The sequence below is a fragment of the Phascolarctos cinereus genome, unplaced genomic scaffold (assembly GCF_003287225.1).
Source record: "Phascolarctos cinereus isolate Bilbo 61053 unplaced genomic scaffold, phaCin_HiC Scaffold_1;HRSCAF=81, whole genome shotgun sequence".
NCBI lineage: Eukaryota > Metazoa > Chordata > Mammalia > Diprotodontia > Phascolarctidae > Phascolarctos > Phascolarctos cinereus.
The window spans coordinates 85,513,149-85,657,327 of NW_027555514.1; the positions used below are offsets into that span (position 1 = coordinate 85,513,149).

Here is a 144,179-nt window from a genome sequence, read left to right on the forward strand (position 1 = left end):
TTCCCTACATACACTTCCCACTTACTGTGGCCCCCTTTCAATGACTGTCCCCTCCTTGACCTAGATCTCACCTGTCAAGGAGGAGAGCAATCTGGTAAATTCATTCACAGTAATGTGTTGGTGATTCCCTGTGATTCTGATCCTCCCAGGGGAATTTGCATTTCAAAAAGAAGTTCAGAAGAAGGCAATGAATAAATACCAAATGTGGAATTTCCATAGCTGCTGAGGCCTCTGGAAAGAAACTTTACTTAGGTAATGAGTGCCTTGCTGCCTCTCCAGAAAACACAAGGATGGCCAACTACAGAAGCCAGTCATGCTGCCTCATCCACCAGGGAATATCATCTACATGAATGGCTGTCTTCCATCAGAAACAGCAATTTTGACAAATTACCATGGCTTGCATGGACTCCTGTATGTTCCTTCGTTGGTAATGTTTCTAGTAGTCAAAACTGACCCAACTCCTTGTCCCTGAATCCCATGTCCCTGGTGTTAGTAGCCTCTGAAGTGGCAGGGAGCTTCTCAGAAAGCAAGACTGCCTGGACTTGAGCTGCGGGGAAGAAATTCAGCTTTGATCAGTCATCTCACTGGTTAGAGTCCTCTTTCCCTAAGGCCCTATTACCTAGACAATATATAGTAGTGAGTGCCGGGGGATACCTGGCAGAAGTTGAGTTTCCTGGACTTCTGATGTACAAGTAAGATCTCTTGTCCCTTCTCAGGATAAGGAAGACTACCGAGAAACCACAGACCAAATAACAGTATACAATGAATGGCAGGTCTTGCAAGAGCACCCTAAACCAGGTACCAAAGTGTCACTAATCATTAACCAGGAGCTTTTGCAGATAGGCCAGGTCCCACACAGAAGTATAACAAGTGGGAGACTAGTGGTGGGGTCTGAGGGACCCTACAAACTCCCACAAATGTACCCTCTACCACCTTGCCATGGTGGGAGCTTCTTTTCCTCCCCAGGCTCAAATTTTCAGAATTAAACTGTTTTGAGCTAGACCACTTCTGGGTATTTCTCCAAGAAGTTCACTATTAAAATGCATATGAGATGGGGGGCGGGGAGGAGGGAGAAGGAAGAATGGCCCTGGGAAGCTAACACTCTGCCAACAAGTGTGTGTGTGTGTGTGTGTGTGTGTGTGTGTGAGAGAGAGAGAGAGAGAGACAGAGAGAGAGAGAGACAGAGAGACAGAGAGACACAGAGAGACACAGAGAGAGACAGACAGACAGAGAGACAGACAGACAGAGAGAGAGACAGACAGACAGAGAGAGAGACAGAGAGAGAGAGAGAGAGAGAGAGAGAGAGAGAGAGAGAGAGAGAGAGAGAGAGAGAGAGAGAGAGAGAGAACACAGATTAGGCTCTCAAATTAGGGGTCATTACCTTAAAAAGTAGAGAGGGGAACTCTAAATTCTAGGACAGGCAAATTTGGAGGGTTGGTAGAAGAGAGAGTAAGAATTAGAAAAGAGGCCTGCCTTAGAAGAGTAGAACAAGATGGGATTCCAAAATAGTAGCAACACAAAAAGAAAGTGTGACCACATGTGAATCTGAAAGGCACAGAGGTAGAAGAAAAATGTCGGGACCGTAAGACACTGCTCAAGACAGACAGTCCCAGTGAGGTCTGTCATAGAATGCCCTGAGCAGCACAATTCCTTATGACAAACATTTACTGAGTGCCGGTGATGTATAGATCACTGCGCTAAATGCTAGGCAAGATGTACAGTTTTAATTGAGTACAATTTCTGCCAAATGGAACTTTAAGTAATAGAGTGAAGATACATACTTAGATAACTATGATATCTAATAGTAGACCATAAATGCATTAGAGAAATACAAAATAAAGTAATATGTGATGTCTAGAGGGGAGCAAAGCAGGCTCCATTCATGGTGGAAGCAGCTTTTGAATTAGGCTTTTTGAATGTGTGGCTGAGAGGAGAATGGTCCTATTCAGCGGACAAAGTGCTGGGCCTAAAATCAGGAAGACTCTTTCTGAGTTCAAATCTTGCCTCAGACACTCATTAGCTATGTGACCGCGAGGACTTAAACCCCATTTGCTTCAGTTTCTTCATCTGTAAAATGAGCTGAAGAAGGAAATGGCAAACCACTTCAGCATCTTTGCCAAGAAAACCCCAAATGTGGTCACAAAGAATTGGAGACAATTGAAATAACTTAACAACAACCTTTGTATAAAGTCTAATACACAGGCACACCCTTCATGATGAGTGGAGTCCCATCACTTGTTCAGATGTTTCTAACTCTATCATCATCAAAGGATGAAATGTTTCTCATAAGGTCCTGGGAACCTGTTAATACTGTGAGGAATATAGAAAGGTGAGAGAAAAGTTCAGGAAGGATGGAAAAGGGGAATGAGGTAGGCACACTTCACCTGGATCACAATTGACTTGCCTATCTTTTTCCTGACTACAAAAATGAGACTGATGATTAGTCACTGGACATCAGTGAGACAACTTCAGGCATCAGTGTCATGGAAGAGGCCAGGAGAGCAATTCTTCTTTGAGTATAGTCCTGGCTCTGCTACTGCTCATTTTGTGACCTTCATCAATTCACTCAAATTCTCTGGGAAGAAGCACAAAACATACTCACACTGGAAATGAAAGGGCTACCATAAGGAACCCCAACTTAGAACAGTATATGCATAAGATCCAACAGGGGAAGATCAGGAACAGATTCAGTTTCATCTTTAAAATGGGATTGGATAAGATGATCTCAAAAGTCTCATCTACTTCTGACCTTATATGAGATGATGACTGTACAAGGCCAAGTAAAAGACTACCTGCATAGGCTTCATTGCTGAGTGACGGCCAATCACCTGTCCCCAAAGTATCCACAACACTACTTGTCACATCACCATCAGATTTCCATTCTTTTGGATATTAAAGATTTCTTAGTCTTTTTTAAGTTTGTTTTTAATAAGACATGGTATCCTATTAGAAAGGAAAGTACTTTTGGATGGATTCACAGATTAATGGCTGGTGTTAACTTAATAAAAGACAAAGCCTTCCATTTCACAATTAGAGCCAAAAGATTTAACTGGCTAACACACTAGAAGAGGACACCTTGAAACTGAAGCTCGTTTTTACTAAAGTGTAAATGACTGATAGCAAATTCTTTCCTGAGAACAGATTTTGCTGAGTCAGGGATGAGAGACATCAGTACCTTGGATACATGAAGGGGGAGTATAGGGGTCCTACAAAAATGAGGAAAAGATACAGAAAAGGATAGGATAAGTGTAACAAACTTTGTTTACTTCACAATTTTACCAAATGCACTGACTGATCTTTATAGCCTTTGGGCAGGAGGGCGAATCATGGTTCTTGCTTGAATGAGTAAGAGACACTTAAGGCAGTTTCAAAATGTCAAGCTTCCCAAAGGTAATGGAACATTTATGCGGCTTGAGAAATCAGACCATCTAAGTGCTGGAACCACAAACTTACAGGTAAATTCTAACTGCTTGGTGCTTGGAACTGCTTCACACAAAATTACATTCTTGCCTCCCACTCCCCAAGCATGCTCACATATTGGCATTTTCACACAGACTAATTAACAAATAGCAGGGCAATTAAATCACACGGCCCAGCCATGGTGCCACAAAAACAAGACAACTTGAAAAATGTCAGCAGAGAGCCTGGCCACCATTTTGCAATTATGTTTTCTGGAGAATAGGCCAATGAGTTGGAAGAGTCTGGCAGCCAGTCAGGAGTTACAGCACCAGCTTTTTCTCATTTGCAAAGGTGACATTAGACTAAGAAGCCAGCCTAATGCCACTGCTTTTATTCCTCTCTTTCTTCCCCTATAGCTGATTGATTTTCAATTCCTGGCATTAGCTTGAACTATGTTCCTTAACCACTGGGAATACCTTAAGCATGAAGAGTCACTAGGATTACCCACCCACTATTTTCCCATCTGAGCACTTGCCATCCAAATATCAACTGCCCAGCTCTTCCTCTGCCCACTTAACTCCAGGCATGACTCCATAGTCCAGATACAATCCTTTCTGTACTGAGGTGTACAGGTGGCAAGGAAGACTAGCACCCTCCGGTATGAGGGCTGCTGAGCCCTTTCCAGGGCTGCTTTCCACTTCTGGTATCCACCAGCCACCCAACTCTCACTCTGGCTCCAAGAAGCTGTAACATGCACAGCAGCCACACCCTAGTAAACCATTTCAGCAGATGGGCTAAATGAGGTTGAGGGTAAATGACAGGCCTCAAACCCATTAGTGAGTTAGTGAGTTAGGTGGGGTGTCTACCCCAGCTTCCCCTGTAGAACGGTGGGTGTGGTGTGGCATTTTCCTCCAAGTGGTAATCATATCATCATGAGCCATGTCGGTCACTCCTTTTAGGAGCTAGCTTGCTGACTAAATTAGATCTGATTGCAAAACTTCCACTAGCTTCATGGCATTCTCCATTACTATGGCCACTTAAAAAAAAAACACACACACCACCAATACTGTCTTCCATTTACCCAAATGCAATAGAACTTCTGGATGCACCCTGGCAACAAACATTGGCATTTAATAGACTATGTCATTAGAAGGAAAAGAGACAGACAAGATGTAAGAGCAACAAAGGTGATGTATGGCATAGAGTACTGGACTGAGCAAAGACATACTCTCCAAGCTAAACATTTGCCTGCAACAAAAGCAGCAGCACCACGGCAAGACAACTACCAGAAGGCTTCATGTCAACACATTAGAGCACTTCTCTGAGCATGAACAGTTTAGTGCTAACTTGGAGGGAAAGCTAAGCCAACACAGTGGAGCAGAAAAGGAATGGGCAGCTTTCAGAGGTTTGGTGTACAGCATTGCATTTACTTATCTGGGCCTGAACACTTAAATACATCAAGATTGGTTAGAAAAAAATGATGAGGAAATTCAGAAGCTGCTAAACAAAAAACAAGAACTCCACAGGATTGACCAGGCAGTGTTTAACTACATCAAAAGTAAAGTGTAAGCAAAGCTTAGAGAGATGCAGGATTCTTGGTTCGATAAGAAGGCAGATGAAATTCAGCTTTACACTGATATTAACAATCCAAAGCATTTGTATGATACCCTGAAAGCTATCTACAAGCCAAAGACCTATGGTGCATGTCAACTAGTCAGTGCTGATGGAGCCACATTGATTAGTGATAAGGACATGATCCTGGAGAGATGGGCTGAACACTTCCATTGTGTTCTCAACAGACCATCATCAATCAATGCTGAAGCCACTGATCATACACCTCAGTTTGAAATCAATCCCTCTCTAAACAAACTCCCAACTGAAGAAGAATGCCATTAGGTTCCTCTCATGTGGCAAAGAACCTGGTGTTTATTCTATGCTAGCTGAGATACAAGGCAGGGTGTCCACTGCTCATACAAAAGTGGATTGAAATCTTCTGGATTACATGGCAAAAGGAGGTTATCCCACAGGAGTTCAAGGATGCCTCCATTGTCCATCCCTATGAAAAAAAGGTAACAGGTTGTCCAATGACCATCACAGGGTGGTCTCTCCCTTAGTCATTGCTCTTCCCAGAGTCCTCCTTAATAGGGAGGATGCTTCACTTGGAAGATCTACCCGAGAGACAGTATGGCTTCAGAAAGGGCCAAAAAATGGTCAATTTGGTGTTTGATGACTGACAACTCCATGACAAATGCCAGGAGCAGAAAGAGGTCTGCATACAATGTTCATTGATCTGACCAAGGCCTTTGTACCTGTCAGTCATGAGGGCTTATAGAAAATCAAGGCAAAATATGGTTGCCCAGAGAAGCTCATCAGTATTATACACCAGTTTCACGATGACATGCTTGCACAGGATTTGGATAACAGACAATGCTCTCACACTTTCCCAGTCACCGATGGAGTGGAAGCAGGGCTATGTGCTTGCTCCCATGCTTTTTAGCACGATGTTTTCAGTAATGTTGTCAGACCAAAAACAGCATCAAGGTCAGCTACTGCCCTGATAGTAAATTACATAACTTGAAAAGGCTATAAGCCAAGACTAAAGTAGAAAGAGAGCTGGTGTACAACTTTTTGTTCCCAGATGACTGTGCACTCAACACAGCCTCTGAGGATGAGATGCAACAAAGTATGGATCAATTCTTCACCGCCTGTGCTAATTTTGGCCAGACAATTAACACCAAGAAAACACAGGTTCTCCACCTGCCAGCACCTCACCAACCATATGTGGAACCATCAGTTAAAGCAAATGGAGAAATTTTTAATAATGTGTATCAGTTCACTTACCTTGGCAGGATACTTTTCAGGGATATACACACAGATGATGAATTAGATGCACACATTACCAGAGCTAGCTCAATGTTTGGGAGGCTCCAAAGGAAAGTGTGGGAGATAAGAGGTATTAGGCTGCCTACCAAATTGAAGGTCTGCAATGCCTTGTGCTGACTTCATTGTTATATGCCTGTGAAACCTGGACAGTGTACCAGTGCTATGCCAAGAAACTGAATCACATAAGCAGCAGGGCAGAGCCAAGATGGAAGAGTAAAAGCAGTGACTTGCTTGAGCTCTCCCCCAAACCCCTCCAAATATCTGTAAAAAATGACTCTAAACAAATTCTAGAGCAGCAGAACCCACAAAAAGACAGAGTGAAACAAATTTCCAGCCCAAGACAACCTGGATGGTTGATTGGAAAGGTCTATTGCGCAGGGCTGAGCGAGGAGCACAGTTTAGCGTGGACCACGCCGGTAAAAACTGGGCCTCAGTGATCATGAAGCAGGCCTCAGAAGACTGAATCATGGGCAGCTGTGGTGGTTTCCAGACTTCTCAATTCCAAAGACAACTTATAAGGTCAGTAGGGAAAATCTGTTACCCCAGGGAGAGAGAAGCTTGGTCCCAGCCCCAGGGCGGCAACTGCTTCCAGAACTCTCAGCCCACAGAGTGAGGGGGGATCAAGAGGCTGATTAGAGGGGGATTGCAGGGATCTCTTTGCTAGTGCTGAGGCAGGATTCTCTTGCTTTGCCCGTGCTTGGATCTGGGTCTCAGTTCTGGGCAGCAGTCCTGGGGCAAGGATGAGTTCTGGCATGGTGGAGCTTGTAATGGTGGTACAGAGAAAATCCTCCTCACAGTTCTGAGGCAGAAAAGAGTGCTTGTGGTCAATCATAGACCAGAGAACAGGCCAAGAAAGGAGTAACCACCTCGTCCTTGATCGTACCACCTTGGGAGAATGGATAATTTACAGATCCCTAGAAGTATCTCTGAAAACAGCTACACAAAACCCCCAAAGCTTGGGACAGTACATTCTCCACACTAGAAGCAGACACCTACCTTAACAAAGAGTTTAAAACTCAAGTAATTGTCTGGGAACATGACTAAACTGAGCAAATGAATCAGTCCCAGGCCATGGAAGAGCTCAAAAAGGATTTTGAGAAGCAAGTAAGAGAAGTAGAGGAAAAACTAGGAAGAGAAATGAGATGATGCAAGAAAATCATGAAAAACAAGTCAACAGCTTGCTAAAGGAGACCCAAAAAAATACTGAAGAAAATAACACCTTAAAAAATAGCCTAACCCAAATGGCAAAAGAGGTTCAAAAAACAATGAGGAGAAGAATGCTTTAAAAAGCAGAATTGGCCAAATTTGAAAATGAAATCCAAAAGCTCACTGAAGAAAATACTTCCTTAAAAATTAGAATGGAGTAAATGGAAGCTAGTGACTTTATGAGAAATCGAGACATTTTAAAATAAAACCAAAAGAATGAAAAAAATAGAAAACAATGTGAAATATCTCATTGGAAAAACAACTGACCTAGAAAATAGATCCAAGAGAGATCATTTAAAAATTATTGGACTATCTGAAAGCCATGATCAAAAAAAGAGCCTAGACATCATCTTTCAAGAAATTATCAAGGAAAACTGCCCTGATAGTCTAGAACCAGAGGGTAAAGTAGAAATTGAAAGAATCCACCAATCACCTCCTGAAAGAGATCCCCAAAGGAAAACTCCTAGGAATATTGTAGCCAAATTCCAGAGTTCCCGAGTCAAGAAGAAAATATTGCAAGCAGCTAGAAAGAAACAATTTAAGTATTGTGGAAACACAATCAGGATAACACAAGATTTACCAGCTTCTACATTTAGGGACTGGAGGGCTTGGAATATGAGATTCCAGAGGTCAAAGGAACTAGGATTACAACAAAGAATCACCTACCCAGAAAAACTGAGTATAATCCTTCGGGGGGAGGGGGGGGTGGAAATGGACATTCAGTGAAATAGAGGACTTTCAAGCATTCTTGATGAAAAGACCAGAGCTGAATAGAAGATTCAATTTTCAAATACAAGACTCAAGAGAAGCATGAAAAGGTAAACAGGAAAGAGAAGTCATAAAGGACTTATTAAAGTTGAACTGTTTACATTCCTACATGGAAAGATGATATTTGTAACTCATGACTAGATAGCAGGATTCCTTCTAGTGATCTCAACCAAGAGACGAATTAGTCTTATATATCCATCTTTTTTTAATCTTCTGAAATTCCAAAGCACAGATTAACAGTCAGCTGTGGCCCTAGCCCAAATGGCAGTAGGTATGGAGTACTGCCTATTATGTTGTTCTTGGTGGCAGTAAAAGCATTGATCAGAAAGGTTACTTGATGACACCAGTGAAATTTAATAAACTAATGGTCATTATAACTGGAATGCTTTGTTGTGGAGTGAACAGTTCCTACCAGTGAAAGTACCTTTATTTCACATGTAATAGGCGCAGGTGTCTGGATAGATCCTTACACTATAGCCCCTTGACTAGGGTGACCTGCTCTTTCTCTAGGCTAGCTCTCTCACCCTAACTTGTCCTAACACTATAAATTCTGGGTTCCTAGAGAAGTACCAAGTGGCTGCAATTTAAAATCTCTGGTGGTACTAAGAGTAAATCTGTTGTGCAGGGAATGAGGGATAAATACCCTCTGCTTGTTACTATAGTTCATTAGCCTTCACCACTGTGATTCCCATCTACACAAAATAAATCTATCACAATGATGACACCATTAACCCTTTAACATAAAACATTTATTTAATGAGAAAGCAAAAAATAATAATAATTAATACTTGCAGTTACTCAGTATAAGGTAATGAATGAATAATCAATACATCAAAATTAACTCATAAGCTTGGTAATATTCTTCCACCACTACTCATAGTGTTCATGGGAAAGAGTAGGAAAATAGAAGGGGAAGGGGATAAGAGAAGGTGGGGATAGAAGGGAGGGCAGATTAGGGGAAAGGGTATTCAGAACGCATGCCATCTTAGGGTAGGGGCAGGGGTGAGATGGGGAGAAAATTTGGAACTCAAAATCTTGTGGAAGTGAATGTTGAAAACTAAAAATAAATAAATTAATAAAAATAGAAGAATTAGGACATGTATACTGCATGTCTGATTAATTAGATACTTTGAAACATCATGTGCTCATCATTCCTTATGCTTTCCTGGATACATGCATTTATCTACATTGCTCCCTCTTACTTGCATGCTCTGCCCCCCCCCCACTATCTTCACCTCCCTAAATGCTATTTCAAAACCAATCTCAAAAGCCACCTGATATCTGCCCCTACTGTCATCTCTCATTCCCACCAGATCCGTCTCTCTAAAATGCTTCATGAAAGGTCTCTTCCGTCTCTCAGACTGTGATTCTGAAGTGAAGATGCCCAGCCTCATTCAGAACCGGAGCAAGGCCCCAAAGCTATTCTATCCGTAGGGTCACAGAATGGAAGAAGGAGTGCTCCCGCAGGGAATCCCAAGCACCGAGAAGCCGCCCAAGCCTATCTTTTCACTGACGCTATGACTTGTGGTGACTATTCAGGCCCTAAGAGAAGCTGGGATCCACCAAAGGGAAGGTTTGCTTGATACTCCTCCCCATGAAACAGACGAAGGGAAAGAAGGGAAGAACCATCAAATAGCTCAGACTGACAACTAGCTTCAATTTGTTGTTGCCTTGAATGAAACCCATTCCATATCCGCTCTATGGTTGGCCTGAGCACTTTCAAGTGAGCTTGGGGATCTTTGGGGAAAGGGAACGAGACACATTTTGATGTTCCTAGGGAAAGCCCACCCAGGTGAATCCAGTGTGCTATGACAGGGACCCAGGAGCTGCATGAATCAGAACTATTTAATTTTGAGTGATCTTTTTGGGGGTTATATTTAGTGAGCATATTCAGTCTGCTAGCCCTTGGGAGAAGAATGATTATAGTGACATACAGTGACATTACAGCGCCATGCTGAGGATGCCGCACAGGGTTCAAAATGGAGTGCCAGTTGGGAGGAGATGGGGCACAATGGAGGAGAGAATACACAAAAAGGCTGGAAAAAGCTAATGAATGGTCACCTGTTATAAGAGTGAGACAAGAACAGGATTGCAGTCTATATAGCTGTGAATTCCCCACCCCTTTTCTCCAAGAAAAAGCAAATGCCTTTGTATCTGCTCTGGCTAGGGACTGGACTAATGAAGGAAGTTGGCTTATTCCAATGCCAAGGTTAGTTGGTTATCAGCACACACTCACCAGTATGATAACAGTGGTTAGAGTGATAAGTTAGAGATTCAACAATCTCACTCCTGATCCCCAATTTTGTCCCTAACATGATCTGAGCTATCTACATATGATGATATGGGACCACACCCTTAGGCTCTGTGCTCTGTAGTTCTGTGAGCCACTTGTATCTGGGCAGTTACTCAGAAAGGCGACAGGTAGAAAAAAGAAAGTGATTACACCAGCTAAAAAAGGTGGGGGGAGGATGAGACCAGATTTTTAAAGAATATCTGATTCTCTTAAGCCATAAAGTCAGACTATTAAAGGATCTCTCATGAGTAAGGAAAAGGAATGAGACATTTCCTTATATCTGCACACATACCTCAGGATTAATTTTGTTGTCTTCCCCTCCAAGGCTATTTCAGATAATGACTTCAACATGACTTCGCCTCCATAAATGTTTCAGGAAGCAAGCATGGAGAAGAACAAACAATGTACTTCACCCTACACCAAACTTCTTAGGGGTGGGTGGCCTTGGACTCCATGTTCTCTATTTTTCAACCAAATTGATACCACTATTAAAGCTTAAATTTTAGTTCTTACATGGTCTTCCCAATGTATCCATTGACTTTTACTCTTCTCTAGACCCTACAGCATCTAGTCCATTTCATGTGTGTCACTGTCTCCCAACAAAACTATTCGTTCTTCAACATGGCAAGGACCATGAAAAGTCTATCTTTGGTGCTGCCTCATCCTAGAGTGCCTAGAACAGGGCCAGGACAAAAGATAGCATGCTTCTGATATGCACATGCTGACTTCACTTGGTGGTCCTTGACCTTGAGGAGATTACAATCCAAGGCCTGTAGTGTGTTAGTTCTTATACTGTATGAATGGTTAGGTTTGTAACCAACACCAGCTACGGAAATACCCAAGTGCCTTCTCTTCTACCTGTCACCATCTCTCTCTCACTTTTCTTCTCACCTTCCCACTTAACCTCGACCTATGCTCATGCATTCTTTTTTTTTTATCACTTCTTGTTTTTCCCCATCATGCTAATCAATCCTCAATATAATGGCCTTGAAACTCCACTGGAAATCATCATAATGGCAATATTTAACGAACAACCCCCAGAAATTCTTGAGCCACATTTTTTCACTCTCCTTATATCATTATATTTTGGTCACCACTCCTAAAGTGAAAGAAAAAGGAGAAAGTTCTAGGTCTTCATACCTTTTTTTCATCTATCCTAATATAATTTTCTCCTAGGAAGAAAGATCTAAGAGGAAAGGTCCAGAGAGGCCTAGGAAGAAGTGGAGGAGCCTCATCTGGGCAAAGAATGGAGCTATATTTCTTTAAATTTTCTGTCATCTTTCATGACATTTTGCAGTGAGTTCATATTGAAACCTATAGGTAGGAAGGAGAGTGAACAAATTTTAATATTGAACCTTGAACACCATGTGAACAAATTTTCCCTTGTGTAAATATATTAAGCCTCTTGGGCTAGATACCATTGAATACACTGTGTGAGTAACTTCTGAACTAAACATACAGATATTCTAAAGGCACTAGGGGCACCTCCAGTAAGTACATTTTTATACTCTTGGTAGTACATCTATATCCCAAAAGGCCTGGCCCCAAAGGAAAACACTAATGTATCTGCCCAAGGGATCTCAGGAGACAGCAGGCAAAGTTGTAGTTACCGTATACTGCTTATTCCACTTACAGAAGTAAAGGATGATTGCAAAAACAGAGGAATGGGGAAATGGGTAATTTGAAGTGTTGCTGTTACACCAAAAACAAGAAGGCTGTTAGTTGTATTTTAGGTTCAGTCCCAATTATTTCAATTGGAAAATCAGTGTTTATGTGTTGAAATGCAGCCATGATTAAAGGGTTATTCAACTGGCTGCTCTGGCCTTGGCAAGGGAAATTGGTGTGCTTACATTTTGGGGAAATTCCTCAGGTTTTTTCCTGTCAGTGTCAAAATGGTTGAAAATAGAATGGAGGATTCTCTGAATTCCCCTGGTAACTAGGATTTAAACTATACTTAATAGTGATCCATTCCCTCCTGGGTAACCCCCACCCCCAAAAATAAATATGCATTTTTATATACATATATATTTGATGAGGACATATGCATGAACATAGGATGAAGTTTAAGGAACTGAGAAAAAAACAAGCAAGAATAAGGAAAACAGCTGAGAGTGGTCTTAAAGATCCCTGCTACCCATTTTACCTCTAGCCTTTGTTTACTGGAAAGCCTATTAGGTATAGTCCAGAATGTGGTTAAAAGTGGAATTCATAGAATCCTCCATTTAACTAATATTTTCAAGAATTGTGATGAACAACAGAGATGTATGATGGCCCATTTTATAGATGGAAAATATGAGGCACAAAGTGAAATTGAGATTTGTCCAAGGTCCATACATAGGCGCAGCTAAAACTAGTACTCAGGCCTAGCGAGTGCTAGTTCAGCATTGTATCTCTTTCTTCTTTACAACAAAGATTATGGCTAAGAGAAGAGCTCTTGTCATGTGTATACCATACACGTATACAGTTTTAGAAATGAAGAAACTGAGGCCCAAAGAGGGAAAGAGATTTCCCCAATGTCATAGAGTTAATAAGTGGCAGAACCAGGACTTGAACCCAGGAACTCTGATACCAGATCCAATACTCTTTCCATACTCTTAGTAGAATCTTTTCTTGAGAGCTGGAGGGGGCATCAGAGATCCTCCAATCAACTCCTCTCATTTTATAGATAATAAATCAGGCCAATAAATGTGAAGTGACTTGCCCAAGGTCACATAGGTAGTAATTAGCAGAACTAGGATTTGAAACGAGGTCTTCTGAATCCAATGCTCTTTCTACTACACCTTGCCATGGTTCATGATGGGGAAGCAACATATAGAGCTGACTGTTAGATTTGGAGTCAAAAGACCTGAGCTCAGATCTCAACTCAGACACTGACTAGTTGTGTGAGACTGGGTAAGTCACTTCCCCTCTCTTTGCCTTAGTTTTCTCATCCATAAAATGAGGTGAAGGGAAGGGAAGGGGGAGAGGAAGGGAAAAGAAGGGAGCAGGTAATAAATATTTATATAGCATCCACTACATGCCAGGCACTGTGCTAAGCAGTTTACAAATATTATCTCATTTGACCAATCTGGACTAGATTACCTCCTAAATTCTTTCCACGTCTGAATCTATGATCCTGACCGTTACACCCAGATTGAAGGAGCCAAGAAAAAGAATGACTGCTATTGTGCTCCAAAAAGCATTCAATCAACCAATGAAGGAAAATTGTCAGGCTCTAGCTACAGATGCCATGTATGTTGTGAATCTCCTCAAAATCATCCCCAAAGGAGTTCAGGTTTCCAGATAGGTGTGTGGGGCTGAGATCCTCCCAACTGGGTGCTGTCTTGTAGAATTCTAGCTGCAGCCCTCAACAACCGCAATCAGTCCACCCATCAACAAGTATGTCATGAGATGACCGAGCCTTGGTTTTAGTCCAGGACTTCGCATTTCTCCTCCAGCATTCTGCCTTGTGGGGCTAGTAACACAGTCACAGAAGGTTGGAGCAAGAAAGGAGATCAGATCAACTCCTACCTACTCATTCTACAGATGAGAAAGGTCCCAAATCACCCAATATTACATAGCCAGTTAGTAACAGAGCCTAGATTAGAGCTCAGGGCTCCAGAGCAAAACTACGGTGCTATTTCCACTACACTATGCTATTGGCCTTCTGCCCATCCAGACAACAAACTCTTTGGTTTTTCTCATTTTCTCATTTGTGAATGATTGCATTGCAAGTCAACTATCCTTGAAAATGACAGCTACACAAAGAATAGGAATTAAGGTACCAAGATGAACTTAAGAATGGCTGAAACAATGGTGGCATAGGAATGGATACAGCTCTTGCGGACTACTTCCCTAACTTGCATGCACAGTGATAGTCTGGATCTCTAGAAGGTGGCTGTTACCTCAGGCTCTATGGACATATTCTACAGGTGTCCACTCTTAACACTAGAGATCATAAGCCATTGCCTGAGTTTCCCATTAATAGTGAGCCCGTAGACATGATTAACTCTTAGCAGAGGCATTTCTTAATATTATATAACAAGGATAATAGCTATAAAACATATCCCCCAAACCAAGAGCACATTCTCCCACAAATACATAGAGCTTTATCTGTGAGAAGAAAAGACAGCTATAAGATAATATGTGATAAGTTCAATTAGAGACGTACAAGCAATAAATGTTCATGACATGGATGAATGGTGGGTGAGGGCCCACTACACCAACTGGACACACACTCCTGACTCTGTCAACCTTCCTCCCATGGGCAGAACTTGGCAATCCCGAGCTCAATTCCTTTCTGAGAAGCACTTCCCTAACCCTAATCCTAACCCCACCCCGTGTTCTAAGAACAGTAATCATATCAACACTACCACTGCTTCTGGAAAGGACATGTCAAACAACTGGCCTTTAGCTTTACCCACCTTCCCTATGACTTTCTCGACCAAAACACCCTTTCCTAGCTAGCATTGCCCTATGTGTGTTATCTCCCTCAACATTCCCTTGTAATATAAGGCCCCTGAGGTCAGGGACAGTCTCTTTTTTTGGTATTTGTGCTTCACACAGTGCCTAATATATAGTAAGCACCCAAGAAATGCATTTTCATTCATTCATGAGCAAACAACCTGTGTCACACTAAGCATAGCCTTCCACCTGCAACCACTTGAACTAAGGGAAATGGTACCATTGCACATAGCCAGGATGTTGAGAGAAACAGATGCGTGCAAGGTGACTGAGCTCTACAAAACCACATTTGAAGCAAATATTTATTTCAGTAACACTTTTCACTCACCTACAAAACAGATAAGATTAGTGTGTCACTTCACAGATAAACAGAAATCAAATTTCACCTCTCGCAGTCGGCTATTTCTATATATAGCTTACTGCAAGCCAGCCTCAAGGTTCCCTGATTCTTCAGGTAGAAGCTCAACTCTCCTTTTCCCCCAGCCATTTGCAAGTCCTTTTCTGAACCCACCATGCCAGTCCCTTGCAAATAAATACACTGGCCCTCTCTTTCAAGCAATTACTCTTGTATTATGCACCCAGAACATGAAGAAAGGATCAAATGTGACATCACAGGCAACCCACGAAGCCATAAAAAAAGCCCATTAGGAAAAAAAAAAAAACCACTGTCCACACAGTAGAGAGGGATAAGAAGGGAAGATTTTGTTCAAGTACCTAAGGTCTTCCTCTTACCTTTCCTTAAATATGATTGGTTATTCTTGAGAGTATATCTATAAGTCTAACCTAAATAAGTAACCAAATGAGGAGTTTCTGGCTCAGGAGAGAAAGGCAAATCTAGGTGGCCTGAAAGAATATAACCCCAGAGTTATATTATCAAGTGACCTTCCACACCTGGAATTATAGAATTTCCCACAGTTATGCTGCCATGGCCTTTGCATGACTAACCTCACTACCAGAGATGGCCCCAGGAGACCTGGTACAACTACAGATAATTACTGAATTTTATCACTTTTTTTTTCGTTATCTAGTATTATAGAATTCAGTAAATACTTAATAAATGCCTGTTATTCATTCACTGATTTGCTTGTTGTTGCTGGTGCAAGGATCTTTAGAAATCAGCTAAAAATTCAATCCTCTTCTTTTACAGCCGAGAAAATGGCAGCCTAAAGACATTAAGTGACCCAAAGTTACGCAGAGAGTAAATAACAGAACTAGGGTGTGAACTGGGGTCCTCTGACTGCCTCCCTAAAAGTTATTAATGATAGATAACACTCACCTAGGAATGGTTAGCAAGTCTAATTTTTTTTTTATTTGGTCTATGTAATCTTATTTCTGGAGAAGCAACATGAAATAATGGGAAGTCTATGTAATGATTTGAGTGCTGGACTTAAAGTCAGCAAAGCCTGGGGTTTAAGTCTCCTCATATAATGTCCGGATTGCCTTAGGCAAGTCACTTAACCTCTCAGTGGCCCAGGCAACCCTCCCAAATTAGAAGGTGCTGCTGATCTGTAATCATAGAAGTACCTTCCTGAGAGTTCCCAAAACTAAAAGAAATCACAGGTCTTGTGTACCTCTGTATCTATATCTACACTCACATATATACTTATATGTGCCTATGCATACATAAACTAATACATACACATGTATGTATATATACATATGACCATAATAATGTAAAGCAACAAAAAAAGCACTGAAAAACATCAAAACTCTACTCTACATAGTAATGAAACATGATATCAGCAAACTCTTGGTGAATGAGGTATGCCTCACCCTCTCAACCAAGAGGTGGTGAACCATTGGTGCAGAAGAAGTCAGGCATGACCGATGTGTCGATTTGGTTTGCTCAACTGTATTTTGTTGTTGTAAGGGAGGCTCCTATTGGGGGAGTTAGGGAAAGGAGTCATTAAAACATAAGTAAAAAATAAATGCTAACAAAACACTTATTTTTAAAAAGTAATTCTGTTTTATCCCATGGCACACTCTAAATTTTATGCCTGAGAGCCCTGAAGAACAAAGTGTTCTTTGTAGGGTAGGGCATTTTCTGTGAAGAAAATTAGAATAATTGCCCTTAGTTCTATCCTTTTCAGATGCCCCACAGCAATTCAAGGAGGAGTAAAGTTGTTTGTAAACTTTAAAGATATAGATATAAATACGTAGATATACATATATATACACACACACATACACACATATATGCATGAATATATATGTGTGTGTATGTGTATATATACACACATATGTATGTAAGTATATATGTGTGTATGTGTGTATACTTATATATAGCTATGAACTTGGATTCTCAGCACTTACAGTAATAAGGATGCCACATTAACTTGTTTTTATTGTTCTGTGAATGTGCTATTCAGCTGTGTCACAATGTACATGTTCTGTCTCCAAAACTACATAACTACATACCTGAGGGCAGAAGCCATCACTCCTAATTCCTTTGTACCTCCCTGCTCTACAGGGCAAGAAGGCAGGGTCTGTGCCCCAAGGCACCAAAACTGATAACTTGTACTTCTTCAGCAGGCAGAAAAAACTGAGTTTAGCACCTTATTTAGGATGATTTGTTAAAATGGTAAACTACCAGACTGTGATTCTGCCATTAGCCTTACCCCAGGTAAGCTTCTTTCTGGTCTGGCCCTATGTTGCCTCTTCAACAACAACTTCAGTATCTGGATTCCTCTGTATCACACCTCACACCCATAGGGCCTTGCATTCAAGGCCTCTCCCTGAGATATGTTCACCCCCAGTTGACTTTATCTTAAAACACTGATTGGAGGCTACTTGTTTGCCTCCTACTTACCCCAGGCACATTCTGTGGCTCATGTCTTCAAGGGCCAACATGGCTAGTTACAGTTTCTCTAGGCTCCCCACTTCTGTGGACTGGCTTTGGGTGGGTACCACTTCTTCCTAATAGTGAGGATGTAGAACACACTCACATGCACATGGTGATAAACCTTCCAAATCAGACCTATCTCCATCACTACCTCACCTTCTCAATGGGATAGCCAAGATAGGCCCTTAGTAAAACTGAAGTAAGTCAAGTTTCTTTTGAGGGTCCTCCCATTTCTCCTTTCTACATCTCATTCCTCTCAGGAAGTATTCCTCCAGACCCTGCCACTGAAGCTTAGAGGCCAGATTCTGCTCAGGCTTCTCCCTTTTACACCTCATCCCCTCCCCAACCCTGACAGAAACTCATCCAGTCCTGCTCCCATTAAGGATGAAAACCAAAGTAAAGCAGCCCCTTCTTAATACTACTCTCCTACCTTAGCAGATTGCGGAGAAAATAAATTTTAATCCAACACCCAGTTTGTTTTCTCATTTGCACCTTTTTTTTTTTTAGTAATAGTGATATTTGGATTGGACATAGTAAAACGTCCCATTGTTACTCATCATCATCATCATCAAAAAATGTGTTAAGCATCTGTTTCCTGCCTAAGAAGCACTCAGGCCCTCAGGGTGATGATAGCCTAAGGTGAACAATACTGGGAGGGATGGTGCCTGGGAGAGCTGTATGCACAAAAAGAGAAAAGCATTCAAACCCATTAGGTTATGAGCCCATGGTTACCTGGTTGGTGCATGTTACCAGTAACTCTGGAAAATTCCTCCCCACGAGTATCTTTGATCAAGGGTAACCTCTGAGCACAAAGCAGCCTCAATGGCAAAAGGAACACATCAATTGACAAACCTTTTAAATTCACTGTGTCCTCCAGGGGATATGATACTGTTAAGGTCAAATGAAGTCACCTTCCCCAACAGGAGCCTCAGAAACTTTAATCATCACCTTCCTAGATCGGCCACAGTTGTGGAAAGAGAAGTCATTAGACCAGTTAAGCAATTACTGGCAGACAAGGGCACAAACACAGGACATCATCCAGCAAAACAAAGGAGGGAGGGGAAGTGAGGGATGAGTGGAGTAAATGGGAGAAAATCTTTTCCTTAAGGAAGGAGACTTTTCCAGATAAAAGGCTCAAAAAGGAAAGGAAGTTTTTCCCAACATTCTTATTACCAGCCTCAGTCCCAAACATTCAACCACACTGTTATAATCAGCTGAGTTTCTTAATCTAGGTTTCTGAAGGTTCCTAGTATACTAGAAGATTGATATTCAGCACTGATTAGGACTAGCCTTATGTCCAGGTAAAGAAAGCAGTCACCTGCTTAATTGTAGCTTGGAGGGCACCAATGGAAAACTCCCTAGACAAAAATCTCTTCCCCAGACTGCCTCAATGTCTGAAACTATATTATCTGAGATTTAATCCTCTGAGTTAAAACTTTATCCCGTAGTGAAGTATAAATGCCCCTTGGAAGGGTAACACATCAGGCTGCAGAATGAATTAATGTATCATGAGATTAGCAAACCATCACCTAGCAAAAACATGAGGCAAAGGAAAGGTTAAGGTTTGATGTAGGAGAGAGGGAAGGATAGCCCCCTCGTGGGGGGCTCTGGACAGGCATCAAGTGGTATAATAGCACCGAGTATGTGGCAGGATGGGGACGGGGGTGCTGAGAAGAAGGCAGCTGCCAAAAGGAGAGAGAAGAGTACAGAAAGAGATGGAAGATGCCCAAAACAAACTTTACTAGCTTCACAATTTTGCTGAGGCCTGCCCTGTCAATCTCTTTAGTGCTTAATATAGCACTGATCAGTGAATGTTAAAGGAAGGAAGGAAGGAAGGAAGGAAGGAAGGAAGGAAGGAAGGAAGGAAGGAAGGAACGAAGGAAGGAACGAAGGAACGAACAAACAAAATTTTATGCTTGTTACAATTTCCAAAATTCATATGTCCTATCTGGGGCCACATACAATGTAAACAACTACAGACTTAAAGTTAGGAGACCAGGATTCTAGTATCAGTTTTGCTGCTAATGAGCTAGATAATCCTGAACAAATCAGCCAACCTCTCTGGGCCTCAGTTTCATTATCTGTAAAATGAGAGTATTGGACCAGGGGATCTCTGAAGTCCCTTCTAGCTCTGAAATTTTATGGTTTGATGAGTCACTTGAGGATTTCCATACTTTGTCCCTGGGGAATAGAAAGAAACAAAGGAACAAACATTCAAATGGGAAGGGCACTGAGTTCAAAGTGTACCCTGAGATGCACAGGCAAGGCCTCGGGTAAAGAGTTGAAAAGACACTAAGCAATGTGTGACTTTAGGCTGTATTTTTCCAGCCTTTCTAATGGAAACTTCTAACACATGGCACCTATATTACAATGTTTGCATATCACAATTTTGCAGGGTTAAGATCTGTACCCAAAAACAAAAACAAATAGAACTCCTGGCTTGGTACCATCAGAGCAATACCCAAGATTCCAGATCAAGTTGAGTCCTGCATGGAGAATAATATCACTTGTTAACTTGGCTTTGAGTCAGCAACAGAACTTTCCAAGAGTTCATGATTCATATTAATATTATTTAGAGAAAGAGTCACCAAGCCATCATCCAGTCAAAAGGTGTTCAGTCTCTTTCTTCCAGACCAATTGAGAAATCTTTCCTTCCCTTCTCCCCTCCCTACAAGACCCCACTCTACACTGAGAGTTATTTGCTCTATCATGTTAATATAATTAACCAGAATATTCCATTCCTTAAGCAAATCTGATTAAGTGAAATTTAATTTTTTGTTTGTTTGTTTTATTGACCAACAAATGAATAGCTGGTCTGCACTGAGTGAGAGAGTTTACAGATTGGAGTTCCCTACACTGACAAAATCATGGGTTCAAATTTCCTCCCCATCAAAATTTAGAAAGTAAAATAGATATGTAATTGGTCATATAATGTGATGCTTCTACATTCAGGATTGTTTCTTTCTCAGCCATAAGCAGAACAGTGAAAAATCATTCTGATCTTTCTAAGTGAAGACTAAAATATAAAATTCCAAAAGATAAATACTAAAATGGATGTATTTGGGGCTACAGTTGTATATCCAATACTTGACTCTTTAAGGCATGGATTTTTCTGAAAAACAAAAAGATATAAGAAATAAAAAGGTTCCTAGGGAGGCAGAAAAAAAGAGTCCTTGATATTTACATGACAGAGCATCTTGGTCCAAGGACAACATGAGTAGTTCCATATTTCTTTGATATTTGTAAGAATGTAGCATAATTTCCTTCCATGATTCTCCTATAAGGATTTATATGGCAGGCAGTATTGCTGTCCTGTCCAGTAATTCATGAAACTAATAGTCCAACTATAAATTCAAAGTTTTAATGAAGACATATTTCAATGGAAGGCCCAGATAAAAGAATCCATAAGGTTGGTTCTTCTCTACCAATGTGACCAAACCAATATAATGATTCAATTCAATTCAACAAAAATGTGTTAAATGTCTATCATGTATACGGTGCTGTATTCATTTCTGGGGATGCCAGGGCAAACGTGAAACAGTATACAACATGAATACAAGTAAGTAAATTCAAAGTATATCAATATTAATAGAAAAGGAAGAAAGAGCTAATAATATGAAGAATCCGAAGGGAGGTGGCACCAGAGCTGTGCTTTGAGGGAAGCTAAGGATTCTATGAGGCAACACTGAGGAAGGGTATCTGACATGGGGCTAACATGGGGCATCATTTATGTGAAAGCGCAGAGGAAGTAAATAGCACCTTGTATATGGGGAAGAGCTGAAGAGGAATAATAAAAAATAATAATAATAAGATTGAATAGGTAGATGGGAGCCAGAGAGTAGAGAGTTTCAAATTCCAGACTGAGGTGTTGATATGATGAAGGTCTTTGCAAATGTAATTATATAGCGATGAACATTTTGCAAACATCAATCTGAACGGAACTACTTTACCTTCAATCAGCCTTTTCCTTTAAGACTTGGCAAAAGGATTGGCATCAATTTCAAGCCACTGCATCAAAAAGCATTCCCCTCCTTTCAACTCTTTGGCTGGCATAACTATTTTACATGAGATTGAAAATAGAGAAAAGTCTTTTTGACCTACAACTATGACATGCAAATCAGATTTTTCCAAAGCATTGGCTATTCACATCTTAATAGAATTAAATTTAAGAATTGTTTGGGAGTTCTTGATACTCTCAAACAACAGTATGAAGTAGTATCCAGATAGTTCAGAGGAGTTAATTCCACTCCCTAAAGGCCTAACTCATTCCCAAGAATTGACTTACTTCCTAGGAGAATCAGGCTTTCAGTTGATAAAGAAAATAGCCTTGAAGCCCCACTGCACTGCCTTCCCTCTATAATAATAAAGCCTGGTGAATGGATAAAACCAAGTATACATCATAACAAGAAAAGATAATATAGATTAGTAGTCTGACTAGAAGGTCAATTGTGAAGCCTAATCTAAGAGAACAAGGGGCAACAGCTGTCCTACCACTCACTGCTTATGGCTTACTTGAATGCCAAGCTTATTGCATTTTAAATACAAGATTCTCCTTCCCAGACTCTACAATCTAGCCAGATCGACCCTATTGCTCTTTCTCACACATAACACTTCATCTCCTGTCTCCATGCCTTTGTAATAGCTGATACCTATAAACGGAATGCACTCCCTCTTCAACTCTGTATTACTGAATCTCTTACTTCCTTCAAGACTCAATCCAAGTAGCACCTTCTATGCCTTTCCCCTCAATGTTATCGCCCTCCCTCTCAAAACTACCTCGTTCATTTTGTAATTATTCTGTATATTGTTATATATGTTCATGTTGTCTTCCTCAAAAGAATGTAAGCTCTTTGAGAATAGGAAGTGTTTTATTTCCATCTTTTTCATTTCCAGTGCTCAGATTGATGCCCAACAGCGTAGGTACTTCTAAATTTCTGGTTGAATGATTGATTGATTACTGAACTAGCAAGGTACTCCTGAGAAGTGTGCTACAGTGGCAAGAGCACTGACTTCTAGAGGCAGAGGTGGGCTGGGCTCTATTGCTTGTTGTGTGACCCTGGGCAAGCTCTTCCATCTCTCTTGACTTCACTTTTCCTCTATGAATTAGTTATTCCTTTGAATTGTTTTGTTTTGGATTCCTCTCCTCCCCTCCTCCAAACAGGATGTGGGGAGTAGCTATCAATGATACCTGGTGGTTCAATGGGAAATGAGAAGGTTGAATGAAAAATCCACAAGTCCCATCTAGTTCTAAATCTATGATCTTGTGAATTGAATGATTATTGAATCGAGTTGGTTTTCAAAGAGAAAGGACTAGAGTCTATACGAAGCAAACTCCTTTTCTTCATTTTCTTCTTTCTGCCATTCTAAGACCCTCAACTCTCTTTTGTTTAATACCATCAATGCCAGCATAATTCCCCCAGCAAAAGTTCTTTTTTTCATTTCAAGGAAACAAAAACAAATTGATCTTCTATCAGGAAAGATTGAGATTCATGAGTAGTAATAATGAAAAATTGGCACCAATTAGACTCTTCCACTGGAGCCCTAGAATACCTGAACCTCTGATGTTATAGGAAGCCTCACAGTGATATCAAAATTACAAATCTGTCTTCAGAATTCCACCAGGCCAAGTGTGAAATATCCAATGGATCCATTTATTGAGAGGAAGTATAGTGTAGTGGATCAAGCACTGTACTTAGAGCCAGGATGATTTTTAATTTATTACTGAGTCATTTCAGTCATGTCTGACTCTTTGTGACCCCATTTGGGGTTTTCTTAGCAAAGTTACTGAAGTGGTTTGCTATTTCCTTCTCAAGTTCATTTTATGGATGAAGAAACTGAGGCAAACAGGGTTAAATGACTTGCCTAGTCACACAGCCAGTAAGTATCTGAGACCTGATTTGAACTCAGGAAGATGAGTCTTCCTGATTCCAAGCCCAGCACTCTCTCTACTCTATCCACTGCCCCACCTAGCTGCCCTAAGAATCTAGATGACCTGGATTCAAATCCTAATTCAGATCCTTACTAGTTCTGTGTCTGTGAACAAGTCACTTAACCCTTTCTCATTCTCAAGATCCTCCTCCGTAAAATGGGGATAATGATAGCACCCACCTCACAGGATCGTTGTGAGCATCAGATAAGATAATATATAGAGAGTGCTTTGCAAATCTTAAAGCACTAAATGAATTTCATTATTGTTGTTATCATTCTTATCATCATCTACGGCAATGTAATCAGGAGAGAAAGAAAAAGCAGAGCACTCCCTTTCCTAGCTATCCTTGCTATGGACCTTGAGCTCCTAATCAGCTCCCAAAGATTGAACCATGAAGCACGTGAGTTTATGTCTGAGCGAACAGCAGAATCCTCTGGATTGCTCTACAGACAGGTAGAGGTCCTTTCCCTTTCTCACATTCAGTCAGTCTGTGAAGGAGCCGGTAACTCTTGTTAGCTGCCCCTTCTCTGGCCAGAATTCTTGTTCCATTTTAAGGCTAGGTCAGACAGGACTCCTCAACATGCTACAACCCTGTGGTTTGTGGATAACAGGCAGTGAAAGAAAGATTCCGAATTAACAGGAAGTACCTGAGCTAATGTCTTAAACTAGAGTCTGTAATTGGTCTGATTTTTTTTTCTTATCCTCATAAAAAGGGGCAGCATTGTTGTTGTTTAATATAAAGTGGTCACACAGGTCCACCATTCAGGCCCAATTTTTTCACCAGCCTCTCCTAGTCCCTTATCCTATGCTATACAAACAATGCCCCCCTTCCCTACAATCCCCCCCCCAACCCACACACACCCTTTGTTCAAATACTGTAAAGAGTTTAATGGCAAAAGCCAGGAAATTCCCAAGTTCAGACTGATACTGTGTAACTCACAGCCTTAAAAAAAAAAAAAACACAGAGCCAACACAATGCCAGGAGTCAAGACGACTTCAGAAGTCTTAGTTATGAATTTCCTGACTGTCTTCAGCTCCACAGTGTTTTCATGAACATCATTTATAAGCAGTGTTAAGTGCTTAATTTTTGAATGATTAAAAACATAGAAGATTATTAAAGATTATTAAAGGTTGGAAGATCTACATTTCCCAATCTTTAATGATTCCAGACCCCTTTCTTTGAATCCTAAAGAAAATTGGCACGTACTCTATAAACACTTATCAAACTAAATAGTTAAATGTCAAAATGTTGATAAGGAGAATTTGGTCAGCTCTTTGAGGACTGTGTGAGGAGGATTCTGGTTGTATCTCATAGAGCATCCCCGAGCAACGATGAAGTCAGAGCTACAGATTAATTGGTGGAGAACTTTGATTGTATCTTCTTGATAGGTTGAACATTCTGTGGAATGATAAAATTGCCCCATAGGGGAGGCTCTAATTGGCTCAAAATCATGTAGATGTGAACCATCCTTTTATGAAAAGGAAAGGAGCTATATTCTGAAGTTCCAATAGGAAATTCTGGGTATTGGCAAAATAAGTCAAAGAAAGATGATTTTTGAGAAGTCTGCAAGGTTGAACCTAGTTCACATGAGCCCAGAACTTAGGATACTGAGTCACAGGTTACATGACTTTAATGTGAGCATATGCATACATAAGAAAATTATATAGCAAGCTTTCCCACAAAAGCCATATGTTAAATACCTATATGAAAAATACTTACATACTAATAATGATTTTAAAACAATATCATTGGCAATAATAAAAATAATAGTGGATCTCTAATACCTCATCATTATTACTTGTGACTTTCTGTGCTACTCATTTCAATTCTGATTAAGCAGAAAAAACAAAATTAAATAGGGAAGGAGGGTAGAAACAATCTGCCTGATTTCTGATCTGAGTTGGTTTACTATCTTTCCTGTGGGTGATATAGTCTGTTTATAGTTCACACAAGATAGTCTTAGAAGAAAAATTAGTGTAAAGGTGACAATATTATTTTTCAATGAATTATACGTAAGTGGGGAATAAAAGGAGGAAGAAAGGGGGAGAGAAAGGAAGGGAGGAAGGGAGAAAGGAAGGAAGGGAGGAAGGAAGGAAAGAAAGGAGAGAGAGAGAGGTTGAGAAAGAGGGAAAATTTTATGCTATTTAGCTACCAAAATATTACGGCAGCTTGCATTTTCAAAATTAATGGTTTTGAACCTTCAAGTTATATCCTGGTGACACTGTGACCCAAGAGAAGGGTGACCCTTTCTCTTGGTTTCTCTACTGTCTACAGACCAGCCTAGCAAATACAAAGAAATTTACCAAGAACAAGTTGGCCACTTGGTGATGAGCTCATTTGACCATGGCAACCCATAAACAAATAAAAATACAAACAACTTCAATCTTCTGTCTTTTAAACCCAAGATCAACAGATTCCAACATATATTAATGTGACAGGAACATTTTTCCTTCTCTACTATAGCATTAAAGCATATATAATATTGGTCTTCACTACTCATGTATTTTAATTCTAAATGTTAATCCATAAAAGATATTTCAGCATCTCCTTTGAGAGATCATCATTTAATAAATCAACAGGTCTGTTTCAGTTTAATTGGTGTAATGGTATTTATGAGCACTACCAAAATCATGCCCACTTAACTGATGCAATTAAGACATGCCTTGCTCTTATTATAATAACATATTGACTTCTGATAATTTCTTTCTTTACAGAGTAACTGACAAAAATAGGTGATATCCATAGACCATTCAATGTTCTTGCATTTAAAAAAATCCAGTCTTCTACTTTTTCATATTTATATTTGTCCCCAAAAAGGATGGTGAAAGGTCCTAATTACAAAGTTTTGAATGTATTGGGCAAGTATAATTCAGATCCAGAAGAGGTCGATTAAATCAGAGTATCACTAAATGTTAGAATTGGCACTGGCCTTAAGGATCATTTAGTAAAGTAGTACATTTATAGCAAAAATGTCAACAATGATATGAAATGGAATGGAATCAAAAAGGAGAGAAATAGAGAATGGCCCTAGAGCTAAGTCCCAATTCAAGAGTAAAGATTGGAAAAATGAGTAAATAGAAGAAAACCACCATCATTACACATTTACATTCAGAAATGCCCAAAAAAGTCCAAATTAGGTGACAGTAATAGCCAAACAACTACAAGCAGAGACTCAGAGGAAAAAAAATTTATTTTCCAAAATAACTACATGAACATCTAAAAGAAATGAAGCAAAAGATTAAACTGGAAATAGAATAAACAGCTTAGAACAGAAGTAGTTAAGAACTTAATATGTGTCAAGCATTGCTAAGTACTGGGAATACAAAAAGAAATGCCAGACACATTTTGTGATCAAGAGATCATATTCTAATTGGAGAAGACACGGACTGATGGAAAATTTGGATGGTCCTAAGAGTATACCAGCAGGCTGAATGTCAAACCTCAGGAGTCCTTATGGTATAGTACAGGGCAGACTGCAATGGCCAGGGATTTGGAGGGCCCAATGTCTCAGGGCAGATGATAAGGCCCAATTATCCCTAGGGTCCGGCAGCAACAAGGCATGAAAGGTGTGTGTTTCTCCATCTTACCAGAAACATTGTAGTTGATGATCCTCTGCTCATCAAAGCAGTGTGACAGGCCATTTTACACCACGGGAATCTCAAAGGGCCAAAGCCTACCACCACTGGGATAGGATATCCTGGTAGAATCTTACCCAGGGTGGTCCAGGATTATGAACTGGCCTAGTCAGCTTCACCCAGCTCCTACTAATCGGCACTGGATGAGCATGAATTGGGTTGGGGTTTCTCCAGTAGCATATCAACCCACTGGTAACTGTATAAGGATCCCCCATTTAGAGTAACAACAGTTAAATTAATGTAGTTAACTTAATGCAAAGATAATATAAGACAACAGATGATCAAGTGCCAAATTATGCAGTTCAAAAGTAAGTACGAAAGGAATCCACAGAAAGAGAAAGTCAATATGGTTTTAAGCATAAATTGGATCAGTTATTTCCAGGGCCTTCATCCCACCCTGCCTGTACCGTCCTCCTTTCCCCAACTCGACCTCTAGGAGAACCCGTTCAACTTCATTCCTTCCACTTTTCTTGAGTTCTTTGTGTCTTTATCCTATGGATGACCTGGTGTTGCCGAGCCTCAGCCTTGGCATATTCCACCATCTGTTGCTTTTGTTCCTGCTCACATGCTCCTTAACAAAGTTGGAGAAAATCACAAAACTTTGCTGACTGAGTCCCCCACAAATTTATACTGTATAATCTCAACTAAGTCCTCACTGCAGCAAGGCAATCCTTTTATACTTCCCTAGTATACCGCCCACTTAACACAGTGACTTTTTCTAAACTGTTTCAACCCTCAAGTTCCCATGACTCAACCTCCCCCAACTCTCTCAGATGAGAACATTGCTACACATTTCATTGAAAAAAAAAATTGAGACCATCTTCTAAGAGTTCCCTTTTTTCTCCTCTTCCTCATCTCACATCACTCAGTTGCTTTGCAACACTTTCTCTTCCTTCACTCCTGTTTCACAAGGAGAAGTGGTCCTTCTCCTTACCACAGCAAACCTCTCTACATGACCAAGTAATCCCATTTTTTTCCATCTTTTCCAGCAGACTGCCCCTCTACTATCCACATCTCTCAACTGATCTTCAATCTCTCCCTGTCTACTGGCTGCTTCCTACTGTCTACAAATATGCTCATCTCCCCATTTGTCAAAAAAACCTTTCTTGATCTATTCATCCCCAGTACCTATTATCCTATATCTCTTCTTCCTTTTTCTGGCTAAAGTCTATGAAAAATCCATCCACAGTTAATGCCTCTATTTCTTTTCCTCTTATTTTCTTCTTAACTCTCTGTAGTCTGGCTTACAACCTCATCATTCAACTGAAACTGCTGTCTCCAAAGTTACCAAAGATCTCTGAATTGCCAAAATTAATGGATTTTTCTCCATCTTCGTCCTTCTTGACCTTCAACTAATTCAATTAATAACACTCTGTCACTTGACAGTCTTAAGCACTGTCAATCACCGTCTTCTCCTTGATAGTCTCTTCTCTCTAGGTGTTGGGGACACTTATGTCTCCTGCTTTGCATTCTGCCTTTTCTGACTCTACTTTCTCAGGCTCCTTTGCTGGATATCCATCCAAGTCATGCCCAAAAAACCAGGAGAATAATCTATATAATTATGCAATAATTATTTATAATAATCTGTAAGCAACATGGTAAAGACAAACAACCAATCACAGTTCCAAAAGGCCCATCCTGAAAAATGCTACCCACCAGACAGCACACACAGAGAGGTGAGAGGCTCAGGGTACAGATGGAGACTTACTTTTTTTTTGCTGTAGCCAATGTGGGAAATTGTTTTGCTTAACTATGTATACTTATTACAAAGTTTTCTCTCTTTTTTCAACAAGGGTAGATGAGAGGAAAAGAAAATAGATTTTTGCTCATTGAAAGAAATTAAGTTTAATTTTACATAATTTTAATATCAGAATGGACTCAACTTCCCACAGCGACAACCCAACTCACCCACTCCCCCAAACTAATGTCTTTCCAGATGCCTCTGCTTTTTACCTACTGTGGCCTTGCTAAGTTAGTCTGGATATAGCCAAGCAGAAGAAAATACTGACTGGAATAAGCTTAAATGTACAAAGGCCACAGAGTCAAAAGCTGGCATTTGATTTGAAAGATCATGCCGCCAAACTTCAATACCTTTTTCAATTCTATTCAAATTTTAGGAACAGATAGCACGGTGCAGCAAAAAAGATGCTAGGTTTTGAGTAAGAGGTCTTTAGTTCAAATGCCAGCCCTGGTTCAAATCTCAATCATACTACTATGGTCCTTAAGCAAATCATTTAGCCTTTGTGGGCCTCTGTCTTCTCATCTGTAAAACAAGGGTTGGAGTATCTTAGATGGAATCTGAGATGTCTTCCAGCTCTGAATCTATGCTTCGTCTCCTTCATAGAAACTTATTTGACTCTCCTAGGCAGAAACTGTGTAGGATCACAGAATTTTTTAGCTAAAATGATCTCAGAAATATCATCTAGTCTAACTCCCTCTTAGACATGAGGAAGCTGAGACCGAGTTTAAATGACTTTCCCAGAGTTGCATGACTCAATCAAGTCTCAAGAATGATTTCAAAATTTTTTAAAGAAAACTCTAGGGTCAGCTAGGTGGTGCCATGGATAGAGCACTGGCCCTAGAGTTAGGAGGACCTGAGTTCAAATCCAACCTCACACACCTAACACTCACTAGTTGTGTGACCCTGGGCAAGTCACTTAACCCCAATTGCCTCACCATAAAACAAACAAACAAACAAAAAAAAACAACTCCGGCCTAACTTGCTCAGGGTCAGGAATTTAGGAGATTGTTCCTGCCTCACTCTACTTAATCATTTATCTGATTCTATTTTGGATTATAGCCATTTTGTGGGTACATAAGTTCCATATGGGAAGGATAATATCTTCTCTTTCTATATATGCAGGAAAGTAGGCCCACATATTACGCAATTAATAAATGTTTGTTGAATTCAGGACAGGCTTAGAATCCAGTTCTTCTGAATCTGTGTGACCATGGGCAAGTAATCTTTCCCTATGTCCATGTTTCCACTTTGGAAAAATAAGTATAAGTGTTCTCTGAAAGCAGGTATACTGCTAAATTGCACAGAATCTTTTTTTTTAAGGCAATTGGGGTTAAGTGACTTGCCCAGGGTTGTGACCCTGGTAGTAAGTGTCAAGTGTTTAGTCTGAGGCCGGATTTGAACTCAGGTCCTCCTGACTCCAGGGCCGGTGCTCTATCCACTGCACCACCTAGCTGCCCCCACAGAATCTTTTGTAAAAGGGTGTGTGCTGTGGTTCTTCTGAAAGTTCATAAGATCATAGATTCAGGGCTTATAGAAAAGCCACAGAGTCCAAAGCTGGCATTTGATTTGAAAGACCATGCTGCCAAACTTCAATATCTCTACCTTTTTCAATTCTATTCAAATTTTAGGAACAGATAGCATGGTGCAGCAAAAAAGATGCTAGGTTTTGAGTAAGAGGTCTTTAGTTCAAATGCCAAGGTATCTAGTCCGACCCCTCATTTTACAGATAAGGCAACTGTGGCTCAGAAACATTCAGTGACAACCAATGTTACACAGGTAGCAACAAACAAAGACGGTGTTAAAACCCAGGTCCTCTTACTGAAAATCCTGTCCTTTGAACCCTGAACTTAGCTGCTTCCTAACAAGCATTTCTCATATTTCCCTCTATGTAGTTTTATGGAAATAAATCCGTCTTTCCCTCCTATTTCTTTTATAGTCACACTAGCTTTCCTAAAGTTCAGTTCAGGCAGACAGGGGCCATTCTCCCTTTTACAAATAAGAGACAAATGAAAAAGTAGGTGGATGCTATCATGTTATTTGCATCACAGGCTGAATTGGAAGGGAGCTGAGAGAGATCTTCTCATGTCTATCTCTGCCTGAACAAGGATCTCTTCTACAAAGTGCTTGTGTTGTTTCCTCCTAATAGAATGCAAGTTCTTTGAAGACAAAGACTGTCTTGTTTTCGTCTATACTCCTGGAACCTAACACAGTGCCAAGCACATTATAGGAACTGACTAAATGTTTGTTGAATTGATTGCATATCCTTTTAATTTACATACTAGAAGGCTGCTGGGATCACGTGGAATAAATGAACATGATAAGTCATGTTCCCTGTGAACAACTGAGTAAATTGCTCTGGCTGCCTCATCTTCTCTTGGTTGTTACAATCCCTGCCCCCACCCCAACCCCAACCCCAGAATACATGTAAGAACTGTCTCACAGATGCAAGGAGGTATTTTCCCCAGGAGCCAAAAATGAAGTTCCTTGTTGCAAAATGCTAAACTGAGATTCAGTGATACTATTTCCCAGGCAAGATCACAGGATGAGCCAACCCCAAGAGTTCACTTAAAAAGCTTTCTCCTAATTTTCCCAGGAATGGTTTTATCACTTTGTAGTTGACAGTGTATATTTTTCTTCCAAACAGGAAGTGTTGATGAATAGAAGACAGCAGAGGTTTGTGAAATTTCAAACCTGAAGATGATTGCTGAGGTAAAAATAATTTAGCCTTGCTTCAGTCAAGGAAGACTGAGTTGAGGGGGAAAAAAAAAGTCTTGTCTCCTCTGGCTGGATCTTCATGACACCAAAAAACAAAACCAACCAAACAAAAACAGTTCAGAGTAAACAATTCATATGGCAAACTGGTTGGTCAATGTCATTGAGATGGTGACATTCCAATCATGAACACGACTTTTTTTTAACTTCAATAATTTCAAATCAAGTCAAAGTACTAACTACTATACAAAGACTTAAGCTTCAATCTTAAGGGGGAGAAATACACTACTGTGGAATAGCTCCCTCCCCAAAGATAGAGAATAAATGAAACTGGACTGTTTTGTGTCTCCTACATAGCAAAGGTAAATGCATTTTGGAAGGGGAGACAGTAAGTACATTACATAAATGCACATAAAGTAGGGCCAGGGAAATCTGTCTGCTCTCCTCCAATTAATAGCAGTAACTTGAATATTTATTGAATTAAAGAATCATAGAATGTTAGGCCTGGAAGGAATCTCAGAGTTCAATTAGTATAACCCCTTCATTTTGCAGCTCAGGAAACTGAGGCACATAAAGGTAAAATGACACCTCAACATCACACAGATACCAGGTGACAGAGTCTGGATGGAGCCCAAGTCCTCCACCACTAACTCCAGTGCAGGTTAGGAGGCACACTATATGGATGGAATTTCTAGGGCTATTTGAAAGAAAGTTTGGCAGAGAGAAGGAGAGAACATTATTCACATGTGTTATAGTTGAGGGGAAGACTCAGGTGCAGGTGTAGGATAACCAGATAAAGCAGGTGGTGAGTAGGTGTGCTCAATTTCAAGAGGACAGGGTGGGATATGTGAGAAGGCTGAGGTAATCTTGGATCCCTGGGTAGAAGAGCTTTCTAATAGCATCTTGGAATAGAGACACAATGACATGCAAAAAGCCACTCTGAAGCTTTAGGGAGAAGGGGAGGGAAAGAAGGGGACTGGAACCACTAGGACAGTGGATAGTCAGGGAAGATATGGAAAAGCCAGACTTAACAGAAGGCAAAGAGCAGTGTTAAAGATTTTTCAGCAGTTTAGATAAGGGATGAAAGAGCCTTTAGCTGAGGTACTAACACTAGAGAGGAGAGGTATAATAGAAGACATTTTTAAGGAGTTACTTCCTTTTTCTACTGGTATTTAATGATCAGGAGGACAGAGAGGAAGATTGAGGGTTTGGAAGTCACTGGCATGAACTTCCAATTCTAGCCCTTCGTTGCCAGTAGTGGGAAACACACGACTCCCTTTCTCCCAAATGGTTGGGGACACCTGATAGAAATAACAGTGTAGCCTTGACAAGCTAAGGGGCAGCCAGAACAGTGAGCATTCTCAAAATATTCCATCCAAGGACCAAGTGAAAGAACAAGGCAAGTTCAGCCTGGAAAACTTTCTTAGTGGGGCCATGATAACTGTCTCTGAGTTGAAGGGCTGTCATGAAGAAGACAGATTAGATTTGTTTTACTTGGCCCTAGGCAATAAACTAAGAGCAATGGGTGGGTGGGAGTTTCAGGGAAGCAGATGTCAGATCAATACAAGGAAAACTACCCAATGAGTCCAGCTATCCCGAAGTGGGATGGGCTGACTCAGGAGGTGGTACAGATCACAACTCATCCACCCATTCTCATCCTGTGTGATGCTTGCCCATTTCCTCCCATAAATCTTCCATAAAGACTACAACGTGCTGGAGGCCCTTCTCTAGGTCTTTCAGCACTACACGGATACCAGTGCTTTCTCTAGCCTAGCCCATGACTGCCTTACCTTCTTATTCCATCAAACATTACATAGATATCATTTCACCACAAGTGATCACTGATAATAAGCTTGGCACTGTTTATACTTACTGGGCAGAATGGTGGATGGAAAAAGAGCTCTAGGTTTATTAATTGTCAGGGGACCTGGGTCCAAGCCTCAACCCTACCACTAACTACCTGTGTGACCTGGGAGAAGCCATTGCATTTCTCTAGACCTCAGTTTCATTATCTGTGAAGTGAGAGAGATGTACTAGATAACCTTGAAGGTTCCTTCCAGTCCAAATCTCTGACCCAATGACCCTATAGGTTTCCATTTCCCTTTGATTCTTCAAAGATGGTGGTGTGCCATGATTTGTATCCATATGGCATCATTGTAAGAATATCGGTGTTAAAATGTGGCTATTCTACTTGTTTGTCTGAAGGATATTTGGGATCTCTGAAAGTGCTATATCATTTCCTAAATATTATCTCATCTACTGTCTTCAATTTTGAGTACGGCCAGCTCACCAGCCATATGCAGTGAAGATCCAAGACACACACTGATGAATTAACTCAACAGGCTTCCTAGCAAATGTATATCAAAGTGAGGAAAATAGGCATTTTCCACTTACTTGGCTTCTTCAGTGTGAAAGTTAGGCCAAATTCTTCTGAGTGACTGCAGATCTCATTAAGGAGGCCCTGAAGTGTTCTGGAGTTTGATGCAATGAGCATCCCAAAAAAAAGCATCTAAAAGTGTACTATATTAAAAATATTGGGGGCAGCTAGGTGGCACAGTGGATAGAGCACTGGCCCTGAAGTCAGGAGGACCTGAGTTCAAATTTGGTCCCAGAACAGACACTTGACACTTACTACCTGGGCAAGTCACTTAACCCCAATTGCCTTGCCAAAACAAAACATGATATTTAAGGGGCAGCTAGGTGGTGGAGTGGATAGATTTCTGGCCTTGGAGTCAGGAGGACCTGAGTTCAAATCCAACCTCAAACACTTGACACCTACTAGCTGTGTGACCCTGGGCAAGTCACTTAGCCCTGACTGCCTTAGCAAAAAGAAAAAAAAATATTGTATGAACAGAGTCAAAAAATGGTAAGACACATTAATGAATAAGAATAAGTGACATTTACATTGTCCTTGAAAGTATGCAAGTTTCCTTGTGTTCATTATCTCATTTATGTCTTCACAACCACTCTGTGAGGTAGACACTACCATTATTATTATCCCCACTTCACAGATGAGAAAATTGGGGCTCAGAGAGTTTAAATGCCTTGTCAATAGCCAAACTAATTAATACCAATGACAGGATTTGAACCAAAGTCTTCTTGACTTCAAGTGCTGTACTCTTTCCATTTTACCATGAGAATTTACTTCCCCTAGGAAATGGATATGGACTAGAGCTGTGATTTCTTTCATTCATTACAACTCTGGAGACTGGAATGAATGGGTACCATAATCTTCATCCATGTATTCATTTGTGCCCCTTTGAGAGACAAACTCCTAGACCAAATGTCTGGTGGTACTGATATGCTAGAGCAATTTTTAGGCATGGCTCATTTTATGTGGTCAATCAGAGGCAAAACAGGAAAGTCATTTGGCCCGGGCCTCCATCTCAAAAAGGCCCAAACATTAAGGGCACAAATGGCTTTGACTGTTTATCTATGGAATAAGAACATGGTCTTGCATTATTTAATATCAGTGCTGACACCACCATATTTTCCTTCAATAATCACAGTACTTGCATAGAAAAGTCTAGAACATTATATTAATTTTTAAAATCAGATTATGTCTCATTTTAATGCCTTATTTTCATGTATCGTTTCTTTTTTTTATTTTGGCAAAGTACCTCAAAAATTAGAAATGTTAGAGAATTTCCCTGGACCTCTGAGAGCTCACTGCTCTCATTGAGTCTAAGGTCAAAAGGGGGGAAATTCACACCTTTGGATGAAATTTTTAGCCTTACTCTTTAAACAAGTCATAAAACCTACCTCTGACCTTTGAAATTCAGATTATTTAGCAAACCAGAAACAAATTCCTTTCAAGAGCCTTCTCTGGCCCCCTTAATAACCTAAATAGCAGGGCAGGGTCTCTTCAAATGAAGTTACTTAAAGAGTTTGCTTAAATTGAAAAGGAAGTGACCTGACTTCTAGTCTGTTTTCTGACACTAGCCATATGACCTTTATGCAAGTCATTTAATTCATTCTGTGCCTCCATTTCCTCATCTGCAAAATGAGGGTCTTGAACTATCTGTTTCTAAGGCATCTTTCATTACTTATGACTTTATTTTTCCTCTTTTTATATCCCCAGCACCTAGTACAGTGTCTGACATATAGTAGGAGCTTAATAAATGTTTACTGAATTGAATTGATTCAATGGGATTTAAAGAAACAGGCTTGCCACGTAGTACATTACCTTTTCTGTCAGTAAGACCATTCTGCAATTAGCCCGATCTCACAAGTGGCTAGCGTTTTATTCTTCCTTTGTTCTCTCGGGAGTAATAAATTCCTCGTGTTTGATTGGTTTGGGGATACATTTCCTTTATCTTTGCAGATTATGTAATCTGCATGTTGAACTTGCAGTGAGAAAGAGATGAGTTTGAATCCCAATACACTGTGTAACCCTGGTTATTACACAAGTTTGCTGGGCCTCAGTTTCCTCACCTTTGAGAAGACAAACTCAATGATGTAAGAAAAACTAATACTAAAAAGTTCCTCTCAGGTTCCTTACGACTCCAAATCTATGATTCTATGATCTATGACTTCATTTGATTCTCATAAAACCCTGCGAAGTAGCTAGGGCGTGGAAGATGTTGTTAGCACCATTTTCCATATGAAAACACTAAGCCCCAAACAGGCTAAATGACTTTTTCAGTATCACATGGAGAGTTAGTGACAACTTCAGGACAGAAATGTGAATCTCATCCTCTGTATTTAAGCTTTCCCTCAGCTCTTGGTATAAAACACTAGCCACTTGTGAGATCGGGCTAATTGCAGAATGGTCTTACTGACAGAAAAGGTAATGTACTACGTGGCAAGCCTGTTTCTTTAAATCCCATTGAATCAATTCAATTCAGTAAGAATTTCCTCAAGCAAGGAAGAGAGTCTAGGAAGAATAGAAAGAGGAAAAAAATCAATGGACTCTGTCCCTTTGAGAAGCAGGGTTTAAAACTGGGGCCAGGCAAATGGGACTTTTCCCCAGGTCCTGAAATTTAGAAGGAACTGATAACAGTACTTGCCATCTTTCAACAATGCAGAAAAAATTAGTTTAGTATCTAGTTAGCTGACTTAAAATAGGAAGCTAACATATGGCTCTTCTTTCCACACAGCTGCACCCAGTGTACACTCTTCCCTGACCCCCAGCTCCTCTAGAGAAGATGGTTTAAGAGTATGACTGGTACCACTTGTCCTAGGTACAAAAATGACTATTTATAGTTCTGTTGAGAGCCATCTCAATTGGCACATCCCTGAGTCAAGAAGGATACAAGGTAGTCCCAACATCTCTGGTCTCTGAATCAAGAGAAAGCTCAACCTGCAGATGAATCACACTATCTTCTAATCACATTCCACCCCTAAGTGAGCAGAGTCACTCACACCCATGGACCATAGAGAACAGAGTTCTTATCAGGTCCTCCACTAATGTTTTTCTTGTTCATGCTTTAACCCACCTGCACTTAAACTCATCTCACTTCCCTAGACCTGCTCCTCCACCCTAGACCTGCATGCAGTATTGACTAGATCTCTCCTCCAGAGCTGTATGCATTTTAAAAAGAATGAAAATTTTGTATGAAAGAAAGTACTGCTCCTGAGAAATTTTCCACATCCGCTGGTACCATCCGCAATGGGATTGCCCTCAACAATTCTCTTTACACTGCCCATCTGATTATGATACAAATTTGCTGCTGGCAAAAACAGGACTTTTATAAGCTTTGCCACCTTTTCCCTAGAAAAGTACAAATAACTCACCAGATTCCCTTTTTTCATCCCATTCATCCTTCATCTCCTCCCCCAGCTTCTTCACATTCAGATTGAGCCATGTTGCAGCTACTGACTTGTCACTGACAAGCTACAACTTATCCGCTGACAACTCAAGTCTCAGCGATAAGTTGTTCAAAGTCAGACCCGGGGCTGTCTCTGTTCCTAGAATATCTGCCCTTTATATCTTCTCTAGGTTTGCTTTAATTAAAATAATAAAAAGCATTTAAAAAACCACAACAATGCAATCTGACCCCAGATGTGAAAGAATACATTTTCATACCAAGTTATGATTTATTAACAAAACTTTCCTGGTTATTCAGAATCTTAGCACCAGTTGAATGTGAATGAATTCAAAGTAATAAGTTTACTGCAAAAAGAGTATGAGCAGGAAAAAAGTGTGTATGTGTGTGTGTGTGTGTGTGACACACACATATACATATATAAATTTACACATATATACAGAGAGAGAGAGAGAGAGAGTAAGAGATCCATATGATCTGCCTGAGCCTGCTCAATCAATCAACTAACAATTGTGAAGTATTAATTAAGAGCCTTCTAAGTTCCTAGTAATGGTGCTAGGTGCTACAAGGCTTGAAGAAAAAAGATAAAGGGCAGCAAGGTGGTGCAATGGATAGAGCACCGGCCCTGAAGTCAGGAGGACCTGAGTTCAAATCCAGCCTCAAACCAAACACTTGACACTTACTAGCTGTGTGACCCTGGGCAAGTCACTTAACCCCAACTGCCTTAAAAAAAAAGGGGGGCAAAAAAAAAAAGAAAAAAGATAACACTTGTCCCAGGGAGATTTAATCCAGTTGAGATGACAAGACTAACATACACAAAACAATTAATGGACCAAAAAAGTCCATATAATTATATGAGTACTGAACTTGGAGTTGGGAAGGCCTGTATTCAAATCCTGCCTCTGACACTTACTAGCTATGTGAACAAACACAGTCCACTAAACCTAGGACTCAAGTTACCTTGTCTGGAAAATGGGAAAATAAAACTTGATCTGCCTATCTCACAGGGCTGTAAAAAGGCTCAAATGAGAGGACATATTTAAAGTGCTTTGAAAACTCTAAGATAGTATAGAAGTGTCAGGTATTGTTATTATCATGCTTATTATTATGATAAGCTAAATTGTACGACCTTAGGTGACCTTAGGAATTTAGGAAAGAGAAAGATGACTGGGGACTGGAGCACTTGAAGGAGGAGCAAGAACTTGAGTTGGCCCTGCAAGACTGGGGAGACCTCTTATCCGTAAAGAGTAAGAGGGATGATATTCCAGGCAAAGGACGCCACAGACAGCAAGGGTGGGCTGCTGCTGGGACAAGGCAACTGCCCTGACTGAACAAAATGTGTTCATTAATTAGCAATGAAAACTAAGCTAGACTAGGCAGCGGAAGACCAAAATACAAAGAAATCTTAAAGCCGAGCAGAAGAACTCAGACTTAACCTACCAGTGTCAGAAACACAAAACAACTCTCAGATCTGAAAACCTTGTTGCTGAGTCATTTCAGTCATGTCTGAGTCTTGGTGACCCCATTTGGGGTTTTCTTGGCACAGATATTGCAGTGGTTTGCCATTTCCTTCTCCAGCTCATTCTACAGATGAGGAAACTGAGACAAACAGGGGCTAAATGACTCTCACACAGCTGGTAAGTGCCTGAGGCCACATTTGAACTCAGGTCTTGCCGACTCCAGACCAGTGCTCTATCCACTGTACCACCTAGCTGCCCTCTGAAAATCTAGACTTAATCATTTCTTTTCTGAATTGCAGTCCAGTGTCACCAGCTATTTATTGCACTTTTCCAAATGCATGTTCCTCAGGTACCTGAAACTCAACACAGTCAAAATAGAACACATTAACTTTCACCCAGAACCAGCCACTCTTCCTAACTTTGCCATTTATTTTATTTTACTTTTAATTAAGAAGGTACTACCATTTTTTCAATCAGGCAGGTTCAAAACTTCAGAGTTACTATCAACTCTTCCCTCTCTCTGATTCCCTATATCCATCAGATGGTAAGACTTAACCAAGTCAATCTCTACAACATTTCTCCCACTGCCATGACCAGGGCCTCCCCACCTCTTGCTTGGATTACGGTGAGTCTCCAAATTAGTTTCCCCGTTTCAAATCTTTCTCCTTTCCAATCCATTTTCCACATAGTTGCCTATCTGCTATCCCTAAAGCTGATGTCTATAAAGGTCCCATCCCTGCTCAAGAAGCTCTAGTACCTCCTAATTGCCTCTAGGATAAAACAAAAACTCTGTTTGGAAGGCCTGTCACAAACTAACTGGCTTGCGCCTCCCTTTCTAGGCTTGCTGTACTTTTTTCTCCTTTGCAAAGTCTTCGTTTATGGAAAGCCACTTCTGCCTCTGTGCCTTTGCTCAGACCATTTCTCCATGTTTGAAATGTATGCTGTCCTCCCATACCCTCACTCCTTTCAAGATGTAGCTTGATTGCCACTCCTATATGAGGTCAATTATGATGCCCTCAGTTGCTAAAGATCCCTGCACAGTTATTAATACCCTCTGTGTGTTTGTATTATTTCCTCTCTGCCACAATATAATGCAAGCTTCCTGAGGGCAGGGACTGTTTCAATTCTGTCTTTGTATCCTCAAAGCTTAATACATAATATGTGCTTGTTGAGTGAATGAACAAAAGACCTAGATCTGAGTCCTGCCTCTAATACTTACTAGCTATGGTAATGAACAAAATACATAATTTGTCTAAGCCTCAATTTCCTGATCTGTATCATGGGAATAAAAACAAATTATGTCTTGCAAGGATATTTTGAAGGCAACATCTACAAACCTTAAAGGAGTACCTTAACCAGAAAACATTTTATTTACTTCCCAGAGATAGCTGCTAAAGGCAACACTATATTAGAATGTAAACTCATCTGTAACATCTTTTAAAAGAAGGATGATGGACAATGAAAAGCACCCTGCCTTCATAAAGCAGACAAAAGTAGTGGAGGATAATAACAAGTCTAACTAAAGCTTAGCAAGATAGCCAACTAAGCAAAATTAAAACGGAAGAAAAATAGAAAAGATCTGCAAAAGTTATTATTATTATTATTATTTTCTCCCTCAAGGACAACAGAACCACCACACTTGGACCCTAACATCACAGGCCCTAAGGTGCAGAAATGGCAATAAAGAAAACATAAATATGAAAAACAGCCAAATTGGATCAAGGGCATATGTGCCTCTGTGTGTTACATATATGTACATATACATATGTGTATTTATATATAGTGTGTCTATACATGCACTATATGTGTGTAAACATACTATAAACACACATATATACAAGTCTATATATACATTTATATACACATATGTATACACATAGATACATATATATGCATAGATACATATGATTGGCCTCATCTGTACTGGAGGTAATAGAATTGGGAGGGCATTAAGACACTGACTTACAAGGTATATAAAGGAGGGGAAGATACCAAAGCTGTGGGGAAAGTCTCAGACCTTAGCAGTTCCTAAAATGGATGACTCAGAAAGCATCAACAACTACCAACATATGCCTATTCTTCCATCTACACAAAATCTTTATGAAAGACATCCATGCATGTACTGAAGACATCCTCAATGAGAGTATTAGCAGGGAACAAAGAGGCTTCTACACACAATATTCAATAATCTTTACCACCTCACAATTGAGTATAAGATGTAATAAAAATAAGATACCCCGATGCTTATTGTTTTTTATTATAAAAAAAGTATTTATCTATATAGTCTAAAATGCTGTCTTAGAGACTCTTTGATAACAAGTTATCTCCCATCTACACGGCAAAATCACTTAAGATTCCTTGGAAGATATAACAACAGAATAACAATAGAGGGTTCAATGACCCTCTGAAAGTAAATATGAGGAAATACATAAAATAGGGAAATAGTGCTCACCTAAAACACTCTCCACAGGACTGAGATCCATGCAAGTACAGATCAAGGAGAAATTCCCAGGGATAGTGAGGTTCTCCATCTGCTACTGTTGATAGATGACATTGTATTTTTTCATAAATTATCAATTATTTCTTTTTTCTCCCTCCTATCTCCTGTCCACTTAAAGAAAGAAAAACAAAACCACAAATATTCATAGCTGTAACATAGTTTGTAATATATATGCATGGTTAAATAAAACTAATTCCTACCTTGGTCATGTCCAAAAATGTGACTTGCTCTGCATAGTTATTCTATTACCTTGTTGCCAGGAGATAGGTAGCATTCTTCATCATTAATCCTCTGGAATCATGCATTGATTAGAGTTTTTAAGTCTTTCAAAATTGTTTATTTTTACAATGTTATAAATTATTATTCTGCTTACTTCATTCTGCAGCAATTCATGAAAGCATTCCCAGGTTTCTCTAAAACTGTCCCTTTTATCATTTCTTACGGTACAATAGTATTCTATTATATTCATGTGCTATAATTTGCTCAGCCATTCACTAATTGATGGTCAGATGACACGTATGGATTGCATAAAGCCATGAGACATTGACAAGATTTCTGGAGGAGATTTATAATTACTCAGAGGAGTTGGATTTATCCATTCACACAGGCAAGACCAAATGGATAACAAATGTCTATGGCCTAGATTTTAAGTGCACCTGAATGGACTCCCAGGAGAGCGTATCCAATAGTATGAATAGACAATACATATGTACAGTGAGCTTGGCCCAGAGCTGAAAAGGAAGAAGAGACAGAGCTGGATAGCAAAGCACTTCAACTTAACTCAAGCTTCCTGTAAAAATGAAAGCCCATCTTTTCAACAGAAACATTTTACCCATGTCGTTGTGTGGCAGTAGGATCTGAAACACTACTGCCTCTGACTGAGCATTATAGAGAGGGCAATGGAAGGGACCTGGTAGTGTGAGCATGCTGCAACATAGAAACAACTAGGAACTCTGAAGAATGGGAATAAGAGATGCCATCAAAGAGTTGTGTGGCAAAAATCAAATATGTGACAATCTGTGACCAGGATGCTCTACTGATATCCTCATGTGTCAGGAGAAAGCAAGAAAAACCTCCAGGACCCTGGGTGGACACCCAGTGGAGAAATTTGGGGCACATATAGATGAGAGTCTTGCAGGATGGGCAGGGGTAGATGGATCAATCTGTATCATTGAACAGAACTCCCAGATATATGATATCACAGATTCACTTGAATTAAATATGAGCCACTGTCATTTTAGGATCTTCTCACTAGTCCAAGCCAACTGAAAAAAAGATGAAGATATACATGAAACTGGAAATTTTTTGTACAAGCGAAATCAATGCAGTTAAAATCAGAAGGGAAATAGTTAACTGAGAAATATATTTATAGCAATTTTTCTGACATAGGTATAGTATGTAAATTAAATGAGGAACTGGTACAAATATATAAGAAAAAAGACATAGATAAGTGATCAAAAGTTATAACTGGGCAATTTTCAAATAAAGTAATACTAGTAATCTAATCAAATTTTTTAAATGCTTCAAGTCATTAATATTTAAAGAAATGCACATTAAAAACAATTCTGAGATCCTACACCTCACACTTATGAGATTGGCAAAAAAAATGACAAAAGGTGAAAATGGCGAAGGGGGCAAATGGAAGGCACCATTTAAGCACCACTGGTGGCACTGTGAATTGGTCTAACCATCCTGGAAATCAACTTGGAACTAAACCCCCCAAAACACTAAGCTGTATATCCCCTTTGACCCATTAATACCACTATTGGGCAAAGACAAAGGGAAAGGACTCATATGTACAACAATAATTATAGCAATACTTCTTGTAGCATTAGGAACAAAGCAGGTGCCCTCAATTAGGAAATGGCTGAGGAAACTATGTTTTCTGTGGCATGTAACTGTATTGCAATACTATTGTACCCTAAGAAATGACAAAGATAAAGAATTCAGAGAAACCTGGAAAGATCTGTATGACCTGATGCAAAATAAAATAGGCAGAGGTCAATCAATTTATATCACAATAGTGCAAAGGATAACAACTTTGAAAAACTACAGACTCTTATTCTTTCAATGGTCAATCATGACTGGTGATTTAACTTGCTGTCCTACTATGGGCAGAAATGTAATGTACAGAATGAGACGCACATTTTCAGACATGGTAAATACATTATGCTATATTTGACTATATTTATTTGTTACATAAGAGAATTTCTATAGCAGTGGAGTACTTAATGAATAATGTTAAAGACACAAAAAAGAAAGTATATAAATGAAACATTTTTAAAGTACACAGAAGACAATAAAAATGTTTAAATGAGGATACAGAATTTTGTCACTACCATGTTAAACTTATTTTACTTTAAAAAAAACTATATAACAAAAAAAGCATGCTTTCATATACATCCTTTTTTGGTTCTCATATACTGAAATGTTTATTTTTGCTGATGACCATAAAGTTTGTAACAAAAAAAGAGAAAATTTAAATTTTAAAAAATGAAGGCATTTATCCTAAACAAATGGGCTAAAGTTTAAGAATATGAGTACAGCAATTTACTCCCTCCTATAAGTAGCTCCTAGGCTGAGCAAGTTCTGTTGCTGAAGCCAATAATACCTCTGGTTCTAAATGTTGACCTCAGGGCTCCTCTGTAACTAGCTCATTCTGTAGAAAAGGAAAGGATTCCTCACTGGGGATGAAGGGAACAAATGGGGGAACTGGTCAGAAAGAGCTGGCCTTCTGGCGATGTATTTGTTCATGTAAAACCATGAAACTGTGCTGACGTATTATTTACTTAGTAATTGTTCTCATCTCATTTCAGGGGGAAGCAGTGTGGCAGTGGAAAGAGGCAGAAGGCTCTGAAGACAGAAGAGCTGGGTTCAAAGCCTGAACTGTCCTGGTATACCCTTTGAGAAAACAGAGCCACCACTGGGAAATGATGGAACACAGGAAGAAGGCACTGATCAAATCTAACACTTCTTTCCCAGCATCTGTCTGTGTCTGCTCTCCGAGGGCCAGTCCAGCTATACCCAGAAAGGTACCCAACAGGGTGGTCAGTAGAGGAATTTTTTTGATTATATCAACCAATAATGACGAACTGTTAACACCTAGCATAATACAGAATACATATTATATAAGGTCATATAAGGCTGAGCACACACATTGTTGACTAAACAAAATCTACTTTTCTATGATTAACATAGAGCAATATGATTGTCAAATACCACTTTCCTCCACTGGAGGTAGTGTGGTATAGAAAGGCAAAGGACAATGATTCTAGTCCTGGACCCAAAACATACTAATTATGTTGCAAAAAGCAACTTCCTGAGACTCAGTTTCCTCTTCTGTAAATGGAAGCAATAGTACTTGCACTACCTATATCAAAAGGGATGTTGTGAGAAAATAAAGCATTTTGTAAACCTTCAAGTGAGGATAGCTAGGTGGCACAGTGGAGAGAGTGCCAGGCCTGGAGTCACTAAAACTCATCTTCCTCAGTTCAAATCTGGCCTCAGTCACTTAGTAGCTATGAGACCCTGGGTAAGTCACTTAACTATGTTTGCCTCAGTTTCTTCATCTGTAAAATGAGTTGGAGAAGGCAATGACAAAACATTTCAGTATCTTTGCCAAGAAAACTCCAAATGGAGTCACAAAGAGTTGAACAAGACTGAAAAATGACTAAACAAACTTTCAAATGATCACAATAATAACACCTAATATTTACATATCATTTTCACATTTTTGAAGTGTTACTTTCTTGTTTGAACATTACAACAATCCCACATGGTAAAGTTAACTATTATGTTCCCATTTTAAAGATGCACAAACTGAAGAAAGGTTTATTCAGTGAGTTGCCTATAATCCATGCAGGCAGTGAGTGCTAGAGGTGGGACTAGAATCTAGTTCTTCCCAATCTAACACTGTATTCACTACACTACTGCCTACATAAACAGGATTTGTTTACAATATTGTTGTGGCTGTTGTTATTGATGATGCCCTTGATAGTGTTCAAACAGGTATGCCCAAATAGGGGTGAAGAAGCCAGTTCCAAATCAGCAGTTTTCCCCAAATATGTCAGCTGGCTTTACATTGACAACTGTAACTGAAATCTGCAACTTTTTGGATGACTGGAACTCCTATAACGGGCTCCACTTTCTCAGACTTTATGAAGCTCATCTTGCCTACCGCCCAGCCTTCTCTGGCCATTCCATTCCATCTCTCGAGTTCTCTGGTATCCAAATAGGATAGTATATATCTCTCTCTATTCAAAATTAGGCTTCAAGACTCCCCTTGCTCCACCGACGAAGAGCTCTTTCCTTCCCAATCCAGCTTCTAGCCCTTCAATCTGACACAACTGTAAATTAAAGGTTAATTTCTTTGTCACTATTAACTGTTGCTTTATTAAGCTATTGAAGGCAAACAGAATAATCATAAAAAACTCACAAAGTCCAATTTCTCCAAACTAATTATGTAATTTGTTTCTGTAAGAGCTGCCACATGAGCTGCCCATTAAATAAAGATCTGATGCCCATAATATTCTTCTGCACCATTAAGCTGAAATGGTCAATTAATGATAATTACACATAATAATAGATTACATTTCCGTAGTACTTTTCCTCTTGGGAGCCCCAAACAATTTGCAAACTTTACTAAGCTCAGTATCCTACAATTCCCATGCAACCCTACCCTCACTTCCCTCCAGCCACCAAATCTCCAACAAAACAGGGTTCTTCCCATTTTTCTACTGGAAAAACTGAGAAGCATGGATGAATGAGTTCTATTTTTACTCAGGAAACACAAAAAAGCTGAGGAAGAACAGGTTTCAAACCTAGGAATATAGATTTGTCTTTCTAACTGATACATGGATATTATCTGAATTCTAACTTGCATTTTGAGAGTTGGGGGATAGAAGCCTTCAGAGCGGTGGGAGCTACTCAGGCATTAAAATCACCCCAGAAACGAGCTGGTTTAGGAATCAACCAGCCTCCTGACCTTCTGGGATCTAAACACTCACCATGAGCCCCTTTCAAAAAGAAAAGAGATGATTCAACCAGGGAAAAGTTTTCAAAGAAGTTCCTGGGAATACAGAAGAGAATATGCAGAGGACAAAAGAAAAAATATGACGGCTGAGGGAGCAGGTAGGAGAAAAGTATAGATCAAAAAACTTGTTCTTCCTTTCCCTTTTCCAATTTCCAAACAAAAAATCTTGGACATTTTTCACCTAGTTCTGTTTCGGACTATCACAGTTCTAGGAAGGGAAGGGGGAAGAAGATGGCAGCCACCAACTCTTAAGGCAATACATACCTGTGTAAGCAATATTCCCAGGAACCACAGGAACCACTGTCAATGGCTTGATCTGGCATACATCTTAGCCAGGCCTTCCACAGTGTGTCCTCATTCTACTTTTCTAGACTGATTTCCAATCACCTGCTCCATGAATTCTTCTGTCTCCTTCCCAAAGATATCATAATTTCTGATCTCTGAGTCTAGAATTCCATCTTTTCTCCCTATCTAAATCCCATTAGTCCTTCAACGCAAACAAATCCTGCTTTCTCCAAAGTCTTTCAGGACCCACTGCAGCCCAGGGTCCTGCCTCCCTCCTCTAAACTCCTCTTCCCAACTAAACTACTCATCTGACACTCTGATACACTTCCTTGATTGTTAGCTGGCTTTTTACGTATATATGTCTTCTTTCCCCAAATGGACAGTAAACTACTAGAAGGGAGGGACTATGTTTCATATCTCTTTGTATCCTACATAGCATGAAAACCAGTACCTTTGTACATTAAGGGTACTGTCCTCCTTAATTTATTTAGCATAAAATAAGTGCAGAATAAGTGCGTGAATAAAAGTAGTATTGACCTAGAGGCAATGAGGTACAGTGAAAGAGTGATGCACATGGAGGCAAGAAAATGAGTTCAAATCCTGCTTCTGATACATACAGGCTGTGAGACCATAAGCAAATAACTTCTCAGAGCCTCAGAAAACTCTTTAAGACTTATTTACTAAATTAGAGATGGGCTGCAATCTACCCTGGTGGAAGGCATTCTCACACTGAAAAAAATTCTCATACTATGTAGTGGCAATTGGGGTCACCTAGAGGGGAAGTTATGCTAGGCACTGCACCAATAATATCCAGCAGGTGCAGCCTTCACATAAGAGAGTTTATGAAAACAAACAGAAGGAAGCAGTAACGCTTCCAAAGTCGTTCTGGTCCCCTCCACTTAATATTCTCAGGGTAGTGATTATTGGATTGCCTAAAGTATCCAACGACTTGCTGAGAATAATTTACCCACTCTGGGGAAAATTCAAATTAGATTAGATTTGTATGTTTTTAGGAAATGCAGAACAATGTGTTTTGTTGAGGAGGGGGAGAAAAAGGTGAAGAAGAAGAAAAAGAATGAGAAGGAGGAGAAAACTGGCCTTTAATTGGTTCATTCTTGCAACATTACTAAGAGCCTTTAGGAAATTGATAATCATCAAGTCAACTGTGATTAGATTTCACATGTATGAGAGGCAGTGTAGTACAGTCTAAATGTCAGTCAACTTTGAGCACTAAACTCAGCATCACCAGACCTGAATTTGAATCCCAGATCTTCCACTCACACTTGTATGACCATGGACAAGTTACTAATCTCTATGGACCTTAGCTTCCAAGTTGGAAGGGGACTTCTAGGATCTCTTCCAGCACTGACTGTGAATCCAGTGCTCCTTCCACTTAGCCGTACTATCGTCTAATACCAACACAGTGTTCAACTCATGTCAAGTACTTCATAAACGCTAACTGAATTGTCTCCCTGCAATTATGTTACCTCATGTACAAAACAATAGCGTTGGACCATAAGGTTACAGGATCATAGAATTTTAAATTAAAAGGGGCCCTGGTGATCATTTTGTCTGACATCTTCATTCTATAGATGAGGTCTAGAAAAATCATGTGATTTGCTCAACACCACAGAGGTTGTCAATAGCACAGCCTGAATTTGAACCCAGGTCCTCTCATTCCAAATCCAGTGACTGTGCCACCAATTCAAGGTCCTTCCAGATCTAATATATTCTATGACTATTTTCAGCATGGCTAAAGATGGAACACTGGCCAATATCATAGCAAGGAAAAACAATTAGCAAATTCATGAATCAGTATTCTGTTTATAGCTCTACTATGAAAGACAAACATTTGTTAATTTGAGTTAGACCGGAAAGGATTCACTGAACTGTGAAATATAAGATCAGAAGGAATTCAAACATATTTATTATGTATGCATAGGCACTGGTGGCTTTAATGAAAGCCAGGCTTCTTAGTTAAAACAAATAATTGATTAACCTTGACAACAAAAGTACATACAAGGCACTAGCTCATGAATGGACCAGTTTTTGGTCCTTAACATGTCAAACATGCAGCAGAATTAGACACAAAAAAAGAAATTCAGTGTTTTAGTTAATTAATAGGATCCCAAAAACTAGAAGGAACAGAATTTCTGGATCTCTACAACTTGTGGAACCATGGAGAAGTGGGATGCTGCAAAGGGAACCGCCAAATATATAGGTCATATCAGATTCTGTCAAAAGAGTATCTAAGCACTCAAATTCTGAATGAGTAAGGTCCACATAAGTAGATCTGAAACACACAGTAACACACACTTCATTCAGAAGGGAAAATATAAAGGGAGCATAGATTTCAGAACTTCAAAACACAAGGAACTATACCTGGGATTCATTCTACCTTCCATGTGAAATTTTACCTGGATTTTTTAAAAATATAATTTATCAATGAAAGTATCTTCTTTAGGCATGATTCTCATTGAATCAGGTTATATCATTTGCAAGAAATTCTATAGTCTGGTGGTTAAGGCATTGGCTACTTCATTGTCCTGGTTTCCTGCCTCTGCTCTTCACTATGTAAATGTGATATTGTGCATGTCATTTAATCACATCAGATTGTGGTTTTTTGATCTGTCAAATGGGGATACTAAGACTTATTATGTGCCTCCAGAACTGTTTGGAGGATTAATGAGATAATGTTTGTAAAGTGATTGTAGATAATCTGATGAAAAGCACTATATAAATACAGAGCATTATTATTAAGTCACTAAGGAACAATAAAATGCGTAATAACATGCCTGTAGTAATCTATACTTAATTATGTACTTTTCTAATACCCAGAAGGTATGTATAAGCACAGATTGGTAAATTGCATTATATGGGCATTTCATGAGGTCACTGGTCTTTAATGTTTAATCATGTCCCATTAAAATAAAAACATTTTTGTTTTTGATCTCTGCCAATCGCTATTGAATTGTGTATGTGGTAAGGTGTAATGTCACATTGGCTTACAAAGGGGAAGATGGTCATATTATTCCAATAGTCCAATGTAAGTCATTTATTCTAACAGTCAAATCAACAAGTTCTTATTAAGTACATCCTGTGTACCCAATATTATACTAGACAGATGCTATGGAGACGAAGTACATAAGACATAGTCTTTTCCATCAAGGAATCTTCAGTATGGTAAGGAAAATAAAACTAAGAAATAATAGTGCACTGCACAAAATAATGTGTAATTAAGTGTTCAATTGTGTGCTACAAATTTTAAATACATTGGTAATTCAGAGGAGGGAAGATAAATGAGGCCTAGAGTAGTTAAAAAAAAAAGATTTTGTTAAGCTCTTAGCCTAAGCCTTGAAGTATTGGGAGTATTTGGACAGAAGTAGGTAGGTCCCCAGGAAGAGTAGAAAGGGTTTTCCAGGTAAGACCCTATTAAGATATGAAGAAATGATGAAAAGGATTTCCAGAGGACAGATAAGGAAACATGTAACCATGCTACCTAACTCCAGACAGAGAGCTCAAGGAACTCAATATGCAAAATGAGACATACATTTTTGGACATGGCCAATGTAGGAATTTGCTTTACTTGACTAAGCATATTTGCTATGAGATTTTGTTTTAAGTTTTCATTTTTGTTTTTTAATGGAGAGGGAAGAATAGGAGGCAAACAAATGCTTGGAAATTGAAAAAAAAATTAATTTAAAAAAAGACATACTGAAGGACCTAAACTTTGTGAACTTTAAGACTCTATAGTCTTACCCCTCTCCCCAAGAATGTCTACTTATTCTAACAAGAAAAGAAAATTAAAATTGATTAAATTCAATAGAGCAAGCATTTATAAAGTACCTACTATGTATAAAGCACTATGTAGGAAGCTGGAAATTAAAAAAAAACAAGTAAACAAACAAAATGGGCCCTTCCAAAGTTTTACTATACCTCTAACAATGTTAGGAGAAGTTGCAAGTAAAAACTACCTCAAATACTCCAAAGTACTTTAAAGGATCTATGTATGTTCCCTCCAATAATGCAGATCACAACCCATCCATGTCTGCCCATCCGATTAACTTTTGTCTGTGTCCTCTCACAAGTTCGCTGCAAGATGTCCATCCAACATGCTGCAGGGCTTCTTTGCTTTCTCCTAACATTGCCAAGATACCAGTTGAGCACTCAAGCTGTCCACTAATTATCCCTTGCTCTCACATTCCCAGCCTGTCTTTTTCCCCATCACGCACAGTCTAACGAACAGATGTATTTTCAATAAGCCTACTGACATTAGAAATGCCTTTAAATGAAAATACTTGATGATTTCTTATTTAGCACAGGTGAACACTTGATGGGCAGCACAAAAGCAATTACATCACTTACCATCTACTAGATATAGAAAATACAATAGAACCTACACTCTGTGCTCTATACAACACAATATTAAAAACCCTAAACTAGGAAATTTAGCCCGTCCTGCATGCACGCAGTTTAATGCGGATAACTTTTCTTTCAGGGCTACTCTTTTCAGTTCATTGTTGGTTTTTGTCAGTGTCAGAAAAATGACCTTTTTCTGAGCAGTCTATTACTAGCAAGCTAATATATGTCACATCTTATTTTGTATCACACGTGTCTAATACTAGAAAATCCACTGAATCTAGTGTACAGGGAAAGGACCTAGCAGGCCATCTAGTCCAAACCTTCCATTTTACAGATGAGGAAACTGTGACTCAAAACAGTTAAGTAATTTACAGAAAGCCACAACTTATTTTGGATGATGATTTAACACAGTTCCTAGTGGCCTATGCTTTGTTGGGTTTTTTCCATATAATCACGCAAATCTTGAAATTTAGTAAATTTTTTTTTGGGGGGGAGGCAGGTAATTTAAAGATATTCCCCTTCCCGTAAGTTGAGCCTCTCAATTATAGCTTAAACCAGGCATGGAGGCACCTGCCTATAATCCCTACTAGGGAGGTTGAAGCTGGTAGACCACTTGTGTTCAAGAATTAAAGCTGTACCAAAAAAAAGAAAAAAAGAATTAAAGCTATAGTAGGTCAAGAATCAAAGCTTGAGGTCAGTCAGGTTTCTGCACTAAGTCTAGTGTCAATATGGTCATCTCCCAGTAGCAGACAGCTACCAGGATGCCAAAGGAAGGGGCAAATCAACCCAGGTTCAAAAGTTTCTGCATCAATTAGTCTCAGGATTGGGCCTCTGAGTGGCCAATGCACTTCCAGCCTGGGCAAAATAAGGGAACTCAGTCTCAAAAATATAATAAATGAAATAATAAAGTGTCGCTTACTTAACGTGGGTCTAAATCTCCCATTGATTCCAAAAGAAAGAACAAATTGGTTTAGGGGAAAATGAGCAAGGGAATTTTTAGGCAGCAACATGACACAGTAGATAAAGAACTGGACCTGGAGTCAGGCAGAGCTGAGTGCAAATTTAGCCTCATACACTTACCAGCTATTTGACTTTGGGCAAGTCACTTAACCTCAGTTTGATTCAGTTCCCTCATCTGTAAAGTGGGAATAATAATAGCACCTACCTCCGAGAGTTGTTATGAGGAGCATATGAGGCAGCTTTCAAGACCTTCTATAAGCAGGCCTTATTCTAATCTAACCTTATTTCCCACTACTCTTCAACATGCACCCCCACAGCTAGCAAGGTTGGTCTTACTGACATGTAGCAAACACACTGTGCCCATGCTACCCTTTATTCTTTCACTCGTGTTGTTCCCATTCCCTGAAATGTTTTCCCCAACCATCCAAATCCTATCCATCCTTCAAAACCCAGCACAAGTCACACCTTGTCCATAATTTTTTTTTTCACTGCTACAGACTCCATTACTCTCATCAGATCTATTTTTGTAGATCAGTTGTAGAAGTAAGAAATGAATACTGAACCAAATCTGGTAAATTCATAGCTGGCTGAATGAACAGACTCAAAAATATTCACATATAATAATTACTAATACATTAGCCATGTGGCATACCACCAGAAATCACCTTCCAAGTTGGTATCAGATTTGGATGATGGTCTAGATAGTATGCAAGTCAAGTTTATTAAGTAGTTAATCCACTAAATAATAAAATCAAAAAATGACAAGTTGGAATGATCAAATAATGCTAATGGGATGAAATTTAATATAAATAAATAGTAAGTCCTGAAATTAGGTTCAAAAAGTTAACTGTATAAGGACAGGATAAAAAAGACCCAGCTTAAAACATCAATTCCTGTGAGAAAAAAAATTCAGAAAATCTTAATTGGTCAATGTGTGGCCACATCGTCTGATGTAGCTGCTTAAAAAAAAACACTAATACTATTTGGATTCAATTAATAGAAATACAGTGTCCAGTACAAGGAAAGAAATAGCATTCTACTCTGCTCAGTCCACTCTGCACATCTGTCAAGTGCCAAATTTTAGATGCCACCTTTTAAGGACACAAAGCCTGGACGGTATGCCAGAAGAGGGCAGTCAGGACAGTAAAGGGTAATGAAACTGTGCCACACAAAGAACAGTAAAGGCAGAAAAGATGTTTAGCTCAGAAAAAAAAAAAAGAAAAGAAAATTTGGAGGGAGACATGATCGCTAGCTTTAGATCTTTATGGACTATCATGTAGAAGAAGCATTAGGCTAATTCCGTGTAACCCCAGTAGATAAAAGTAGGATGAGTAAAAAAAAAAAAGTTAGAGTCAGATTTCACTTCAATATTAGAAAGAACTTTTTAATGAACAGAGCTACCCATAAATGAAATGATAGGGAAGCAGCAAACCACCCCCCTCCACCCCACCCCCTCCGGGCACCAGAAGTATTCAAGCAAAGGCTGGATAACCACCTGTCAAACTGTTGTAGAAGGTGTGTCTGCTTCCAGGAAGAGCTCAGACTAAATGACCTCAAAGACTCTTCTCATTCTAATGTCCTCTAATTCTATGATCCACACAAAAATTTATCTGGTTCATGTTTCCGGTTTGGCAAAGTGTTTGATCTGCCAAGGAGAAATGCGTGTGGAGGATCTCTTGCTTACATTGCTTTAACTTGCTCCCGTGTACCAACATGCTAACAGATGTGAGGACCACAGTCCTTCAAGTGAAGTCACGTAGAAGGTGCAGTTCTCATAGCCGAACCATTCGAATAAGCTCTGTGCCATCATCAAACAAGTTTGTCTGGCCAGGGAATTCAATAGAAGATGGTCTGATACAAGTGATCAGGTTTGACACTCCATAGTTTTGTCCCTAGGACCATGTGGAGTCTGTGAATCCAATTAAAAGAAACTTGACAAAAAAATATACTAGACTACAAGTTGGGAGACATGAGTCATTAATTACCTACATGACTTCAGGCAAGGTACTGGACCTCTCTGAGCCTCAATTTCCTTATCTGTAAGATGGGGGTAGGCAGGGTTTACATATGTAGCAGATTTGTTGAGAGTAACTCCTCTAACCTGAACTCACATTTGCAGTTTGGGTTCTCCAGATGAGGGCAGATACTACCACTCTCAAGGTTTTCAGGGTAAACCTGAGGAGTGGGAGTTTCTAATACTACCACTCATGAGCCCCCTTTGGTGTACTTCCTGTTATCAATCAACCAACTGACTTCCATTAGTTTTGGGAGAAAGGATGTACAAGAAAACATAGCAAGAAGAATAGTTACAAAGATATTCCCTTCAAAATCAGGGGCCTACTCTCCCTTCACATGCATGAGGTCCCTGGGCATAACAGGATCAAATTTAAAGTACAACGAACAAGAGTGAGAAATATGTATGGCAAAGGGGTTCCCTCAGATTCCTGGCCCTAGAAGTCCTTATCTTTATTCAGAGTCTCAATGAAGTTTCCTTTCATTTTAGCCCTCTTCTGGGTGGATCACCTGCTTCTGAGCCAGGCTACTCCACTGCTTCCAGATTGGTAAGGTCCTCATTGGAGCGAGGCCCCTCCTCTGCTATGCTAGGCCACCTCTCCATTGGAACTACTGTTACTCTCTGACCCCCTTCTGCTCAGATGCCAAGAGAATGGAAGACACTGACTGTTGCCCTACAATCTCTCCAGGCTTTGCAGTGCCCACAAGGTCACTGCGTGAACAGTTCCATCTCAAGGAGGCTGTTTATTCACCTCCCAATTCTTGTTGCTACTGGTACCATCTCTAATGGATACTACTACCAACTAATGCTGGTAAGACCTCTGATGGGAACCTCTGGTTCAGTTGAACTCACCGTAGCATCTGGCAACTCCAATCCTGGAACAGTTATTTAACTAACATTAGGAAAGAATAAACACAAAAGAAACCAAAGTATCAAGTGTTCATAGATACATATTGGCTGAGCTAGGGAATGAGGCCAGCTGCCGGACCCCATCCCACAGCTCAAAGCAATACTCACTTGAAAATGCCAAGAAAAGAAACTGAGAGATATAGAGGCTACATCAGTTCTAGCACAGCACATTCTAGGTGATGAATTCTACTGATTCGTCAACCAATTAGAAGTCTTAGTCACCACATATACCAAACCCTGAACTGTCATGGCTGGAAACCAACCCACCAAAGTTTAGACGTGGAAAAATGATGGAATTGGAAGCATCTGGAGAATACTTATGCATGCCTTAAGGACTGTTACTAGAAGAGAATATTTGCACATGCTTCAAGGAGTGATCCCCCCCACTTCATCCCCCATTGGCCAGCTCAGCATTACTATACATATATTAAAAATATTCATAGCAACACTTTTGTGGTAGTATAAAATGGGAAACAAAGTGAGCACTCACTCATTAGAGAACAACTGAACAAAATGGAACATATGCATTTTTTTCAGCATAAGAAATGACAAATTTGAGGAATTCTTAGAAATATGGGAAAGCTTGTCCAGACAGATGCAAAGTGAAGTAAGCAGAACCAAGAAAACAACATACACAGTGGCTACAAAACTGTAAGTGAAAGACCACTAACACCATGTCTATCAGTGATAATTGCAATGACCAATCTTTACCCTGAGAAGAGAAATAAACTCTTATCTTTCTTTTCCTCGGAAGGGCAGGGGATTATCGGTGCTGAAAGTTAGACATGCTTCAGGCATAATCACAGTGGTCATTGGTTTTGTTTAACGGGTTTTCTTTGCCCCAAGGGAAGATTCACTGAGGGAGGCGAAAGGGGGCAGATATCAGGAAATGACTGAAAAGTTAAGAAATGAAAGGCATAAACAGAACTCTAATGATCTCTGAAGTCCCCCCTACCCTGATTGATGATTCTAAAGGGCTTTCCCTCCATAGCTCTGATAGATTTTCCAAGGTAACATATTATGGCAAGCTCCACTGAGAAACTCAATTCATCAGGAAATATAGTTGCATCACAGATAATGAAAAGAGGATTATCTCAAAAGTTGTCTCCTTGTCTCTACCTTTCCTTATTTCCCATCGATACTTAAGTTCCCATAGTTCAATGGAAATAGCCCTGGACTTTAATCTCAATGGTCATATTTACTATGTGACCTTTGGCAAATCACTTTTCCTCTGCTCCTCAGTTTCTTCATCTGTAAAATGGAAATAATGTTTGCAATATCTATTTACAGGGTTGTTTAATGGGGAAAGTGCCTTCTGAATTTTAACGAATTATATAATACATTAGTTATGAGCTACATGATGATTATCATCATCAACAAATGCTGTTACCCAAGGGGGGACCCCCTTACATATGGGCCACAATCTAGGCAGTGCCAGGTCACTGTGGACCCAGCAGAGGGCAGCAGCAATCTGGAGGAACGGCTGATGGACTCACCAATCACAGCTGTGAGGCACCAGCTGGGGAAGGGGAGATCAGTGACCAAAAGCAGATGACCCAACCTAGGAAAGCCCAACAGCTGTCGTAGCAGAGAGACAGAAACCACAGTGCTGGATCATCAAGGTAGAAGGACCTAGTCAGGGCACAAGACAAAACTCCTTGAAACAGAAAGATGGGCCAAATGCGGAGTCAGCAAGCCAGGGAAGGATAAGTGGAGTCACAAACAAGAGGGATGGGTCAGAGTAAGAGCCTGGTAATGAAGGTGGATGGCTAGGAAGGACCTATGGAGGCCAACTGCCCATTGATGGAACTCCAAGGGTTTGGATATCTTTTGGACATGACCATGTCTTTCTCAAGATCTTAAAAGGCTAGTGTGCCTCATCAAAAGTGCCATCTGACAACAAAACCTCTATTGAGTACTTACTCTGTGCTCAGCCCTGCAGACACAAAAACACATTCCTTATCCTTAGGGAGTTGCATTGGTTTCCATGACTTCGTGTCAACCACAGAACATAAAAGGAGGCACGCACCAACAGAGGGACTCCAGCCAACACCACAGTTGTTCAGGAGAAGGTATTTAAGTGACATCAGCACTGCAGACAGCACCAGGGTACAAAAGTCTGTCCAACCAGCCCTGATCTTTGGCGATAGTCACCCTGCAGTGTGGGAGGGAGCATGATACTAAGCAGCCAGGAAGGGCTCTGGGGAGCACACATCAGCTTAGCTACAGTAACCTTGCGCTCCTTCACGGTCTGTGATGCCAAACCTCTTTTAGAAGCGTTCAGGAGTTGGTGCGGCCTGTCTGTACTCCCCAGTTATCTCCTGAACGGGGGGCCTGAAGCTCTGTGTTACTGTGTCACTAGTTCAGTCTAAAGCTTCATAGCTGATCCTCATCCCCCTTCTCTAAAAAAAAAAAGAAAAGAAAAGCATACCCAGAGGTAGGAAAAGAAAAGGGAATAAGCATTTATATTGTGCCCACTATGTACCAGATACTGTACTACGCACTTTTTACAAATATTATCTGATTGATCCTCAGGACAATCCTTGAGGTAGTTGATATTATATTAGCATTCCCATTTTATAATTGAGGAAACTGAGGTAAATGGAGGTTAAGTGACTTGCCCAGGGTCACATAGCTAGTATTCATCTAAAGCTGGATTTGAACTCAATTTACCTGACTTCAGGTCCAGGGCTCAATCCACTGTGCCACGTAGCTGCCTCATCAAGAGGGCTCAATGTCCCATCCCTAGAGAAGGCTCATCTAGTGGTAGGCTGTGATATGGAATCAAGACCTCTAATTATTTTATTTATACTTATCATTCAAGTATATTTAGTAACATGATTAATATAAATATTACTTAATATATTTTTCTACAATTGAGGATCCATTTTTACGTTATTGGCTCCCCTTAAAGATTATAAAAAGTCTTCTGGAATTTCCAAGGCTAAGGCTACACTAGGAATGATATGATACATTAATGTCTCCTCATAATAAGGCTACTTTATACAAAGACACCAAAGATAAATCTTTTTTACCCAAGGGGAAAAATATTTCTCCAGACCTACTGAAGCAGGACCAAATGTGATCACTTGGGCCCACCTGGTTTTCACCTAAAGTTTCACCTAAAGTTCAAATCCATCAAGTTCCCTTAATATCCTGACCCTTGATGCTGGTTCATTTGCTGGTCCTGTTTCCTACACTGAAGTCCATGGTTGATAACATCTTGGCCCAGTTAGTCTCAAAATTAGCCTTCTCAAAATTAGCTTCTGATAATAAATTTGGCATCCAAAGGCCCTTTAGAAGTCATCTGGTTCACCCACCTCATTTTACAGATGAGAAAACCAAGGCCCATAGGAAAGAAAACGACTTTCGCAAAGTCATATGGGCTGCAAACATTAGAAGCAAGATTCACATCCCATTCCTATACACCAAATTTGGAATTCTTTTCATCGTACCAGTCTTCTTTTTGACTCAGTTTCAAATACTACCATCTGCAAAAGACCTTTTCTAGTACACCTCAATGACACTGCCTTTCCTCTAAGATTTCCTCCCATTTTCCCTGCATATATCTTGTACATACATGGTTGTTTGCATGTTGTCTTCCCTATTAGAATGGGAGCACCTGGAAAGGAAGGGCTATTTCTGCCTTTTTTGTACCACCAGGGCTAAACACATTGTCTGCCACATCATAAGTACTTAATAAATGTTTATTGACTTGTCTTGATGTCACTCAGTATCATCACTTGTATAGAGGTAATGTTATCAGCTCAACATATTGCAAAAACTAAGGAAAGATGAGTTAGTATAGTAAGATGGAGAAAAAGAACTGTAATTGGAGACAGAGGTTTTGGATTCAAATCCTATCCCTGCCATTTACTTCCTGTATGACCTTGCTCTGATAAATCACTTAGCCTCTCAGGGCCTCATTTTCCTCACCTATAAAACAAAGGGAAGGGTAGATTAGATGCCTTCTAAGGGTTGCCCTAGCTCTAAATCTACTATTCTTTGATACTTATGGAAGGAATGTGTAATGTAAAATGCACTATAGTGAAAATGTGAGGGTTTTTCATATCAAGAATCACTGGTGCACACACAAAAATAAATTAAAAGCCACATGAATAAAAAGCAACAAATTCATTCTTTAGGGTGAAAATATAAAAACATCCAGCTCAACCACCTACAAAACTGAAGATGGCAAACCTACCAAGTAAACATATTCAGCAAACATGAAAATAAAAGCACTCTTTATAGTTATAAAGACATACTTAAATAAGTAGGGAAATATTAGTTGCTCATAGGTAAATTAGTTAATATAATCCAAATAACAATACTACCTAAACTTACTTATTCAGTGTCTTATCAATGAAATTAATGGAGGATTACTTTAAAAAGTTAGAAAATGTAATAATGAACGTCATCTGGGAGGACAAAGGTCAAGAATCTAGAGGAAAGTTATGAAAAAAGTGGAAAGGAAGGAGGCCAAGAAGCACCAGATCTCAATCTATATTACAAAGCAGTAATCACAACAACAATTTGTTGTTGGTTAAAAAAATAGAGAGGTTGATCAATGGAATTGATTAGGTACGCAACAATAGGCACAATATAGAAGCAATGAACACAGTAAGCAAATTAGAGGAGTGAGAAAGAAGTTACCTCTCTTGTCTACAGACAGGGAAAGAGTTCACATCCAAACATGGGAATGAGAGGATCACAAAAGGTAAAACAGACAGTTTAATTACATAAAATTAAAAAGATTTTGTGCAAACTAAGCCAATTCAGCTAAATTCATATTTGAGATTCATATTAAATCAACTCTTAAGTTATTACTTTTATACTCATCATATAACCATATATTATGTCATATCACTCTTGTGATATCTCTTATCTTCCTCCAAAAAAAAAAAAACTCCTTTGTAACAGTGACCATGTCTCACTCTTTTCTATATTCCATACCAATATAAAAGTTAAAGTCTGTTTTATGTGTGTTCCATAAATTTTTGGTAAATTTAGTTTTATTTTTGCTGCTATGGGTCAAAACACCTTTCAGACTGGAAAACAACAAATTTTGGAGGGGCTGTGGAAGATTGTGGAATGTGTGGAAGGCATATTAAAGCCCTGCTGTTTTGCTCTCAACTTGGATAAATGGGTTCCTTTGCTATGTGCTATGTGGAACTGATATCTGAAGGGAAGGGAGCCAAGTCTTGGTTATAAAGCTTAGGGTCCTCCTTTCCTCAATTAATCAACAGTGATAAGAAGCTGCAAACCACAACCCCTAAACTAATAATATTTTAAGAGAGAACAGATATAATTCTAGCCCAGTATCCATTTTCTCTAAGGAGAACAGAGTGGCTAAGCTTCTGGCCCCAACCTCCTGCTTCCCCTTCTGCTTTCCCTCCTGGCAGGAATTAAAGTCTGCTTTGGAGAACAGTGAGGGGAGAAGAGGCTAGAGATGTCTATTCTACCACCTTTCAAGCCACACAACAACACCCTCCATACCTCATGTGGGGAACAGCTTCACTACATTAAGGATGGGGGTGCCTTGGGAATGTCTGAAGGTAGCAGAGGAAAAAAATAGTAGATATTGAGAGATTGAAAATTCAAGAGAGAGGAGATGATTAAGATTGCTGTCTGCAGAAAAGATAGGAGAAGATGGGATAAGAGCACATAGAGATGGGTTGGCCTTGGCCAGTAATAGGGCTACCTCATTGTTAGAGACTGGGGAAAAGGAAGAGAGAGTGGGGTGATCATGTCAAGGGCTTTTGAGATGAAGAGATGAGGAGAAAAGGAAACTCAAATCCAAAGGCCTCCCTTTTCTCAATAAAGAGGTGAGGTCCTCAACCAAGAGAGAGGAGAAGGTATTGGGGCTTAAGGAAAGAAGAGAAGGTTTGTTTTCACTTCTGTGAGGAGTGAGATACAGAAAAGCAAGGAATAAAAGTATTGCCTTGCTGCAATTAGGGCCCTGAGAGATAGATAGATAGATAGATAGATAGATAGATAGATAGATAGATAGACAGATAGACAGGCAGAAATATGATATACAGAGACAGAGAGAGAGAGAGAATGCCCACACACATAAAATCTAAAATTAGGGATGCTTGAAGACGTGAGCCCTGAATTAAGGATGAGAGCAAGAAAATACTCATGACAGGCAGAATGATGCACTAGAAAGAGTACTGCCTCTGGAATCAGAGGACCTAGGTTCAAATCCCACATCAAACACTTATTACCTGTATGACCTCAAACAAATCCAATAACTTCTCTGGCCTTCAGTTTTCCTTTCTGTAAAGTGGGGGGAGGGAGGAGAGGTAACAGAGAACCTCTAAGGTCCCTTCTAACTCCATATATATGATTTTATGTTGCTCCTCTGTTCAAAATCTTCCATGGTTTCTTATTTCCTACTACATCGGATCAATTGGGTAGGAAAAGCTTTAAAATAAAAAAGACCAAGGTTTGAATCCTGCTTCTTCTCCTCACTATCAGTGTGACATCTAGCACATTGCCGTACCTCTCTGGAATCCAATTTCTTTTTCTGTCAGATAAAGCACCTGAACTAGACTTTTTTCCAAGAACACTTTCAGCTTTAGGGCCTACAGTGCTAACCTCCTCTTCCTGGATTTCAAAATCTTCAGTAACCTCAGTCCACTCTCCTTATCCACCCTTATCGTCCACTCAATCCCTGCATCCCTGTACCACTGAGTCCTTGTCCTCTGCTCTTATCACACTGGTCTCATATGAAAAAAGCAGGACATGATCTAGTCCAAGTACGGTAGATTGCTGATAGGGAACTGAGGGTCTTCAGCCTCCCTGCTATTATCATCTTCCTGCCCTTTGTGGATGTTCTCAATGCACCAGGCAGTTTTCTAAAATTCTTCATTATGGAGTTGTTGTTCCTACCACTATAAAACTGAAAGTGCTCCCCGAATGTGCATTATCATGACTCATCCTTCTCTACTCAAGTTCTAATGTAATTCCTCACCATCCCCAGGGTGCTTGAAAGCTATGCTAGAAGATCACAAGCTCTGGCCACTTCTAGAAGACTAGAAAGGTTTCTGGTACAAAAGGCTGATTGTCCAGGGGCACGCTCAGTTAGGTACAGAAAGGTTCATCCCCAGAATACTGGACTCCCAGTGATGTATGCGTGCGTGTGTGCATGTGTGTGGGTGGGTGGGTGGATGGGTGAAATCTGACACTCATGAAGACCATACACTATAGCATGAAGAGTTTGCAATCTTTTTTTAGAGGAGGAAGCAACACCCAAGCCAATGAAGTCAGGGATCCTTTGAAGTCTCACCCTTCAAGGCCCAGCTCAAGTTGTACATAGGCTCATAAGATTTAGAAATGGAAAACCATCTAGTCCAACTTTCTCCCCTTACTTTATAGATAAGTAAATTGAGGTCCCAAGAAATGAGCTAGTCATCAGCTGAGACAAAACTCAAACCCAGGCCTTCTGACTACAGTTCCAGTGCTCTTTCCACTTTACTGCCCCCTCCTACATGAAAGATTTCCTGACTATCGATCCCGGTGTCCCTGATCTCTCTCTTCTCAAAATACAAATCATACTTAGTAGTTTGGACCACTTTTTTTCTATTTGCTTTGGGTCCAGACCAATGATTTCATCAGTGGAGGCTACTCCTTATAGCAATGCAAAACAGCAACTCCATAATGAAGAGCTTTAGAAAAATGTCTGGCGCACTGAGAAGTGGCCATCTGCCCCTGGTCACACAGCCAGTATCTGTTAAGAGGAAGGAACTGAGCGCACATCTTTACTCCAATGCTTCCTTTCTGTTCCCTTCACAACCCACTGCCTTTCACAAGTTAACTGCTATATACTTATATATTGCTTTAGGTTCTTTGCTTGCTATTTCATAAGTTAATGTTATGCCCCTAACCAGAGGGAGAGGCAACATGGCAATATGGATAGACACAGAATTGCCCTTGGCCCTAGAGCAGTATGATATGGACTGAAATCTTGTCTTTGACACATACTACCTGGATGACCCTGGACAAAACCACTTAATCTTTCAGTGGCCCACACAACCCTCTAAGACTATAAATTGCAAAATAGTTGCCAATATTCATTGGTATAGGGAGTTATCTCTCTACATTAATAAAATCATAGCATTGAAGACTGGACCAAAAAGAAAGAAAGAAAGAAAAAAAAGAAAGAAGGAAGGAAGGAAGGAAGGAAGAAAGAAGAAGGAAAGAAGAAAGAAAGAAGAAAAAGAAAGAAAGAAAGAAAGAAAGAAAGAAAGAAAGAAAGAAAGAAAGAAAGAAAGAGAAAGAAGGAAGAAGAAGAAGAAGAAAGAAGAAAAAAGAAAGAAAGAAAGAAAGAAAGAAAGAAAGAAAGAAAGAAAGAAAGAAAGAAGGAAGGAAGGAAGGAAGGAAGGAAGGAAGGAAGGAAGAAGAAGAAAGAAGAAGAAAGAAGAAGAAGAAAGAAGAAAGAAGAAGGAAGAAGAAGAAAGAAGAAGAAGAAGGAAGAAGAAAGGAAAGATTGTATGCTCCCTGAAGGCAGTGCTAAGCAAATAGTAGGAATTCAGGGAACACTTGTTGATTGGTTGATTTAGAAGCTACCTATAAAAACACTTACTAGCCAATTAAATAATTCCCAGTGCCTCCCAAGAGTACTAGTGTCTGAAGGCTAATGTATCAGGAAGCTAGGCTCCGGGCAGAGGTTCAGTATCAAAGCTGTGGACCATGTTCTCATTTCTTATTTCCCCATTATCACTTGCCCCCAGGACAATTTCTTTGAGGCCTGACCTAATTTCTTGCAGATCCCTGCACCTTGTTCATTGATATGACTGAATAAAGGGTTATTTTGGGTCAGGAAACATAACCCATCCACAGCACTTTGTACTCTCACAAAGTGCTTTGCTGTGGCTTTTCATAAGTACTCCCACCGAGCAGACCTTTAACCATGGGCTAGGATTCTTTCCTCACTGGGCTGGGATCCTGGCAGAAAAGCATGCAGCAGTTAAGAGCTAGGGGTGACCTAGCAGCTCTATAGACGATGACAATGTCAGAAGATGCCCCTGAGCCACACCCATCACTCCCCTTCCTTTCTACATGTCTGAGGGGTGTACTTCTGCAAGACCTCCATGGGAGCTCAGAAAATGTCACTCACTAGTTACCACATCGCGTTATTTAATGGCTTTCTGAGTGTTAGCTTATTTCAAGCTCATGATATAAATATATAATGCATAATATGTGATATATTAAGCTTATTATAGATATACATATATATTTATAACACAAGAATAGCAAGGGACCATACCTTCTAATCTTGTTACTTCTTTTGTGTTTTCCTCCAATGGCTGGCCCAAGAATCATAACTAGTAGAAACTTGGGCAAATTCATTAGGGTGGGAGTGGGGGGGGGGAAATGGAGATTATTATGAAATAGTAGAAAAGAACAATCCCACTACAGGACTGCCTGATCAGGAGAAGGGGCTCATCCCCCAAACAATCCCAGTCCCTGTCCCCATGGAAGTTAGAAGGCAAGGTACGCCTAAGAGAGAGACAACATGAAATGCTGGAATGGTGGCCATGGACAGTTATACCCAGTATCTCTAGAATACTATGAAACATGACATAGAGGAAGAAATATTAGCACCCTTGGGCATACAGTCCCATTTATGTTCTGTCTAGCCAAGTGCTAGTTACATAGAAGGTATTAAACAAATATTATCTGAATAGATGAAGGAAGCTACTTCAGTTTATTTATTCATCAAATATTTATTAAGCATCTGTTATGTTCTCAGTTCTGTGTTAGCTGTTATAGGGATGCGGGGATATATAAGAACCAAGAAGTTTACAATCTAACTGGAGAAATAAAATGCATGCACATATACACACACACACACAAATAAAAAAAGTTACATGGTGCTGGCCTGCTTTGGTGGAGGGAGTTTCATCACGTGACATTTCCCTAGACGAATAAAATCACAGGTCCAGTCCCTATCCCTACTATATAACCAGACAAGACAATGTCACAAACCACATCTCTTGATTTCAAATTATTAGGATCACTTAATTTGTTTGGACTTAGTCATGAAGTCAGGGTAGTAAATTAGGGAGAAGACTGGACTGGAAGCCAGGACCTTCAGGGTCTCCTCCTGACTTTCTGCAAAGCTTTCAGAACAATACCTCTATAAGTCTCAATGTCCTCATCTATAAAATTAAAGAGTTGAACCAGATAATTTCTAAGGTCTCTTCTGGCTTTCAAGTTCTATGATTATCTTAAGGCAATACATGATTAAATACCGATTGAGTGATACAAAGAGGTAATATTGTAATTTGAGAGGAGGGAAAGATCACTGGCCATTGGAATGACCAAGGAAAAATTCCTGAGTGAATGAAATACAAGAGAGATAGAGACAGAGACAGAGACAGAGATAGAGAGAGAGCACTTATTAGTTACCATGTGCTGGGCACTGTACCAAGTGCTGGGGCCACAAATATAAGTAAGATAATCCTAGACCTCAAGGAGCGTGTGTTCTAATGAGGGAAGACAACACATGAAGAATACCTGGCAAATGGAGGATGGGGGGGGGAAGTATGGTATGGAGATGGCCAAGAACTGTCATGGAAGCCTGGTTCTAGGCAAGAAAAAGTGAAAGTTAATCTGTCAGAGCCCAGAGGTATCAACCAGGGTCAGAGTCCAAGATACCAATGGGAGGGGAGGAGAAGAGAGGGAAGGGGAGATGATGGATGAAGTAGAGATGACTGAGAAGAGTTGAGTTTAATATTAATATACTAAGGATGTTACTGTGCTATAAAAACAATGACTATGAAGAACTCTGAGAAAGCATGGGAAGACTTATACTAACAGTTGCAAAATAAAATAAGCAGAACCAGGAAAACAATATACACGACGACCACAATAATATAAATGAAAACAACAACAAAAACCCTAAACATCATTTAATTATAATGACCAAGCTTATCCCTGAAGAAGATATGAGAAAACGTACCAACCTCCCTTCTTCACAGAGGTGTGCAATTGTGTTACTTGATGAATTGCTTTTTTTTCTATTAATTTTTATTCCTTATAAAGGATGGCTCTCTGGGGAAAGGAGGAGTGAAAGAGATATGTGGGAATTAAGGTGATTTAAAAGCAAAAGATACGATGTAAAATCAAACAATATCAATAATTTTTAAAAATCAATATGTTAGGGATACTAATTATCAATTCATTAATTAAGTGACCTTTGACTGGTGGGTATGGTGAGTTGGAGAATAATGAGTTAAACTAAAACCTGGACAATTTATTAGGTCTTCAAAATTCTTTTGTAGTAGGGACAGTATGTACCCTAATGGACATAGTAATAAATTTCAACCTAGGAATTGTATTTGATGGTGACATTTGTCTATGTGACATGGGTCGGTTCTCATCCTGAGGACAACAATGTGTACCACACACCACTCAGGCATGCTCTGAGAGCCAATTAGGTAAGGTTTTAAAAGTATCCCCTGGTGGAGGTAGGCCATGTAAACTGAGGCAGCTTAGAAAACCATAACCAGACTGCTCAAAGACTTGGCTTCCTAGTGAACATACTATGTAAGGTTTCCCTCTCCCTTTCTTTTTTTCTGTTTAGCTTAAAGCTACCTTTTAATATGAACTTTATATTAAAGCAGAAAGGGATTACCAAGTCATCTAATCAAGATTCCTCATTTTATACATGAGGAGTGGAGGAGATACCCAAAATCACCAAGCTGGTTCTGGAGACCTATTGGCCTTATGTTCTTACCACTGCACAACTCAACGTTCAAAGAGAGGTCTTTTCAAAGGATGAACTTGTTTTGACTTTTTCTCCACACAGCAGAAAGCATATATTTTTTAAAGTACCATTACACAAAGGTTTTGGTTAAGGTTTAAGTTCAGGTGTTCCCTACAATGTAAATATGATATTTTAAAATTTTTATTTATTTATTTATTTATTGTATAATCTATGTTTATAGATGGTATATTTATAAAATATTTTTAAATAAAGATATTTATTTAAAAAATAAAAAGTGAAAAATGAAAAAATACCTCAGCCTGACAGGCAAGGAAAATTCAAACAGGTACTATGTCTTCTTATTTTCTTTACTGCTTTTTTGCCTTACCCCTACTCTTCTCTACTACTTCCTAAATGGATAACAAGATGTAAAAGGATAAAGGTGGGGAACATTTGCAGGAAAAAAAAATATCGTTCAAGGCATTTGGTGGGAGAGGGAGGCAGTTTAGTATAAAAACCTCTGCTCAGCTATCAATGCCCAATAAGGCAGTCAATAGACAATTATTAAGTACCTACTATGTGCCCAGCACTGTGCTAAGCCCTGAGGATACAAAGAAAGGCAAAAAAAAAAAAACAGTCCCTGATCCCAAAGAGGTCACAGCTTAATAGCAGTACCTCTCAAGCACCTGTATATGCATTTTAAGAGGGAATTTCTGAAAATCATAGGTCCCTAAGGGGCTCCTCCTAATCCAACACTTTCATTTTAGAGATGAGGAAACCAGAGCTCAGATAAGGGTGGGGGGTTTTTGGAGGAAATCGGGGTTAACTGATTTGCCTAGGGTCACAGAGCAAGTAAATGTCTGAGGCCACACTTGAACTCAGGTCCTCCTGATACCAGGGCCAGTGATCTATCCACTGTGCCACTTAGCTGCCCTGAGAAATTTATTGACTTGCTTCAGGTCACAGGCACTGAATGGCAAAATTGGGATTCAAACTCTGATCCGGCAACACCAAATTCTGCCCTCTGTGTTCAGCATTCTTTCCACTGGACTGCTTATCTCAAAGGATTGTTAATAGTGGAAAATCCAGGCATCTTGGCATTCGATAAGGAAGAAGCATTGAGGGGGGCTCAACCTTTTGGAACCCACCTACCTCTTTGATATTAATTCAGTCATTCAAGTTATTAAGCACCTACTGGGTACGGAGGAAGACACAAACTGTGGATAAAGCGTTGTCGTACCCTCATGGAGCTCACTGTCTAGTATGGTACCAAGACACAAACACAGAAAACCAAAAATGGTACACAATACTATATGTTGAGTATGTTAGAAAATTGCTAAGCAAAGCCTCGTGTGAGACCTGAGAGCTCAGATAATATACCAGGTGGAATTCAAGAAAGGCTTTACGTAGAAAGGGGTGTTAATTGGGTTTTAAGGATGAGGAAGAATATAGCACACAAAGACAGGAAGGAAGGGCATGCCAAGCATAAAGAGCAATGTAAGCAAATGCACAGAAGCAAAGTATAGGGTATGAGTAGTGACGGTGACAGTTTGACGAAACTATAGACTATGAAAAGAGAAGAGTAATATGAGATATGGCTGGAAAGGTAAAGTGGGAAGATTTTATGGAAGACCTTGAGTGCCAGATAAAATTTGAACTGTACTCAGGAAGCAGTAAGGAGCCACCGATGGTTTTTGATGAAAGTAGTGACATAACTACATAACACTTGGCACCAAAAATCTTTCCAATTCTGTAAAATGCCACCTAGTCACTCGTATTCAGCTTTAGTGTTATCTTTGACTCCATACATTCCTTAATGCTCTGTAAATGTCTCTCCCATTCCTCCTTTCCTATCCCTACTGCTACCTCCTTAATCCAGGCAAGCCCTTACTACCTCACTGACCCATAAGAAAAAGATAGAACATGCCCATAAGTCATTTTTCCAATGGGTGAATGGATTTTCACTAAAACATCCTTACTCCAACTTGGGATCAACAGAACAGATTTGTAAGATGTATGAATGGGAGAAGCCAATATTACTGTGGTATAAGCAAAGCAAAATGATATATGTGGGGTCAAAATCATGATGTTGGATTCATTAGAGTAATGCTCAATAAACTAATGGTAGACTGAGGACTCAGATGAGAGTTTCTGAAAGCTAATCATGGATTTATACATTTTACTTAACCAGAAGAGAGGGAACTTGAACTAGTCCTTGAAGGATAAGTAGGATTGGGGAGGGAAAAAGGAAGCATGGCATAGTAAGGAAATGGTGGTTTGGAATCAAATATTCTATTCTATTACTTACTACCTGCCTGATCTTGGGTAAGTCATTTGTTTTCTCTGGGCCTCAATTTCTTCACTCTCTGAGATGTAGAGGATCAAATTAGATGACCGTTAAGATTCCATTTAGTTCTATAATACTGTAGGAAAAGGGCATCTCGGGGCAGCTAGGTGGCGCAGTGGATAGAGCACCAGCCCTGAAGTCAGGAGGACCTGAGTTCAAATCTGCGCTCAGACCAAACTCTTGACACTTACTAGCTATGTGACCCTGGGCAAGTCACTTAACCCCAATTGCCTAAAAAAAAAAAGAGGGCATCTCATATACAAAGAACATCATAAACTAATACAGAGAACTAGAAAAAAGCCCCAGGTGTATTCACAAATAGATTATCTTGGCTGCAACAGGGGACATGCAATGTGAAGTGATGCTGGAAGAACAGGTGAAGGTTAATCACAAAGGTTCTTCAATGTTAGGCCCAGGTGTTTGGATTTGATCCTCAGCCTTCTGTCAAATAGGGATGAATCATCCCACATAGTTGATATTTTGAAGAAGTGAAATTGAGGACTACTCAACAAGCAGTGGACAAGCTCACAATGGACATTTACAGGCTACAACACATTATAAATAAGGAATTGTGTAGATGCAGATGAAGAATATCATAAGAGAAATGTATAGTGACAGCACAGGATAACCAAGAGAAAATCGGCTTGTTCCACTGGTATCCATGGAATATGAAGAGAATACAAAGAAGAATCCACAACATAGCAGGTAGAACTCTTGTGGTAAAATTGTGAGAGAACCAGGAAGGCAGGCTTAGCTAGACTGCAACGTGCATCACCTGAGAAAATGCACTTCTCAGTGAAACCATAGGTCCACTAAGAAAATGTTCTTAACCCAAGGTCCACAGACCCCGAATGGGTCCATGAGTAGACTTCAGGGGACTTATCAAATTAAATGGGAAAAAAATATATCTTTATTTTCATTAATGTCTAACTAAAATTTAGCATTTCCTTTAATTGTGAACATAGACAACAAACCATAACTTTGATAAGGTGCAACAACCATTCTTTTGATAGGCTTTGCCCAACTGCCAAAGAGATCCTTGGGCAGGCAGGTGGCACAATGGATAGATAGAGTGTCAGGCCTAGAGTCAGGAAGACCCAAGTTCAAATACAGCCTCAATCTTTGACTAGCCATGTGACCTGGGCAAGTTGATTAACCTCTCCCTCAGCTTCCTCATCTGTAAAATGGGGATAATAACAGAACCTACCTCCCAGGATTTTGGTGAAGATCAAATGAGATAGAGTACTTAGCACAGTACTAGGCACCATAATAAGCACTATATGTTAGGGGTTGTTATTATTATTATTATGTATGACACAAAAAAAGATAAGAATCCCTGCATTAGAGTATTAGAATAATATTAATTAAAGAGGAAACATTTTGTTTGACTTACCAATGTTTAAAATACTATGTATGGTAAAATGAATTCTCAATATGATTATATATAATCACATAAAACCACAAAAACATTAGATTAACCATAGACATTGGGGACCATTTCCCCCCAATCTATAATTTCCTGAAAATGGTACATACCCTAATCCTGTGCTTTGTGGGAAAACAGACATTCTGCCATATTCCCATTCTTAATATTTCCTGTCATCTATTAAAAAGGCTTTCCCTAAAACAAGAGGGTAAAGTGCAACTAGATAAGCTTCTTGGAGGCAGGGATCACCCCCTCTTTTGTGTCCTTTCACATCGCCCCTGTTCCAGGGCAGGTGCCTGACTTTTTCTCAATTAAAAACTCATGTCTTATGTGGTATAATGGTTTGAACTTTTTTTAGTACATTCATATACATTTTATCGTCTGACCCCATTAACCTCACAAAGTAGGCTGAGTAGACATTATTATTTTCATTGTAAAGAAGAGGAAACTGAGGTCTCCTGAGGATGTGATTTGCTCAAAGACAACCAGAGTTAGTGGCAGAATGGGCCAGAATTCAATTCTCATGACTCCCAGTCCATTTCTACTGATCACCCCATTGCCTTATAATACTTGCCTTTACAATATGTTTATTATTCTTCAAAGTACTCTCATGTGTGCTGCAGAATCTCATAGAAGAAAGCAGCATTATTTCATTTAGGCCTCTGTCATAACACCCTTGTGAAGTAGGCTAGAGAGACAATTATTCTCCCAATTCTACACCTGAAGAAACTGAGACCCAGAGAGATTAAATAACTTGCTCAGAGTCAATCACAGATATAAATGATGACAATGCTGGTACTAGAATCCACAGCTCCTGGCTTCTATCCCATTCTCTACCCCATTCCAAGGTCCTAATCATTATTCCTCTATCTCTTATATAATAATAGCCCATATTCCCATGAGGCTTTAAAGGTTTTTCAAAACCTTGTTTTCACAAGCCTCTCTGAAATAGGTTCTACAAACAAAGCAGGAAAGCTTTGAAAATGATTTGTTAAATTCATTGTATTCATTTGAAAAATGCAATCTGTACATGACAGATATTCATAGTTTCATGAATAATCTTCTTTTTCTGTTCCATGTATATGAAAATACTCATGTTTGATGATGTTTGTCAAATGTAGAACAAAAAAAAAATCAAAATAAAAGGTTTTTTAAGATAGGCGCAAGTCTTATTATCTGTACTTTACAAAGGAAGAAACTGATTTGCCCAAGGATACATAACTAGGAAATGATAGAGCCAGGAATTAGGCCCAGGGCTTCTGACTCAAGTCTAACAAGCTTACTACTACCTTACTATATGTATGCCACACTGGGCTAGAGTTCAACTATCAGCCAGAAGAGGAGAAATCTTGTTGGAAAGTTTGAAAGCTGACAAGTACATTTATGAAAATACCCTTCTAAATGTAGATACTCTAGTATTGATCTCAACATTTCCACCTCCTTCCCTTCCCCTTACGTCCCCTTCCCCCCCCCCAAAAATGCACACTACATAAAAATGGCAAATGTCTCCCCTGAAGCAAATACTAGACTTCCTAGTATCTTATTCAGCATAAGAAAGTCAGGTGTGGTAGTCTAAAGAGTTTCAAATAGCCATGGGGGAGGGAGGGAAGGAGAAAAGAGAGAGCTGATGCCCAAGAAAGAGCAGACAGAAAGAAGAGAGCAACAACAGAGATAGCTGGAAAAACCAGGTACCAGAAGTTAGAAGTAAATGCTAATAAGGACAGCTCTCAGAGAGGGAAACTTGCAAAGCTGGCATAGCATCTTGGAGTGCAAGCAAGATTATCCTGAACCAAGCTAGCATCAAAACCCTCAGCCGTTAAAAGAGCAATTTGCTTGCTTATGTTTTTAAAGGGCTGGCTCAAAGTAAAAGACAGAAGAAACAACACCACTTTGGAAAGCCTGGGATGAGCATCAGGAGCTAATCTTTCAGACTATGGAAGAAGAAAAGTGGCCTGAGGAAAAAAACAGAGCTTCCAGATCCCTAGTTTACTTCAAGGTCAAAGTCATTAAAGAAGGTATTAATCTTGGTGTTGTTCCTTGACATTTTGTGGCACATTAAGAAACTTCTAAAGAGCTATAATTGTACAATCCAATATTGCAAGTAAGGGACAGTCTGAAGAATCCTCTCTTCCGGCATCTGCCCTACACCAATTCAGGATATTTTTGTAATTGAACCAAACCCTGAGGCTGGAAACAAAATCTCCAGTCCCTTCATCAATTCTGAAGGAGGGCGCTATATCCAGTCTCCTCCTCAAAAACAAATCACCATAGACATGAGCTTCTTTGTCATGAGGGAAAAAGCAATCTGCTTGTAGCAATCTAGTGTTGTAGGGCCAGACAAGCACCTGTGGTATAGGAGGGGTCATAGAGCCACTGATTTAGGTCTTGAAGGGACCTTGAAGGTCATGGATTCCAACTCCATCATTTTACAGATGAGGTAACCAAAGCCCAGAGAGGTAATGTGACTCACCTAATGTCACATAACCTACGGCAGGGCTGGGATATGAATCCAATTCCTCTGATTTCAAATCCCACGCCCTTTCCACTGACTTGAACGCTAGACTGGGTCAGTGGTCAGGAGATCCAAATTCTAATCTGGACTAGCTTCTTATGTGTCCTTAAGCATACCTTAACCACTCTGAAACCCTATTTCCTCATTTAAAAGGAGGATAGTAATACCTACCCTCCTTTCACCGAGTTATTGTGAAGCTCAGACAAGTTAATGTGAAAGAACTTTAGAATGTGCAAAGCTCAAAACAAACATAAAGTATTATTATTAGAAGCTGCAGCTTGCTGTGATGTTTATACTTGACTGTCAGTGAGGGCACCCAATTCATCCTGCTTTCCCTGCAGGACTTTCATGATGGTGTGTGTAAATTCTCTAGCAGGCAATTAAAGTTATCAGATACAGAAGCAGAAGCTGTGTACAGTAAAAGTCTAACATAACAGAAGGCAGCTTACTGGATACAGTCCATATAAACCAAGGAGGAGACACACTGAAACCATTGGGAAAGGGGAGGTTCTGGGTACCTGGGTAATAATACAGAAAAAGCAAAAGACGTTTACACTCTCATGAGAGAGACAACATATGCAAATCAGAAGACACAAGGTAAAGAGTAGATGGAAAGTGACCTTAGAGGGGATGGCACTAGCAGCTATGGGGCAGGGGGATGAATGAATGGGCAGGAAAGACTTCCTGGAGGAAGGAGAGCTTGAGTTGACTCTTATAGGAAGCCAGGGAAAAGAAAGCACTCTTAGCACTGGGAACAGCTGGCATAAATGTGCAGAGATGGGAGGTGAAGGGTTGTACACCAGGAATAGCAAATAGCAAATTTGTTTGGGATCATCGAGTTTGTGGAAGGGGGTGGAATGTAAGAAGACTGGAAAGGAAGGGATCAAGTTGTGAAGAATTTTAAATGCCAAACAGGGGAGTTTATGTTTGATCCTAGAGCTAACAGGAAGCCACTGGACTAGGGTATGATAAGATCAACCTTATTTCTTATTCTCCTACCCACTTACAAAAAAAAAATACTCCAAAAATAAGTGAATTGGCTCTTGTACCATACCCAGAGCCACACAGAGATTCTCTTCATCCTATCTTCATGGCAGGCCACATCCCAGCACTGTCATCCGATGTAAAGAAAAACATTAGGTGGGGCTGAGGCTAAGACTTCACTCCAAGAACTCACCCCTTCCTTCCTGAAGCGGTTTCTTTGCAAAACACCTAAATTGGAATCCTAGCATCTCAGATTCAGGAGACACCTCCAAGGTCATGTGAAGCATTAATCTCTCCTTACTATTCCCAACAAGTGGTCACTCTGTGCTTGAACCCCTCTGATGCTAGAGAACTCACTACACCTCAACATTTTCAGACAATTCTAATCGTTGGGTACCTTTTCCTCATATCAAACCAAATCTGCCTCCTTCTAGTTTCCACCTATTGGCACTCAGTTCTGCCCTTTGGGAGCAAGGAGAACAATCTAATCCTTCATCTACTTGACAATGGTTAAAGCGTTCAGATAGTTGTGCCTATCCCAACCCCCAAGTATCTTCTTCTCTAGCCAAAACAACCCCCATTCCTCATAAGGTATAGCTTCCATTGTCCTCACCATCCTAGTCGCTATCCCTTTGGACAAGGTCCAGACTATCAAGGGCCTTCACAGAATATGGCACTAAGAACTGGATATGATATGCTGGATGTGGTCTGGTCAAAGATGGAGGACAGTGGAATTATCATTACCTTCCTTCTGTTCACTGTAAATTCACCTTCTCACTACATGGAAGCGACAAAGAGTTACCTTTGTCATTGGAGTCATTAGGGTCACCATGCAATGTTATTATTAATGTCAAGATGGAGTACGGTGGAATTATCATTGCCTCCTTTCTGTTCACTGTAAATTCACCTTCTCACTACATGGAACCTATAATACAAAGGGCCACCTTTGCCATTGGATTCATTAGGGTCAACATGCAATGTTTTTGCTAATGTCTCCCCAACTCTAGCTTTACCCTCATTCCCCCTTCACGCAGGCCATACCATCAGCAGGGTTTTATGTCTTACCATGCTGTTCACATGGAGGTGAGTTTCTATAACTTAATTATTCCCCATTTCCTCAAAACCTTGGAGTAACTGAATCTAATCTGATAAAAATTAATCTATACTAAAATAGTAATGACTAATAAAGGATTAATATATTTGCTTTCCCAGAGAACTTTTGTGTTTTAATTTTGTATTGTGTTAAAACCTTGATGTAGAAGAGTGACTAACAGAATTTCAGACTCCACAGCAGATTGGTATGGGATCTTTAGGTATCCCTCATACCATATCAAGCAGGTAACCAACTTATTCTGCCTAAATACAGGCCTGCCTGAAAAACAGCATACTCCCTTATCTGAACACCAAATCTACTTTTCCAAGACTCTAACACCTCCAAGGGTCATCAGATTAACAATCTGTATTTCTGTGTCCCCTGCTACCCAAGAATCCTGCCCAAGGAAAGCAGCCCACTTGCTACTCCTTAGCATCCCTCTCCTGCCTCTACATCTTTGTATAGGTTGTCCTGATGCCTGGAATGTTTTTCCTCCTCCCTCCTGTCTTTCAGAATCTCTAGCTCCCTTCAAGGCTCAGTTCAAGAGCTGTTCTCTACATGTGTCTTTCTTGATCCCCCCTGCTTTTCCCCTCACTCCCAGTTAATGCCCCCTACCCTTAATAATTCTGTGTATGTTTCATATTTACTCATCTGTCCACATGTTGCATTCCTCCTGCTCCTGCTCAGTGCAATGTAAGCTATCTGATGGCAGGGACTATTTCCCTTTTTTCTATGTTCCCAGCACCTAGAATAATGTCTTGCACGTAGAAGGAATTTAATAAATGTTTGTTGAACTGAACTGACCTGAACAATACCATCCTACACCACCAAAGAGGCAATGGCTCCCTTTGACCATCCTTACTGTGGACAACCCACATTTCTATACCATTCACCCCTTTTCTGTGGGTGTAATTACACCATCCATCCTGATACATTTAAATATACAAGTCCAGCCTCCTCCATGAAGCATTCCCTGATTATCGCAACCTATACTGAGGGGACCATGTAAAGCATCCTTGATTAAGCAGTCACATACTGTTCGCCAATCATTTCATAGAAAAATAACTGACACTGATGCAGCCCTCTGACGTTTGTAAAGCATTTTAAATTATCTCATTTGATCTTTGCAACAGCTCTTCCATATAGGTGCTATTACCCCCCTTTAGAGGTTGGCAGAGGTTGTGACTTGTTCAGTATAGCGCAGGTAGCATGTACCTAAGAGAGAATTCAAGCCCAGTTCTTTCTAGCTACTGCCTCACCTAATTGCCTCATATATGGAAGTAGTGTCACCTAAATCAGACCATCAAGGCCACTGGAGGTTACGAGTCACTTCTTATATTGGTATATCTCCCGTGTTGCACATGGTACGTACCCAAGAAATCCTGCTCTGATCTCCCAGGACTAGTCACAAGCTTTTCCCCTTGGGCACCTTCACGTAGTCAAAAGAGCACTGAATTTGAAGTCAAAAGACATGAATTTCCCAACTCTGCTACTTAATAGCAGAGTGACCTTGAACAAGTCACCTCCATTCTCTAGGACTCAGTTTCTTCATGTATAAAGTGAGACGGTTTGACTAAATGATCCCTAAGGTCCCTTCTAGTCCTATATCTCATGAAACTTTGTTGCTTTGCAACTTTCCCATTAATTCATCCTATAATGCTATGAAATACTCTACAAAAGACTTCTTTTGATGCCTCATCATGACTCCAGGTGCTTGGTAGCCCTGGAAATTCTCAACGTGCTGGGCCAGTTTCCCATATGAGCAAAATGATGGACACTACGTGTGGATCTGTTGTCCAAGGTCCAGTCTAGCTAAGTCAAAACAGGTTTATCGCCTAGTTGGCTGCAAGGGGATGAATTTTTGCAGTCACAACAACTCTCCAACACCATCTACCAAGTTGTTGAATGTCTATGATCTCCACTGGTAGAGGGAATGTCCTAGCCAGTAAAGTCACAGATCCTTAAAATTTTGAAGTGTGTGTTTCATAACCAGACTATAAACTTCATAAGCAGCAGGGGCCAAACCTGATCTAAACCTCTGTCACCCTCAGAACCTAACATCATGCTTTAAAACAAATGTTTGCTGAATTACTGAATGAATGTTCACTGACAGATGTGCTTTTACAAAAGGAAAAAGCATGTACTGATGTCTACTTTTCCTCAAGTCACCCCCAACTGCCTTTTCCTTCTCCTAAGAAATGTTGTCTTGGGTGACATGAGGGAAGGAGAATTCAGCACCCTAAAAACAAAAACAAAAAAGCTGTTCTCATCACCCTCCCAGCCCTTGACCTTCCTCTCCCTTCCAGCCTGCCAGTCCACTCAGATGAAACTTGAAAGCAAACCGGATGGGGCTGCTTCAGTCTCAATGCCACAGTGCTTACAAACTGTATGTGCAGGGAATTTGTCACATTTTTCTCTACCTCGTGACATTCCAGCAGCCTAGACAGCTTCATAATGTTGCAAGTGGGTGAGTTTTTACTCACTCCCTTTCTATTTCCCTGAGAGCCAAGCAAACAGCAAGAGCAGCAGCAGCAGCAGCCACCAGGCAAAGGTCAGAGGGGCCCCGATGGCAGTTCCGGAAATTCTGCCACTCACACTTGGGGTGCTGCCAGCCAGAACAGAGAGAGGCGATAGGGGCCAGGCCCACTCTGCCCCTCCCAGGATCTCAACATACACAAAAGCCCCCATGACGCATCTGAGAGAGAGATCTGGAGAAGTGACCTTGGAGGGTCAGTGGAGCCCAGAGCCGTGCCAACAAGTATGAACACTCGCAATTAGTCCGTGGACGCCCGCCATTCACTGTTTTATGTGCTATCTCATCAAAACATATGCATTTTCAATAGCCGGGTTTAAAGGCCCACTTGTTGCAATACATTATATCCCAGACTCCTACAGGTTTTGAATTGTACAAATACAAAAGTGGGGTATTGAGAAAAATCTGGCCCTGAGAATTTCAATTGTTCCGGGTGGGCATTTGCCTTGGTGCCCTGGTGCCCAAAACCTCCAAGTGGTCAGTGGCTTGAATGTCACTAAGCAACGTGACAAAGCGAAGGACAAACATGGGGTAGCCCACAGTGCTCTGGGAAATGAAAATCCTTTTGTTGTCCAGCTGGAAGGTCAAAAATTGCCATTTGAGATTGCCTAGACTAGCACAGAGTCCACCCCCGTAAAGGTGACAGCATTTGGGAAGGAAGTCAGCAGCACTGCCATCGACAAGTCATGCCATTGTGAAGGAGGCCCAGGAAGCAAGAGCTCCGGGTTCCCCCAACAGATCCTACTGTGACTGGGCAGAGAATTACAGAATGTCAAAGCTAGAAGGGACACTAGAGGTCATCCGGTCTAACCCCCTCATTCTATGGGTGAGGAAACTGAGGCCCAGAGAGTCTTGGCCAAGGTCACACAGCTAGCTAATAGCGGTCCACTCTGAAAAGGGCATTTATTCAGAAGCCTTCAATCTCTATATAGTCTGATAAACATCTAGTGCCAGGAGGTACCCAAGGACATGGGGGGGGCGTGGAAAGGAGGAGGAGGAGTGGGGAAGGAAGAGAGACTCCTATAGCAATAGGACTGTTTCACATTCCAAATCTTCATTTATTCACTTTGGGGAGTGGGGGAGGAACTATCTGAGCTCTGACTGATTTCTAAGCTCTCTCTGGCTAAGTAGGAAGAAAAGGTGGTCCTCAAGAGTACCCTGGTAAAATACAAAGACCCTTGGGAAGGGCCTCACCTCAAGCAGGGGTAAGCTATTATAAGTTCTTAGGTAACACTTTATAAACAGTTAGCATGAATAGGAAAGGGAAAAGGGAGGTGGGATAAAGAGAGTCAGGGCCAGGAGTTAGGAGGTGGGGCAGAATTAAAAAACAAATCTCCCCTACTTCATAATTTTGCCAAGAGCTCTAGTGCTAGCATCTGGACAAGTGTCTCTGTAGAGTTGTAAGCTACTCAAAAGCACATGTATGCCAACTGCTGACCTGAATCACTGCTAAATATTCTTTACTCCTTTCTATCTGGAAAGGATGGATAGTGATTTTGCAATTTGTCAATGACCCATGGGATTTTTTTTTTGAACCAGTTCTATGATTTAATTGGCATGAAGAATTCTCAATGCAGATTGGCACCTGTTCTGCAAGTGTATATCAAGAGTCGCCTGGGGCACTGTGAGATGGAGTGATTTGTCCAGGGTCACAGAGCCAGTATTTTTCAGAGGCAGATCTTGAATGGAGGCCTTTCTTGGAAAGACAGCATGGCAGAATGGCTGGAACTGTGGTCAGGAAAGACACAAATCCATTTCAAATACTATCTCTGTGACCCTCAGCAAGACATGTAAGTTCTCATGTTTGCCTCACTTTCTTCATGTCTAAAATCTGAGGGTTGGACTTGATAATCTCTAAGATCCCTCTCAGCTCCTTCTATGCTATGAAGAGTCCTGTGTCTAAGGTTGGTTTTCTATCCACAATGCCAATCTGCCTCACAGGATGTGCTTTTTCTTCTAGCCTATAAAATGAAGGAGTTCAGACTAAACCAGAGTTCTTACATAACGTTTTTTCTTTTTTGTGGTTTAGTATTTATTTCATAATCATACACTTAACTGAAAACTAACCAGACTTGTATAAGGAAAACAAAGAGAATCGCAGCAAATAAGAGCACAAGGATTACAGAATAACAGGGAGAGGGATCCCCCAAGAAACAAAGGAGTGGGTTGGTGGTTAAAACAAAAATAGAGCCAAAAAACTTATAAGACTTGTCCACAATCAGCAATGGTGATCCTTCTGCTGGTCTTGCCAACCCAAGACCCAAAAGGCTCCATGGATTCCATGACCTTCATGTCTTCTTTCACCTGGTCAAAGGCAACATGCTTGCCATCCAACCACTTAGTGTTAGTGACAAAGATGAAAAACTGGGCATCATTTGTGTTGGGCTCAGCATTTACCATGGACAATATCCTAGGACTAGTACGCTTCAGGATGAAATTCTCATTAGCAAATTTCTCCCCATAGATGTACTCATTGCCAGTGCCATTATGGCACATGAAGGCAGCACCCTGGCACACGAACCCAGGAATGATTCTGTGAAAGCAGAACTAAAGGGATTTCTTCTCTCCAGGGCTCAGAGCACAGAAGTTCTCGGCTGTCTCTGGAGCCTTAAGTACCAATGGCTCAAAAGTAACTCAGCCTGAGGTTTATTATCAATGGCTATGTTGAAGTATGTTTTGGCATTGGCCATAGCCACGGATGGCTGGGCTGGGGATGACAGTTAAGGCAGCAGTGGCAGAGACTACTATCTGGTGAACCGTGCAGGCTGACATCTCCCAGTGGTGGTGTATTCAAAGTAGACAGTAATTTTATTTCAATATATTTGGCTTCCTTTATAATCCTATGGATATCATTTTATGCATTTAAAAATATTGCTCTGAGAAGAGGTCTGTAGGCTTTACCAGCCTGCCAAAGGGGTCCACGATAGGCAAAAAAAAAAAGGTTAAGAACGATGAACTAGATGATTTCTAAAGGTATTTTATACCTCCAAATCTATGATCCTATATAATATAGAGCATGAATAAGTACATAATATGGGTTTGAGAGTTAAAAGGAGAGAAAAATTACATCTGATTCTGGGGACAGAAGGAATTATGTAAGTTTTCATGGATGATATATTACTTATGCTGAGCCTTCAAAACTAGGCAGGATTTCAACAGACAGAGACTGGCATGGGGAAATGGGGTGAAGGACAGGGGAATGGAAGTCATTTCTAATATAGGGAGCCAAATGGATCAAATGGTGCATGAAATGAAGTAGTGTAAATAAGCTAAAACTAGGAAAATAGGTTAAAACTAACTACAGAAGGCCTAAAATGTCAAAATAAGGAATTAGGCTTTATTCAAGAAATTGGCATGATCAGACTTAGAAAGATTCTTCTGATTGTAACCTTTAGGATACATCAGAGAGGGAAAGACTCACGTTAAGGTTAAGGTAGCATGGCCAAGAGAAATAACTAGCCTGTGCCAGAATGGCCTGAGTTCAGAGCCTGTCTCTAGCCCATATTGACTGCATGACCCCTGGACAAGTCACTTACCCTCTCAGGACCTTAGGCAACTCTGTAACACTAAAAGGTGCACAGACAGCTTATCTGAATGAGTTTCCTCACCAGGGACTTCCCAACATAATAATGGAGGATTGGGTGAAGTAACAAGAACCTGTACTGGGATGATAGCACTGAAAATGAGGAGCTGTGACAGCTATTTTGGAAAAAGAACTCACAGGATTTAGCAATTGATTGGATATTTACAGGAGTGAAGTAGAGGGAGAAGTCAAAGATGACTACAGCTAAATACTCAAAACAACAACAAAATCCAAGGCACCATCTAATTCTATTAAATCCACTTTGTAGTCAAGAAGTCAAAAGGTTACATGATTTGCTCAGTAAAGGAGAGCAGTACATAGGATTAAACCCCAAGATCCTAAATTTCCAGTCTATTATTTGGCCTCTAGACCATACTGATTAACTTCTTCTGACGCTCACGTCAGTATCTGAATGTTATTTGAATGTACGTTGTTTGCTGTGTGTTATTTGAAATCACAGAATATGGCAAGGGAATAATGAAGGCAATAAGATGGTAGGACAGGAAGTTCAAATTCACTAATGTTCTCTCCTCCTCTGACTATCAAGAAGGAACTAAAAGTGGATTGAAAAATTCCTTGAAGAATTTAACTTCAATGAAGAGATAACAAACTTCTTTAGAGAAAGTTCAAATGGACTAACAATTAACACTGAAGAGGCACAACTGAAAACCAGCTATTTGAGTCAACATCTCTCTTTGCAGCCTCTCCCATGGAAGCCTCCTGAACCCCTAACAACACTTTCTCTAGCCCACCTTCCTGAAGAATGAGAAAATAAACAAGAGGTGGAACTGAAAAGAAAGAATAAAATGTTAAAAGACAAAGAAAGAAGACAGTCACTCCACTACAGTTAGGACTCACCTAATTCAAAGGACACTTTCCATTGCCAAACTAATCATGCAGACATTGTGATCCTATCTTCAAAAGCCAGGCATGGTGGTACATACCTATAATCTCTGCAACTAGGGGAGGTTCAAGCTGATGGATCACTTGAGGTCAGGAGTTCTGAGATGCAATTGGACAAAATTAAACTGGGTATGTGCACTAAGTCCAGTACCAATATGGTTAGCCCTTGGGGAGCAAGCTGCCTAGAGAGGGGTAAACCAGCCCAAACTGGAAACAGGGTGGGTCAAAATTTCCATGCTGATCAGAAGTGAGGTTGGGCCTCCAAGTAGCTACTGTACATCCAGCCTGAGCAAGACAGGGAGACCCAGTCTCAGAGAGAGAGACAGAGAGAGAGAAAGAGATCAGAATGTAGAAAGCAAAAAGATTAACTACAGACCTGGGACTATTCAAATGTTCAGGTTTAGAAATATTTCCTCCATAAAACTTTTCCCTCATTCCCCTTCCCCTAGTCTGACATTCTATAATACTTTGTTTTGTAACTGTATAATACATTTATTATATAATACCATACATTTTAATTATCTGTTTATGATCTACTAAACCAAGAATTCTTAATTTTTTTTGGTCACAGACTGACATGGCAGAACGGTGAAGTCTTTGGGCCCCTTCCCAGAATAACATCTTAAAATTCACAAAATCAAATACATAAGATTACAAAGGAAACTTACTATATTTAAGTGTAGCTATCAAAAATTTTTTTTTTAAACCAAGTTCACACACTTCAGGTAAAGAACCCTTGTACCACACTCTTAGCTCCATGAGGGCAGGGATCTATCTTATCTGAATTTTCTCTCCAAGCACCTAACACACTGCTCTATGCAAAGGATTTAATAAACATTTGTTGAGTGAATCAATCCATGAATCAATGTTGAATGCCTTTATCAATCAATCAATCAATCAATCAATTGCCAGGAAGTTGTTAAGCACCAATTCTTTGCCAGGCACCGTGTTATGTGCTAGAGATATAAAGACAAAAGTGAAACAATCCTTGAGTTCAAGAAGTCTTTACATTCTATAAGGAGAGAGACAAAATATGCATATAAAACAGAAATGTAAAATAGCTACAAATGATTTTAGGTGGAGGTAGTAGCAGCCAAGAGGATCAGGAAAGACCTTCTTCAGAAGGTGGTATCTAAGCTGAGTCTTCAAGACTAGAGATTACAAGGCCAGAGGGGAAGAGGAGATGATTCCAAATATGGGGGACAGTCAATGCAAAGACACAGAGAAGGAAAATGGAGGGTCATGTATAAGGAAGAGTAAAAAAGCTAACGTAAGTATGACTGACCTACTGTCCGTAATTTAACCTCATTTTGGAGGGCAATGAGGTAGCTATTCCACCAAGAACTACAGCCATTTTAAAAGAATCCGAGGTCCAAACAAAACTCCCAAGTGGGAGTTTTCCATTATGTCAAAGGAATCTAATTACTCAAATTGGAATTCTCTCTGGACACAGTGTTCCCTTGGCATAAAGCACCAGGGGTATGAAAAATGGTAATTAGGTATGGAATGATGGTAAAGGAAAGAAAGTGATCTGAGCCTCTATTTTACAGCTTCCTCATCACTTTGCTGACTCTAAATTCAAGCTGAAGGATTATCAGTATTTATTCTCCCTACTGCATCCAGGTTAACATACTTACCAAATTCCTAAGGTAATCTCCTAAACTCAACAATTGGGTATGGTCGGTAAGCTGCAACACCCCTGTACTCCTTTTTACTTGAAAACTTGTCTACAGAATGACCTAGCTTCATATATTTTTGCCTAGCTTCTTCCTGGCTTTGCCCTTGGCATCTCACTTCTAATTTTGCTCATTCATCTTGATCTTCTCCAAGGATCCCTATACAGTTATCTCAGTTCATGTGTGGTTTCCATATTTGTCTGCTTGAATTAATGATTTCAATTCTCTACCCAACTTCCTACCTATTCCATCTGGTTTCTCGCTGACAACTAGCTTTATGCAGGGACTCTCTGAAATCCCTAGTCTTGACCTGATGATTAGCTTCTCATCTTCCACCAAAGCTTCAATTCAATTCCATTAAAATATTTATTAAACAATTATGCTAAATGCTAGAGATATAAAAATGTGTAAACTAAAAAGACATAGTCCTTGCCTTCAAGGATCTTCTAGTTGGGTATGGAGAACAGTGAAAAGACATGTCTATATTTAGTCATAATATAAGTTACAAAGGAAAGACAGAAGAAATTTAAGGTCACCCATGATGGGCTTTGAACAAAGTTAAGGGTTTGAACAGATAGAAATGATGGCGAGAGTCCATCCCACGCACAAGGAACCACGCAAATACACTGAGGTAGGCCAACAGGGAGCAGCAATAATCCAATTTGGCTGGAGTATAGTACATGCAAAAGATAAGTAATATGAAATAAGCATAGAAAGACAAGATGGAATCATTGTAGAGGGCCTTGAATGCTCTTCACACTCTGTATTTCATTCAGTAGGCACCAAGGATTTTTGAGCCAGGGGAGGGGCATGACTAGGCATGTACATTAGAAAGATTATTTTGGAAGTGATGTAGAAAATCAGTCAGAGAAAGTAGAAGATAAAGGTAGAGAGAATGGAAGTAAGGAAATCAGTTAGGATGCTCCTGCAACTGTCTAGGCTAAAAGACCTAGGCTCTGACACTGCTGCTATAACAGGCAGATCTTGGGCTGTCCATACCCCAGGACTGGCAACTGGCCTGGAAAGAAGCATGTCAGAAGCTCCCTAGTTGAGGAAGATAAGACCTTTATCAGCTGCCTTTTCAATAGTGTCTCATGCTTACCATCCTGATTGCTTTCTGCTTTGTCTTGACTCCTGGTATTTGTGTCTTACCTTGCTCCTGATAATTTGTCTAGTTTCTGACCCACTGTGTTTCACCTTTGGACTTGTATATTCTCCAATTTGGGGTTGCTTACTTGGTTTTAAGCTTCCAGTCTTATCTATGTTATCAGTACCCACATATTTCTTAGACTAACTGCCATTCATGCTTTATCATAGCCCTATCTTGGCATGAAAAGATCACCAGTTCCACTGAATCTGCCTTTCCTAACTAGTCTAAATCATAGATCATGGCTATGCATACTGTGCCATTTACTATCTGTATGATCTTAGACAAGTCAAGTAGCTTTTCTGAATCTCAGTTTCCTCATCTATAAAATGAGAGGATTGGGTGGAATGACGATGAAGAACACTTCAAGCTATAAATGACTCTATGAGTCTATGAACTCACTATATTATGTTACCAGGAAACTTTACCTCATGGATTTACAAGGATAACTTAAAGCAAACTTCTAAGAAATGAGTGGCGTGTCTACCTAATAAAATTGCTAAAAATCCTTCCTGTTGACCTTTAATTTAGAATGCTGCACACAGTTCCTTAACCAGTAAAGACTCCATCATCTGGTTAGGGCTGTTATTTGTGTAAGTCTAAGTCAGTCAGAAGTGGTGATAACCTTTGAAGCATTTTTACTCTTTAAAAAAAAAAAATAGGAAGAGTGTTCAAGCTTAGAAAACTTGCTAAAGAATGTGCCTTCAACTTTTTGTGACCCCATTTGGGGTTTTTTTGGCAAAGATACTGCAGTAGTTTGCCATTACCCTCTCCAGCTCATTTAATAGATGAGGAAACTTGAAGTAAACAGAGTTAAATGACTTGCCCAGGGTCACACAGCTAATAAATGTCTGAAGCCAAAATTTGAACTCAGGTCTTCCTGACTCCAGGCCTGGCCTTCTAATCACTGTGCAACCTAAATGCCTGAACAACACTCTTTTTTAAAAAATGGAATTAAAAAAAGGAATAGAAAGAACGTTCATACTTAGAAAACTTGTTAATGACTATGTCTTTAAACATTGCTCACAGAATGATTTTTCTTGAAATAGCATATATAAGGTCTAGAGCAGGGATGGGGAACCTGCAGCCTCCAGGCCACACATGGCCCTCTAGGTCCTCAAGTGTGGCCCTTTGACCAAATTAAAATTTCACAAGTTTCCCCACCCCTGTATCTAAACTAAGCAAGGTCCAGCCTTGTTAGTAATTAGAAGGTCAACCACCTGGGAACATAGAGTGTTGAATCTTGTCGGCCTATTTTCTAATAATAACAGTAATAAAAATAGCTAACATTTATGGAGCACTTACTGTGTCCCAGACATTGTGCTTTACAATTACTATAGAATATTGACACTCTCAGAAAGCTGAACGTTATAATGTAAAGATAAAAGGGACCTCAGAGTTCATCTGCCAATCTCTTCATTTTATAGATGAGAAAACTAAGGCCCAGAAGATTAAGTGACCTCCCAAAGATCACACAGAGCGCTGGACTAGAAGTCCAAAGACCTGGGCTCTAGTCCCAGTTCTCCTGTGAATTATGGGTATGACCCTGGGCAAGTCACTTCCTCTTTCTTGATCCCAGTTTCCTCATCTACAAATTGAAGAAGTTGGACTAAAACAAGTCTTTTTAAACTGCGGTCCACAGATGGTGCATAGATAGATTTCAGAGGTCCATTAAGCTTTTAAAAATATTTTGGCAACTGAATTTCAATATAATTAGTTTCCCTGGTAGACTACTTATTTTATTTTATATATTTAAAAATATTATTCTGAGAAGGGGTCCATAAACTTCACTAAACTGCTACAGAGGTCCACGACACACACACACAAACACCCCTAGAATGATGACTTCTAAGATCCCTTACAGGTCTATAACACTGAATTATAATCTAGTCAAACTCATCATTCATTGGCAGTAAAAGTTAAAGATACTTTCTCTCTTTAACTATAGAGTAGCATTTTTTTAACAGTGATATACCTCAAATGATCCATGCTGTCATTAGTATAATTACTCTACCAGTGAAGATTCCAACTCTTCTATGACTGCATAAATAGTCTCAAGTGGCTGTTGCCAAAAAAAAAAAAAAAGTATCTGGTGGTTAACCCTTCCATGGATGAGGCTCTCTTGCAATGCAGGCTGGGCCTCAAATGACAAACACAGAGGCCTTTCATTGCCCCATATGTCATTCAAATTTGGTAGAGCCTAACATAACTTGGGTTTCAGTGGTATAATCTTTGAGAATGGCTTTCAAACCTTTTTTTTGTTGTTTTGGTATGAAATGGAAGGAATGAAATGGGTCCTGAACACTCCATGATGAGCCATCAGAAGAGTACTTGAGGATGCTTGGGCATCCCTTACGGAAGTACAATTTCCCTTTGACTGATGGGGGCACTGAAATGGTACTACTTGGGTCAAGGTCTCGGTAAAAATACAAAAGATGAAGCAAACAAAGTTATTCAACATCGTTTTATACAAAGTGATCGCAATAGTCAGTTCTTGGACAATACAGTTAGTGAATAGAGAAGCTCTTTGATAAATAGTTGTTGCTTCATTGAGGGAGAGGGTCTAATATTTTGTTCTTCATAAGCTCCCTTAAATTTACTTCCCTACCACTGAGAGGGATACAAATTTCTTAGTCATCCTTCCTTCCTTCTCCTCTTTTTCCTTATACTCCTCAAAATGGTAGGTGCCAGGGGGTGGCGGTAGAAAACTAGGATTGAGGAGAGAGAGACAGAGAAACAGTCTGGTCTTTTTCCCCTCAAAACTCTAGCCCCTTCCCGGGGTCTGCAAGCAATCACTTTCTATATACTTAGTTGTATATATGACGCATCCCTCCAGTAGAGTGTAAGCTTTTTTTTTTTTATTGGTGCAGCAACTAGGGTTAAGTGACTTGGCCAGAGTCACACAGCTAAGTGAGAGTTATGTGTCTGAGGCTGGATTTGAACTCAGGTCCTCCTGACTCCAGGGCTACTGTTCTATCCACTGCACCACCTAGCTGCCACAGAGTGCAAGGATTCTTTCAGTAATTTGTTTTGTTTTGTTTTTTTTTTATATACCCAATGCCTAGCACTGAAACAAAGGTGTTTAATACATGCTTGTTGAAATGAATCCCTAAATACAACCAACTTTCAATGTGATATCATAGAAAATAAATAAATAAATAAAGCACTACCCTAAGAGGTAAAAGACCTGGGTTCTAGTCCCAGATTTGCCATTACCTAGCTGTAAGATCCAGAGTAAGTCACTATAGCCCCTCAAGGTCTATTGTTTTGTCTGTTAAATAAGAAATTCAGATTGTAGGTTTTATTATTAGAAAAAAAACTGAGAGGAAATCTAATCCAAAATTATCATTTTACATATGATACAACAAAGGCCCAGAGAGGTACTGACTTGCCTAAGTCACACAGTAAGAAGTAGAGATTCAAACTCCAAGGTGACTGCACACTCAGAGCTTTTTTCATTGTAATGCACATTCCTTCCAGGTACATGGTGCCAATCCATGACTCCAGAGCTGATGATGCATGCTGAAGAGTGTTAGCAAATCCTCCTCTCCATTCTCACCCTATGTCCTATTTCTTGCCTTCTGTTCATTTCACTGCATCTTGGACCTCTTGCAGAGGCTAATATTGAAATGCAAAATCCTAAAGGTGACAATTTGTTAGTAATAACTTGGAGGAAAACTTTCAGGCAATACACTTGAACCACTGACTAAAGCAGAGGCTTTCAAACCTCTTTTTTGTTCAAAGGACAGTATTATTCCTTGGATTGAGCCATCAGGGCCCAGGAGACTGAAGGGGTATGTTCCCTATAATTGGCAAGAAATTTGAACTTGAACAACTCTAAGTTCCATACAATTCTCTGCCCACCTAGGCTGTCAGGTTTGGAAACTGCTAATGGATTTTAATTCAGGCAACTCTAATCCATGGCCTCCCCAGGCCATCGATGGTTCCCTTAGTGATTAATAATTGACTTCTCATAATAACTGACATTTTATATAGCCCTTTGAAGTTTGCAAAGTGCTTTGATACACATTATATCACTCAAACCTCAGAACAACCAGTGAGGGAGATACTAGAAGAAATCATGACCCTTATTTTACAGATAAGGAAGCTGAGGCTGACACATGAAGTGATGTGCCCAAGATCACAGTGTTGGTTAAATGTCCAATTCCATATACTTCCTGATTCCATCTACTTCATCAGAGGCAGTGTGGTATACTGGAAAGAGCTCTTGACTAGAAGTTAGGAGACTTTCCAATCTCAGCTCTACCACCCATTTAGACAAATTACTGAACCTTCCTGGGTCTCCATTTCCTTCTCTGTAAAATGAAGGCTAGATGCCTTCATAGATCCTTTTCAGTTCCTCTTCCCCCTTAAAAAAAAAAAAGAATCTAAATCCCTGCAAATTAAGCATTGATGCACAGGGCCCATTCTTCAGCCCTTCTGAGAGATTTCTCAGATTCTTGTACCATGTACTCTGAAGATGGTAACCAACCTCTAATGTTTGTCTTGGCTTCAAGGCCTGGCCCCACCCCCCACCCTCAGTCTTTGTCTTGAGGGTCTATGGGAGGTCAACTTCCCACCACCCTTCCCCCATCAACCCTTGGCTCGCCCTGCCACCCACCCCCACCGATGTCACAGAAAACTGGTGGAAGGTGAGGGAAATCCTTCCATTTACTAAGCTGCTCAGATTGATAAAACAGCCCTGCTCTGTTAGAACAGCTTCAAGGGCAAACAGGAGGTTTACCCATTCAAACAAAGCAAGGAGTGAGCAAATTCTCTTTTAAAAGATGTTCCTAGGCCAGAGACCTTTGTTTCTTTTCCAGTTACTTGATGGAAAATAGAGATAAAGATAAGTGAGGTCTGAACTGAGGAACCCAGTGTTGCTCCCCCCTCACAATGTTTCTTTTGTATCTCACAAGTAGCAACCACTTTTATTGAGGGGCTGAGCTGTATTCAAGGCTGAAAAAAAAAAAAGGGCAAGGCACCAAAATAATTAGAAAGTAGCAAAGCCTGGGAGAGCTTTCTGAATGTTTGCAGGAAGCAAAATCATTTCTGTAGTGGGAGGAGAATTGGATTTAAAGTCAAAGAACTTGGGTTCGAGTCTACAATTCTACTAGCATACTACCTGTATGACCTTAGGTAAATTACTTCTTTACCATCTGTTTCCCCATCAGCAATATGAGAAGCCTGGATCAGATAGCTTCTGAGGTCCTATCAACTCTAGATTGTGATCTGTAAAACAAGGATAAGAATGATCACAATAACTATTTCACAAAGTGATGTTAACCCTACAAGGACCAAGGACAAGACCTTCTGATAGGGGAGTGAGGCCACCGAGGAATTCATCTCACCAAAGCAGATCACAACCTGTCTCAGACTGAGAAGAGTCCTTCCTCTTCTCAAGCTGCCTAAGGCACAGAGTTAAAATAATTTGTCCAAGATCACAGAACTAGCAAGCCTTAAAGGCGAGTTTGAACCCAGGTCTTCCTGAGTTTGAGGTCCCAAACACTATTTTGCCAGACTGTCCCACCACTACTAAGCAAGCATAGCAATAGACAACCATTGTCCTGTACTCCCTATACTATGAAAGTAAGTACCAACTTGCATTTCTCAGGCCATAAAGGAATCTTTTAATCAAGCTAGGTTAAAATGAGAGTTAGCATTAAAAGAAGTAAACATATGGAAAATATCTCTTTGCCTGTGGCCTAAAGCCTTTAGTTCCTGGACAACTTGAGGGTATGCATGTGGGAAGCAGCTTGAAACAGTGAAGGGACACTGTTCCTAGAGTCACAGGACCTGAGTTTAAATGCTACATGCCTGTGCAACCTTGGGCAAGCCACTAGACATGTTTTGCTGTTGTTCAGTCATGTTAGAATCATCATGACCCCATGAACCATAGCACATCAATGCCATCTAGGGTATCAATCTTCTTGGCAAAGATACTGGAGTGGTTTGCCATTTCTTTCTCCAACTCATTTTACAGATGAGGAAACTGAGGCAAACAGGGTTAAGTGACTTGCCCAGGATCACACAGCTAGTGAGCATCTGTGGCCACATTTGAACTCAGGTCTTGACTCCAGACCCAGTGCTCCATTCACTGAGTCACCTCACTGCCTCCATTGGACATGTTTCTTCATTTGTAAAATTAAGGCATTGGACTAGATGATTGCTGAGAGTCGAACAAGCTCTAGTTCTATGAGCCTATGATCAAGGAGGGAGGAAAACAGTCTCAAGGCACCTGATTTCACAAACTTCTTATGAATATTAGTTTCCAGCATTTTACTTTCAATGGGAAAATTCAAAGGAGCAACTATAAACAGTGAGTCAGAAAGGGAAGGAGGAAAGAGAATTGTAGAGAGGTGTTTGGTCCCAGGGCCTAATCCACACAAAGGGGTCATCTCCTCACTCCATCTACAGGACAATGGGTAAGCCTCCCTGATAAAGATGATGCTGTGAACCTAAGAAGAAACTAAATGATTTTCTTTTTTCTCCTTTCAGGTCCATTTTGCCACTCCTGGGGGGGGGGGAGATGTAGTTAAGTACTGGTTGAAGGAATATCCTAAAGCTCTCATGGCCTAGTGTTATGAGAAGAGGGGGTAACGGTTCCGAGGAAGGATGGAGAGAGCAAAATGAGAGAAGGCTAACTTGAATTCATTCGTTCAGTGCTGATTAAACATCATGCTGGGCATTAGGAGACAGAAAATAGATAAGTCAGACCTGATCCCTGCCCTCAAAGAGCTTAAGATGTTGCACAAAATTTTAAAATATAATAATAGTTCATTTATATAGCATTTTAATCTTTGCTATGTCCTTTACACATGATCTCATTTGATTCATATAACAATAACCCTTTAAGGTAAGTATTATACCTATTTTACAAAAGACAAAACTGAGGCTCTGAAATCAACCTATCAATAAACATTCAGTAAGAGCCTATTATGTTTCGGGCACTGTGCTAAGTGCTGAGGATACAAAAAGTGTAAAAAGACAGTCCCTGCCCTCAAGGAGCTTACAATCTAATAGGGGAGACAACATGCAAATAAATATATACAAAGCTCCATTCACCCCTTCTTTAACAACCCAGTGCTTCACCACCACTTCTAGCTCCCAGGGGTTTGCCATATCCATACCAGATTTAGCAGGGACACCCATTCAGTTTAGCCCACTGAAGCTCAATACTCCTGAGCTCAGGAGATCCACCAGCCTGAACCTCCCCCAACAGCAGGGATTATGGTCATGCACCAGTTGGTGCCTAGCTGTTATCTTTCAATGAATCTTGTATAATTTTGACATATGTATCAGAGACACTTTGTTGCAGTAAAGTATTAAAGGTAGCATTTTACCCTACAGAATCAAATGCTTTTTTATAGTCAATCAAAAAGAAGCACAGTGAGATCTTGTATTATCTATGGCCTATTGTGGAATATCACTTTCCAAAGTCTTCCTATTTATTCCCGTACCTTCATCGAGGATACTATTGATGGATATACAGGATATTCTCATAAAATTTGTGTATAGTTGTGAAAGTAGCCATATGAGTAATTCATATCGATGGTCTCTAAGTCTCCTTTTTTATAGTAATAAGATCTGAGGGTTTTTTCCTGCTTTTTGTATCTTCCACTCACCCAAATACCTTGAGAATTGATCCCTCAATACCCTAAAACCTACGCTATTTCCAAAATAGGCCTCCTTTGTATATACTAAGTCTAATAGAGCTGCTTTCCCATTTCTGTTCTTTCTAATGTCATTTCCTCTTACTCTATAAGCACATCTACGATGGAGATGTTAAAGTCCAAATGTGGTGGCACCATTGTTTTTGAGAGTGAAGAGTTTGTTACAAAAATCTTTGCAGATCTTTTCCATCTTTCGCCCATTTGTTGCCCTCCTTTTGGTTTCATCCTGATATGCCTTCTGAATAACTTTAATTAGTTGGGTTGTTCATCAAGCTTTATTTAAATTAGTCTTTCCTTCCACTACCCCTCAGTGTTTTATTTTGAGGAAATAATTTGTTTAATTTTCCACTAGCCTTCTCTGTGTATTTTACAAATGAGTTTACATTCTAAAATACAGTCTCCTGGCTTCCATATCCTTTTGGTTAGCAAGTAAGTCAAGTGTTTACTGATTAAAGCAGTTTCAGCCTTTTTCAACTGCTTTATTATATTTACATTGCTTAAAGTTCTATGTGATACTATTATTATAAAAAGTGTTCATGTCATTTCTTCCATCTCATTTCTATACAATAACTTGTTTAAATAGGTCAGATTGTAATTGTTTTAATTACATACTTACATTGCTTTTTCATTTTTATTTTTCTAGCTTTGTATTAATTTTAATACTTGTTCTTGACAAAGTAGTGATATGAATGTACCAATTCATAAATGGCTCCCACATAACTAATAAGTTATTTCCTGTCTGTTAAAATATCATTTCATTTTTGGTGATGTTATTTAGTATGTGTCATTTCCAATTCATTTAAACCCTTTGCTCACTGAATAAGAGTCTCACTTTAGTGTATCAGCAATTAAATTAATTTTTTTAGACAAAATAAAAACTGTGATTCTTCACTTCTCTGCCCCTTTTCCCACAACTCTCCTGCTATCCATGCAGAAGCCAAAAACTACTAAGAACTAAGGGATATTCTGTAATTTTTTTTTTCTACCACAGTTAAAGAATTCATCACCAATTGGCCTCCCTATTCTGTCGGCAATGAGCTTCTCCATACTTTCACAGGCTGGTGTTAGAAAAACGGTCAGACTATTGGTGATGAGCTTTTCCATTCTTACCTAGGTTGTTATTAAGAAAAAAGTCTGTTGCCAGGGCAAGCTCAAATCTGAAGTCTTCCCAGAATGGAAGAACCTGCCAGAGCTGGCTGGAATTGCTTTTGAAAATCTAGAGTCACCTTTACTTTACAGATAGCACAAATCCATAAAAGGAAGCTTTTTGGGTGGGTAGGTGGGTGGGGTGTTTGTTTTTGGTAGGAAAGAAAAAAGCAACAAAAGAGGGAAGCAGAGGAGGCAACAGAATTAAATAACCCAAGAAAATTTATAAGAAATTTAGTATAAAAGAAAATATTAACAGCCTTAGAATTTGGCCTAGAATTAACATAGACAGAGAGACAGTGTGTGTGTGTGTGTGTGTGTGTGTGTGTGTATACACATATATATAGTATATTTAGTATTTAGTTATCATAGTATATTTTATATAACATAATATACTATATTGCTATGTATGATATAATATAGCATATATTATAATATATGGTATTTTGGTAATTTTAGTAATTAGTTAATAGTATTAGTAATATTTAGTATACTATAAACTAGTTTATAATATATATAGTAATATATAGTATATATAATAATATATAACTACTATTAGTAATATTTAGTATATTATATAAATGTCTCTATATATGTATATATACATATATACATATATAATAATAATATATATACACATATAGACACACACATATACATAATATCAGTCAGTATTTATATGCTTTCTATGTGCCAGGCACTGCACCAAGCACTAAGGATATAAAAAGAGGCAAAAGCCAATGCTTGCCCTCATGGAGCTTACAATCCATTAGAGGAGCCAACAAACAAATATATGCATATGGACAGGCCAGTAGAGGATAAATAGGAAATACTTAACAGAGGGTCAGCACTAGAACTGAGGGGCTGGGAAGGAGACCTGGTCCACCTTTTCGGGCACGTGTGGTGGAAGATCTTTTATACCCCATTTCACTGCTCAACTCTTCCCAGTTGCCACTCTGACCCACAAAGCACCTTTTCATTTCAGCTCAGTTGCACCAGGAGCTCAAGAGCAGCCAATCAGGAAAAACTGAAGTCGTAGCCTTGGCAACGGGGCGGTGATTCTGGTGGGGCGGAGCTGTAAAGTGCCCGAGGGCTGCGCTGTTGTGCAAGAGCCAATCCTTCAGAATGAGGCTGGGAAAGAACGCCCACCGGAAGTGCAACGTTGAGTCACTCTAGGAGACCGGAAGAAAGGTGCCCAGACGGGCGGCATTGGGAAGGGAGAGCAACTGAAGAGGTGCTGTGTAGGCTCCTTCGGGGACTCCTTAACAGAGCCCAGTGGAAATGAACTCGGAGCTTTCTTCCCCTCCCCCTCCCTGCCATATTTTTAAAGGGTCACTAATAAAAATTACACAGATACTGCTGCCATTTTTTAAAAATTGCTTTTGCAACAGATCTTTTTCCTTAATTATATAAAAATTTGCAACAGCAAGAGCTGAAACAAAAAGAAGTTTTAGTTAACCCTCAATTACCTAGGAAGTGTCCCGCCCCCATCCTCTGACCATTCTGGTTAATCAAGTTCTTGCCATATTAAAGTGAATTCTTAAATATTTAGATAGTAGGACATAGAAATAAAAGTTTGGCCAACTTTACCTTATTCAGTAGGAGTGACAATCTAGACCACAGGTGCTTAACCTTTTTTTATTTGGATTTTGGACCCCTTTGGGAGTCTTGTGAAGCCTTGAGACCCCTTCTCAGAATGTTTTTAAATGCATAAAATGCATGGAATTGCAAAGAAAAGCAATCAAACTATTTTTAAAAGACGAGTCCATTGATCCCAGGTTAAGAACCTTGGATTCTAAGCAACCGTTTTAAATCCCAAAGGAATCAATTTGGTTAGTCAACAATTTATTAAGAGCTTACTATGTGCCAAACTTTGTGCTAAGCTCCAGGGATGCACAGAAAAGCAAAAATCCCTTTCCTCAAGTAGATTATATTCTAACGGAGGAGACAATATGCAAATAACTGTGAAATATATACAGTGAAAATGGAAGTTAATCGCAAAGGGAAGTAGCTAGCGGAAATGCAGAATCACAAAACACTGTTCCAGATATTTCCCTAAGTAGGTTATTTAGGTATATTAGGTATCTTCTTCTCTGAGAAGGTAAACACAGAGGTGGCCAAGCATAGGATAGCTCTTAGCTCTGTGGTGGAGAGGGAAGAGTATGTTTTCAGGAGACATAGAAGCCTCATGAGCGGTGGGACAAACAAGTCAAATCGCTTAGTGCCCTGGTAAGCAGAGAGTGTGTGACTCTTCATAAGTAAAGGACTCAAGACAACTTTAAGTCTACAAGATCAGAAAAAACTACAAGTACTGAAAAGATTATCCGTAGGCCCTAAACTATCCAGAAGCTTTGACATGTAAAACCACTACTGAGCTTATATTTCAAGGAGGTCAAAGATAAAATCAATCAACAAGAATTCATTAAGTGCCTACTAAGTGCAAGGTGGGCAGCTGGGTGGAACCTTGGCTAGAGGATCAGACCTGAAGTCCGAAAGATTCCTCTTGAGTTCAAATCTGGCCTCAGACTTGTATGATCCTGGGTAAGTCACTTAACCTTGAGTGTGCCACAGTTCCTCATCTGTACAATGAGCTGGAGAAGGAAATGACGAACTGCTCCAGTATCTTTGCCAACTAAATCCCAGATGGGGTTATGAAGAGTCGGACATGACTGAAAAAATACTAAACAAAAATGAAAGGCACTATACTAAGTGGTCAGAATACAAAGACAAAATTAAAACCACTCCCTCCCTTTGGGAGCTTACCTTCTTATAAAAAAACAACATATATATGTATAAGTATATACAGAATATTTGCAAAATGAATACAAGGTATTTTTGATAGGGAGAGAACTAGCAGCTGGTGGGAGGAAGGGAAAACCATAAAAAGTTTCATATAGAAGATGGCGCCTGAGTTCATTTTAAAAGAAACCACGAATTCCATGAGGGGGAGGTGAGGCGAGAATGCATTCCAAGTATGGGGAGAACAGTCAATACAAAAATACAAAGACAGGAGATGGAATGTCAAGTGTGAGAAACAAGCAAGCCAATATAGCTGGACACAAGTGCATGAAGGGGAGTGAAGTGTAAGAAGATAGAAAGGTAAGATGGGTCTAGGTTGGGAAAAGCTTTAAATGTCAAACAGAGGAGTTTATATTTCATCTAAAAGCTAAAAAGGAGTCTACTGAGTATGAAAGTGACACAATCAGATCTGCAATTTAGAAAAATAACATTGATAGCTGAGTGGGGGATGGATTGAAGCAGCAGAAGGCTTTTAGTAGGGAGACCATATAGGAGGCTATTGCAATAGTCTAGGCTAGAGGTGATAAGATGGGGGAAAGTGGGAGGGAGGGGCACCCAGCAGGAAGCCCCTGAAATACACATGGCAAAAAAGCTGGAAACAAAGTGAATGCCCATCAAATGGAAAATGGCTGAAGAAATTATGGCACATGGATGTAGTAGAATACTATTGTGCAGGAAGAAATAATAAATGTGAGGAATTTGGAGAAACATGGGAAGGCATATGAAGTGGTGCAGAGTGAAGGAGGGAGAACCAATATATACAATGATGACAATAATGTACATGAAAACAACATTAAAGGACGGCTAAACTCAATTTAGTTGCAATAAACAACCAGAGATTCTGAAGACAGAGGATGAAACATGCATCCCTTCTCCCAGCAGAGAAGTGAGGCACTGGGGATATGGAATTTTGCATGTATTGTCAGATGCAGGTGCTTTTATCAATAAGTTTTGCTTAACTGTTTTCTTTTGTTATAGGGGAGGACTCAGTCTTGGGGATGGGGAGGGCAATATTGTGAAATGACTGTTATGTAAAAGAAAACACAGGAATCTTTTTTTTAATGCTCACAATGGCAAACCAAAGATCAGTTCTCCCTCACTCACAGCATGAAAGAAAGTATTGGTTCTTTTTTCATCCCAGACACTCCTCAGCTTGACATGTATGTCATGGGATTGGCATCCTATTAGCATGCATGCCAGTCTTCAGCCCCAGGTGGATCACTGCTGCTATCTATGTTCCCACTTCCCAAAGTATCTCCCACCCCATATGTGAAAGTCACCAGGGACAGTAGTGGATGGAGCACTGGCCCTGAAGTCAGGAGGACTTGAGTTCAAATCCGACCTCAGACATATAACACTTACTAGCTGTGTGACCCTGGGCAAGTCACTTAACCCCAATTGCCTTGGGGAAAAAAAACCACATTTATTAAAAAAAAAAGGGGGGGGCAGCAAGGTGGCATAGTGGATAGAGCACTGGCCCTGGATTCAGGAGGACCTGAGTTCAAATCAGGCTTCAGACATATAACACTTATTAGCTGTGTGACCCAGGGCAAGTCACTTAACCCCATTGCCTAGCCAAAAATAAAAAAGAGAGAGAGAGTCACCACCTGCTATCACCTGTCATATTTGTAAGCATGGGTCCAGTCCACACTGTCTCTGCAAAAAATCAACCCAATCATCACGACTGCTGGCACTCAAGAAGAATAGAGGTCAGCAACCTAGCACACCATGTTGCCAATCCCTGATATTTGCAGACAGAAAATAAAAACCTGATTCTACTGTTGACTTCCTATGTGATACAATAAATATAAGTTTCTTGAGGTCAGGGACTATGTTTCATTTGTTCACTATGTTTCAGTGTGCCCCCAATGTCTAGCACATGGTAGGAGAATTCAAAGTGCCATAATGGTATTTCAAAAATGCAATTCTGACCATGTCACTGCCTCAAATCTTCTGTTTAGCATCTTAAGCCCTTTACAATGTGACCCCAGCTTATCTTTCCATGCTTATTAAACGTTATTCCCTTTGATATGTTTTATGCTCTAGCCAAATGATCCTTTCTGTTTCTCACAGGTAACATTCCATCTCCTAGCTCTGTGTTTCTGTATGGGCTATCCCTAATGCCTGGAATTAATTGCCACTTCGCTTTTGCCCCTTAAAATCCTCAGTTTCCATCAAAACTCAGCCCAGGTGCCATCTCTGCCATGAGGCTTTTCTGCTCCTCCTAGGCCCTGCTGCAGCCCTTTTTCCTCCTCCTCCCCCAAGGTATAATACAATTATCTTGTATTTTAGAGTTAAGGACTGGACTGTGATTTCAGTAGTATTAGGTAACTCCCAGATGAGGAAACTCCCTATTCAAGGCAGATCACCCTTTCTGCAACTTAGAGTCTTAGACAGTTGCCTTGGGGTCACACAGCTAGTATGAGTCAGAGGCAGGGCTTGAACTCCGTTCTTCCTGTATTTATGCTACCTGAACTGGACAGTTGGGCAATACTGCCTGCCTCTCTCTCACTCTCTCTCTCTCTCTCTCTCTCTCTCTCTTCTCTCTCTCTCTCTCTCTCTCTCTCTCTTTCAATCTCTCTCTCAATCTCTCTCTCTTGCTATTCTTTGCCTCATTTTTTTTTTTGCCTAGCCTTAATCACTCAATGGCTGTTGCCTCAGTCAAACTGAGACCTGCTAAAGACCTTAGCTTTAAAAGGCCAAGGTCTCCCACCACATCTGGGGCTATCTCCACTCATCCTGAAGTGTATTTGACCACTGGACCCAGATGGCTCCAGAGGAGATATTAAGGCTGGTGACTTTGCACAGCCCTCCCTCACTTAAATCCAATTTACTTGCATGTCATGGCATCACCTCCATGATGTCATAGTCTTCTTCAAGAGCAAAGGACAGACAACAATATTTATACTATACTTTGTATCTATTTTACAATACTTACAAGGTTACATGTTGTTTTCCAGACAGAATGAAAGCGCCCAGAGGGCAGGGACTGTTGCATTTTTGTCTCTGTATATCCAGCACCTAGGACAAAGTAGGTATTTAATAAATGCTTTTTGGTTGATTGATTGGATTGGATCGAACTGATCTGGGGACCAGCCTGCTTCATATAGATTATAGAAGCTTCATTTTTTATTATATCCCTGACCCAAAGATGTCGGAGGAGAGCCAACCTCCAACATTAAAAACCAAGCATCTTAAGCACTCGGGGAAAAATAAAAATAAAAAGGGAATAAGGCTAGTCATCCTGGGAAGCAGTTGCAAGAGCAGAATGACTGTGGTGAGACAAGTGAGGTGGTTGAGAGAAAAGACTACATCCTTAGCTATCCTGAGCTCTGGGCAAATGCCAGCATCTGCTGCAGCTCTATGCTATGGCCAGGCTGGCTGCCGAGAGAAAGGAACAGCGTGTTATTAGCAAGGGCTTCGTGGCTATATGGGTTAGCTTGATGGCTATTAAGTGGGGGAACTAAGAAGTTTTGGGAACACCATGTCAGTTCTCAGAACTCAGCAAGTAAAATATAATGCAATAAAGCTTCCATTTCCTCAGCAACTCAAAAAAAGAAAAAGAAAACATTTTGTTCTTTTGAAGTAATTTTTTTCCCAGGAATTTCAAAGGTTTTGTTTTGTTTTGTTTTGTTTTTTAGAAAAAAGTGTCACACACACAAAAACTAGCCTCAAATAAATCCCCTGGAATAAGAGAAGCCAGCTCACATCCTTCTGATTTCCATTCCACAAATGGAAATTGAGGCAGAGAACAGTAATGTGAGTGAGACTTGGTTGGGACCCTTCATGCATCTGTCTAGGCTGGAATCAGGGACGATCCAATTTACCATGACTTATCTGTACCGGAGCTTTGCCCCATAAGACTGAGAAGCACCAGTCCTCTACCTTCAGGATGGCTAAAGCCTTCAAGCCCAAAGTCTTTGTCATCCACATGTTGCCATCAATAGCCACAGCAGATTATCTAGCAGTATGAGAAAGACTTGGCCAGGTTGGTACTGGCAAAAGAGAAGCCCAAAGCTTGCCCAATGCAGTCCTCCTTGCCTATTGCATCAGTCCATCCTTAGCTCCATGTTACTGAGCTATTATTTCCAGCCTTGACTATAATTTAGTATAAACCTTTCCCTCCTCTTCTTTCCTGCCCGGTGATCAGCCCCTTGGCCATGCCCATGGATAATAAATACTCTCTCTGGATCCCCAGAATTTTGGCTGATAGTTAACTGTTTTCCCCAGGTCCCTGACTCCTGATCATTCCCATGCTTTTCCCCCAAAGTTCATTCTCCACAGAGGGCAGTACCCAGGTAGGTGAGCCAGGAGCCAGTGGGAGCCAGAATTGTGAAGTTAGCAAATGCCACCTTCAGTTTGTCCCCTCCCCTCTGCTTCCTGAAGCCTTTGCCCTCCTTTCTGTGCCTCCGTCCTCTCCAGATGCCCAGTATTCTCATAATCCAGCCTCTCCTGTCAATAGAGAAAGCCTTGAGATACTCACTCACACTGGAGTAGTAGAAACAATGTGTTTTCTCTCCCTGGAGAATTTGTGTTTTAAGAGAAGGCATTAAGTGCTAATAGTGGAGTTAAATTGAATTAAATCAAATTCAACTAACATTTATTAGGGGCTGGGGATACAAAGATAAAAATGACACAGTTTCTGCTCTCAAGGACCTTAAAGCCTACTGAATTACTGAGGTTCCTTATGAATACTGGCTATATTACTGAAACTGAAGACACTGGAGTGGGAAAGAGGAGGCAAGAATTAATCTTCCATCCAGGGTCTTTCTCTGTGCTGCAAATCACATGAAGGCTCCTTGGAGGCTGGGCGTGTTTTACTTCTTTGCATCCTCGTACCTGGCACAAAATAGGCACTTAACTTCTTGTTGGTAAACAATAATGTGTAATTATAATGTAATGTAGGGGGCAGCTAGGTGGTGCAGTGGATAGAGTTCCGGCCCTGAAGTCAGGAGGACCTGAGTTCAAATCCGGCCTCAGACCAAACACTTGACACGTACTAGCTGGGTGACCCTGGGCAAGTCACTTAACCCCAATTGCCTAAAAAAAGATTATAATGTAATATAATCATAATCCTGGTACCAAAGAAGAAACGAGAAAATGATCCTGCCTCCTTTCTTTCTTTGCAGAGATTGGAGGGACCATAGGTGTGCATCTGGCTATGCATATACTATGAGTATGCATATACTATCCGACTTGTTTGGTGTTCCTGAACTGCTTTTTTTCCTCCTTTTTTAAATTCTTTGCTCAAGGGAAGGCTCTTTGAGAAAGGGACGGGAGAAGAATGTATTTGGAAATAAAGGTGACAAAGTAGCAAAAGAAATCATTAGAAAAAAATTTAAATAAAAATAGAAAATACATAATTGTTGATAAATTCATTGATCCTGCACAGATGAACATCTCACGATGGGAGGCCAGTTGCAGACATACAACATCAACAAAGGCACACAAGTCAGTGGTGGTTCTGGGAGGAAACCGAAATACTATTTATCCTTCCTAGTGCTCCTGAATCCTCTGCCCAGTGCTCAGGCTTCCCATTTTCACCTTATGCCTTTTTCTCACCATTAAAAAGGATGCAGACGATGCTTTTTAGAAACTCTCAGGAAACTTTTCCTACCCTCACTACACTCCTCAAAAAATTAGATTACTCAAGAATTAAATGCCCAGAGCTTTGGGAAACAAGTGTGGGAGCCTGGGTGACCTCACAACTTCAAGAGGAAGGGAACAGCCCTGGTCAGGCAATGACTCAGGCTGGGGTAGCTTTATTGTTGTTATCATTTCTGGCTGGCAGGACAGTGAGCTGTGCTTTATGCAAAACAATGCTTCTCTGTGTAGCTGCAACCCAACTGGAGAGCACAGAGAAAGACCAACCCCTTGGGAAAGGGAAAAGTCCCTTAGTGAGTGGGATCCAAAAGTTACCCCACCATTGAAGATCCTTCCTTATGGCAAGTGACCTTGCACTGTTCTGAGGGAAAAAAAAGAAAAAAAAAAACCCTTGTGCCAATGTTCTACTCTTGTACCAAGCACTCAAAAACTAGGAAGCAGAAAGATGCTATGGCAAGTGAGTCATTATGGCATAGTCAACAGAGAACTGGACTTGGGGTAGAGTGCTGTACTTAAGACTTAGGAGACCTGAGTTGAGATTTCCCTTTAGACACCTTCAAGTTGTAGGATGACAGCAACACATTTAACTTAATAGAAAAGTACTAGAAAAGTTCCTGAGGCACGTGAAGGGTAAGCTACTGGCCTAACCTCACTCTCCTGATAAGTGTCATTGATGAGATCTCTCTGCTCAGTACTAAAACTATTTCCCTACCCTGACACTAAGCATACCTTCAAATGCTCTATAATTCTAGTTGTTTTTATTATTATTGCCCATTCTCCTAGCCTGGGTCTGTAAACCTTTTTGTGTCGTGAACCTCTCTGGCAGTCTGGTGAAGCCTATGGACCCCTTCTCAGAATAACGTTCATAAATGCAAAGGAAAACAATCATATTGAAATAAAATTATCAGGATATTAAAAAAGCAAATTCACAAACCCCAAATTGAGAACCTTACTATAGACCCAATTTCAGTCCCAGCTCTTCTCTTGAGTGCTTTCCTGAACTTCTGTAGCCTACAATATTCTCTTCTTTTGGTCATTATATCCCTAGAACTTAGCACAATGCCTGGCACTTAGCTGGTAATTAATAAATGTTTATGGATTGATTGGTTATGGCATGCTATGGGGAAATAGTAGGCAGGTTCCCTATCCCAGTACTAAGAGCTAGAGAGAAAAAGTACCTAGATATAAAACTATAAGATCATAGATAAAGAGGAGGCAATCTATTGCAGTGATTTCAGCTTTATGGATCTGTAAGGGACTTTAGGAATCATGTAATCTGGGTCCCCCTATTTTATACATGAGGACTGGGGAAGTTAGATAGTTGGCCCAGGTTAACACAGAGAGAGGAAATCATTGATGGGATTTGAATCTAGGTCCTCCAACTCCAAATCCAGTCTTCTTCTTACTACTCCACAGCTGATTCCATAACACCTAGAAAAAAAATTCCACAACAACCCAATTTGACATTTCATATGTGAATTTCAAATTCAACCCAATTTCAAATTTCACAAATTTACTATTTCCCTTTAGCAATCCTGCCCACCACCAGCATATATCCCAGAGAAGCATATGCCCATCATCATCCTAAGTGCCAGAGAGGGAGCCTGGAGGGCTCTGAGCACACATTCCACCCCCTCTGAAAGGTGCCCATAAGTCTGATCAGACAGGAGGAGGATCTGAATATCTTTTAGGCTACTCAGGTTGAATAATTGCCAGGAGGGAAATACTGCTAGAGCCTGACTATTAAGGGTTCTACAAATTCTCCAAAAGCCACTTCAAATGGGGCCAGAACTCCCTAGACCACAGGGCAGAGGGGGATCTCCAAGCAGGCCTCAAACTAAGTCTGTAATCCAGCCCAGCACTAACCAAGAATCTCTTACTGAGCAGCGCACTTTTCTGCTAGAATATACTAACTCCATGAAATAATCAATCCATCAAAATTCCCTTCTTAGATTACCTGCTATCTACTCTGTTTATATCTTTTGTGTACCTAGTATTCCATGCTGTCTCCACCATTAGAATGTACACTCCTTAAGGGCAGGAATTGTTTTGGCTTTTCTTTGTATCCCCAATACCTAACAGTTCCTAGCACTTACTAAATGCTTAATAAATACTTATTGACTGACTACAGAGGCTTATGTGCTGAGATTCAAGGTCTTTCTCCCACCTAGCTAGGTGCAAGATCTCTCCCAATCATTCCACCTCCAACCGTGCTTGGCCCCAATGCCAAAATTGCTAGTTATGGCTCTGAATGCAGAGAATAGAGGAGACAATGTGCCTGGAAGGAAGCAAACCCCAGTACTCCCTAGTACTGCTGCTTTCAATAGCAATCTCAAAGGAAATAGCATTATGAAAATACTCACTGTGGGTGGCCAACTGGCCCCATGATTGTGTGGTGGATGGGGGGGGTGACATTTTCCCCTGTTTTGTCCTTGCTTCAAAATTGCTCCCTCCAACCTGCTTAAATGCCATCCCTGCCTCCAGATGTCCAGTGTGAATCACCAGTCCAAGGGACAAAAAATCAGCATAGGGTAGGCTTTTGACTTTCATCCCTACAGTTGGAGGGAAGAAAATGCCAAGAAACAGAAGAAGCATGCCAACTGTGAAAAGCTCCTAAACAAAAACCCTATGGCCTCTCAAGAATAGCCAGAAGGGTCCTTGGGCAAATCTGTGCCCACCTGCCTCTTCTGCCTATAACACCTTTGTCCTCTTGCAATTTCCTTAAAAAGGTATATTTTCTTGATCACCTGCAGCTAAGAAGGCTTCCCAGCATCTCCATACCACGTATATGTCTTAACTAAAAAGAGTCCTTCACTTCCCCAGCCCAGAGGGTCATTAGCAGAACTATTGCTCCAGCACATCTTCAGCTTACCATTCTCAGTTCTCCACCCAAGTCAACTTTTCCTAGAATACTTACCTCTGGCTTTGTGAAGAGCTGCCTCCTCAACCAATATGAAAGGTCAGCTCCCTCCTGACTAAATGACCCAGATGACAAACGATTACCCCTCAAGAACCTCTGCTCCAACCAAATGAGTCCACTCTCTGCCACAAAACATTAATCCCTACACCCAGCAAGCCCATCCTCCTCACTCCTCCTTTGCCTGTTGAATTTCTATCCAGCCTTTAAGACCCACCATCCAGGAAGCTTCCCGTGATTAGAAACAACCTTCTTCCTCCAACATTGTATTGAGTTTGGTTTGGCACAACTCAAATGTACTTAATCATGAAATGTTGATTATTGTAGTTATCTCTTCTTATGTCTTCTTGACTCTACTAAAATATAAGCTTCAGGAGGGCAGGTAGAGTGCCTTATAAAAAAAATTACACATCTCTTTCAGTGCATGGTGCATGGTGATCTACACAGATTAGATGTCTACCAGACACTCACCCAAGCGAATTAAATTGAAGCCTCCTGGGGCAGTGGAATGAGCCCTTTTGGAGTCAGAGAGCCTACGTTCAGATCCTAGTTTTATTACTTACTACCTGATTGACTTGGGACAAGTCTCTTAGCTTTTCTGAACCTTGGTTTCCTCATCTACAAAATAAGGAAGTTGAACAAGATACCTTCCAGCTCTAAATTTGTGATCCTATGAATTTAAGTTTTTTAATAAGTGCTAGGTTTGAGTTAGCTGTTTGATCACAGGCAAGTCACTTAACCCACCTTTATTTAAAAATTGGAGGTAATAATAGCTACACTGCTTACTCTCACAATGTTGTAGGAAAAACATTTTCTAAACCTTAAAAGATGATCCATTTGAATTTACCATATGTCCACTGAGAATAAACTGGTCAAAAAGTTCAAAGAAACCCTCCCATGCCCACCCCCCTTTCAGTTTTTCATGTGAAGCTATTTAACCAACTTGGGAAAAGTTCTTCTGAAATCATTTCCAGAACAACTTAACCCTAGGAGGACAGGGTTTTGGAGTTTGTCCCTTTTCACTCTCCATTGTTATTATTGCTGAGAGTGAGAATACAGATATAGTTGTACGTATCTAAATCAATCCTCCCAGTATCCCATTTGGGTCAATAGAAGGTCTTTAGAGATTGGCAATAATCATTTACATGAAACATCTTTTCAGTTTTGACCTGTAGACTCCATCATTCCCAGCCCTAGAACCAAATTATCTTCAAGCTGAAAAGGGACCTGGTGGTGGTTGGAGAAAACGATCCAGAGAGGGAAAGTGAGCTGCCTGAAGTTGTAGAGGAAGCAAATTAGTGGAAGAACCAGAAATAGAACCCAAATCTTGGGATTCTCAGCCTGGGGCTCTTTCCTCTAAACCAGAGATTTTTATTCTGGGGTCCATGAATTTTAAAAAATATTTTGACAACATTTCAATATAGTTTGGATTCCATTGTAAATCTAAGTAGATTCTTTTATTCATTTAAAAACATTATTCTGAGGAGAGGTCCATAGGCTTCACCAGACTTCCAAAGGGGTCCATCATATAAAAATTGTTTTTAAAAACTCTGCCTTAAACTATGCTATAAGACTGGGTTTTCACCATCTTGGTTTTCCTCAAGACCCACCTCCTCCTTAAAGGCTTTTCTGATTGATCACCAACAACCCCAAGAAATCTCTCTTCCTCCCCTGAACCCCTTCAGACCTTGTCTGAAGTACCACTCCTGTGGCACTTAGCTACAGCCTTGTATCCTGGGTTATCTTTTTTATGTGTGTAGATCTTATCTCCCTAGCCAGATGGAAAGCTCCTTGAGAAGAGAGAAGATAGCTTATACTTCTTTGTCACCCCCACAGCACCCAGCACAGTGCCTTGTACACACAGCGAGTGTTCAATAAATATTGATTGATAACTCCAAGTCCCCAAGCACCACGACACTTCTTTTCCTGTCTAATGTGTTGCCAACACAGATGCAGCTGCCAGTTTTGTTCTTGTCCTTCATCCCAAACGAACTTTGAGGTGATGATGGTAGACCTGATTTTATGGGAAATCTTCAGTTTTCAAGATGAAAGTTCCTCTAAATGAAAAAAAAAGCCTTGTTTGTCAAGGGAGAGGCCAGGCGAAGGTTAAGGTGCATATCTTGAATGGGGCGTTTCCAAGGGTCCAGGCGGGAACCCATCTTTAATATTGCCTGAGAATCTCGGAACATAACAGAAGGCTGCACATATGCAGGTGTTTCATGACACACAAAAGGATTCCTCTGTTTGCAAAGTGCCTCCCTAAGCCAGTGTTCAGAAGATAATGCCTGGGGAAGGTTGAAAGGTAAAGCAAACTATTTTCTAAGTGCACTGGCAACCAGGACGTGACCGGAATACTTAATGTTAAGTCAACACCTCTCAGGGAAAACGAAGAATATTCTAAGTGCTCGGACAGCAGCAACCTGTATACAGTGCTTCGGTCACACGGACAATTCACCGAGTGATCTGACAGTGTTCAGAGTGCATTGATAACGGTCTCCAACGCTATGGGCTTGGGGAGTTTCAGTTCCTTTAGACAGAGCCATTGCTTTCAAAGACTGAGTAACAAGTGCAATTGGGAAATCAGGGATGCAGAAGGTAAAAAAAAAAAAATCTGGGGCCAGCCAGCCAGAATGTTCCAAACCCTTAAACTGGTTAGTTGTTTGTCCTCTACATATTGTTGGGAGATTCTTTTTCTCCTCTCCTTTTACCTTCAAGTAAACCAGTTGGGAACAGAATCAAATTCTGTTTTACAAGCACTCACTGTGTGCAAGGCACTGGAGATACAAAGAAGAAAAATGATACAATTCATAGGATCGTAGATTTAGAGTTGGAAAGAACTTTAGAAGCCACCCAACCTTCTCTTTTTTTCAGACAATGAAACTGAGGCACAAATAGATTAAGTGACTTACTCAGAGGTCATATAGCCAGGACTTTTTGATTCCAAGTCCAGTTCTCTATTTATTATACCATGCTGCCTCCCAAGGTGTCTATAACATGTATACAAATGAATAAATAATGGGAGTCATCCTATGGAACCCAGCAGCAGTTATCACTGTCAGAATTGCAATACAAGGTAAACTGCGATACAGGATAAGGTGAGATCTAAAGTGCCCTAGTAAAATTCAAGGTGGGAAAGAATATCTTCAGCTGGGCTGGGGAATAAGAGGAAGGAGAACTTCATGGAAGAGGAAGCTCTTGCAAAGCCAAGTCTTGAAGGAAAGGAAGGATATTAACAGCCAGAGATGAGAAGTACCTTTCAGGCATGATGGGTGACTTGCACAGCAGTGGAAGATGCCAGGCTGAGTTCAGCTGGTGATGCAGTTTGGTTGGAATGTAGAGTGAGTGCATGAAGGAGAATAATATAAAAAATGACTAGAAAGGTAGACTGGAGCCACATTGTAGAAAGCCTTAAATGTTAGGCTGAGGAACTTGTATTTTATAGTATAGACACAAAGCAGCCTCTCAACTGGTTTTTGAGAAAGACAGTGACATGTTCAGTGACATGTACATTAGGATGATTATTTAGACATCTATGTAAAGGGCACATTGGGAACAGAAAGTAACTGGAGATAGGGAGACCAGTGAGAAAGTTAATACAATAGTCTGGAGGAGAAGTTGGGAAGATTTGAACTACAACGGTGGTGGCAGCATGAATTGGAAGGAGGAGGCATATGGGAGAGACACTGTGGAGGTAGAACTGGGACTTGGCAACAGATTGGATGTAGTGGGAAGGGTGAGAGAGAAAAAAGAGCCAAAGATGACTTCAAGGCTTTGAGCTTGCATGACTAAGAGAATGGTGGTGCCATAAACAGAAGCAGGGAATTTGGGAAAACTAAGGGATTTAGGAGAAAAGATGCTAAGTTCAGTTTGAGATGTGTTCAGTTTGAGATACTCACAGGACATCACGTTGAGGTATCCAGTTGGCCATCAGAGATGTAGGACTGGAGCTCAAAGGAGAAAATAAGGCTGGATATATCGATTTGGAGGTCATCTTCACAGAGGCACATGGGAGCTGATGAGATCACCAAGGGAGAAGATAATGAGGGAGAATATAAGCTCTCTTTATGTATCATGTACAATTATTCTCTAAGTTGCTTGGCCTTCAAGTCTTTTAATAGAGAAGGTAGAAGCAAAATAGAAATGGAATAATTCTGCTTTTTCACTATTGCCTGTGACAAGATGGAGAAATAAGGGGCTAGATGATAATCCCAGTTAGATGGAGCCATAGTTCACTGACTACTTATTCCTAAATGACTTTCATTAAATGATTCAATGTCAACCTAGAAGGAAAGATGGGAATTTAGATCTGGAAGGGACCCTTGAGATCATCATATCCAAATCCTTCATTTTAAACACAAGGAAACTGGGTGTTCTTCGAGCTCTTTTGACTGTATTTATCATTATAGCCCTCCTATTTCCAGATTTTCTCCCTCTCCAATCTACAGTTATCAGGTTAAATCTTCCTAAGGTGTACAGCTGACTATGTGACATTCCTGGTCAAAAACTTGCAGTAACTCCCTGTTGCTCCTGGGATAAAATGTAAATTCATCAGCAATTATTTAAAGGTCCTTGAAATCTGTCTCCAACTGCCCTCCTAAATTTACTTCGTGTTATTCCCTCCCCACTTCATGCCCTATATATCCCAGCTAAGCTGGACTACTAGCTGTCCCCTGAACTCAATCTGCCAACTCTCACCTCCATGAATTCACACAAGCACTCCCCAAGGCTGAAAGGCACTGTTTCCTCATCTCTGTTCAAAATGTTTATGTTCCTTCAAGACTCAATTCTGGTGCCATCAACTCTATAAAACCTTACGAGATCCCCCATTGTTAATGCTCCCTCCTACCAAATTACCTTCCATTTACCTTGTATCTCATTAGTCTTCGAGCTCCTTGAGAGCTCGGTATTTGCCTTTGGCATTTGCCTTTCTTTGTAGCCTCAGCATTTAGCACAGTGCCTGGCACATAGTAAGTGCTTAATAAATAAGTGCTAGTTGATTCCGTTGTATTTACTTCTCTGTTTATGCTGTGTCTTCCAAGGAGAATGAAAGCTCTGTGAGGGCAGGTTCTGTCATGTGTTTGTCCTTGTATCTCCAGCACCCTAAACAGTATGTTGCACACAGTAGGTACCTAATAAATCAAAATAAATTTAAATCAAATTTGTTAAATCAAATTTGTTGAATGTGGGGGAAAACATTTGGGTTTTTGATTTTACTAAAACTACTCTTAGAGTTTCATTTTATTCTTTGTATTCACTCTTCTGATGGGCTACACCTTCCAACTTTCATACATATCCTTTTGGAATATGAGCTAATCCTAGAATGCTATATGCAAACTATACTGGTTTCTATATAGCTCACATTTATCTAGCACTTTAAGACTTAAAAGCACTTATCTTACAAGAATCCTATAAGGTAGTTAATTCAATTAATATGTTTTCTATTTTATAGTGGAGGAAACTGAGGGGCAGAGGGGTTAAGTGAGGCCCTTAGGCACAGAGCTCCAAGTGCCAAAGCCAGGCTCTTTCTCCAAGTCTTCTCACTTCCAAGCCAGCAGTCTTTCCACTATTCCATGCTGCGTCTAGAGACACCTCCCACTCTCCTTGCTCACTGAGATTGTTAGTGATTGTCTTGTCAAGGCACAGAGGAAAGCATGCTGAACTCAGAGTAAACAAGATCTGTGTTCAAATCCCGTTCTGACACTTACTAGCTCTGTGACCACATGTCATCTCTCTGACCTTCGGTTTACTTATCTGTAATAATTCCCATGTTACCTGCCTCACAGAATGGCTGTGAGGCTCAGACAATATCATGTACGTAAAGTATGTTGCAAATTTCAAAGCACTATATAAATGCAATCCATTATTAATAATCAGGGAAGCTGACAGTAATAACAGCAACACCGGGAGAAGCGGTAGAGAGGCCAAAAGGGAGTGAAGATGGAAAGCCAGAAACCCTTAATCAGGTAAGTAATTTTTTCATAATAAAAATGTGTTGCTCACCCCTCACATGCCACAAACATGAGAGGCAACAATCCAGTCATGGACAATCCAGTTCAATTCAACAATTACTAAACCCATGAGGTAGAGAGCAGTGCGCTGAGCGCTAAGGATAAAAGAACAAAAATGGAAAGTAGTCCCTACCTTCAAGGACCCACAGAGTAATATTCGAATGCTCAAATAGATCTCTGATTGTAATATTCGCTGTGATGATGAAGATTGCACCCCATCCCAGCCTGCCCATCCTGTACCACTCTTTTAGGTGCAATCCACTTGATATGCCAGGGACCTTCCTCAAGTAATTCTGACATCACGAGCATACTAGATCAAATCAGATATGTGTAAAGCACTTAGCACAGTCTCTGGCATATAATAAGTGCTTAATAAATACTTATTCCCTCTTCCCACCAGTAGAGGGTTTGGACTGCCCATATGTCAGTGCTCACTCTCACCATTTGACCAATCGCATCTTCTCTTCTTTATTCATACATTTTCCTGACACATGCTCCAGTTCTTCTTCCAAGTTCCTAATTTGTTCTATGTTGCAACTTGCTCAAACCCACCACGCACTTCTCCATTGCTTCAGAGAGATGATCTGTGATTTAGAATCAAACTATGTTTTGTTTGTAGGCATTTCGTCCTTTTCTCCCTCTTGAACTCATTTTGCCTCTCACCATCTTGAGGCCCAGAAGTGATAAAATAGCCCTTTCCTATGCTTGCTAAACATGAGGAGAGAGAACGGAACTGAAGGTGCTACAGAAGCCATGAATTTACCAAGATTGGAAGAGTTTGTGCGTATATTTGAATGAAACTGCCTTTCTCCCACGCTGCCTTTGTTCTAGGTTATGCTGCCTTCATTGGCACAGAGCAGCATCCTTCCTTCCACTGGCTGCTGGTCCAAGGATGCCATTTGGAATTTCTGTTGTGTACTCTGTACTGTAGGTAACATGATCCACCTCTTACCTAGGATGGTCAGTTTAATCATTTCTTGAAAACAATGCAAGAGGAAAGCAAAGTTATTTTGACCAGCCCCAGAGGCTGAGGGGCCTTGGCTGTTTCATGCCAGACAATAGAAGAAAGACTGCAAACAGATAACAAGGAAAACATGATTAAATCACAGAGGTGACATTAAATCAATAGAAGCAGCCCAGGATCAATAATTCTTTGCTCTGACTAACAGTCAGTGGGCTTGTGCACATTTTCAGATTTCTTTAAGATTATTTCCTATTTGGTTTGTACAAAGGAAGACTTCTGGGGAGGGGGCACTACTGGCTGCTGTTTTTCTTAAGTGTCTAATCACATTTTTCACATGTAGTTAGCTTTTTTTCTTCTTCTTTGATGCAATAGTACAATCTGTGCCAGTTGAATTCATGTATGAAAAGCCAATACCAACAGTAACAAAATGTGAAGGTAAGTTAACTGAAAAACAAAATGGCAACCTGGTATTTCCCAAAGCAATTACCAGGATCATTCCATACACCTCTGGTTTCATTACCTTCATCTGGAATCATTCTTGGTTGGGGTGAGGCCACTAGGACTTTGCCCCAGGGTAGGGAATTTAGAAGGTACTGATATCCATCCAGGACCATCTTTCCTTCTCTGACCCAACTCAACCCCATAGGATTATCCTCCTCATTCGTGGAGAGCTTTTCCCTATTTCAACAGCTTCAAAACTGCCTGGTGACCCAGGGCTCACTTTTTCCCTGCAGTAATTGCACACCAAGTGAACCTGTCCCCTCGCATCTGCCCCTGAAGCTTGCTCTAAACATTTCTAGTTATATCTCTACTTGGTACCATTTAATGTGTATTGGTAGAATGGAAATCCTTCCACAAATTCCTAAGTAAGAGAACAGATGTTGCTGCAGTGTCACAGAGCACATACAAATGAATCATTTATCAAACCCAGGAAATGAGAAAGGGGAACACTCAAATTATTGTGGATTATCTGCAGTGCTGTAACCAATCTAGAGAAGACATCAGTGCCATTAGTGTTGGAAAAATCATACCCAAAACTAATCCTTGTGCCAGAGGCCTTTCATCAGTGCAGAAGATACAAATACAATGCAAGCCATATCCTGCCATCGATCCAAGCACGGAAAAGGGGCAGGATATAGCCCTGGGTTTGCATTTGATATTAATAGGAAGGCTAAATTTTCAGGACAAAAATAACACTATCTTTTGAACTAAGGAAATGTAAAGTTGTAAATACATAAATATACCCAGTTCCTTGCTGAAAGGAGAATGTAGCTGATACTGTTCTTCAAACCAGCTTCACTCCCCAGGACTCAGTGATAGTTCCAGGCTGAAACAGCTACTGAACATGCAGTCCAAAGTGCTTATCTAGTGCCTCTACGGTTAAGAAAGGTTAACCAGTGATCATTTTACAGACATCCTAGAACTTTATTAACACAAATAGCTAACCTAGAATGTACATACAGAAGGGGGGGAGGGGTTGTAGATATCTATAGTTCATGTAGGTTGCTTGGTTATGAAGGAAATACTAAGTCTGCCACAAAGTACCAAGGAGCAGGCGGGGAGATCTTCCATTTTTTAAAAAGTGTTCTGCTATCTGAAAAGCTGCTGAGAAGGGATAGTGTAATAGTTAGGGCTCACATTTATGTCATCTTCCAACATGCATGAATCAATTATTTAGTAAATGCCAGGCACTGTGCTAAATGTTGGGCCTACAAAGAAGGGCAAAAACAGCCCCTTCCCACATGGTGGCCCATTGCTGGAATCTTAGCTACCAGAAAGGCTAAGGTTAGTGGATTTCTTGAGCTTGTGGGTTCCTAGCTGCAGTGGTCTATACTGATCAGGTGTTCACACTAAATTTAGCATTAATATGATGAATCTCCAGGAGCAAAGGGGAAGAAGGAGGAAGTGAGAGAGTACACCACGTTGCCAACAGAGAGGACAACTGGCCCAGGTCTGCAACAAGCAAATCAAATCTCCCATGCTAATCAGTAGTAGGATTGGGCCTGTAAGTAGCCCAGCCTGCACTGGGTAAGATAGGAAGAGCCAGTCTTAAACAAACAAACGAACAACAAGCCCCTGCCTTCGCAGAGCTTATATTCTAATAGGTGCATAGGTGGGGACAATATGTAAATAACTGAGTACACCCAAGATTTATACAGTATAAGTGGAAGGGAATCTCAAAAGGGGAAGGCTCCTAGACAACCTCCTGGGGAAAGAAGGGGGCATATAAACTGAGTCAGGGAAGCCAAGAGGTGTGGGTGAAGAGGGAGAGCATTCCAGGCATGGAAGCCAGCCACTGCAAAGGGGCAGGAGACTGAGGATGGAAAGTGTTTCTGGAAGAACAGTGTTTGGGTCATAGAGGGAGGGGAGGGGAGGAAAATATAAGAAAACTGTAAAGGAAGGAAAGGGGACAAGGTTATGAAGAGCTTTAAACAGAGGTTTTAAAACAGAGGTTTTAGTTTTTATCCTAGAAGTAATTGTTGTTTGTCCTTTGTTTTTGAAGAGGACCAGGGACATCACAAGGGATGTCTTGACTTGTCTACACAAAGTCACCAGAGAGTCACTGGAATTTATTGAATTAGAAAGTTAGACCAGACTTAGGATTTCATTGGTATAGGAAACTAATCCCTAGTAAGGAAACTCCTCTGTTTATACACATTTCTAACTGATCTGCTACTCAGTCTTGAATTGCCTGGAGCACTGAGAGAAAGTAATGGACTTGCCCACAGTCATATAGCCAGCATATATCAGAGGCAGCATTTGAACCTGTCTTCCAGACTCCTAGGCCAGCTTCCCATTATGCTATCCTGCCTCCTAGTTATTATTATTTTCCTTAATAATAGGTGTTCTTTATTATCCTCATTTTATAGAAGAGGAAATTGAGGCAGACAGAGACTTTTCCAGGACCACACACTAGTATCTGAGGCCAGATTTGAATTAGGTCCTGACTCTAGGTCCAGCCTCCTGTCAGTCCATTGTGCCACCTTGATACTCAACTAACTCAGATCCCTGGGGATCTGAGAATTACATGAAAGTGGGTGAGTCACGTCCTGAGAGTGAGGGGGGTCAGATGAACATATTGAGTGCTGCAATAGAAGCACAAAATCTTAGGTAAAAGAAAAACCCTCAAGGAAGGCCTCCAGCCCATTAGGTGCATCTTCTTAGGACAATCTTTGGGAGAAGATAGATAAAAATCTGTAGGGGATGAGAAATCACAGATGGGTTATGATCTGCACCAATGGAGAGTGCACTCACTTTGATAAGATCCTTTGAAGTATTAAAACAGGTTTAATAACAATTAAAATAATAATTCGCCATTCCACAGTGCTTTGCACTTGATGAGGGCTTTAAAAATGCTGGTTGAATTGAATAGAACTTTGAGGTTTACAAAATACTTTCTTCACAACCCTAAAAAATAGGTGGGGCATCATCACCCATTGTTCAAATGGGAAAACTGAGGCTTAGAAAGGAGTAGTACACTGTGCTAGAAAGAATATTGCATTTGGAGTCAGGGTTCTTGTGTTTGACGCCAAGCTCTGCCATTTACCATGTGACTTTGGGTAAGTTTTTTGATTTCTTGAGCCTCAGTTTTTTTATCTGTTTCTACAAATGAAAGGGTTGAACTAAGGTCCTTTTTGTCTCAGACTTTGTGATTGTGATTTGCCCCAGGTCACAAAGCTAATAAGGGTCAGAACATCTTATCCCTAACTTTTAGAAGTTAACATCAGAGAGAAGAATCATACCCTCCTACAATATGTATCCATATATCCTTTGATGCCCCTCACCAGATCCCATCTACTGGACAGATTGGAGTCTGTGGGGCATTTCTTATGCTCATATTCTCCTCTCTCTCTCTCTCTCTCTCTCTCTCTCTCTCTCTCTCTCTCTGGAGTGGGCCCCTGAATCAGGACTAACTTTGGAGGAAGAGGGTTTCTTATTGAATCACCTGCAGCACCTGAGTTTTCCTAGGAATCTATGACTTTCCTTACTGATCAGGCCCAACCCTGTTAGCTCACAAAATCATGATAAGATCGAAACCCCTAGGGTGTTCCATTGCAAGACTATTCTCTACAAAATTCAGAGTTAATTAATACGAGGCCCAGGAATAGGAGTCTGACAATGGGGGTCTATTCTCCCCCAGCTCTGCATGAATAACTCCATTTAATATTTATCGGAGTTATACCTGTGCAATGAAGGGAGGCCAGGGCCCTCAGGGAATCTCTTTTGCCCTCGCTTTTTCATGGGCGCAAGGTTCTGGTTGGTGGTGTGAGACACAGCACGAGACTTGTACATGAGCCCACATGAAGGAGAACCATCATTTTCTGAGTCATTTTAAGCAAGTTCTCATGACTCACAGTATTGAAGAAAAAGAGCAGAAACCTCTACTGATTGAGAAGGAGAAAAAGGAAGGAGAGAAGGGAGGAATGATGAAGGGAGGGAAGGAGGAAGGGAGGAAATGAGAGAGGGAAAGAGGGATGAAAGGAGAAAAAGAAGGGAGGGAAAGGAAGAATGTAGTAAGTACTCCAAAACTGCTTGATGAATGAATGGATTATGAGAATGTTGACACACTCAATTTCTACAAGCAGGTTTTGACCTGAAACGGTCATCAGCAGATAGCAGCTATGTGAAATTTGAGGGGTGCTGCAAAAAAAAACAAAAAAAAACCCGACAAAAAAAGAATAGGAGAGACATGGCCAGAGAATTCTTCATGCAATGAAGGCCTGGGATAGATATTCACTGGAGAGCAAGCTCAGTATAAGGCAAATGCAATGTGGCAATCGAAACAATAAATATAATCTTAGGTTATATTAATAGAAGCACAGTGTCTAGAAGACAGGAGGTGATGAGCCACCTGGCTATCCTGGCAGGCCATATCTGAAATATTCTATTTTGTACCAGGAGTCATATTTTAGGAAAGATACTGACAAATCAGAGCATTCCAGAGGAAAGTAACCAGGCTAATATGAATGACTAGAAACCATACAAGGATCAGTTGAAGGAGATGGAAATCTCATCCTAGAGATGAGAAAATGTAGGGAAGACATACTATCTATTTTCAATATTTGAAAGGCTGACATGGGAAAGAGATTTGTCCTACTTGGCCTCAGAACTGCAAAAATAGGAGCAATGGGTATAAATTACAGTGATGTTGATCGTAGTGAGGTCAATTAAAGGAAAAAGAAGTTAGAATTAAAGCTATCTCAAAGTGGCATGGGGTGCCTCTAGAGGGCTCCCTCCCAGAATGTGCTCCCACCTGGGTCCACCAGGGCTCTGACTAGTGAGCCTTCATTTATCTAGGATTTGTATTTACAGTCATCTCCACAAGAGTATTACTCCAGCTCCCACATCTAACTCCAGCTCAGAGAACAGTCATTAATTAAATCAACACTACCATTCCTGGAAAGGTCATATCAATTAATTGCTCTATGATTCCAATCCCATTCCTCTTACCTTCCCTGTCCAAAACATTCCTACATAGCCACCTCCTCCCTACATATGCTGTCTTCCACTATTGGAATGTAAGCTCCTTTTGGGTAGGGACTGTCTCTTGTTTGTAAGTGTAGTACCACTTCTTACCACAAACTGGGGGATGGGGGTGGGAGGGAACTTAAGAACTGTCAATAGCAGAAAGCTCACTGGATTTGGAGCTCAGGAACATGGGTTCAAATCTCAGTTCTGTCAGTTACTAGCATGAATCTAGTCATTGTGGTAATCTCTATGGTTCATTCCAGGCCTGAATCCTATACTTGAGATCTTGGTTGTATCCCATTTCTGTTCACTGTAGTCTTGGAAGAAAAGAGAAATGTGGAAATTACTGACCAAAACCACACTGCCATAGGTGCACTGGTGGGCACATCTCTCCAAACAAAGAGAGACTTGTGACTATGATACTGGGATGGCTGCAAAGAAGGAGAACTGAGGATTTGGCATTGATATTGACTGATTTGTTTACTTTTACACATTCTATTTATAATCTCCACTCTTGTTAGAAAAAGCAAACATCATAAACTCATTAATGAAAATGCCCAATGAGAGCAAGTAAAAATTAATAATCATGGATTTGCAAAGTTGGAAGGAACTCAGTTCCTATGGCAAGTTTTCTGGATCCCATCCCCCAACCAATCGTTATGGCTTTCTCCCTCAAATGATCTCATATGTATTTATCTGTATACATGATATATTTTGCTCCCTGAGGAGCAGATATGAAAGCTTCCTGAGGGCAGGGAACATTTTCCACTTGCATCTAAATCCCAGCACCAGTACCAGGTACTTAAACCATAGATGGTTCATAAAAGCTGTGAACTGAATTGAACTCAAATCTGCCCCATGCCCCACCCATCCAAAGCATTAATCCTCTCTTTGATTGCTCAGTATTAAAAAGATTGTCCTAATAACATGCTGTAAAGGTCAACAAATAGGAGCTCTATGAAAGACACAATCTATGTTGGTTGATACCCCAGTATTTCATCAGGATGATTTTGAAACCATTCAGTTTAGTCATACTTAGCTGTGTGATCTTGGGCAGGTAATTTTAAATCTCTGGACCTCAGGTTCCTCACTTATAAACTACAAGGCATGGACTAAGATGATTGCTAAGGTTCCTTTCAGCTCCAAATCCCATGATTCTCAATCAATTAACGAATATTTCCTGAGCCTCTATGATATAAGACATTGTGCTAAGCATCTAGAAATACAAATGAGAAAATGTTCCCTGCCTTCAGGGGGCTAATAGCAGTAGAGCTGGGAAAATGAGATACATGGAATAATAACTACCAATAGCAGGCAGCCAAATGAGGGGTACAGATGGTTGGCGCTGCAGGAATTCAAAGAAGAAAGACAGCATCATGGATTGGAATGGGCAGAGATGAATAGGGCACTATGTTGGTGATCAGGTAATGATTTTAAATCTACTTCTGCTACTTTGTTACCTCTCTGAGACTCCATTGCCTCTTTTCAAAAATGGAAAGACAAGACTAGACAGTTTCTTTGGTCCCTAGCATGGATAGTTCTATCATCCTATTAGGCAGGGCTAAAGATGGCACTCACGAATACATAGGATTGAGATAGATGCAGGCTAAGACAAAACACGATACAAATTTGGACACAGCCACCAAGAGGGAATATATCAACACCTCTAAACTAGGTACAAAGGAAGCCATCACTCCCAGAAATTTGGCACCCCAAATGGCAGTTTCCCACAGTTCCCTGACTGGAGAGCAGGTGAAAAAATATTCCTTCTCTCTGACATTCCTCTGAAGGGGCAGAGGTTGGCCCTTGGAGTTTATCAGTCACGCTAAGCCCAAGAACTGTTTTCAAGTTGAAGTTTGCATTTAACTGTTTTTTAATTGCAAACAGAAGTTTATGGTCCAACAATATGTAACCCCGTATATCATCGTTAAAATGCCTCCAGTCATGAAACAATGACAAGAATAATAATCAATGCGAATATATCAAAAGTGAGAGGTTTATGCTCAGCCTGAGACAATAGCACAACAAAGCAAATGTTTGCAGTCTTCAAGAATAGCATGCTCATTTATAAAGTATGAGCAATAAAATCAATACTGCTGAAATTAAGCAATAGCTGGGTGGAGCATGGTTTTTGGCCTTAGCACAGGCATCTAGATAAGAATGCCATATAGTCTTTTTGCTTAAGAAAAGTGTGTTTCGTTGAGGGGTATCAATCCCCAAATTTCAATATTCTAGTTTATGGTGATATTGGGGATTTTCCCCTCCCCCAACCATGCCTTGAAAGAGGCTCTAGAAATTCATCTAAAAAAGTATGTGTGTTATGTATGTGGACTGGAAGAGGGTTACCCATTCCCCATACTAACATATTGCTTTGAACCTAGTAGGTTTTCAATAACTAACTACCTGCTAATTAATTGGTAGAGCCTTTACTTTTAAGGACTCAAGTCCTTAGGAGTTTCAGATGCAGCCCCTCTTAGGTGTGGGGAAGATAATGAAAGTATCCAGCACTGGTAGGGAAAATTCAGTGCCTTTTAAGGTAAAACTCCAAGTGCTCTCATTTAGTATTAGTATTAGTGCTATTTTGATTTGCAATTAATAACACTAATAGTAATAATGTAACCTTCTGCTTGCTGGGGACATTGGGGGCATCAACGAAGTTGGCTATTCCTGACTATGTGCTCTGCATCCCAATCAATGATATGTACTCTGGGAGCAGAGTGACACATTTAACAATCACTATTTATAGGGCATCTAAAGGATGTCTGTTCTGGAGGCTCTTACCTAACCTGAACTAGAAGTGCACTTATAAAATTAGATCTGCTCCTCAGAGTTTAAATTCTATTGTAAATTACAACCTGCTGTTCAGCTGGGCTGCCTTTATGACATCACTCCTCAGCAGGGCATAAGGTTCCCATTGGCATCACAGCATCTACCCGATGGCGGCAGGAGCGGAGAGCCAAAGAGTCAATTTGAGGAGAGGGGCTGCAGGGGGAGGTGTGATCCCTATGATTTTCTCTTTCCTCTTTCCCATCCCTTTCGTGCACTCCTTCACTGGGGGAATGCCGTGCCAAGGTCACAGCTCGGCTCAGTGGGTGTGACAGTGTTTTTAGCTTATCTATAGGAATGAACCTGGCAATGATCTACCTTGGAGCCCTTTTTATTGTTGGAGAAGATCCAGCTCTTACCTTCTTCTTAGAATTTTCATAAAGCAACCGCCAAAGCCTCCGAATGACCTTGTCTCTAACATGCCTCCATTCTGCCAGTTCAAGTCCGACTGACCACCCCAGTGAAGTGAACTGTCCAGTACAGCTACTGTATCTCCCACCCAGTGGGCACTCAAAAAATACCCTTATGATATATTAGCCCCCAAGCAAGTTGGCATGGGGCTGGCTGCCAACCACACCTCCAGATCAGAAAGGAATCATTTTGCAAGAAAGAAGAAAAATGATTGTAAATATGTCAGCTCTCACTTCAAGGGTTTTAAAAGTTAGGGGCAGGATAGGTCAATTCAAAGTTGTCTCCCTTGTCATGCCAAGATTTTTTTTCTGCTCATATAGATGAATAACATCGCCTCAAAGCTGAGATTTCTTCATGTTTCACTTTGTTCCAGGCTCTCTGCTTAGTCTAGGAGGTTCAGAGCAAAACTGAGCTAGCCATTTGGGGCTTTCATTGTCTCAGATTCTGGATGCCTTTGCTTCTCCAATGAAAATCAGCCTGAACATTTTAGATCTCACACAGTACTAGCTGCTTAAAAATAGAACGCTTTAGGATATCAATTTTTCCAGGAGCCAAGCACTTTCTCAGTAACCAGTAGCTCCCGCAAGAAGAAGAGACACAGAAAAAGATGAATGTGATTTGGACTCTATTAATTTTCCACTTACAATGTGCCTAATAATCGTTTGAAAAGAGATATTCCATACTATAACATATAGTAGGTATTTTGCTAAGGTTTGGTGTTTGACTGGACTGACGCTAGGATCAGGTACCTTTAATTATTTCCATTCTAGTCATGAGGAAACTCAGACGAGGACAGGTTAAGTGACTCACGCCGAAAGTCTATTCAACCCAATTCAACAAAACTTGATTCAAAGCCTAGTCTGTGTAGGCTACTGGGGATACAAACATAAAAAATAAACAATCCTTGACTTCGAGGAGCTTACATTCTCCCAGCCAGCAAGTCATAGGGCCACCCTAGGATTCAACAAGGCAGGGTAATCTGCCCAGCTCCACTCTGCTGGAGAGACCAGGTGCCTGGGTATCTCAGTGCCTGGGAAGCAATAGACAGCAATTTAATTCCTCACAATTCAAGTTGCACTTAATCCCATATGCCCACTACAAGATATTACACTAACAATCCTTGTCCTCACGAAGCTTACATTCTACTGGAAGGAGAAAAAAAGTCATCTAGCCTTTAGCTCATACACTCAGGTCACGTTCAGCCTCTCCACATCAAACTAAAGCAAATCTGGTACAATAGCTGCTCTCCATTCCCAGGGTTCAAATTACTCTTTTGCAAGCTGTTCTTGATGTCCATTCTAACATGCTGGGAACTGTATTAACATGTTAGGGAAAAGGAGGGACATCATGTGATTTGCCCCACCCTGCACTCCTATAGGGGTGGCCCTGCCCATGTTACTCCTACCAAAACAAAGCATGGACTAGAACCATGGCAGCATTAGCTAGCTGCTCAGGATGAGGAAGGGTCTTGAGAGAGAAGTTCATTTTCTGAAAGCTAGAAATCTGGTTTCATTCACCAGCTATGTTAACTTAGGCATAAACTAAGAGCCAATCATAGACTTTAAAAGAAATATCATGTTCTCTAGAGGCCCAGATCCATGCTTAAGACAGCTGGAGGCCTGATTCTAACCCCAAGAATGTGAAAGTCAAGGACAAGTTTCTATAAATTAACAAGTGGCTTTTATAGGGGGATTTTCTAACTGATCAAATGGGCTTCTCAAATAATCTCTAACTCTTTGGACAAGCTTATTTTAAACCACTTAAAAATATTCCTGAACTGTTTCTACATTAAAAAAGTAAGGTATATTAATTATGGAATCTACCAAGACTAATATGTATTCAATGCCATTACAGCGGTCAATTAAACTAAAACCCTAATAAAGAAAAGACCGTGAGATTTAGAACTAGAAGGGAGTTTCAAGATCATCAAGTCCACCCTCATCATTTACAGATGAGTAAAGGCCAAGAGAGATGATGTGCCATCTAAGACCTCAAAGTAAAGATTCTTCATGGTGCCAAAGAGACCATCCAATCATGCTCATGAATCTCCACTGAGCAAAAGCAGGTGACTCCATGTATCAGGCAGGACTCTGACTTGTTAAGATCCTAGGATTTTGGTCTGGAAGGGACCTGGGGGATCCTTTAGTCAATTACTTCATTTATAGATTGTGTAACTGAAGCCTAGAGAGGGTAAGTAATTTGACCAATAATAATAAGCCAAGGAGTTGGGATTTGAACTCAGGTCTCCCAATTCCAAAAGCAAAGTTAGGATATCATATCTCTTTAAGGTTGTTTCTTAGTTGTTTTTTTGTTTTTTGCAAATTCTACAGTATAAATTTGTTTAGCCAACGTCATGAAAACTCAAATCTTACTATTTTCCCCATAAGCCGGATAATAGCAGGTCACAATCTTGCTTCACTGGTTTCTTGTATAGGCAATAGGCTTGAATCAAGAGTAGACTGCCCCTGCTCTTGGATTTTATAGACTATAGTAATAGGTAGGGATAATTTGGAGGCATAACTTTCCATAGGCTCATATGAGTGAGTGCATGCGCTTAAATAATGCAATATGAGTTTCTGAAGTAAATGGAATTGAGCCCTACATATGCTTTAAAATGAAGCCTTAATCTGATCTTAAGGTCAAGCTCCTAGATACCATCTTTTTCCTGATAGCATTTTGGCACATCTTCTTGAAAAGGACCTTTTCCAGCCCTATCTAAAACTGGATTTCAGGAATTTTGAAGGACTGTTTTTGAGAGAAAAATGAAGTAAGGAACATCTATTTTTTTAAATCTCAGAGCTGGGGAAGGGATTGACTACTAGCAAACTTCTTTAAAAAAAGAGGGTCTTTGCAACCCTTTTTTAAAAAAAAAAATACATTGAACCAAAGAGAAGGACAGCCAGAAGAAACACAGACAAGCAGGACAGCTTTGAAAGTCATATACTGAAATAATTATACATGTAAAAGGAAAAGCCAGTTGCAATTACAAAGATTTGTGGGTTTGTGTATAAACCCATTTTCTCTGTTCTAATTTGTATATGAAAATGCTTATCTTACTTGGTGCTTGTTATTTAAAATTTTAAAAACAAAGTTAAAAAACAAAACCAACTAGCTTCCCACAGATCTAACAGTTAGCTGAGGAGCAAAAGCAGTGAACATCTAAAAGTAAAAGGGGTTTCTCCCAGGCAATGTTTTTTAACTGCCTCCCCAAAAATGTCAGTCCTACCCTCTCAAACGGAAGGCAATGGAATCCATTTTCTTTCTTATTATTCATTTTATTCAAAATGACTTTCTTAATTGGAGGGGTGCCCAGAGTCATGTGCAAGAAATCCTGGATTCAAATTCTGGATAAGTTGTTTTTGCTCAACTGTTGGCCTAAGAAGTTGCCACCTTATCTCAATGAAATTTGGACTAGCTTTGCCCCCATTTTACAGCCCCTTGTCCTTGTTCTTACATCATACTAGAGGCAAAGATGTCTCACAAATGCATTCTGGTGATTGAAAAGAAGCACATGATTTCAATTTAAAAAGAACCTTAGAGAACGTCAGTCGAACCTCTTCATATTACAAATGAGGTAACTGAGGACAAGAGGGATTATGTAATTTGCCCAAGATCATACACACAGTAGGTGCCAAAGTCTGGAGTCAAAACTAGGTTCCTTGATTCTAAAGCTAGTACTCTTTCCACTACACCATCCTGCCTCTTAGGGAATAGAGTCAATGAAAATTGAATTCTACTTCGGGTGGGGGGGGGACCCCTCACAGCAAGCTCCTTTCTAAGAGTGTCTTAGTGGAGTTATTTTTATTTGCTAGCATATTACCTCATGTTAAGCAAACATAGCATTTGAGAGTCTGGATTTACATAAGATATAAATTAGGACCTGATTATTTGTTTCCATGGGTCCATAAATGACAATGGCAAGCATCCAGGCCTGGTGATAAAATCAGATGGTGTGAATTTCAAAGCAGTTGTTGAGTGATACTAATATGTGACAGACAAGAAGTAGTGGTCCAGAGGGAGAAGTTGGAAGTGGAAAGACAAAAGAGTATGCAGAATCTTCCTCCTGGCCCAAGTGAGTCAAGGAGCATGGGAGAAGGAACAGCCAGCTTTGAAACAGGCAAGCAATCTTCGGGGGAAAGTCAGGCTTTAATTAGTACCAGGAGACTGAAGGAGTGAGAGGATGAAGAAGAAGTGGACCTAGAAGACATACTTTTTCACATGGCTAGATTATATAAAGCTGAGATATAACTAATAGGATGGATGAAGGAATTAAGATACCAAAAGATTATAACTGTTTAGAATGTTGGACCAAACTAACAACATGTACTTAAACAAATATAAAGTCCTTCATTTAGATTCATGCAAAGAATTACACAAGTATAAGATGTACAAGACCTGGTTTAAAAGCAATTTGTAGAATATAAGGATTTTCGGCCATCAAAAAGAGCTGCATGATTAGACTGCATTACTAGAAGTATGGTTTCTAGAACAAGGGAAGGGACGGTCCCAGTGTGCTCTCCTCTGCTTAGCCGCTATCTAGGTTATCATGGTCTGTTATGGGAAACACTTTCAGTGGGGCAGATATTGACAAACTAGAGTGTAGGCAATGAAGGGTAATCAGATTGATGAGGGGGATGGGAATATAGGAGAAATCAGGGCCATAAGTAGAAAATTCAGCACCTGGTACAAAGTCAGAATTAGGTACAGAGACACCAGGAAATCCCAAGGATGGCTTAAGTGGCTGCTGCCTCTCTCCAGACATCTGGATCCTTTGACCAAGCAGCATGTAGGTAGCCCACCCTATGACAGAGGCATAGAATCACTGAATGTGACAGCTGGAAGAAACCTTGCCATCCATTTAGTCCAACTCATGTATGAAAGGGATCCATACTATGAGATAGCCAACCTGTGATTGCCCAACCTTGGCATGAAGATCGCCAAGGAGGGGGAACCCAATGCCTCTTGAAGCAGGCCATTCCACTTTTGAGCAACTCTAGTTGTTCAGGAGTTTTACCTGATGGCAAATTGAAATCTGTCCCTTTGCAACTTCTCCCATTGTTCCTGGCTCTGCCCTCCGGGACCAAACAGAATAAATCTAATCCTTCCTCCATGTGACAACTCTCGGAACACTAGAAGTTAGCCATCATACCCTCCCTTCTCTTCTCTAGGCTAAACATGCCCAGTTCCTTCAGATGATCTTCATCTATCATGGACTCAAGGCAAGGTCTCCACCACCCTAGCTACCCTCCTCTGGACACCCTCCAGCTTATCAATGTCCTAAAACTGTGGCACCCAGAATGAAGACAATACTGGAGATAAGGTCTGGTGAGAGTACAGTAGGACTATCACATCTGCCTATTCCTGAAAGCCAGGCCCCTCAGTACAGCCCAAGATCACATTAGCTTGTTTTGACTGCTTCATCATCACACTGCTGACTCATGGTGAGTTTTCAATCTACTGAAACCCTTGGGTCTTTTGGAAAACAACTGTTATCTATACATGCCTCCTCCCATCTTGTTCTTGAGAAGTTGATTTTTTGTACCCAAGTGCAAGACTAGACATTTGTCACTGTTGAATTTCATTTTATTATATTCAGCTCTATTCTCTATTCTGTCAAGATTCTTTTGGATCCTGACTCACTCACCTACTATGTTAGCTATCCCTCCCAGTATTGTGCCATTAGATGTAGTCCCCATCCAGTGAAGGATGGAGAGAGAGAAAGACACCCCAAGAAAACTCCATGATCCCACATCTGATCCTGGGCATCCCTAATGCATAGGTCTCCATGGCTGATGGTGGAAAAGCAGTTTGCCCCACACCCCCTTGTATGCAGTTAGACTAGTGAATGACTGACTGAATAAATGAATGAAAAATATTTATTAAGCATTCACTATGTGTAAAACACTGTGCTAAGGGCTGGGGATGGAAATATGAAAAGCAAAGACATTCCTTGCCCTCAAGAAGCTTACATTTCAATGGAGGGGTTGCAATATGAAAAAGGGGATGACAGTCAGGGTGGGATACTTTTGGAAAGTTATTGGATTGACACATCCCATCCAGAAACTATGGTAAAGTTGACTTGATCATAGGGTAAGGAAGCCCTAGGAGGGGGATATAAAGGCAATTGTTTGATCTCTGTGTGAATAGCACACAACTCTGAGTGTTCTCCTACCATATTCCAGAAGAATGGAAACAGAACAGAAAGCTCACAACAAACTGTGAAAATATTTTTGTGTGTCCAAGTGGCCCCTTGGATAAGAGGAAAGGATATAGCTCCTTCAAGTTTAAGGTCATTTTGCCTTCTCCTGCCTAAGATAGGTATAAAGAATTATTTAGGGAGATAGATGCTAACCTGATGAAAGGGAATTGCTAGGGGGAAGGAGAGAGGGAAGAAGAAAAAATAACATTCTTTCTTGTGTTTATATACTAAAGGAGCTTACCTAGGCACTTTCCAGTGAATAAAAGGTAGAATCAAAATGTACCATCTGTTTGTGCATCCCAAGTGTTGCTACTGACCCATCGTTGTAGGGCATGCATAATTGTATGGAGTCATTTTTCCCTTTGAAGAGATTTTTTTTGCCTAGAAACCTTCTCCAGTCTCACTTATGAGCAATGACAAGCATTTGCAGAACTCTGGATGGGACAAGGGGGTAGAGTCTATGCTTCAGATTTCTCATCAGCAAAATGAAGATGATAAAATGTTAGAAATGTCAGGAGGAAGGCACTTTGTCAACACATAACGTGCAGATCCACAACCTTGGTCTCCTCAGTGCTGCATATTAACCAACAAGTCTATATAAGCAGGGGTGGGCAGAGAGAAAATAAGCATTTATATAATGCCTACTGTATACCAGGCACTGTACTAGGTACTTTTTATAAATAGTATCTCTTTTGACCCTCTCAACAACCGTTCAAGTTAGAGGCTATTATTATCCCAATTTTACAGCTGAGGAAACTGAGGCAAAGTTAAGTTACTTACCCAGGATCATATAGCTAGCAAATGTCTGAGGCCAGAACTGAACTCAGGTCTTCCTAATTCCAGGACCAGTGATCTATCCACTATACCATATATTCAAGTCAATAAACATTATTAAGTGCCTACTATTGTGGAAGCACTGTGCTAAGTAAGCACTGGGGATACAAAAAGGGGCAAAAGACAGTTCCTGTCCTCATAAAGCTAAAAATCTAATGAGGGAGACAATGTGCAAACAAATATATATAAAACAAGCTATATACAGGATAAATAGGAAATTATTACCAGAGGGAAGGCACCGGAAATAAAAGGGGCTGGGGAATATTTCCTGTAGGAAGGGAGATTTTAGTTGAGACTTAAAGGAAACCAAGGGATATCAGTAGTGAGAATGGAGGAGAGACAGCACTCCAGGCATGGGGGACAGCCAGAGAGAATGCTGGGAGCTGAGAGATGAAGGGTCTTGTTCATGGAACAAACAGAAAGCCAGTGTCACTGGACCAAAGAGTACATATCTGGGGAGTAAGGTGTAAGAAGACTGGAAATGTAGGAGCTGCCTGTAAGGATACAGAAGGCAGTGGGAGGGAGAAGATGATATGATATAAACTAGTCAAGAACTAGGGACCCCACAACGTAAATTCAAGAAGAGAATACAGCCTAGCATAGGGGAAAAAGCACTGACCTTGGAGTCTAAAACCTGGGTTCAAATCACAACCTTTGTACTTACCAGCTATAGGACCATAGAAAAGTCCCCTTACCTCTCTAAATCTCAGATTCTTCATCAGTTAAATAGAAAAAATAATATATTCATGACCATCCTAACAGGATTGTTGGGAGGAAAGCATTTTTTCAACCTTTGGCTGGTATGAGCCTGAACCCGTGATTTTATTAGTAGAGAAACTCCCAATGAGGAAACTTTCTCTACCAGTGCAGATCTGCAACTGCTTCACAATTTATGGTCTTAGAGAGTTATCCGGGACTTGTACAGGGCCACACAGAAGGTATGTGTCAGAGGGAGGGCTTAAGCCCAGGTTTTCCCAACTCCAAGGCCAGCTGTCTATCCTCTCTGCCATGATGTCTCTCTCCTCAACCCTGAAGAGATTATTAAGATGTAAGTCAATGCAATTTATTAGAATCCTGATATGTACGATGTCATTGATCTAGGGAAATGAGGGGAATGTTCCTGGAAGACCAAATTAAAGAAGCTTCTATTAACAAGGCTACTTTGATTCTCAATGCTGATAAGATCTAAAATGTCAGATGACAAGGATCCAGAGTGTTAGCTCGAGAGAAAGAGAGACGGTGGTTTTGGCTCTCGGATGCGTGGCACTGGGAAGAAGTGGCCTGAGAGCACTAACTCATTCCATTAGCCAGATCTCAGAGCAAGGAAGGTTTCTGCAGATGCAAGCAACCTTAGGTTCCCTCTATGAGCTGGATTCCCATCAAGCCCAGTGAAAGGTATTCCCAAATCCTTGATTCTTCCAGGAAATCATCCAAACACAAAGGGATGCATTGCAGCACTAGCTTGTAAAATACCTCTAAAGGTAGGTTGGCAGGTTTTAATAACTTGGTATGCTAGACAACCTCTAAGAGACCCAATAAATCACAACAGTGACTATGCCAAGAACAGTGAGGTCTGGAACACATAGTTATTACCATGATTATTATCCTTGTTATTAATATTTAATATATATTGAACACCAACAATAAGCTAGACATGTCTGACGCAGTGCGAGATGGTGGCAAGTCTTCAGAATGCAAGCCTTCCAAAATGAATCAGACAATCCAGATTGCCCACAGACCTCTTACCTAATTCACCATATAATACTTCCTACCTGTATGCACCAGCTGCTGTCAAATACAGTAGTAGGCTCTTGAAACTTGCTGCCTTAAAATCTTGGTTATAGACTATAATACCTCTGGTTTCTTGACCCAAGATTTCATACTCCCCCTCCCCCTGCCACTGCCTGGGAACAAAGCAGTTAGTATGATTTTAACTATGCCGACATACTTTTGAAAATGTACTTTTGTACTTTTGAAAATGCCATTAAAATAATGATGATGATAATGATAATAATAATTAGCATTTATATAGCACTTCAAGGTTTACAAAACACTTTACAAATATTATCTCATTTTATCCTCATACCAACCCTGGAAGATAGATTCTATTACTATCTCCATTTTTATAGGTGAGGAAACTGAGGCAAATAGAAGCTAAGTGACTTATCCAAAATCACACAGCTAGTATCTGAGACAGAATTTGAACTCAGGTCTTCCTGACTCCATGTCCGGTGCATTATCCATTTCACTTCTTAGATACCTCACTGGAAAGTGATTCCTACCTATGTCTCCGCCTCTTCATTTATTCATCCAATTTAGCATTTATTAAGTACCTACTATTTTCAAGAGGCAATGTGACAGTGTAGAGAAAGAGCCAGTTGGAGTCAAGAAAGATTTGACTCCCTCTGACACATCTGTATGACACTGGGAAAATCACTTAACATCTTAGTGTCCCAGTCAACTACATAAAATGATAGGACCAACATTGGTAAACGATAGTAGACAACAATAACAAAAGACCCAAGAAATCACTGGCCCAGTTTCATTCCATCCTATGTGTAAGGCACTGTGCTAGGTGCTGGGATACACAGAAAGACAAAATTAGCAACAGTCCCTGCCCTCAGAACCTTACGTTCTATTACAAATAGACAAATGCAACATAATTTGAGAAGAGAAGTGTCATATGAGTTGAGATTGCAATGATGCTAGGAATTCTAAGCAGCAGAGGTGGGGAAGGAGCACATTCCAATCATTGAGGACAGCCTAAGCCAAAGAAGAGACATGGAAGGCCAAGCTCAAGAACCAGCAAGGAGGCATCATCATCAGACACTTGCTGAAGGACGATAGTTCCTGGGGGGCAGAAGTTGTGTCATCTCCCGTCTTCTATTTCCAAACCATAGAATAGTACCTTAAATGTTGTAGGTACTTATTAATGTTTATCTCATTGGAATGAATTGATTAAGGCTGAGAAGCACAATAACAAAACCCACATTTCTTTCTACTCTGCGCTTAGGTGAAGTTGCTCCTTTGCTTGGATTAAGTAGATTGGCTGAATTTGAAGACTTTGTAATTGTTCTTCCTGTGTCACCACTCAGTGTTCAATCTTTATCTCCTCTAAACCTAATCTTTGGTTGAGCAAAACGGAGAACATCTCAATTACCCCCAATCAGTCAATCCACAAGTATATATTCAGAGCATACTATGTGATGGTCACTCCACAAGATACCAGGGATATGAAGATCATAAGCCCCTCAAGGGGCTTCTCAGCCCAAGACCAGCCTGTCATAAGAGAAATGGAAAGTATAAATCAATTACAGGAGCATCACTGCTCTGTAATGGAAAGAACATTGGTCTTTGAGTCAGAAGACTTGGGTTGGAATTCTGGCTCTGACATTACTTGTGTGACCTGTATGACTCTCAACAAATCATTTAACTTCTCTGAGGCTCATCTGTAAAGGGAAAATAATATTTACCCTACCTACCTCAAAGGGTTGTGGGGAGAGCATTTTGTAAACCTTATTCAGCTATTATACTACAAAAATATCAACAAAAAAATGTGCAACTATTAAATGTCCTAACAAATAACTTGGCAGATAAGGCTTACTTATGAGAGAAATACACTACCACTTGCCCCACAAAATATACCAGGATACATCTATACCCAGATAGGTTTCATACAAAAATGAAATGAGATATATTGTAGTATCACAAGAAGCTCTTAAATATGGACCAGCCATAGCCATAGTAATTAGGATAATCTGGGGGGGTTTTGTTTGTTTGTTTTTTAATTTTTTAAAATTTTATTAATTTATTTTGATTTATCAACAATCACTTCCATATGCTTTTGAGCTGAAAATTTTTCTCCTCCTTCCTCCCCCCCGACCCTCCCCAAGACGGTGCACAACCTAATATAGGCTTTACATTTACATACCCATTAAACATATTTTCACATTAGTGAAGTTGTAAGTAAAAATTAAAACCAATAGGAGGAACCATCAGAAAGATGAAACAAAACTCAACAGAAGGTAAAAGTAAGTGAGAGCGATTCGACTTCCATAGTTCTTTCTTTGGATGTGGACAGCATTTTCCATCCCGAGGCCTCTGGAGATGTCTTAGATCCTCGGAATGCTGAGAAGGGTTCAGTCTAACAATCTCAGTCATTGCATAACATGGCTGTTATTGTGTACAAAGTCCTCTAGGTTCTGCTCACTTCACTCAACATCAGACCATATAAGTCTTCCCAGGTTTTTCTGAAGTCAGCCTGTTCATCATTTCTTATAGCACAATAGTATTCCATTACATTCATATACCATTCCCCAATTGATGGGCATCCTTTCAATTTCCAATTTTTTGCCACCACAAAAAGAGCTGCTATGAATATTTTTGTACATGTGGGTCTTTTTCCCATTTGTTTAATCTCTTTCGGATATAGCCCTAGAAGTGCTATTGCTGGATCAAAGGGTATGCACACTTTTGTAGCCCTTTGGGCATAGTTCTAAATTGTTCTCCAAAATGGTTGGATCATTTCACAATTCCACCAGCAGTGTATTAGTGTTCTAACTTTCCCACATCTTCTCCAACATTTATCATTTTCCTGTTTTGTCATGTTGGCCAATATGATAGGTGTGGTGTGGTACCTCAGAGTTGTTTTGATTTGCATTTCTCTAATCAATAATGATTTAGAGCATTTTTCCATATGACTATAGATGGCTTTAGTTTCTTCACCTGAGAACTGTCTGTTCATATACTTTGACCATTTATCAATTTGTCTTACTTCTCTATATATTTTAGAAATGAGGCCTTTATCAGAGAGACTGGTTATAAAAATGCTTTCCCAATTTTCTACCTTCCTTCTAATTTTAGTTGCACTGGCTTTTTTTGTGCAAAAACTTTTCAATTTAATGTAATTAAAATTATCCATTTTGCTTTTCATAATATTCTCTATCTCCTGTTTGGTCATGAATTCTTCTGTTCTCCATAGATCTGATAGGTAAACTATTCCTTGTTCTCCCAGTTTACTTATGGTATAGGATAATCTATTGTGATGAATGGCTATAAATTCTGTTCAGGTCCTGAAGTCCCTGTGGGTCAGTAGAGTGTACCAGATTTGTTTTGGGATAAGCATTAAAACTGGGGGAGGGTATACATAGAATAGAGAGTCCTTGCGCTGAGAGTTGGCTGAAGATGTCTATTAGACTTAGACATGCCAAAGGAACAATTTTAAAAAACAAAAATTTTGTGCCAAGCCTTTGCCCCTCAGTTTTCCACTTGGAGATCATAGGCTTATAGATTGAAGGTACAAGTTACCCAAGAGTCTCTCTAGTCCAGTACCCCTCATTTTATCTATGTGGAATCTCAGAGACTTGGCAGAGGTTGCTTGGGTAGTGACGGAGAGGGGATTTGAACCTAGGTCCTTGGACTCCAAATCAAGTGCTCTCGCTATCATAGTATACTACCTCTAAAATTCACATTTACATGAGGCCTTAAGGTTTACAAAGCACTCACCAGTCTAACCTGCCTCTTTGGGTGGCTGTTAATAGTGAAAGAATATGGAAATTAGAATATGTTGGAATGGAAGAACACTGGGCAGGTGAGTCATGGGAAATTGGTTCTATTCCCAATCCTGCCTCTATGTGTGAGTTTTGGGGCAAATCATCTCATATCACAGTTTCCTCATCAGTAAAATAAAGGGTTGGCCTGGATGATTCCCGAGGTCTCTTCCAACAGTAATAGCCTGAGATGAAACCTACAGGGCTCTGAGAGGAGTAGAACTCAATGATTAAAAAAGGAATATTACCATGAATATTTAGATCTGGAAAGAGACTTAGAGATCAAGAAGAAGAAAAAGAATTGACATTTAAATTGGAAGTAGAAAAGTATTTGTAGAAATGTTTTTGGTATATTTGGGAAATGGGTTAGGGAAGAATTTTAAATGTATAGTGTGGAAAATCAATTTTTATTATTATATTTTTATTCTGTTTTTATTCCTTCATAAAGAACCAGGAAGTATGTGCAGAGTTGAAGAGCAATCACCACTGAACATGGTATTGTCATCTACCTGCCTTACTCTTCTCAAAGAAACTGATGTATGATGTAGGCATCCTGCATCATTGAAGTGGTCCATCTCTGTCTCTGTCTCTGTCTCTCTCTCTCTCTCTGTCTCTTTCTCTCTCCCCTTCTCTCTCTCCCCTGACTCAGAACACCTAGACATACTAGGGCTTCTGATGGGGAATGACTTGGGGGAGGATGGCTGAAATCCAACTAACAAAAGCTCAACCTCATAAAAGCAAAGTGATGTTAATTAGCTAAGGGATGGAATTGATGGTCTGGAAATGAATACCCTCTACAGGAAGAACCCACTCACAAATCATCAGAGTGACATAAACTCTGGAGGAGAGGCAGGTAGGGCCAAGTTTTCTACTGGTCTGCCAGGCAGAGAGACATGTGCCAGGAGAAATGTATTTTTCTACCTGATCAAGGCCCTTGCACTGGACCTTTCAAAATCTTTGATCCTGACTCATCAGATGGATAACTGTGGTCAGATCTGTGATAGGCCCTGAAAGGGGCCAAGCTGATTTCTATCTGGTCTGGCCCCTTTACTCAGGGGATTTTTAAAATCCCTGATTTCTTATCATTGATTTCCCTATCACTACCACCACAACTACTACCACCTCCCATCATCCCAAACCATCCCTCCCCTTTTGGAGCAGTTCTTTTTGGAGAGAGGCCTAGCATACTACTCTGATGTCAGGAGCAAGGGCATTCAATAGCTTTAGATCTGTGGGATTTTCTGGCTAATAACATTAGCTAGCATTGTTATAGCTCTTTAAGGTTTGTAAAGTGCTTTACATGTACTATCTCGTTTGGTCCTCACAGCAACCTGTGAAATAGGTGCTTATTATTCCCATTTTATAAATGAGGGGTCACATACTAACTAGTAAATATTTAAGTCAGGATTTGAACTCAGGTCTTCCTGATTCCAAGTCCAACATTCTATCCACAATGCTACCTAGCTATACATATTTGATTCAACATTAGATAACTATCCTTTACATCTTTCCCATACTGTAACAGGCCACTTCTATCTCTATGGTAATTAAGGGGCCAGGGAGCGAGAAACTACAGCCTCTGGTCTATAAGAGGATCATATCCGACTGGCATTGATTGACTTCCATATTGGAGATAGCATCCTCCACAGAAGGACTGAGTTTTCAGCAGTTCCTCCAGGTATGGGTGTGGCCACCATCCAATAGAAAAAGGAAAACAGGGTCCCAGGATGCTCAGGGAGATGTTTCTAGGGCCTAAGCTATGGACCTATGGCTTGGGCTCTTGGGATTCCAAGCTTGGGTTTCTGTTGCCGAGATTTAGTAGTTCCCTATCATCCCAGGCAGTACTTTCCCCAATCACAGAAAATAAAGATGAGGCAGAAATATGGGGGAGATTTATGTAACCCCTGGCTCAGAGAAGACAGAGAATTCATAAAGAGGAAAGGAGCAGCAGTTAAAAAGAGCTCTGAGGAGCTTTCAGCCATGAAATATATCAGCGTCTGGGGAGAAATAAAAGAATGTCAGGAATTAATGCTCAGGAGAGTGTCCCCACATGAGGTTTCTAAGATGTGTGGGCCTATAACTGCCCCAAACACTAACCTTACTGCTCATTTCTGAAAGATAGCTTGCAAAAATATTTGCTTAGGCTCTATACAGTTGCTTTGTATCTATTCCTCTTTGAAGAATCATTCTATTTTAGAGACAGAAGGAAACTTGTTGATGAATGGAAGCATGGCACAAGAGATAAGAGTGATGGGCTGGAGTGAGAAGCAGCATGGCAAAGCGGACAGAGCCCTGGACTTGGAGTCAAGAAGACCTGGATTCAAATCTTGCCCTAGGAACTTACTAATGTGATGCTAAACAAGTGATCTAACTTCGTTCAGCCTCTAGATCCTCACTTGTATAATGATGAAGTCAAATTCACTAATCTCCAAGATTCCTTCCTACTCTGTAAAATCTTATGATTCTATGAAATCCTACCTCTGACACTTAATTGACTATGTAGCCATGGGAAAGTCACTTAATCTCTCTCAGACTCAATTTTGTCATCTATAGAATGGGAATAATAATGCCTGTAGCACCTATCTCACAGGGCTATTGTGAGGCTTAAATGAGATAATTTCCTAAAGTGGTTTGCAAACTTTGAAGCCCGCTATAAACACCAGTTATGATGTTTTAGCCTAAATCCCTTCATCTCTAATAGAATATAAGAATTGCTATAGTGCTAGTCTTACAGTTCATGCTTCCTGGTATTTTAACTGGTGTATCAAAAGCTATAATTTGGGAAAATCCATTTGTCCATCTAGTCACCAAACTCAAAGATTAAGAACATGTCCCTAACATCTTAGTTTCTTTTAATAATCCATTAAGGATTTATCATTCATTAGCATATCTCAATTCTTCTTAAAGCTATTTCTGTTTAAAGCCTATACCCCAGGGAGAAAATAAGCCCAGGTTTTTTTTTCCCAAAGTATAAGAAATACCTTCTAATAGTACTATTCTTAGATCTGGTGATTAAGTTTTCTCCAATTTTTAATGATTTTTAAATCTTTTATCGCCTCACAGCCTTTGCTTTTCTTTGTCTTTTAAGTCTAGCCCCATACAGCAAACCTCCAACTATACTCAATTTTTCTGGTCATTTTAGCTGCCTTGCACTAGACTTTAATTAGCTGGGTTGTCTGTTTGTGATATGAGTTCCTAGAAAAGTAAATCTTCTTTGGTTATACTTATGCCAAGGCTCATAGGTTGAAATGTTGTCCAAGAGAGGAATGCCTCCTGAATATTTACTAGGTGTTGGGGGTAAGGGTAGAGAAAAAACAAGAATTTCAATTCCATTCAACAAGCATATCTTTATTTCTATTAATTAATTCATTTTTAGTTTTCAACAATCACTTCCATAAGCTTTTGAGTTTTACATTTTTCTCCCCTTCCCTCCTCACCTCCCTCCCCAAGGTGGTGTGCAATCTGATATAGGCTCTACATATACATTCCTATTAAACATATTTTCACATTAGTTATATTGTAAGGAAGAATTAGAACCAATAGGAGAAACCACAAGAAGGAAACAAAACAAAACAGAAGAAAAAAAGAGCAAATAGTATGCTTCGATCTGCATTCAAACTCCATAGTTCTTTCTTTGGATGTAGATAGCATTTTCCATCATTAGACTTTTGGAGATGTCTTAGATCCTTGCATTGCTGAGAAGGGCTAAGTCTCTCAAAGTTAGTCATTGCACAAGAAGGCTGTTACAGTGTACAACGTTCTCCTGGCTCTGCTCACTTCACTCAGCATCAGTTCATACAAGTCTTTTCAGGTTTTTCTGAAGTCCATCAACAAGCATATCTTAATAACTTCTATGTTCACTGAACCATGCTTGGTGTTGGGGACTTTAGTAGAGACCAGGGCATGCCAGGCAAGTGTATGAAACTCGAGAGGCGGAAGGGGGTCCTAGTTTCCTGGACAATTCATCAATCAGTAAATGTCTACTCTCTGCCAAGTAATGAGTTAAATGCTAGGAACAAAAAGAAAAAAGAAAAATAGTCCTTACCTTTAAGTAGCTTACTTTCTAATGTGACACATAAGATGCAATAAATAAGCACATAGAAAACAAATACAGAGTGGATGAAACAAATTTTAGAAGGGATAGCACTAGCAGCTATGGCATTTGAGTGGAGTCTTGAAGGAGGCCAGAGATTCAGAGAAGTAGAGTTGAAGAAAGAAAGTATTGCAGCATAGGGGACAGCTAAGGAAAAGGTATGGACAGGGGAGCTGGAGCATCACGTTGAGGAACAAGTAGGCAGGCATGGGTAGTCCATAGACTACGTGAGGAAGAGTACATGTAAGAGGACTGGAAAGGTAGGAAATTACAAGCTGGCAAAGAATTGTAAATGCCTGAAGAATATTATTTTGATCCTAGAGCTAATAGGGGGACACTGGAATTTATTGACTTGGAGTGCAGGTTGCCAAGTAATGCCAAGGGTTGCCAAGAACCCGAATGGGTTCACAAAGAATTGGACACAACTGAAAAACAATTGAATGGCAACCACAACAAATATTTTAGGGAAATCTCTTTGCTTGCTTTATGTAGGATGGATTGAAATGAGCAAAGACTTGGGGCTGGAAAATCAATCAGGAGGCTATTGCAATAGTCCAGGTGAGAAATGATGAGTACCTGAACTATGGTTTTGACTGGATGAATAGAGCAATGAGATCATATATAAGGGAAGCCATAAAGGAAGAAATTACAAAATTTGGCAACTGATTAGATAGATGGGATGAAGGAGAGTGAGAAATCAAATATGACACTAAGGTTAACAAACCTGGGTAACTAGGAGGGTGGTGGTATCCTCAACAATAATAGGGAAGTTCATAATCCAAGTGAGTTTGGGGAAAAAATAATGAATTCTCTGTTGGACATGTTGAATTTGAGATACCTACAGGACATCCAGCTAGAAGTGTCTAAAAAGCAGTTGATAACATAAGATCAGAGCTCAGAAGAAAGACTAGGGATCTATATAGAAGATCTGAAATTCATCAGCAGAGACAATAATCAAATCCATAGAAGCTAATAAGGTCACCAAATGAGACCGTGTAGAGAAAAAAAAGAAAAGGGCCCAGGAAAAAGCCTTGGAACACATCCGTAATTAATGGTAATGACATGGATGAAGATTCAGCAAAGGAGACCGCAGAGGGGTCAGACTAGTAGGAAGAGACCATGAAAACAGAGAGGACAGATAGAGTATTCAGTAGGAGAGAGTGATCAACAGTTCCAGATACTACAGAGAAGTCAAGAAGGGTGAGCTCTCAGAAAAGCCCATTCAATTTGTCAATGAAGAAAGCATTGGTAGCTTTGAAGAGAAAAGTTTCATTTAAATGACATCAGAAACCAGATTGTAGATGAGTTAGAGAGGAAGTGGGGTGCCTAGTATAGATGGCTCTTCAAGCAGTTTAGCTGAAAAGGGAATGAGAGATGATAGCTAGTGTCGATGGTAGGATAGAGTGACAGATTTTTAAGGATGGGAGAGACATGGGTGTGTTTATAGGCAACATGAAAGGAATCAGTAGATAGGGAGAAATGAATGGTTAGAGGAGAAAATGGTAGCAATTGTGGGGGTAATCTGCTGGGAAAGACTAAAGGGGATAGGATCAAGGGTGCGTATAGAAGGAGTGGCCTTGACAAGCAGAGGGGTTACCCCATCATCACAGACTAGAAGAAAGGAGGAGAGCAAAGACCTAGAGCTGGAAATGACCTCTGAGGCCATTTAATACAGCCTCCTCTTTTTATAGATGAGGAAAGTGAGGCCCAGCAAGGTTAAATGAGTTGCCCAAGGTCATATCGGGAATAATAATAATACAATGATAATAGCTAGCCTTTACAATGCTTTTGGTTTTGCAAAGCACTTTACATATGCTATCTAATTGCTAATTTCACATACTGCTATTCTCATAACAACTCCACTAAGCATGAGAGGCAAATTTGAACCCAGGTCCTCTGACTCTAAGGCCAATTTCTTTTCCATTGTACCATACTAAAGAATGTGAGATGAAGGAAGAGTTCAAGGTGAACGAACTCAATTTTTTCAATGAATTATGAGATTAGGTCCTCAACTGAGACAGTTTGGGTGAAGAATGACATGGAAGGTATGAGGAGAGAAGTGAAGGTTTGGAACAGCCACTGTGGTGAGTAGGATAGAGAATGAATGAGCAAGAACAGAAAAAAATATCTTCTACGATGCCCCAGTTGAGATCAAGTAACATAAATTTGTAACAGTCATAAATTTGTGTTAGCACAATTTCATGACTCCTCTCAGCCATGTACAAAATACACACAAAATAAAAGACGATTATTGAACAAACCACCCAAAAGCTTGATACCATTTATACCACCTGAGTATTGCAAAGCCTTTGATTCAGTTCCAAACTCATGGCTCTGCAGTTACTTAAAGTAGACTCATGCATGTCAAGAACAACAAAGTTTTTTTATGTCATATAGAAAACTATTCTCTACTTAAAATATGCCACCAAAACAATAATGTCAAGAATAACTGATATAGGATGTGATATCTTCCAGGGAGTTAGTTTAAACCTGCTATGGCTCTGCCTGGCCTTAAATCCAATTCTATCACTTCAGAATAGTACTAAGTATAGATTTCAGATTGAAGAGGGAGAGATAGATTAATTTTTTAAGTACTGACTGTGCCAGGCATTGTACCAAGCACTAGGGATATAAATACAAGCAAACAAAATAATCCCTACCCTCAAGATGGTTAACATCATACTAGTCACTTGACATACATGGATAGTGTCAAGTTATATGAATCCACTGAACAAGTATTTCACTTTGTGGAAGAATGACAAAGAGAGAGCTGAGGCTATATATGTTAAGAGACTGACTGGCATCCTGAAGTTAGAGCTTACCAACACCAATGTTAACACACACACACACACACACATATATACATATATATATGCATATGTATATATGTATATATGTATATACATATATATGCATATATATGTATATACATACATACATACATACCTTAAGCATGGTGAAATGGACAACAGATTTTTTTAAACCCATACAATGTTATTGAAACACAGGGCTCATCGTCCCAAGGCAGCTATAGAAAGATTAACATTTCCTCATGAAAAAGTAAGAAGATTGACAAGTGTCCTCACAACACACAATAAAACAAGTTTAAAATTTATAGAAATACTTTTGGAATGAACAGAGCCGACTTCACAATAAAATAGTAAAAGTTGCCGACAGCTATAGGTCACTGGATTTATTAAATGTAATAGAAAGTGATTTATCTCCAAATGGAACTCACGAAAGAACTACGATCTAAGAGTGGAATCAAAAGGAACTTCATAGGCAACATCATGGTCAACCAACAAAGAATTGTTGAAGAAATCACCGAGCCATGCAGGTATGTTTATAAGAAACAAAAGGCTCATAAGTGTGACTCAGTTTCAGGTCATTGCCACTAGAAAATTACAGAAAAGTGATCTGTGCTTAGGGAGCCCAGACTTAATGATCAATGCAAATTATGCAATGAAGTACTAGTAACTATGCAACATATCACTGCCGGTTGTAAAAATTTAGTTCCTACCGGATGCCTAGAGAGACACGATCTGATGACCAGAATTTCACACCAGAAACTCCTTATCATTTATAAACTAACAGATAACCAACTCCTATATGACAAATGAAAATCACAAAATAGCTTAGGAATTCAGTAAAGAAGCTATACTGGAATCAGAGAATCATTACACACACAACTGTTTCCCCTATAACAGTGAACCATAAACATTTAAGAACAATGTGGTTAATATATATTGCCGTACCAAATAACTCAATCACCTAACCATATGGAATAAAAAAGTTTCAAAATATAGCAACCCAAAAAGGTGGATTTTTGCTGATTGAAAATATATGTATATATGTATATACTTAATTATAAACAAAATAAAACAAAGTATAGAGACTTGGTAGAAAATATTAAAATTATGTAGGAACAGTAAGAGATACATATCTTCCCCACTACCTTGTCTGCTACTGGAGTTATCCCAAAGATGTTTTCAGGGCACCTAGAGAAGAGGAGCTTACATCCTGACATTCTTAGTCAGTTCCAAGATATAGTAATTTTATTCACCTGCGTTGAGTCCTCAGAACATTCAGTATATAAAAATAGTAGCAGGATAGTGATTTCTCCTTGGTTCATGTCAATCTGAACTCATCAAAAAGAGATGAGGAAAAGATAAAATGGTGATAATAAAAATAAAAATAACTCTCATTTATGTAGTAAGTTAAGATTTACAAAGTCCTTTCCTCCAAACAACTATGTGAAGAAGCTAGTAAAAATGTTGTTCCTCTTTTAAAGATGAGGAAACCGAGGCTCATAGGGATTAAGTAACTTGGCCATGGACACACAGTTTAATAAGTGTCAGAGCTGGGACTCAAATCCAGGCTTTTTGCTTCTAAGACTCGCTCTCACTTTCCTCTATCTCAGAATCCTGTGAAGTTATAAGATTTAACAAAGGTCCCGACATTTGAAAAAGGTGCCAAGTAATAGAGCCAGAAGCCCTCAAACAGCTTATATCCTCAAACTAAACAACCGAATACCCCACACCAACGAGATTTCTACCTAGTCAAGGTTGGGTAGGAAGGCAAGGACCAATGAGAGATGCAATCAGATCATGTCTAGAGTATCATGTTCAGGCCTGAATATCACATTTTAAAAGGACCATAGACAAGTTATCCCATATCCAGAGGATGGTGAGATAACTCCAAACAATGCTGTACAAGAATGGGTTGAAGGAACTCAAGATATTTAACTTGCAGAGATAAGAGAGTTGGTGGGAAAGATATAATAGCAATCTTCAAACAGTTGAAGGGCCATCATGTAGAAGAATCAGCAATCATAGACTTTAAGAGTTGGAAAAGACCTCAATGGCCATTTAGGTTAACTCATACATGAAAGGAATTCCTGCTGTAGCTTACCCAACAGGTGATTGTCCGGCCTTTGCTTGAAGATCTCCAAGGAGGAAGAATCTGCCACCTGTCATGGCAGGCCATTCCACTTTGGGTAAGTGGTGATTAATTGCTAGGAAGTTTTTCCTGGCATGAAGTCTAAATGGGTCTCTTTGCAACTTCTACCCATTGCCCCTGGCTAGACACCCCAATGCCAAGTAAAACAAATCTAATCTCTCTCCCACATGACAGTCATTTAAATATTCGATGTTCCTCCAAGTCTTCTTTTGTCCATGCTAAACAGGTCCATTTCCTTCAGCTGATCTTCCTATGCTATGAACTCAAAGCCCTTCACTATCCTCTAGTGAAGTCCAGAAGGTTGTCCTCAGCTGGACACTCTCCAATTTATCAATGTCCCTCTTAAACCACAGTGCCCAAAACTGAACATAATACTCTGATGAGGTCTGTAGTATTAATCACTCCAAAAGAGTGATTAAGCTTTTTCTGCTTGTCCTCAGAGGGCAGAAGTAATATTACTACAACTAGGACCAGTGGTTGAGAGTCCTAGGGAAGCAGGCTTAGGAGCAATATAAGGAAAATTTTCTTAACAATTATGGCTGTCCAAAAATGGATGACTTACATGGAAATGTGTTTTTCATGATGACACACCTATAATGTATGTCAAATTGCTTGCCTTCTCAATGCAGGAATAGGTGAGGGAGGCGCAGAGGAGAAAGAGAAAATTTGGAACTCAAAATTTTGGGAAAAAAATTATGTTAAAATTGTTTTTACATGTAACTGGGGGAAAAATAAAATATTAAATTAAAAATGGAATGAACTGTCTCAAGAGGAAAATTGGAATTCCAAAACACTGGAGATCTTTAAGAGGAGACTGGATAATGACTTCAAAGGGTTAAAAATTGGTTTTATATTTTGAGTAGGAGGTGAACAAAAGATTCCACAATATAATAACAACAACATTTTTTAGGTTTACAAAGTGCCTTATATAGGTTCTCATTTTAACTTCACAACAATACTATGAATTACTATTATTCCCATTTTACAGATGAGGAAAATGAGGCCAAGAGAAGTTATTTGCTGAGGATCACACAACTCATAAGTGTCTGAAACAGACTCTGAGCTCATGTCTTCCTGACTCTAAGTCTAATTCTCTATCTATTTCGCCACCTTGCTGACTCAACATAATGAAAATGATATTGATGTCCAGTTACATAGACCATTAAAAAGATACATCAATAACCTACAGTTACAGCAGTGTCTTTCTATAATTTTTTTGGGGGAGGCACGCCAGGTACCCAGGTACCAGGATTTTAGCTACTTGCAGAACTAAATTTTCTTTGGGCAGAAGTCCTGGTAGATCTGATATATACTAAATGGCATAGTATCTCTTAGCATGTTATAGCAAAGCTCCAGTGTAGCCTGAGATTACTTTCAGGAAGTTAAGTTATTTCAGCTCCACTTTGAGAATAGGGAAGGAAATGAATAAAGGACTTAGAAGCCTATATAGAGGGAACACCTAGAAACTCTACTGGTTAATCATTGATAGCCAGCATGTGTTTCAGGGAAACCATGCCAAGGCCCAACAGAGTGTTTTTAAAGGAAGTAGCAAAGAGGAAGCTATTGGCATGAGTTACAGTGACTGGTCTTCTGAAATATCTCGCATACCACCCCACACAAAAGAGCCACCCACCTCTGCGGAGACGGGCTGTGGGTGTTTCACTGT

General features: G+C 40.1%; 1 pseudogene; it reads right to left on the reverse strand.

Moving 5' to 3' along the window:
* Positions 1-79,952: 79,952 nt before the first annotated feature.
* On the reverse strand, positions 79,953-80,443 carry LOC110223897 (peptidyl-prolyl cis-trans isomerase A pseudogene; annotated as a pseudogene).
* Between the last annotated feature and the right edge of the window lie 63,736 nt (positions 80,444-144,179).